Below are 102,649 nucleotides of genomic sequence, written 5' to 3'. Positions count from 1 at the left end.
TCTACATGTTATAACATCTTTAGTCCATGTTGAGTTGGATTGCTCAAGCTGTCACAAGGGAGGTTAACAAACCCGAGGCAGTGAGACCTTGGCAGGAACACAATTTAGTCAATTGTTGAACCAGCAAGGGTCAACTGTTTGCAAATGGTGCATCCTGAAACTACTACTGTCCTTAAAACTTTGTTATGATGTGTTCAGTGGATTCCATCACCAGATGAGTATTATATTCACATGAAGTCTGGGAAGTTGAAATCTCACAATAACAATTCCATCACAATTGAGAGAAAAAAAACAACCATACCACTTAGTTGCAGCGCATTCAGTGGATTTGTAGACAGTCTGCTCATAACATACAAACAGACCCGACCCATGAGGGTTGTGTTAGAAAAAACATGCAATCTGAACGTGACTGACGCCCTTGGCCATGAGGAGGCACCCCTCAAGGGCCCATCTCAGCGTGACTGACGCCCTTGGCCATCTCTGCTTAACCCAGACTAAATTCCAGATACTGTCCTTAAGACCTGTAATGCATATCCCTAGTGGTAACCTCCCTCTGGAACTCGAGCATTCCATATCGACCTCAGTGAGATTCTCTGTCTAGGAAGCCATTCCAGGCGATCCGGGATGTGGGGAGCCCATGTTTGCGAATTTACCGTATCCTTGACGATCGGAGGAACCTGCATATAATTTTCCTTGTATCTGCATTGAGGAGCATGACACAAATCTAGCATATCTCAGAACTTCACCTCCCGCAAGCTATGGTACATGATCTTTCTTTGTATTCATCGGGAGGAGGTGCACAAGGGGCCTTGAGGGGTCCAGGGATCGTGCCAAAACTCCACTTGCTCATCACACCCAACTTTCCATGATAGTTGTTGCGCCTTTCTTGATTCCTTTCCACCCATGCAAGCCCCGAAACTCATTGAGAGGGGACCATAAAGATTCGTCTTTGAGATATTTTTTATGGATGAGGCTCGACCAAGGGGACTGTCTGATTAATTACCTTCCACTCCACGTTTGCGAGGCATGCAACATTGATCTTGTTAGTAATCGTGGTCATGTTTCATGGAGACTTTTCACCTGTTAAAGAGAGAGGAAGGCCCACTTTTCCTTTAACGGTTGAGATTGCCTGGGATGAGGGCTTTATCCAGAATGATCCTCTCATTCTAGATAAACTCCAGGTGAAATGGTATATTGTTGCTGGGGTAAACGGCTACCCAAAAAAAAGGTAAACTCCAACAACCCTTCTCTATATGTAAGAAGAGGGATTACTCACCAAAAGATTAAAGCGTGAGTAGAAACCCCTTTTGAAGCAGGCCGTTTACATAAATCGATCTCAATCCCCTGTTCTCTTCTTATTTTCGATTCTGCAGGTCTCACTCGTTCTCCTAATGTTCAGTCCACCTTCTTCGTGAGGTTTGCGAACTGTCTCCCAATTGACGAGGTGGGAATGGTGTGAGTTGGATGTACCACTCGAGAAATATGTTTAAAATGTTATCGATCGGGACGATGGTGGAGGCCGAGAGCAGAAAAGCTTCCATCGAATAGGTTGGGAGGGACTGAACAACCGGGCGGATTAAGATTATTCTAGAAGCCATTGAGAGGTGCTTCCCATCCCCTCTCTCTAGTCTCGCTCTGAAATTATTGATGAAGAACAAGGCATCATTCGCTTAAAATGAATGATGCCAATGGAATTGTCCGATTTTGACTGGGCAGATTTTCCTCTTGTATACGACCCAATTGAGATGTCTCCAGAGTCTCTCCAAGATGATAAAAAAGCGGTAGGGAGAGAGGGGATCCTCTGTCTAATCCCTTGGCTGCCCCAAAACTGCTTGGATGCCTCCCCATTGATAATCACTGAGTAGGAAGGAGTGTGAAAGCATTCGATTATCTTTCCAATCCAACTCTGGTGAAATCCTAAAAATAGGAGCGACTCCTTGAGGAATTCCCAGTTCACCTGGTCATACGCTTTGGCCAGATCGGTTTTGAATACTACGCTCTTGCGTTTACTTGACCACATTGAGTCATCCATCTCGGTGAGCCAGCAGTATGCATCTCTTAGATGCTCCTTCCTCTTGCTATTTTTTACTAATTACCCGTTCCAAAATTCCTCTCATTCATTAAAATCATGATTTTTTTAATCGTCTTGTAGGTGAAGTCACATAAGCCGATGGGCTGAAAAAGAGATAACCGGTCAGATCCCTTTACCTTTCATCTCTTTCACCGTATCACCGCCAACTATATGCCAGAACTTTTAGAAAAAGACCGTCCGGCCCTGGGGCGCTATCTCCATCCATCTCGAAGACTGTACGCCTAATCTCCTCCTCTGTGACCTCCTTAGACCATAATTCTGAGCCGTGACATTAAGCTCAGTGTTGTGCTCGGACCAGCTGATTACTCAGCTCGTCGAAGCTCAGAACGAGATCATCCACGTATCAGTCGTGTACGGCGAAACAAAGCGAGAAGGAGGGAAGCTCCGTGGCAGCAACTTTTGAACCACCCAAATGACATTCCATGACTGATCTCTAGGGATTGGAATACTACAAGATCGACCTTTGAAAGGTTCCGTTCAAGGTTGGGGCACGTTGACAACGAGTAGTTTAATCATATGATCGTCTCATGCCAATTATCAGACATCATCGCGCCAAATTTGAACTACATCTGGCATAACAATCAAGCGAGTCAGAGTTTTAGATCAGGCAGATTATGCGAGCTTGTGAAAGTCCATATATATTTTATGCGGACTTTCTCAAGTCTTCATAAAATATATCTGAACTTCCTTAAGTCTTCATATATTTTATGTGAACTTCCTTAAGTCTTCTCCTATGTTTATTGTTTGCATGTTTAAGAAGAATTATCTATCTTGCAAATGACATTTATTTTCAACAGCTCATCCTATCAAGGTGATCTTGGTGACAGTGAAAAGCTAATGTCTCTATCTTTTTTTTTTTTCAATTTTTTGGTGTAAGTCGTCAGAAAATAGCATAGAATAAACAAAAAATGTGCAACCCTAGAGGGTGCATATTTCTATTTTTGGTTTTAAAATTCAGAAATGAGAATCCTAAAAAAAAAATAATTCTGACTCAAAACATAAAAGTTAAATGCTTGCGTCTCAACTTTTCAATGACTGTAAAAACACAAGTTTTTTGACATCTGATCAAAGAGATAAAAATATGAGAACAAAGATTGTTCTACAAAAAACAGTTACATATTTAGGAGAAAGTTCGCATGTGAGAAAGGTCATTTTTTTTAAAATCTATATTTTTACTATTTTGGACATAAAAAGAATATGAAAAATTATAGGGTTTTTAGGAAAGCATGTCAAACTACTTGCACAGTACGATCATTTTTCGATATTTTTGCTCTGTAATTTTAGAGTGTTTTTGTGATATTGGTAATTTACAACAGACTTGAATTTTTCAAATTTTATGTACTAAGATTTGCTAATAATTCTCCCAAAAAACAAACTCAATAATTTATCACAAGATTTCTTCTTGTTAAGAAAATCCCCAAGAAAACATTTGATATGACGCAACAGCCCGAAGAGTAAATTCCAAAGAAAAGGGTTGGTAGAACTTTGGATTAAACAAAAGACAATGAATTTGAGTGAGGCTTTTGAAAAGCCTATTAATGAAAATAATGTATACTTCAAGAAAAGGAAAAAGCTGGATATGTGTTGGTCAAAGGGGTTTGGCATAATGGGATGGGGCCTAGGTAGCTAAGCAGGCGGTTTAGGTTCAAATCCTATGGGCATCATCTCTTGTGCAACCAGAAGCATGGCGATTTCTTAGAGGAAAAGGAAAGCCCACAAAGTTTTACTCTGCTTGAACAATGATTGTAAGTATGGCAGGCAAAGCCAGCGCAGCTAGGTCTCCTATCCTAGGAGTGGTTTCTTCGTGTAAATATACATATAAAAAAAAACAGGTGGCAAGGAGTGCTGCCCATGAATTCTACGGCAAAGTATGCCACTTGAACATGAAGTAGGGTATTAAGAAGGTTCATACACTTGTCAAAAGATAAGAAATATATTTAGATGTGATGGCCATTTACTGGGAAAATAAGTGCCTGCAAAGAGGTCTGACGTTCTCCGTCTCCCTCTCTCAAAAGAGGAAAAGATGGAATAAATTAATTAAACAATTTCACATGCACACGAAAGAAAATTTTCAATTTGGCCAAAATTTTTGCCCCAAATCTTCAAAATGAGCCTCACTGTTCTGATTTTCTGATACTAGCCAGAGTTTTCTAGAATGATTGGGTGAGAAAGATTTAGAATGGTTGACAAATCTTTTTAACAAGATTTGACGGACAAATAAGATGCCTAATGAGTGGAGGAAGAGTACTTTGGTGCCTTTATATAAGAATAAGGGTGATATACAAGATTGCACAAACTATCGTGGTATAAAACTCATGAGTCATACTATGAAACTTTGGGATTGGAAGAGGGTGATTGAGTATAGGTTGAGGAAGGTTGTCATGATATCGGAGAATCAATTTGGTTTTATGCCTGAAAGATCAACTATGGAGGCTATACATCTTCTTAGACAACTTATTGAGAAATATAAAGAGAGAAACAAAGATTTGCATATGGTTTTTATTGATTTGGAGAAGGCATACGATAGAGTACCTATGGATGTTCTCTGGTGGACAATGATAAAGAAAGGTGTTTCTCTCAAGTACATTAGTATAATTAAAGATATGTACGAAGTAGTAGTAACCAATGTCCGCACTTGTGGAGGGGTGACAACCAATTTTCCTATAACGGTTGGGTTACATCAAGGATCTGCATTAAGCCCTTTCCTATTTGCTATAGTGATGGATGAGCTTACGAGATCAATTCAAGAAAATGTGTCGTGGTGTATGTTGTTTGCTGACGATATTGTTTTGATTGATGAGTCTAGAGCTGGGGTTAATGCTAAGTTAGAATTATGGAGACAGACATTGGAAGCAAGAGGTTTTAAGTTGAGTAAAAGTAAGACATAATATATGAAATGTCGGTTTAGTAAGCAACAAAGTAGTTATGTGAGTGTAGTGAAGCTTGGTGAGCAAGAAATACCGGTGGATGACTGTTTCAAATATTTGGGATCTATCATTCAAAAGTATGAGAAAATTGATGGAGATGTAAATCATATGATAAAGGTTGGGTGGATGAAATGGAAAAGTGCAACTGAAGTGTTGTGCGATCGTAAAATGCCATTGCGGCTGAAAGAAAAGTTTTATAAGGCGACAATTAGGCCCGCTTTACTATATGATACGGAATATTGGGCTGCCAAAAGACATCATATTCAAAAAATGAGTGTAGTTGAGATGCGTATGCTTAGATGGATGTGTGAAAATACAATAAAAGATAAGATTCGAAACGAGGAGATACGTAAGAAGGTAGGCGTTGCATCCATTGAAAATAAGATGAGAGAGAATCGTTTACGGTGGTTTGGACATATTTGGCGAAGGCCTAATGATGCTTCAATTAGAAGGATGGAGAAATGAAAAAATATATTAGTTAAAAGAGGTTGGGGTAGGCCTAAGAAGACTTGGATGAAGATGATAAGAAAGGATATGAATGCTTTGAACCTCACCGAGGACATGGCATTGGATAGAAATGATTAGAGGAGAAGGATTCATGTGGAAGACCCAGAATGATTTTCTTTTTTGGTTCATATCGCCGTCCCCAATTGTTTTGGGATGAAGGCGTAGTTGTTGTTGTTGTTGTTGTAGCCAGAGTTTTCTAGAAACTGCCACAAAGAGACCTCAAATTAACATCCATCTCTTGAAAAATATGATCTTTTTCATTTCTCATACTGACCTTTGGAGTTAAAAGTTTGAAATGTGTATATTACTGTCATTTGATTCAATTTTACTAAGATTTAACTTGAGCTAATGGATCATGGTAAGGATAGGTCTCTGTTTGGCAGTCTTCAGTAAACCACAGGTCAATATCAGAAAATTCAGCAGAGGGCGAGACACATTTTTTAAATTAGGGCAAAACAAAGCCCTTAAATGAAAAATTCCCAAAATAAAATGGATAGAACGAAATATCTAGGTAATATTAAAAGTATAGGAAGAAGGGGAACCAAATTAAAAAACAATTGGCATGCAGCATCTCCAACTTCAAATTTGGTGTAGAGAATCCAAGATTATTTTTCCTTTTTCTTTTGGGCAGTTAGCAGCACGTGCTCTTTCAGATGATAATTGGGCTACGACATCTATTTGATCTGCAAGGAAAGCGCCTGGCTGAATGGACTTATGGAATTATTTCATGTAAATAAGTTATTCCATAAAGTGAATGTATAGATGAACAAAAAGAGGGAATCCGTAGAATTCAAAAATTAAACCGGTGATCCAAAAATACAAAAGCTAAGAGCAAAACAACAGCACATCAATACAACTCTGAGGGCCTTGTTTATCAATAACAGTACAGAATTTCCATGAGCCAAGGGAAATACAAAAATGTGTTACAACAATGAGGACACAAAGGAGATCATTGATGGAAGATTCTCAAGAATATAAGTTAACACTCCTCCAATCAGAAAAATGAAGCAGAAAGCAAGTAAAATTTTTCCAGTGTATTGAAAAGAAAACTCAAATCCTGTTGCAGGGGTCCGTTTCTCCTGGAAAATGGTGCTAGTGCTAGATGATCTCTGCAAGTATAAATAAAGTTGATGAATGCCAAATATTTTAACTGTATTAGATTTAAGATTTCACAAGAAAAAAAGAACATTTGCGACTTTTGCTTTCTTAATCTAACTCAGTTCAGTCATGCGTAAAACCACATAGTTTCTATTGAAATTTAAAATTGAAGTTTTAGTTTGATAAAACAACAGTGGAGTTCGCCTTTGGTAATAATACACAAGGTCTTTGAGCTTCTTTGTTGTCAGGTTACGATCTGAGCCTTCCTGAATCTCGGTTTGAGAATCATCTCTTATGTGGTTCAAATCTGAATCGTGTTTGGCATTGGAAGAGTTTAATGTGATTATAAATAGCAGCAAGATTTGGTTTCTGGTATGGAGATTGCCAAGATTTTTATGTCATTAACTTTGGAATTTTTTTTGCAATTATTGTTCCCAGCTCTATGATTGTCAGTGACAAGGGTTTGAGAAACAGACCATGAGGGAGAAGAAGCTCCAATTCAAATTCTAGGGAGATCTTTATACCAAGATTGTCACATAAATGTTAATAGTTAATGAAAGCTTGAAATTGATGGCCGACTAGAGAAGTTGTCTACTGCTTCATTGAGAACCAAATCAATTTAACCTGACAAAAATGAAAACCAATAAGGTGATTCTGCTGGTCCATTACGATAGATGACATACCAGTCCCAGTCCCTCGTGGAATCTCTTGTCCAAACTTCTCACCCTCTTCAGTTCATGATGAGCTTTTGTAGAAAAAAGAAAACAATCAATTCGTAAAGGATTTGAATTTGTTAAGGAATTCACTTTTGCAGACTGCCTACTGAATACTAAAAGCAAATCCATCCAGTTAGATTACCATCTTCATGAACTGTCAGCAATTTCCAGCGCTCCCCATAATTCGTAAGGGCTGCACTGTGCCCAAAACTAATAGGCTCTTCCCCTTCTTTAACAGCTTCAATGTACGAGGCTGGTGAGACACTGATATCTAACTTTTTGTTTATCATGTGCAAGGCAAAACCAGATTCAGTTCCAGCTGCAAATCGCATAGTTTTACCACTGCATTTGCAGTGAACCTCTACATACTGCAGGGAAGAACAGAATAAGCATCAACCTAAATCTAAACCAAACCAAGCAGAAAGGGCCAGTGCCAAAAACAAATGGTAGCCTGGTAACCAGATAATATCGATGAATCAGACATAAAAACACAAAATTAAGAACAACAGTGGACTAACAAATATGAAATAACAAAAAACAATGGTATGGTACCCCAGTTATTGAAACTATAAGAAATCCCAGCTCTGGTCAAATTACACAACTCAACAAAATGTGCAGATTTACGTGAAACAGTATAAAGCCCAGAAAACATGGCTCTTTAAAGAAGCAATCAACTTGAAGTATTTGAATGAATACAAAACCACGAGCAAAGTAGAAGAGTAGGAAGAAGTGAAAAAAGTCTCCAATCACCAATGACTTCCACTGCCCTTGTGCTGTGCCTTGTTGTAGATGCCACGAGATTCGAGATAGCTTGAAAGCGGAGCAGAGGATGCTGGAGATAAGAAGGGACAGCGGAAGATGAAGATGGAGCATCTTTCTTATCTTGGCTTGAGCTTCCAAAGAGAAAGGTACATGAACAGCCATTTGATCTCCATCAAAGTTTGCATTGAATCCCTTACAAACCAATGAATGTAAACAAATAGAAAGTCCCTCCTTTATTAAGAAAAGGTTGGAATGCCTGTATGCTAAAATCTATGTAAAGTAGGTGCTCTATTTAGAAATAGAGGATGCCCCCTGCATAACTTTTTGAACTCTTTCCCACTCACCCCTACATAATAACTTCTCGTTGTTTCTTTCCACTCATCGGATGAAGATATGGACAAAGTCTCATTCCACACTTTCAAATCTCGTTGTCACTCTTCTTGCTCGTGCAGTGGAGTGTAGACGACAGTAATGTCTGGATCTACTACTACCTTGTCCATGGAGTATAACGGAGCAAATGGTGGTATAGCAGTGAACATCGGGATGACAGTAGGAAAGATGGTCCTAATAATCTCTATAGTAGTTCCATGAACAATCTTTTGCAGGATTGGATTTTTTTTTTTATAGTGCAAATGCCATAAAGTGGGAACCAACATCCGAGATACGAAAACTAAAATCAGAATGAGGAAGGAAAAAGATATAGTGATGTAAGTCAATGATTCCTTGCATCAACCAATAAAGTTACTTGGATCCAAAATTAACATAAGGGATGATCTTCAGAACCCACATACACCCAATTAAGGGGCATCTATAACCACCCATCGATAGGAAACAAGAAACTGCATGAAAAATCCATTCAAAATTCATATAAGAAACTTGAAATTCACCCATTTCCAACCCCAAAAGGGGCATCGTCAATCACAAAAACCAGCCCATTCAAACTCGTTTCTAAATCAGAACAAATTCCAACCAAACCAGACCAGTTTGACGAAAACTTTCTCAAATCACAAATGATAAGCAGCGAACAGAAAGCATTGGTAGAGAGAGAGAGACCCAACTCACAGGAGGTGCTGGGGATTCTGAGCAACAGCTGTGTGGAGTTTCATCTTCGTCCATCGTTTCTCTATTCGTTCTGTGCCACCAATAAGAGTTCTCTCTCTCTCTCTCTCTCTCTGAGGAATTCCTCGTTTCTCTGTTCGTTGTAAAACCATCCACGGTGTCACCAATAAGATCTCTCTCTCTCTCTCTCTTCCTCGTTAACCACCGTCCTCAGGAATTCCTCGTTGACTCCAACTTGGGATCCCACAAGTACTACTACCTGGCTTATTGACCAAACTTGGGTGCCCACCCACCTCTGCTGTGGATAGTGGGCTTTTAGGAATGAAACACCACGTTATCAAAGCTTTGACCCTCCCAACACCGTCCATCTGGGAGATGTACAGAGCTAGTGAGGTCAACAGGCGAACGTTTGCATTTCCGAGTCTTTTCGGGGTTTAGCTTGATCAAGTCTTGGTTAGATGGAATACATCCATAAGTTAAGGGTCTTTGACTAGGCTAAGACTGGATTTGGCCGCAATGGGTTCTAATAAGACTTGTTCCCAAGCAAGTCGTATAAAGGCTAGACCCCAGGTGGCACTGTTCTGTGCCTCAAGTCAAGCCTCTGTATGGTATCGGGTCCAGACCTGGGTCTAATCGGTCTATTATAAGAGAAACTATACCTGGATCCGATAAGAACTACGTGAACCCGACCTGGACCATGCCCGGTAAAATAATATTTTTACATTGAAAAATCATGAGTCTTAATCGAAACTCGGGTCGGGTCTGGTATAAAATTTCAAAAACTGTACCCAGGTCCATGTATTAATCAGACCTTCGGGTCCTCGTCAGGTCTTCCTATTTGTCACTATACCTGAACCCTATAGGGTTTGGTCCGGGTCCGTTAACACCCCTAGCTGATTTTTGCTTGATCTAAACGGACATATGTGGTTATCATTATTTAGTAGTTAAGTATTTTTCATACCTATGTATTTGATTCTATTCAAAACATTTTCCTTGGTAAATAAAGAATTGTAAACACATATATATATATATATATATATATATATATATATATATATATATATATATATATATATATATATGTGTGTATGCGCGCGCGGGGGCGTGCACTTAATTCATATATAATCTATAAGGGTATATGTTGTTGAATGTGATATTGTACTCCTATTTTCATATTGTTGCAGATTATATATATATATATATTATTTGAACCCTGTTACAGGAACCGTGTGTAGTACTGGGTCAATGTGAGGATTATGTTTGTTGTCATCTTTTCATATATGCATGTTGGATCCCTGAACCGAATGCTAATCCACAGTGTCCAACTGGTTCAACAGCTTTCCTGCACCTTTTCTGAACAATACTCTGTTTATCGCCGGCTAGCAATGCTCTTGAATTAACATTACTTAACCAGTTAATTTTTTGACATTGATTATATATATTTTGGATTAACTGTGTTCAATCACCTGCAGCAACTGTGTTATTTCTCTCTGTTTGCGCACGCTAAATTTTAATTTTTATTAGTTGAGGCTCTCGATAAATCTGAATTTTAATTTTTATTAGTTGAGCCACCTGATAATCTGCTCCCCTTTTATTTGCTGAACACTGAAGGATCAGATTCATGGTTAAATTGGATGAATCCGATCTGTCCACTCTCTTTTGTGCCTTGCTTGCAGGACACCACATGTTCGGTGATACGCCCCAACGAGTCGTCTAGGTTGGCATGACCCGGTTTCACCAGTTTGAGTATGGGTTGGTTTATTGGGTTTTCTGTCATCATTCTAACAACTTACTGATAAAAAAAATTATCAATAATTGTTGTTACCCCATATCTTCTTATAGAAAATTGTTTATTCCCCATAGGCTTGAAGGATTTAGCATTTGGAGCACTAGGGTGTTCTTTAGTGTCACACCTCTCATTCGGCTATGTCACTGACTATTAGCAAAAGCAAGCTGAACTGAAGGCTCGTTTGAATAAAAACTTGTTTTGATGAGAAGATTCTATATTGAGAAAAGTTGCCAGTCGATGACTTGTATACAGGTTTTTTCGTCAATGCAAAGATCGAGGGCTATAAAATTACAAATGCAGGATTTTTTTTACTCAAAAAGCATGATCCTAATGTTGGTTTTCATATCGATTATGCTGAACATATCTACAAGGTTAGAGTCAAAATGACTTGTATCGTGAGCAGGGGTGGCAAAATCTAACACGACCCGCCAACCCGCTTCTTAGGCGGGTTCGTGTCGTAAACGGGTCGACCCGCCTAACCCGTTTATTAAATGGGTCGGGTTCGTGTTAAGGGTATGCCAACCCGCCAACCCGGCTGACCCGTTTAATAAACAGGTTAGGCGGGCGGGTCAACCCGTTTACTCGAACCCAACCCGCCAACCTGCTCACCAACCCGTTTACCCGACCCTGACCCGCCCGCCAACCCGTTTATCCGAACCCGACCTGCCAACCCGTCCGCTAACCCATTTATTAAACGGGTTAACCGTGTTGGGTCGGGTTACTCGTTTAATAAATGGGTCAGGTTCGTGTTGAGGTATGCCGACCCGACACGCCAACCTGACCCGATTGCCACCCCTATTCGTGAGATTCCAATTAGATTGTATATATATATATATATATATATATATATATATATATATATATATATATATATATATATACATTAGCATGCACAGCCAGGCCAAGCCGAGCTGCATTTGTGGAACCTCAGTTCATTAAACAAGATTAGTCAAGTCTAATATAATACATACCCACAGGGGCTCTACTTGTTTGGTAGGAGCTGTTAGTGCATGTCACCATGTGTTGGGACGTTGCAAGTTCAAAACCCAATGGTATGTTGTGTAACTGGTGGCGGTCTGCCTAACCCCAGCTTGACTTTAAAAAAAATGTCTAATATAATACAAGCTTATTTCATGAGACCCAACCAGATTGTTGTGAAGCCAACCAATTTGAGCTGCTTGGTTCGTAGGCTTGGGAGAGTGTTCCAATGTCCAGAGGCTGCGGACATCGTGAGTCTGATTCCCTGTGAATTAAACCTACAAGGAAAAGCACTGGGGCTGAATATTCTCCAAGAATTTATCATTATAGGAGACATGAATGTGTTACCCTCTCAACACATATATTGTCCTCTCAGCAATATATTCATCTTCTATGGTTGAGAGGGCAACACATTTCTGAAGTCTTGACATCCAGCTGATCACGGTCTTACCAAGTGTAAACACATATCCCGAAGTGCTCTTCCGTCCGTCTACGCCTTCACCAAAGTCTGCATCTACAAAACCTTGCAAGTTTGCACTTCTCCCACTGAAGCAAAGTGTCATACCTGATGTCCCCTTCAGATATCTTAATAGTCACTTTACAGCTTCTCAATGCTCTTGTCCGGGATCCGCCATATAACGGCTCACAACTCCTATTGCATGAGCAATGTCTAGTCTGGTGCACACCATGACATACATGAGACTGCCAATGACTGAGGCATATGGGACCTTAGCCATTTTCTCTCGCTCCTCATTTGTCTTTGATGACTTCTCCTTCGAGAGTTCGAATTAACTTCCCAGTGGGGTGCTTCTAGGCTTTGCATCTTGAACTCTAAACCTTTCAAACACCTTTTTAATATATTTTTCCTTTGATAGGTTTAAAGTTCCCTTCTCTCTATCCAGAGTAATCCGCATACCAAGAATATGATTTGTTGGGCCCAAGTCCATCTCAAACTCTTTTGACAGTTGCCGCTTAAGTATGTTAATTTCTTGCATGCTAGAACCTGCAACAAGCATATCATCTACATACAAAAGCAAAATAATGTAAGACTCACCAAAGTTCTTGTAGTAACAACAATGGTCCAACTCGGATCTGGTGAACTCACACTTACATATGAAGGTGTCAAACTTCTTATACCATTGCCTAAGGGCTTGTTTTAGGCCATATAAAATCTTATTTAGTTTGCACACCAAGTCTTTTTTCTTCAAAGCCTTGAACCATTTCGGCTGCACCATATAGATTTCTTCCTCCAAGTCCCCGTGGAGAAAAGCAGTTTTCACATCTAACTGCTCTAGGTATAAGTTTTCTGTAGCCACAATACCAAGAATTGTCCTGATAGTAGTCAACTTCACCACGGGAGAGAATATCTCAGTGTAGTCAATCCCCTCTTTTTGCAAGAATCCCTTGACTACCAATATTGCCTTGTACCTCTTGCTGCCATCAGACTCATCTTTTACTGTGTACACCCATTTATTCAGCAATGCTTTCTTCTCCTTCGATAATTTGGTTAACACCTAAGTCTCATTCTTTTGCAAAGACTTGATTTCATCAAATTGCTAACTTTCACTTAACCGAATCTTTCACCTGCATTGCCTCAGAAAAATGTTCTGGCTCCCCAGAGTCTATCAACAGTAAATAGTGTAAAGATGGGGAATACCGACTCTAAAGTTTAGGTGCTCTAACAGATATCCTCAACTCAGGTGCAGGAGTGACTAACTCTGTGTTAGAGTCTACCTCGACTGTTTCAGAATTCTCAACAAGGGTATTTGTTGATATTTCCTCCAAGTCAATCTCTGTCATCATATCTCTTTGTTTTCCTGTCTTCTCTGATTCACACTGGATCTATCTTTGCAAAACACATTCGCATTAAACGTTATATCATTAGTTTTTATTACTTTCCGATTTTGTTCATCCCAGAAATGATAACCAAAGTAATTAGAACCATATCCAATGAAATAACATTTTCGAGTCTTAGCATCTAGCTTATCCCTATTCTCAGAATCAATGTGTACATAAGAAACACAACCGGAAATTCTTAAATGAGATAGATTTACCTTCTTCCTCGTTCATATTTCTTCTAGCAGTTTCAAATCCAACGGGACTGAGGGACCTCAGTTGATTAGATAGGCTACAATATTGATAGCATCAGCTCAGAATGCTTTGGGCAAACCCACGTGCACTCTCATGCTCCTCGCACGCTCATTGAGAGTTCTATTCATCCTCTTAGCAACTCCATTCTGTTGTAGTCGGTTCGAAACAGTCTGACTCATTTTAATTCCGTTCTCCGCACAAAATGCTTTGATCTCTGCACTGTCATACTCCCCTCCATTGTTAGATCGTAAGCCCTTCACTTTCAGCCCAATCTCATTTTCCACCTCTATTTTTTAGTTCTTAAAAGTAGCAAAAATATCAGATTTATTCTTCAAAAAATAAACCCATACCTTCTTGATGGAATCATCAATGAAGGTCACATAGTATTGTGAGCCTCCAAGGGAACAAACATGGGCTGGTCCCCAGACATCATTGTGCACAAACTCCAATTTCTTTGCTCTTGATTCTCTTCCAATCTTTGAGAAACTGACCCGTTTCTGTTTGCCTAACGTATAATCCTCACATAAACCAGTATGTACTGACTTCAAATCTGGCAATAGTCCCTTTGATGCTAACACCTTCATCCCTTTCTCACTCATGTGCCCGAGTCTACAATGCCATAACTTAGCATCTGCTTTCGAACTCACCAAAGCAACAATATCTCGGTTGTTACCAGTCATGTACAGGCGCCCCAATTTTCTTACCCGTGCAACAACTAAGATTCCTTTCATAATTTTCCAGGAGCTATGTCTAAATATCGTTTTATACCCGACATTATCTAATTGACATATTGAAATCATTTTTTTCTTTAGGTCGGGTATATAACGAACATTATGCAACATCCATTTGGACCCACTAGCAGTCCTAATATGCATGTCACCCCTCCTCATGATATCTAACTGCTCATTATCGGCTAGATAAAATTGTGCATAAGCTCTTTGCACATAGTGGAGTAGAAAGAGGCGCATGAGTATAGGATCCATGACTCAATCGGACTGTCCACGTTCAAGATCAGAGCGTCCTCAAAACATCTAGTTTCTTCAACTATCGCATTCACGGACTGATCGTTGTCCTAGTTCTTCTTCTTCTTAGGGGCTTTGCAATCCCGCTTTAGATGACTCTTCTTATCACAATTTCAACATACAAGGTCACCATGAGGTCTCGACTTACTTTTTCCCCCCGACCTTGACTTGCCACGGTTTGAACTCTGGCCCCGTTGAAAGTTCCTTCCTCTGCCTTCGAAACTCAAAGCAGCGCCTGAAGATTCTCCCGACTCCTTTCTTCGAATATCCTCATTGAGAATCATATCTCAGATTTCTAAAAGTTTTAACTTCTTCTGGCCAGACGAACTGCTCACCGTAGTTACCGTCGCACCCCAACTCTCGAGTAAAGAGGAGAGTAGAATAAGAGATTTTACCTCATCATCAAAATTGATGCTCACCAAACTCAACTAGCTCGTGATGGTGTTGAACTCATTGATATGATCGATCACAGAAGCACCCTCAACCATCTTCAGATTGAACAATTGTCGCATCAGATACACTTTGTTAGAGGCAGATGGCTTCTCGTACATGTTTGATAGGGTTGCCATCAAATCCGCTGTCGTTCTCTTATTCGCAATGTTAAACGCAACATTGCAAGACAGTGTGAGGCGAATCACACCTAGGGCTTGCCGATCCAATAACTCTCATTCATCTTCCCCCATCATTTCCGGTTTTTTTCCCGATAGGGGCTGATACAACAGTTCCTTGATCTGCATCTTTCAGAAACCAAAATCCTTGTCGTCGAATCGATCAATCTTTATCTTTCTCTCTTCCATTCTTGCTTCGACGAACGTGGCTTTGATACCAGTTGTTAGGAAAACCGCAAGCAAGAAATAACCGAAGGAAACAATAAACAAGAAAGATCAAACCAAACAAGGCAAGAACACACAAGTTTATGTGAAAAAACCTTCCCTCAAATTCGAGAGAGAGTAAAAAACTACGGCCGCCAAGAGAAAAACTTTATTGCTTTTTTTCGACTGTTACAAGAGAGAAAGAAAAGAAAGAATTTATACAAGATAAAGGGCGACAACCCTAAACCTAAACAAATCGGGTCTGATCCAATAAGAAACTGGGTCTCAAACATAACCCCCCCCCCCCAAAAAAAAAAAAAAAAATCTTCCGGAGGCGTTGCCTCCCTATGACCCCCCGCCAGGGGTGCCCCCTGGATACCCGCCCGCTGAACGTGCAGCGGGACCCGCGTCGAGAGGAGCCCCCAAAGCCCCCTTTTTGCAAGGGCAAAAAATTTGAATCAAGCTCCACAACTCATCAAGGAGAACCTCAAGGATTTTACCAACCGGAGGCCAACCAATGCAAAGCAGGTGATGGGTGTTTTTTCCCATGGATTATCCAAGAAAAAAGGGCTCAATCTTGGTGGGATCAAGATGAATCGAATTGTGCAGTTGGGCTTGCATTTAAATTTAACCTTGAGCAATTTGGTGTGTAAGACCAGGTATGGGATCTATATGCGGCCCAAATTGAAGCGTCCAGCAAAATCCCTTCTTAAACTCATATGAAACAAGTCAGACCTGGGCCCAGTCTTTGGGTGATGGGCTACATGCGGATCAGGTTAAAATTACCAACACAAGTACGTATCAAACTAGGATTCATAATCATGAGAAACTTTGGTCCATATCCATTTTCTAGCAAGTATTGGGGTTTCCAAATACAGAAGAAAGAGATGGATGTGTACAGCTAATAACATTCGGTTATGGATTAGCTTCATTATCATTTTACTGCAATTATAGTTTAGTAAAGCCCACTAACTTTGTACCAACAGGGGCTCCGACTTGTCTGGTAGGAGCAGCTAGTGCACGTCACCTTGCGTTGGGATGTTGCAGGTTCAAAACCCCCTGGTATAGTTGTGTAACTGGTAGGGGTCGGCCTAACCCCAGCTTGCCTTTCAAATAAAAATAAGAAGCCCACCAACTTTGAATTGCAACCCCAGCCCGGTTATGCAAGCTCTCAGACGACAAATCCAACACAACCACGGTCAAGCTGGAGGGAAACTGTTATTTGAGATTTCAATTCAACAAGCTCTTCTCAAATGCAGTAGAAATGCCATAAAAACACAAAGTCCATCAGAATCAATGCTTTTCGAAATAAGGTCCAGATGCCGGAGGGTAGACCTTGATTGCAGCATCATGACATTCACAAGGCATTTGCTGTCGGCTGCAGGTACAACTTAAGGTAGCATAACCACGTTCAATAGAACCAAGGGATTCAAATTTCAAAACTAACAATAACACCATCACCAAGTTCACTAGGGGTACGTTCAGCTGCTCCTTTCAAAAAAACATGATTCAGAATCACTTTCTAATTTGCTTGAGATTCAGAATCATATGGGGTCTAATGTGATTTTGAATCTCAAGCAAATTAGAAAGTCTCTCATTTGCTAAGGCAAACAAGAATTAATTTCTCACAGCTTAACTTTTTATGTTCAGCTGCTTATACAAATCAGATTCACTTTCTCATTCAGATGAGGAAGTAAATCAGAATGATCCAACCGAACGTGCCCTAGAAGTATTGTAAGCGCCCAGCACACCATCCGACACTCAAGATTTTGCAGAGCTCACATCATCCACATAAATTTATACCAAAAATTTACATCAGATCAACAAACACTCCGGTAGTTCCAAAGTGAAGGGTAAAACAAAAGGAAATCCTTTGGAGCAGAAGACTGAGACCGCCACATGCAGGCATGGATATTTTATGTACTAATGAAACTATGCCATACAACCGTTTTGATAATCATGGTGAACCAAAACAGTGGCTACATCTTCACAATATCAGCCAAACGTTGCAATCAGGAATTGCTTGTATATGCTCATGAACTTTGCGACAAATGCTGCAAGAATAACCAAATCGTAAGCCAACAGTAAATAGAAAAGCTTGTGCAAAAAAGAACCATAAGAATTAACTTTCTAAAGCATTTTAATCACGCTTGTAGAATTTAAATTAAGTGTGAAGCAGTGTACAACAACCTGACTCTGCCCAAGTATGAGTGAAGTCACCATGTAATCATTGATACATAATTAATTGCTTTATCAGAACCATTCACAAATCAACAGAGTTCAAGAAATCTATGTCCATTTTACACCAGTCACCTTTGTGATGGTAACCATGCTGAAGCCCACAAAGATACACAAACAAGCCTAGTTTTGCACCAGGCATGAATTTAAGCACATTGAATATATCCATTGTGAGTGCGAGTCGATACCTATATGGACACCCAGTTTACCTGTGATTCTTGGATTTTCTCAAGATCCTGTAATTGTAAATCACAATAACAATAATTTCTCAAGGTTAGTGCAATTGGTAGAATTCAGCTCCTTGTGCGGGGGGGGGGGGGGGGGGGGGGGGGAACAAAGAATCAATCTGAAACTTGGTTTTGTAAGAAGCAAGCTTATTGAGTGGAATAAGGAGCATTGTTTGGCTATGTTAAAAGATATTGATGAGAGGAAGACTCGATTGAAGATCATACAACACCGGCAAGAAGAAAATTTCGATGAGATTGCCCCAAATATGAAAGTTGTGGAGGATGGGGGAATGCATTAGGTGGAAGCAAAGAGCGACGGCTCCTTGGCTAAAATCGAAAGAATTGAATGCCACTTCTTTCACTACCGTGCCTCTACGAGAAGAAAGGTGAATGCCATCTCTTCCTTGGTGATTGATGGAATGAGGAAGGCGCACATATATTGCCTAGCACCACGGAATATTTTAAAAGGCGCTTCTCAACCGTGGTGATGGCGGAGTATGATATATCTGGTTTGACTTTCAATACATTAACCGAGGAGGGGAAAATGGCCTTATCTAGGTCCTTCACGTTGGATGAGGTCAAAAATGTTATTTGGTCTCTTCCAAATGGCAAGAGCTCGGGTTGGGACGGCTTCTCAATTGAATTCTTCAAACTTACATGGAAATGTTCAAAAGCCGACCTATTTCAAATGATGGTGGATTTTCACTTCAATGCGAAGATTCTGGGAGCCTTAGGTAAATTGACATTGGTTCTCATTACCAAGGACCCGCAAGCCGATGTGAATGAAAGATTTAGGCCCATTTCATTGGTGGGTACGATTTTTAAGATCATCTCTAAGATTTTGGCCACAAGAATCAAGGGAGATATAGGACATCTAATTTCGGAATCGCAAAGTGTGCTTTCATTCTGGACCGGTGGCTAAATGATGCATGTGTAATGGAACATGAGACCATCCACTCCATCAAGCATACAAGTACAAAATCTTTTGTCCTCAAAATTGATCTTGAGAAAACTAGATTCTTATGTTGTATGCAATGTATGGAGTTTAGTGAAAAGTAGACACAATGGGTGGATGGGTTGTTTTCCGCAACAATCAATGAGAAGAATGGTGATTTTTTTAAACCAAAGAGGGGGTTGCGCCAAGGGAACATGCTCTCCCCTATTCTTTTCATTGTGGATGTGGAAGCACTCTCGGTGATGTTAGCTAGCAAGGAGTAGGCATGGATATTCCTGTTAAATAATGTAACATAATTCAATATGTAATCTCATAGTTTTAGTTTACTTTTAAGCTTAGTTAGGATTAGGTTAGTTTATTTAACTAGGTTAGGTTTCTTTTTCTTTTTTAGTTTAGTTTTTGGACTTATTTGGCTTTATGCTTTTTTGACCAAAGTAAAAAAGCATAAAGTAGAGAGAGCTGTTGGACTCCCAACAGCTCTATTTAGAGCCGTTGGGAGCCCAACACTCCCTCATTCCCTCTCTCCCTTGTATTATAAATATGGGGTGTTACCCCCTTGTAACTTACACTTTGGTAAAGCCCTCTTTTGGGACCCAACATATTGAAGTTGATATTTTTTTACCTTTGTGCATTTGTATCCGTGCCTTTGTGCACTTGTGAGAGTTCTCCTTTTATGCCTTTGTGCACACTTTGTGTTTCTAGTATTGTGTTTATACACAAATTCCTTTTTTATAGAGATTTTCACATGGTATCAGAGCAAGGTTGCTTGAGAAGGAAAGTCTTGTGATTCTTCACAATATTGAGTGCCTCGAAAAGCGTGCCTTCAAATTTTTTCGAGATTGGCGTGAAGACTTCTCTTCATCAAATATTTTGGAAGATTACTACAAGTAAGAGTTAAAATCTCTTTGTGGTACGTATTTTTCTCCTTCATCTTATCTCTCTAATGGGTGAAAAAGAATCTCATTTCTCTCTTGGCTTTAAGCTCAATGGTTCCAATTATCATGTATGGGCCGGAAATATGGAAGCTCATATTAAAGGAAAGGGGCTTTGGGGATATGTTCAAGGTTCCATAACGGAACCCGAACCAAAAATTACGATGGTTGAAAGAGGAGAAATCAAAATTCTTGAAGGAGAAGAAAGACAAAAAGCTCTTGAAGAATATTCAAAGAAACATGAGGAATGAGAAATAAGAAACTTCAAGATCCTATCTTGGATCTTCTCATCTGTTGAAACCAAGATCAATGCCAATATCATCAAATTCAAGAAAGCCTCCGAAGCTTGGTATTATCTTGAAAAGATGTATACTTCACGAGACTTATCTCACAAGTATTATCTTCAAAAGAGGGCCTTGACCCTACAACAAAATGAGATGTCTATTCGTGATTACTTTGCTGAATTATCCTCTATTTGGGATGAGCTTGCCATGCTTGAGCCCAAGTGGAGTGGCGAAGCTATTGAACTTAGATACAAGCAATTAGAGGAAGATCACTTCTTTAACTTCCTAAATGGTCTTCGACCCGAATTTGAACAAATTCGGTCCTCTCTTCTATCTTCTTTCACATCTCCTTCCATTGAAGATGTTATTACCAAGTTAAGTGGAGAGGAAACTCGTATGGGCATTAGCAAGCAAAATCCAAGTGTTCTTGCAATGGCCACAAATCAAGATAAATGTGATGGAGCTAATGCCGTGTCTAGGCCTGGCAACAACTTGAGGACATATAAACCTCCTCACTTTAAAAACCAAAATCAAGGATACAATGGTGGTCAAGGCGGAAGAAGGGACAATAGCAAAATTGTGTGCCACTTTTGCAAGGAACCCGATCACATCAAACCGGTTTGTCCTAAATGGAAGAAACTACTTGCAATGGCAACCACATCTTAATCACAAAAAGAGGAATCTACAAGTAGAGCTCTCTCTCTAAATCAAATTATGGAAGCTCTTCAACCTCTTCTTAAGGGAGCTATTTCTGGTGCCGCCGTATCCACTCCTTCTCCTCCAGGTAAAACTTCTTGGCTTTTAGATTCAGGTGCATCTTTTCATATGTCTCCAAACATCTCTTCTCTTTCTAAATATTCTAAAAGTTTATCACCATCTTTTGTTTCAACTGCGGATGGCACTTCTCTTGAAATTAAGGGGATTGGAAACTTTGAAACTCAAAATTTTTTTATTCCCAAAATTAGATTTATACCTAAATTGAATTTGAACTTACTTTCCGTCTCTCAACTCTCAGACCTTGGATGTGATATTCAATTTTCATCTAATAAGTGTTTAATACAGGATCACCGGTCCGAGAAGTTGATTGGGGAAGGCTCTAGGAAAGGAGACTTGTACTATGTGGATTCTCTCCAAATTCCTAAAACCCCTTTTTGTAATGTGGCCCAACATAAAGACATAAATGTTTGGCACAAAAGACTTGGTCATCCCAACATCACCAAGTTATCCTATTTGCATTTTATTAAAAATCTTTGTAAAAATACTTTCTCTTGTAATGATTGTATTCTTGGAAAAATGAGAAGTATGCCTTTTGAACAAAGATCTATGTTTACCACAAAACCTTTTGAAATTGTTCATTCGGATGTTTGGGGACCGGCACCCGTCATATCCAAGGGAGGCTTTGCCTATTATGTGATTTTTGTAGATGATTTTTCTCGATATTGTTGGATATATTTCCTTAAACATAAGCACGAAGTGTTTTCATGTTTTAAATCATATCATATGATAATTAAGAATCAATTTAATAGTAATTTAAAGATTTTTAGGACCGATTCCGGAGGCGAATATCTTTCCAATGAATTTAATAAATATCTTGAAGACTATGGTATTGTCCATCAAAGATCATGTCCTAAGACCCCACAACAAAATGGGTTAGCCGAAAGGAAGCATAGGCATATCATTGAAACCACTAGAACCCTTCTTATTTCCCAAAGTATTACAAAAAAATTTTGGGCCGAAGCGGCTCTTGCTTCAGTTTATCTTATTAATTGTCTTCCATCCAAAAATTTAGATAAAATCTCTCCTTTCGAAACTCTATATGAAAAAGAACCCGATTATAATAGATTGAGAGTTTTTGGTTGTAAGTGCTTTGTCCTTACAGATAAGAATGATAAACTCTCACCTAAAGCCATTCCTTGTGCTTTTCTTGGCTACTCCGAAACTCAAAAAGGGTTTCGATGTTATGATACTAAAAATGATAAGTTATATGTCTCAAGGAATGTAACATTTTTAGAAAATGATAGTGGTTTTGAAAAGAATGAATCTCATTTAGAAATTGCTGACTATTCCTTTCTCTTTGATCTTTTATCTAAAGATGATGATATCTCTAGTGATGATGAATCAACATATAACAGTGACAATGAAGTGGTTGAAATCAGCAATAACTCTAACCCTACTACCTCTCAAGAAGAAAATATAACTAGAGACCCTATCACCTATACTCATAGAGATAGACTCCCCTTTAGAAGTGCTATTGAGCAATATAGTGAACCTAGCGAATCTATCCCCTCACATGATTCAAACCCTAGAAGAACCGAGAGAACTAGAAGAACTCCCTCTAGATTCGTATCTTTTGATTCTTTCTCTCCTAAATATCGGGCTTGCTTAAGTGCCATTCACTCATATTTTGAACCAAAAAATTTTGAAGATGCCAAACGATGTATTGAATGGAGAGAAGCCATGGAGAATGAACTCAAAGCGCTTAGGAAAGCCAACACTTGGGAATTTCAAACGCTTCCCAGTGGAAAGAAAACTATAGGATGCCGATGGGTGTTCAAAGTCAAAACAAAGAGTGATGGATCTCTTGAGATGTATAAAGCTCGTCTTGTAGCTAAAGGGTATAGTCAAGAATACGGGATTGACTATGAAGAGACATTTGCTCCAGTAGCTCGTATGGTTACTGTTAGATGTCTCATCACCATTGCTTCCATTAGAAAATGGAATATTTACCAAATGGATGTCAAAAATGCCTTTCTAAATGGTGATCTTAATAAAGAAGTCTACATGGATGCTCCACCTGGTATGAAAATTCCTAAAAATAAAGTTCTTCGTCTTCGTAAAGCTCTTTATGGCTTGAAACAAGCTCCCAAGGCTTGGCACGATAGGTTTAACAATGTAATGACTGAAAATGGTTTTACTTCATGCTATACTGACACTACAGGGATTGTTATATTACTGTTATATGTTGATGATATGTTAATAACAGGTGATGATGTCAAAGGAATCAAGATCATTAAATCTATCCTGACTTCAAGATTTGAAATGTCAGACTTAGGATTTCTGACATATTTTTTGGGAATTGAGGTTGCCTATTCTCACAGAGGCTATTTTTTGTCTCAAACTAAACTTGCTTGTGCCATTCTTGACAGATCAGGAATCACAGATGACAAGGTCTGTGAAACTCCTGAAATAGTAGGTTCAAAGATGAAGATTGATGATGGGATTCTCCTAAAAGATCCCGCACCTTACCGGCAACTGGTTGGATCTTTAACGTATCTCAGCATTACGAGGCCTGATATTTCTCATGCTGTACATATTGCTAGTCAGTTTCAACATGCACCTACTTCAGTTCATATGAGTGCCATTCTCCGCATCATCAGATACATAAAGGGTACAGTAAACAATGGGGTATTTCTATCTTCTTCTTCTGAATTGAATTTAATTGCTTATACTGACTCTGATTGGGGAGGTGACCCAAATAACCGTCACTCCACCACTGGTTTTTGTATTTTTTTAGGGGAATCTTTAATTTCTTGGAGATGCAAGAAACAACATAAGGTCTCACTTTCATCCACAGAAGCCGAATATAGAGCCATGGCATCTACTACCATGGAGATTGTTTGGATTCGCAACTTGCTGGAAGATATGAATATTCAAGTTCAAGGGCCCACAAAACTATGTTGTGATAATAAAAGTGCAGTTTATATTGCCAAAAATCATACATTTCATGAGCGCACGAAGCACATTGAGATGGACTGCCACTATGTTCGTGAAGAATATTAAGAAGAACTATAAACCTTCCATATGTTACATCAGAATACCAACTAGCAGACTTCTTCACCAAAGCGTTGTGCCCTCCAAGATTTAACTTCCTTCTTGGCAAACTTTCGGTTATGTCACCCTAAGTTTGAGGGGGGGTGTTAAATAATGTAACATAATTCAATATGTAATCTCATAGTTTTAGTTTACTTTTAAGCTTAGTTAGGATTAGGTTAGTTTATTTAACTAGGTTAGGTTTCTTTTTCTTTTTTAGTTTAGTTTTTGGACTTATTTGGCTTTATGCTTTTTTGACCAAAGTCAAAAAGCATAAAGTAGAGAGAGTTGTTGGACTCCCAACAGCTCTATTTAGAGCCGTTGGGAGCCCAACACTCCCTCATTCCCTCTCTCCCTTGTATTATAAATATGGGGTGTTACCCCCTTGTAACTTACACTTTGGTAAAGCCCTCTTTTGGGACCCAACATATTGAAGTTGATATTTTTTTACCTTTGTGCATTTGTATCCGTGCCTTTGTGCACTTGTGAGAGTTCTCCTTTTATGCCTTTGTGCACACTTTGTGTTTATACACAAAATCCTTTTTTATAGAGATTTTCACAATTCCGTGGTTGCAAAGTATCAGAATTGGTTAATATCTTTCACTTCTCTTTGCAGATGACCTCTTGATTCTTGGAAAGGTTTCGGAGGAAAATATGGTGGCCTTTCTTAAATGCTTTTCGGAGATTTCGGGTCTTCGTATAAATGAGGGCAATAGTCAAATCATGGTGCTCAATGACCATACCAATGACTTGCAAAAGATTGCCTCGACAATCTTTAATTGTAAGGAAGGACACATTTCATTGAAATATTTGGGTCTCCCACTTCATTTGTGTGATCTCTAGAGAATCACATTGGAGCTCGGTGGAAGATAGAAATTGTTAAAAAATTCAATCATGCTCCTCCCGTTTGCTTTCTAGAGCAAGGAGAGTTAATCTTGTCTGTTTTAACATCTCTCCTACAGTGATACACTTCCTCCAAATTTTCAAGCTGCACAAGAAGGTTAAAAAATTGACTCAATACTTTATTTCAAAAATTTATTTGGCATGGGTTGATGGAAGGAAAGTCTAGGCCACCCGTCAAGTGGTTGATTATATCACAACCTCTACATGTTGGGGTTATGGGAATACATAATTTGAGAAGATTCAATATTGCCCTCTTGTCAAAATGGCTATGGAGGCTATGTAAGAGGGAAGACAAACTTAGCCTAGTCTACTTGGAAAAATATGACTTGGTTGGATGGCCTTGGAGTTGGTTCGAAAATCACAAATGAAAAAAAAAGATCCAAGATTTGGAAGGGATGGGCGGTGGCTTTGGAACACTTCAACATGATGATTCGGATAAAGGTGGGACATGGAATTAAAACTCAATTTTGGCATGATGTGTGGTATGGCGACACAAAAAATAGGAAATGCAATCTTTAAAAAAAAAGAGTTTTTTCCAAAAAATATCGCGATATTTTGTTTTCTGACAATATTTTGAAAATATTGCGATATATTACCTTTAATATCGGCTACCTTAAAATTTGACATTTCTCGCGATATTTTCAAAATATCACCGATATTGATGACAGTGGGTGACACCAAGCTAAAGGAACCTTTCTCTCTTATATGAAGGATCTAGAGCCAAATATGGTAAAGTGTGTGATTTATGGTCCAACGAGACTCGTACATGGGATATTGTGCTTAGAAGGGAACTCTCGGATGCAGGTTTTCATGAATAGACAGTGCTTATGGTTTTGTTGTCAGGAAGGTCTCTGTCTCAAGGGGTGGACAGAGTGAGTTGGACGCTCAATAGTGATGGTGACTTCAAGACGTCCACTATATACCGATCTCTTGGCATACCAGGACCCACATGGCTTCCAAAAAAAGCCTTATGGGCTAAGGGTCTCCCCTTCCGAGGATCTCTTACAGGTTGGACACTTCTCCATGACATGGTTAACACAAAGATTAGACTCAAAAGCTGGGGGTTTCACCTTAATAGTCATTCGTTTTGTTATTGTGAAGAAGAAACCACTACCCACCTCTTTTGGAATTGCATCTTCATTCGCTCCCTTTTGCATCAAGCTTGGAATGACCATATAGATTGGGACAACATTTCTTTCCCGAGGGAGGCTTTGATTGCAACTCACATGCATTCCAAAAGCCAACGATGGAAGTTTGTGTGACATGTTTCGATTTTGACAGCCTGGAAGTTCATTTGACTAGAGAGGAATCAACACATCTTCAAGGGAAAATCTAGCAGCCTTAATTGGGATAGAAGCAAGTGGCTGGGTCACTCTTCGGACTGGTTAGGGAGAAGTTGGACTGTGACTTGAGGCTGACTCACCATTTGGGTCTGCTCTAAAAACCCAGCAACTTTGACACAGGGATGGGTGGGATGAGGAGGGGTCGGTCGCTGCTCCTCTTGGCTTCAACATTAGCGTCTAGATGCATCTATTTTGTACACTTTGTTTGTCTTTTTTCTTTCTGCTGGCTGGGGGTGTGTTATCTCATCACTCTCCACCGAGCTACACTGCCATGCACTACTTATTCCTATTAATGATATATATTTGGTTCTTTCAAAATAAATGAGAAAGTTGTGATTGTGATTGCCAGCTGTGATTGTTCCTGCCTTGAATCTTGTGAAAGTTGGTCAGAAGATTGACCTTGTGACCAACAACCACAACTTGAACTTTCTCAGGCTGTGATTATTCATCTCACTTGTGACTAAAACAAACATTGTTCATCCCACTTGTGACTAAAGCAAATGTCCCCTAAGTCGGAAGTTGTTTCCATTCGGGAGCCAAGAAAGATAAGGATTATGTCACAACAAGGAAAGAGGTCTCACCAGCATTAAAATAAAATTGATACAATCATCATTTTGACAAGATCACTAGTCAGCACTAACTGAAGTTTATGGTCGAGTCCACTCTCCCAATTTTGATGAAACCATGTAGTGAAGGTAATTAGAAGCATGATGACACCCTAAAAATAGCATTCTACAAACTGCCAACCATTTCTAAATATGAGATCCAATCAGGTTCCAAGTTGAGATGGCACAAAGCTCTTGTGCAGTGTATATACCAGTGTCACCTATATTGCAATATTTTGAAAATATCACAATAATATCGGCAAGCCGATATTATCGGCAATGTATCATGATATTTTCAAAATATTGCCAGAAGTCAAAATATCACAATATTTTTGCAAAAATAAAAAAATCAATTTATTTATATTTTAAATTTATGCTTTCTATGTTTCTTGTTTCTTTTATATTTTAAAACTTTTTAAAACTTTTTCCTTTATATTTTTTGAAGAATTATAAAACTCATCATTTGCTTATCTTTTTGGTTATTATTATTTTTTTCAATTTTCTAAACTGCCAAGATTTACCAACTTTTGAAAATCTCTCCGGGAAAACCCCTTGATGAAAAATTACATTGAATGATATAGGTGACTATGGTATGTACCCATCATTATCACCATGAGAGAGAGAGACCAGGAAAAGGTCTGAAAGGCACAAAACTACTGCCCCATCTCCACAAAAACCATTGGGTGGTATGCAGAGCATTTTACTTGGAAGTGCTTCACACAGAGCAACCAATGATCTCTCATGGATATTTCTCCACAAACATCTCGGTTGACCTCACTTAACACCATCCTTTACTCTCTAATCCAGCAACTTTCTAGAACATGTTACGCCTTGCCTACTCAAAGTAAATTAATATACTATTTATAACCTTATACAGTCCAACTGAGTTGCAACTTCCTGATTTTAAAAGCTATCCAAATTAACCATTCATTTTAGCATTTTAGTTCTGTTTATGCATTAACCATCTTGAGTTGCTTCCCAGTCTAAGATATGGCAGGGTAAAATATACAGTTCCTGACTTCTCAGAACACTTGCAACAGTTCTTAAGATAGCATGCAAAAGATAGTCATCTAAATATGACTCTCCCTTATTTTGAAGATCTGTGGCAATTTGTTACCATGCCTACAAGTGACCAACATAATTTTCCAAAGAATTAAACATTTATGATTTTGAGATTCTATGTTTTATAGAGCAAAACAACTCATACATTCATTTCCTCAAGTTAACTAATCAAAATTTAATGGTAAAATAACGAAAGTATCCCGAAAGACCTAGTACTAGAAAGTTCATAGAGATGTATACCTTCAATATGAAATATGGCCTTCTGTCCAAGCCGCATCTTGTGTTCCTGAACCATGTACAAGCGTCACGAGAATTTAACTCATGGAAACATGGTACAACAATAATGAGAAACATATCTGAAACCACAAATCTTTTATATTCATTAAGCAATCTTTTTTCTTTCCTAATTGTTTGATATTTCATATTATTGAAACAACTGATAAAGTGTCCTCTATTTTCCCTACTCAAAGTTTCTCTTTTCGAAATCACCAAGACTTTTTACTAGGAAAATGATAGTTTCCATAATTTTCCAAGAAAGTGTCTGGGAAAAATCCATGATACCAGCTATGGTGACTTTTCTAATAACCTAACCAGTGTTAAAATAATGAGAAAGAGAGAGAGGGGAGGCATCATTAGCCATGCCTGCCATAATGGGAGAATAATAGGAGACTTACATAATATGCTGCCCAATGGCAAACTTCATGCTTCAATTCAGAATCCAATTTTTTCATCAGCTCATACAACAATCTCTGAAAAATTATTCACATGGTGAGTGGGATTCCGAACCTAAATCTAAAAAATATCAATCAAAGGTTTTACTGATTACCTTAAAGATGATTTCAGGAGGAATACAATTGACAAGCAGTTCATATAATTTTCCACGAACTAAAAAGAGCCTGCAAGAAGTAATAAACAAACATTACAAATGAGGAAATTATGAGGAAGTCTTCACCTATGTTTTTAAGAAAAAATATGCACGATTATACAGAAGGTTGATCATAAGTTGCACATAGGCATAACATAAAAGGAACAAAAAAGGCCTCATAAAAATCTAGAGCAAACTGCTGCACAAAACATAAGACTTCCAATGAGAAGTCTCGCATGGCTGCCCTATTATTTCAGATCAGTGTTATTAAAAGTGATTGATTCAATGCATAATGCATAGGCTTTGAAATGAGGTGCTGGCTTCAGATATCAAAGCACTTTGCTAACACTTAGTGTGGCCTAATGCATACACCTTAGCCCTGTGCGAAACATGCAGGTACACCTCTTTCAAAAGTGAGGATCAAACCCTCCATTTGAAAAACAAAAAGATGCACTAAAATAATATTAGAAACATAAAGAGATAGGGCAAGGTTGCAATTTTTCATTTGCCACTTACCTTTTAATGTTACCTACAATATCATTGGTGGCCAGAACGTTAAGCAGTATGCTAGCGGATCAAAGGATGTTGCCTTTGGAGATTTGGTTAAGTACCTCTCGGCTTGGATGACTCCCCACACATAGTGTTTGGTGCGCACAGGGGGTGTGTATGGGTTAAGGCCGATTCCCCAGGGAACACCTTAGGTGTTCCCAAACAAGTATGGTGACTTGGGGCTAGGTGAGTGATTTGGGTGGCATTGCTCACTAAGACATTCAGCTATCAATTGGCCACAAGGCTGGGCGGTCTTGGGAATGACTTTTGTCCGTCCGTTGACATATTTGCAAGGCCTTCCTTGTGACGCTTTCAGGAGGCTGTGTCGCAGCTTGAGAGGTGTGACGTTGCTGTTGGATTTTGGTTGTGTTCGGAAGAGCGCGAGCGTCACCCCCTCCTGGAACTTGGATAATGACCCCTTTGTGCATTCATTGACCCACTGTGGTTATGCGCTTGAAAAGATGCATAGAGCCAGTGGCTTGGACCAGGTAGTTACGAACAACAATTTTCTCTCTATTTAGAAGTAACATTTTCGGTGTTTACTTTAGATCCAGCACTTATGATCTACCGATCTAGAAAAAGGAACCATATTGCATACTTAGATAAAATTCAGAGATACACTAGTTTCATTGATAAAATGTTATCTAATTGTAATTAGGGGTGGCAATCGTGTCGGGTTGGCGGGTCAGCATACCTCAACCCGAACCCGACCCGTTTATTAAACGGGTCGGCTGTGGCAAACGCGAACCCGGCCCGTTTAATAAACGGGTAACCCGACACGACCCGCCAACCCATTTAATAAATGGGTTGGGTAAACGGGTTCTCAGGTTCGCGGGTCGGGTTGGCAGGTTGACCCGCGCGCCTAACCCGTTTATTAAACGGGTCAGCCGGGTTGGCGGGTTGGCATACCCCCAACCCGACCCGTTTAATAAACGGGTTACGCGGGTCGACCCGTTTATTAAACGGGTTGGCTTAAGCCCAACCCGAACCCGCCTAAGAGGCGGGTCGGGTCAGGTTTTGCCACCCCTAATTGTAATGCTAGAGCATGAAAGAAGACAATTTCAATAAGATTAAATATAAATATAGCATGACCACCGACATGGCTTGAACTATATTCAAAAGGTTGAAGAAATAGTGATTACACATATGCTGTATAAGATGTCCTATTAAGGGGCACTAGAAAAGGAAACTACAAAATGCACCAACGGGGCTCCGTCTGTTTGGTATGGGCAGTTTATGCAAGTCATCATGTGATGGGACGTTGCAAGTTTGAACCCCACTGGTATGGGTGGTTGAATAACTGCCGGTTGTATAGCCACCAGTAGGGCTTGTCTACTGGAAAAGAGGGGGCCCATAATCACCTAGCTTGATCATATAAAAAAATGCTGCAAAATGTCCCAAAATTACTGTAAACTGTAAAGCATTTGAATATGAACTTTAAAGTGATGCAATTGAATGGACAGTGACATTATACTTGTGCCTTATCTAAACTCATCAATGGACAAAGACTAAACTTGCAAATCTATCAAAGGGATAATCATATAAGCCTTGAATTCTGATAGCAGCTTGTACATTCACTTGCAGCCAGAGGTTCTACAGTTACTATTCTGTATATTTATTGCATATGTGCAGAGAATTTGGTCATTTGACAATATGATCAGACCATAACACAAAAAAAAGTATCTTGCATAATCCCAATTCAAGAATTTTTTGGAGAAATCAAAGTCTTAAGTATCCAATCTTTTTGAAAAAAGAATAAAATGACAGAGAAAATGAAAACACCTTAAAGTTGCCTGAGGTGTCTAACCCACCGCAAATGAAAGGAAATGACCCAACTAAGTATTGCTGGTACCATAGAGTTGTGGGGCACGACATCAAGGAATGTTTTATCCTCTGATACGTTATCCGGGAAAACATCGAAAGTGGTGATCTCCTTATAAATCAAGAACAGTCCCAAGAAAACGAATAGCATAATAATGTCATAACGGTCCTCTAGAAAAGATGAATCCACAAATTCTTCCAAAAGTAGTCCCATACTTTTGTGCTATTTCTAAAAAATTGGTCAACGGAACAGGATATGAGAGAAGATTTGAAGTTTCTACAACTTGTCTAAACAAGCAAGATATACCAATTACTGATAGGCATTTCATACAATGTTTGAGAGGATGCTTCCATATGATCTCATGAAATTCTACTCAAAGTAATGAAAAATCAGCATTCTGACAAACTCATAAGTAGAAGGAAACCAAATATGAGATGAAATAATGCTTGAAAACTAACATAAAAATTGAAATACAAAAAGCACAATTGTAACTTCCTGTTGTTATCAAATTAAAATAATATATTACAGAATAGAAGTTTCCCAGCAGAAAGATGTTCAAGTTATTACCTTTTAGGACTCTGCTCATTCACTATATCGGAAGCTATCTCAGAAACATACTGCTCCCAATCCATAGTCTGCACGACTTGATTATCTGTAAAAGGATACCTAAAAAAAAGAGGCATGGCAGAAAGAGCCAATAACATTAAAATGCTTCTATGTATAACCAACAATAACATGAGTTTAGGCAACTCAACTGTTGCACTCGACAAGTCTCGAAAGATAATATCGCTCTTCGTAAATTTCTATTTGAGTGAGCTGCTATTCGGGCAGAAAATCCTGTAGGTAGCTGCAAGCCTTCCTTCTTTCCAATGAACTCTATCACACCAGTAATCTGCAGGACAGAAAATTGAGATTCTTTAGAAGCTTTGGCTTTAGCATCTGAAAACATGTATGACATCCTGGAGAAACCTTGGATTTCAAATGCCACTTAAGTCTATGTTTAGAACAATCTGTAACACCGAAAACACATTAATAGCACGAAGATTTAAACATGTAGAACTAAAATTTCAAAGAGAGTTGTGACACACCCACACTGAGAACAGTTAAAGGTCAAGACAAAAAATTGTGGCTCAAGAGGCACTTAAGGGATTAACGAAAAAAGGTTGACGTGACTTTAGGAAGTAGTACACTCCAATTTTACAGGTGGCAACAACAGGAACCATGATTTTTTTCTATCCAGACTAGTGTTATTAAAAATGCGCCTCAAGGCGCAAAAAGCGTGCCTCGCCTCAAGGCGAGGGGCTTTATGCCTTGAGGCACAAGGATAAGGCATAAAAGCCCCGAGGTGTGCACCTCATAGGCCTTGAGGCGCACGCCTCGAGGCAAGGCGCGCCTCAAGATGAGGCACGCACGCCTTGAAATTTTGGTCAAATGAGGGGTCAAAGCCCTCATTTGACCAAAAATTAGGGTTTAAAAAAGGGCCCCCGACCCTATATCTGTTCTCACGCAGTCTCTCTCTCTCTCTCTCTCTCTCGTATTTTTCTCACAAAGTCTCTCTTGTCTCTCACACACAGTCTCTCTCGGCCACGCAAGCTTCTTCATTTAGGTAATGCTCCTTCCCCTCTTCATTTACAAAATTTCTTTTCTGTTATTTTTCTGTCATTTAGATATGAAAGAAATTTGTATATATTTTTCTTTTCTGTTATGAAATAACAGTATGCAGTTCGATTGAGTTCTACTCTCCTTTAGCGTTAAATTTTGGGCTGGTATACAACATGAAATAGATAGAATTTATGTTGTACAACATACATTGTATATACATTTATATGTATGTGTATGTGTATGTGTGTGTGCATGCGTGCATGTTTGTATTGGCAGCTACTGATTATGTTAAAAACTCGGTATAACATAATGATTATTTGTGAATGTCTGAGTTGCTAGTTTGACCTTGCTGTTGGTCATAATGTTTATTCTTAAAACTGGTAAAGAACAACATTAGTGGTTGATTTTTACTATATGTTGTTTCTAAATTATTTTTGTTGTTTTCTTATCTTGCTAGTTGCTAAGTATGCTTGACACCTTATTTTCTTATAATTTTAATTGTGGCTTTAATGTTACTCATCTTCAAGCCATTGTATTGATGCCTCTTTACTCAAAGACCACTGCTTGTATTTTGCATGTCACATAGTAGAAAACAGAATTAGATTGAATTTCAAATCTGTGTATTGCAGGTCACATAGTAGAAAATAGAATTGTTGCATTAATGTTACTTTTACATGTTAATCTCATATTTTTCAGTATTTATTTGAGATTTTTTATTTCTTGTTGGTTGTTGCTTCATCAATAAAGCATATTTTATTTATTTGTAATTTTAGATATTTTTTATAGTTTTTTTAAAGTTTTCAAAAAATTTTGTGAGGCTTACGCTTTACGCCTCGCCTCAGATTTTGGTGGAGCGCCTCGCTACGCCTCAACGCTTTTCACAACACTGATCCAGACTTTGAAGCCAGACAATCCTTATTCTTCTAATATAGTATATAGTTTTGGAAAAGTCCAACAATAAAGAGACTTATACTTCTGATGAACTTCTAAACTACACTTAGTGCAAGGAAATTTAAAATCTGTCAGGTAACAAACATCGGTGAACATAACATCCACTGTAAGCCATGAAAATTAGGAACCCGCATGCACACACTTTTTAATTTAGGTTCTCAGAGCTGTCAGAATAATTTACCCAAGTTATCAAGATAAGGCAACAAAATTATGAATGACTAAAGTACGGCATCCCACCTGTTCCAGGGTTGGCGCATTAACCCGCATATTTAGGCAGCGAGATCGAACTGCTTCAGTCACTTTTGAAGCACTATTACAGCACAGTATCAATCGACATGATGCACTGTACTTCTCCATTGTTCTTCGGAGTGAATGTTGAGCTTCCTTAGATAGCTTATCAACCTCATTGAGCAAAAGTACTGACATCATACAGAAACCCTATCAGCTTACACACGTTCATGTACACATAGAATATGGTTCCCATATATCAAATTATCTTCTATTACAGAGTGTTAACATGCAGCCTTCAACACTACTTCCATCACACAGTGTGAAGACAATATAGTACATTGATATTTTCACCCAAAAATAAAGTTAAAAAAAAAGAGATAACTACAGAATAATCACAAATATGCAAACCGCTAGTCCAAACCATGAAACAACACAAAGACAGGCTTGGACATTCTCAAGAACACAGTTAATGTTTTACCTTTATACCCCTTTTTCCCTTTCGTTTCAATGGGTCTGCTCTTTGCCATCTCCTTGATGACCTCTTGAACGATGTACCTGTCCTGGAAGCCCACATCGCTGGGGTTCATTTCAACATGGTGACTGCTTGACAACGTAGTTATCTCTAGATCAATGGTTCTGGTTCCAGTCTGCATAGAACCCAATCCCCATTTAAGCCGAGCAGTATCCAACAAATCTAATCAATGAGAAACTGAACACATCCACAAAAGTTACAGGAACAACAGCATTATCTTCATTTAAACGAAACAGGATGATACAGGAAAACGAGGAAATTACAAACAAGTTCATATAGTCTCCATTCATTGCGAACAGAATACAGAGGGGACTTAAAAAATTACTACCTCTATTTTCCATATCTTGTTCTCCATTTTCACCTGTATCCAGAACAAATCGAATCAACATAAAAACACCAAGGAAAAAAAAAGTGCAACCACAATGAGCCAAACCGCTAGAAAAGGAATAACAAGGGAAATGAGATTACCTTCTCAGCTCCCGGACCGAAAATTTGTCTAAGGAGGGCCATAATTAGGGTTTTCTTCCCAGAACCAGAAGGCCCATAGAAAAGGAGATGTGGACAATCGTGCTCCGAGACCTTCCTCAGTCAACGAAAAAATCAGAAAAAGGAGAAAAAGTGAAAAGGGAAAACAACTCTAGAATTAGAATGAGTACTAATCAAGCCAAAAGAACAGAAGGCGTAAAGAAGTAGAAATGTCAGATTGGATGAGAACCAAACAGAATAATAATAGTAATTAAATTAAGCAAACGAAGAAGAAGAAGATGATGATGGAAGAGACCGAAAATCCTAAAATGTGGAAAACTCAAATTGGGTGAGAACCAAACAGAAGAAAAACAAAAAACCAAATCGAAAACGCAATGATTGAGACTAGGAAACCTAACTAACTAACAAAAAAAGAAGAAGAACAGAATGGAAATCAGTACGAAGGATAGAAGGCAAAGAGTGAGAGAGAAAAACTCACCAATTTCTTGAGGTTCTTGGCGATGTCCTCATGGACCGTCATCTTGTCCAGAGTTTTGGGTCTGTACTTATCGACCCACAACATTTTCCCCTGTGTGCGAGAGAGAGAGAGAGAGAGAGAGACTGCGTTCTGGCGGGAAGCAGGAGGAAATGCCTGTAAAAGGTGTGGGCGCTCTGGGGAGAGCATTTTTGTAATTTTCAGACGCGTGAGGGTTATCTTTGAAGCAAACCGGGCTAGGGTAGGAATACGGTAACCTCACGACCCAGAACAGAGGTCCACCTCGTAGGGATGTACTAAGTTTTGGGTTGGGTAGGACTTCTGACCGAATCGGAATCCGTTTAGTTGGATTTGGTAAAGGAACCGGTCAAACCACATCTATTAATAATTGGGCTCGGATTTATACTTTTACCTCCGAAACTGAACCAAATCCATAACAGATTAGCATCTGGATCTGAATCTATTTAAAAGGTATGTCCAATTAGCTTAAATAGCTAATTGAATCCAGTTTGGCCGTTAAACTCTTTAACCACAATCTCAAATAAACCAAGATCCAATTTCGGATGCGATTAGGCTTGTGCATGTTGGACGCAATAACGCCTAAATCTAAACCTAATTCTATACGTTTATCCGATTTGAGGTTTGATTACTTGAAACGCTCTGACACTATTGCAATCGCCATCTGGTCCTCAAATTGGAAAGAGGTCCGAAACGGGTTAGATGACGTCAGTCCATATCCACGTTTGTGTAGCATAATACGGGTTTGGTGCTATGGACAGGTAGGGATGTCAATGGGTTCGACTTGATCCAGATGCAGTTGGGTCTCAATTGATTGGGTGACCTTAAGACGATTATATATGGGTCTGGTTTGGGTTAGACCTGGCTTGGGTGTTAGAACTGGCTCCAGATTGCTCGTACCCAGCTTAATCAGAAGATGACACTGTATAGTAATGAATATTGATGAAATTTTGAAAATACCAGAACTTTTATGGTGTATATGTAGAAAAAAGATAAGATGACAACAAATCATGATGCTTCCAAAATGTCTTATAATATTGTGATTTTACTCATGTACTATCGCAATATCATATATCACGAGTCGTCATGAAGAAAATCCTAATGTTGAGACCTAATATAGGGCACGATGCTAAATAAATCATGCTACTGGATTTTTTGAGTTATTTTCGAAATTCTGATCATATAGATATGATTTATGGGTTTGTTTTTACATGAATTAGATATTGGAACATTTTCTTGGATAAGTTTTTATAAGGTTTCAAAAAATCAACAGCCTACCATTTTTATAAATTTTGAATGCCTCCAATACCAATTTTCCCATCCAAAATGCATCGAAGCACCCCCAAGTCCTTTTGGATCTTCAAGGTGAGATTCACACCCAGGAGACTAGCTTGGTTGGGTTCTCTCTCTCTCTCTCTCTCTCTCTATATATATATATATATATATACATATATATGGGTAGGTGCTAAAGGATTCGTACTAAATGGTTTTTTTTGCTCTCTTGGTATTTTTTTCGCAGTTTGGACCCGATAAATGTGTTGGGCATGGTTTATTTACGAGGAATCCACACCTAGATCATGTGTTTTTAATGAAAAAAAATGATATTTGGATCTTTGAAAATTTACCAAGATTGTAGACGTTTGATTTTTTTTAACCTTATAAAAACCCACACGTGTCAGAATCCAACACTTCAAAAGCTGATCCCTATAAAATCAAGTACATAGATCACATTTATATGGTCAGTATTTAAAAATAAAATAAAGAACCTAAAAGACCCATATAGCATGTATCATTTAGCATATTTCATTTAGCACTAACCCATTACTCTATCATGTGTTTCCTATGAAAAAAATGATATTTAGAGCCTCAAAATTTTACAAAGATTTTGGACCGTTGATTTGTTGAACTTATAAAAACCCACCCATGTGAAGGAATATAATGTTTCAAGAGCTGATCCCTATAAAATCAAGTAAATAGATCACATCTGTATTTAGGATTTAAAATAAAAAGCCTGAAAACCCCATTTAGCATGTTCGTTTTGCACCTAACGTGTGAGCAGCTCTCTCTCTATATATATGGTCCCTAAAATATGTATACCAGAGAATCCTATTCATTGGTTGAACTATTGAGGGTTGTGTGATCAACTCTGATCAGACGGCCTTCACTGTTTTAAGAGATTCTAAATGTCTTGTTCCTTTCAATGTACATTTTCAAATTGCAAAAACAAAAGACAATGACCACAGTTTACGGTGAGGGCTTTTCAAAAAAATGAAAAGTGTTCCCGTCTCTCCTCTTTCTCTCAACACTCCTAGCAACGTCCATCTTCGACCACCACTGTCGTCGACCCTCTCCAGCCAACACTGTCTTCGGCCCTCACCGTCGCTGACCACCCAACAGCGGTAATCTTCGGCAACCATCATCGTCAGCCATCTCCGAGCCATCGACCGTTGGATCTGTCTGTGCCCTCCCGTACGTGGCCACCACCGAGCCCTCTTCTTCTTTCTGCAATGACGCGACAGTAAAGGAATCTCTCTCCCTCTGAGTCGAGCCCTTGCCTTTATTTTTGTTTTGTCTTTGTTTCTTTTTTTGGGAAATTAGTTGTACTTCTTTTAAAGAACCAAAAAAACTCTTCTGTAACGTAGATTGTTCATTGTTCAGGAGAAATCCTATGCAAGAATTGCCCATTGGTCTGCAAGAAGCATTAAGGAATAAAACACAGGCACACACAATACATATTCTTTCGGCAGGCAATACAAGGAGAGTGTGTGTGTATGTGTGTGTGTTCATTGTTTTCCTTATAATTGATCAATACCTATCAACAAAATGGACCACATGGCCCAAAATACAACCATGAGAAACAATGAATCCTATCCTTCTAATCTTATCAAAGAAGAGAAAGAAAGTTATTACCAAGGTAGAAACAACAGCAGAGGATCAACCAGGGCCGACTTTTTGTATCACAGCCGACATCATTTTTCTTCTTCTTTTGAAATCCCTTGCCAGATGGAGAATAAAGAGTAAACCTCAATGAAAGCAAAGCCATTGATTTGGATATTTAATAGATATTTTAACTAAAATACTACTTTTGAGTACCAAAGTTAGCAAATACGCATAAAACAGAGAACCTCTAAGTTCCTTTATTCAAGGAACACCCATTTGCATAAGAAGCTTCCAAATGCCAATAAACCACTGAACTAATTTTACTTGTCATACATTTTAGATTTTACCGAGAAAACATCATCATCATCATCAATTCTTATCTAAACTACACGGGATCGGCTTATCAACATAATGGACCGCATGACACAAAATACAACCATGAGAAACAATGAATCTTATTCTTCTAATCTTATCAAAGAAGAGGAAGAAAATTATTACCAAGGTAGAAACAACAGCAGAGGATCTACCATGGCCGACTTTTTGTATCACAGCCCACATCATTTTTTTCTTCTTTTGAAATCCCTTGCCAGATAGAGAATAGAGAGTAAACCTCAATGAAGGCCATTGATTTGGATATTTAATAGATATTTTAATTAAAATGCTACTTTTTTTTAGTACCAAAGTTAGCAAATAAGCATAAAATAGAGAGCCTCTAAGTTCCTTTATTCAAGGAACACCTATTTTGCATAAGAAGCTTCCACATGCCAATAAACCACTGAACTAATTTTACTTGTCATACATTTTAGATTTTACTGAGAAAACATCAACATCAACATCAACATCATCATCAATTCCTATCCCAACTATATGGGATCAGCTTTAAGAGTCTTGTTTCACTATTTTTCCTATATGCAAGTCATTTACATAGACATACACACAAAACTAGCAAGACAACAACCATGAGAAACTGCAATAAACAATCCAATTAAGTGGATTAAAGAAAATCTTTATTGTTTCTTTAATCTGGCTATTGTATTTTGCCCCTTACATTTAAATCTTACAAGTAATGGCATTCCCGCATACTCATTTAGAGTACTTTTATGAAGCTTACTAATTAAAAAATATTTGCCTATTTTTCCTCCAAGTGTTCAATTTCATTTACCATGGCTTTTGTTTTGAGTTTTTTGATTGGTTTAGCATCATTAGGTCAGCATTGTTTGTTCCTTTATGTAGATTAATGGATTTCAAAAATAAATATCCCAAGATTCCTTGTCGTTGTCGAGGTGGTGATTGCTTGATTGAAACAATATCTTCATCAAAAAGGGTATTAAGGCAATATTATAGATGTATAGTGCAGGTGACCTTGTTCACTATTTATTTTATTAAGTACTAGTGTTGGAGTATTGAACATTTAATATATTGTTTTCATCTGGACAAAACATGTTGGGATTACTTTGAATGGTGTGATGAGTATTGGAACTCATGAGTGTGATGCAAGCACGAAGTTGCAAATTTTGCTTATGGAAAATGAGATGTTGAAGGCACAATTATGATCTAATGATCACTTGTATGTTTATTATTTTTTCATGTGTTTTTATGTCATATATTAAAATTTTCCTATTGCTAATAGCTATTATTTTAAACTCTATAATTGTCAGAGCATTCTGAAGGTTTGCTGCCATTGTGGATAATGTGAAATTATGACATCACATTCAAAAGAAAATCCTAACAGATTATTTTATCGTTGTCTTTTTTGGGTAAACATTATAATGGTAAAGCATAACATTTCAAAACATTATTTACATGCCAGTTTATTTAAATTTAATATGTCAATAAGGCATTATTATTATGTTTATGGCAGAGAAACACAATCAATGAAAAGAGTTAATCTCAGAAAAATCATAAGTCGACTGAAGAAAATGCATTTCATCAAATCCGAGGAAAGAATGGATGCGACTTTTTCTTATGGTGTGATGAGTACTTCAAAGCATTGTGTTCTTGCAATGCGAATAAAAAAGTGGAGCATCTTGAAGCAGACATCGAATTGATAAAAGACATAACATGAAGCTGATGCACATATGTGGGCTGCAAAAAAAGGCATGACTATTAGAACCTTTAAGAAAGCGGTCCTCACAAAAAATGCTAGAAGATGTGTTTGACGCTGCCCACATGACATTTAATGTTTAAGTATTGAGATTGAACCAATTTGTTGATCTAAATATATTTATGAAACATTGTGATTAATTTGTTGTTATTATGGTGTTGGGTTTCTTGGTATGTTTTGGGGTTGTTGAGTATGATTTGTGTTTATCTTGCTTTCTTTGGTTTTTGTTGTTGGGTTTTGGTTGTGGGTGGGGTTAGGTGGAGGTGAGAGTTTTTGTTTTCTCTACTGCATTGCATTAGCATTTGGGCTGGTTCTCGGGATCGTCCAGTTGGTTATAGTGCTTATGCTGGTTGTGCATAATGTATTGTAGAGATTTTGTACCATTTAATGGCGAGGCTTATCATCTTGTTCTGTGATACTATTTGTTGTGTTAGCATTGCATGAATCCTTTTCTAGGAAGTTGGAAATGTTCATAATTATAGGAAATGTCTAACGTGAATAATTTTGCTTCGTCGCGCTTCTTGTGCGTTTTGTAGGTGTTTGCAGTTTTTCTTTCTCTATTGTTATTCGAATTGCAGACATTATCATTATGGATTTTTCTTATCTGGCATTGCTCGTTGTTTTGATTTAGTTAATTGTAGATTGCCCAATAAGTAATGGAATTATACTGTTTGAGTAATATTAGGCAAGTTGACATGAACAGTCTCTACCTTCCTCTTAACCAGTTGGTTCCTAATGCCTTCAGGAGGTGGAGGTCTCTGTTTTGACCTTTTTGGCAGGCTTCTATGACCAGACAGTCTTCCTGACAATCTTGGACTGAGAGGCAGAAGTGGAGATTGTATACAAACATTATCCCCATCAGAGGTAGCAAATAATAGAACGTTTGGCTTAGACTCTATCCTAGGAATTACCAATTCAGGTACCTCGAGAGGACCAGAAAATCCAGCTTGTACACTTCCAGAAGCACCCTCAGAACTGTGCTGACGTAATGGTGATTTAGGCCTTGAATTTCCTACTACTATATCATTCATTGAATTTATCTGTGGTGAATCAGTTACAATAAAGCCATCTGAATTGTGTCTGAACACAGTAAATTTATATAATGCACTCCCCTTTTGTTGAATTGCATGTGTCTAAATATAGTGAATTTGTACAATGCACTCCCCTTCTGATAGACTTTCACTGGTTCTAGTAAGACTCAAAATAGGCATAGTAATTGTGAGCTCTGCTATATAATCCATGTGAGTAGCAGCTGGATGTGGTCTATATTCTACATTGACGGTATATATAGCATTGTTTTTTGTATTTGCCAGTAATATACGCCCTACATTGGAGAATGAATCCATATAACCTTGAATGAAAGCTCTGGATCTTGTTTATCCTTCGTAGTGATAATAGGTTGAGGACCTTGAGGTTTGTGGTGATAGCTTGGTATTTCTATGTAAGACCTGTGAAAATTTTAGTTTAAAATTTTATAAAAGATGAGCATTTTACATATGTGAGCATTGGCATGAGTCAAATATCTAATTTCGTGAATTATTCCGAGTAAAATAGAGTTTTTTAGAGACATTAGCACATTTTTAGAGGATTTTGAGAAGAAACAGATCTTAGTGTGGACTTGGAGTCCATATGGGTTTGGATCCAATGGGTCGACCCAAATTAGTGTGACTTTTAATTCTTATTGGATTTGTAATTTTTGTAATTTTAAGTTTATGTTATTATTTTAATGTGCCTAACTACTTTTCCCTTTTTCTTTTCTTTTATTTGCTTATGGTGCGGTTTGGATGAAACCTGATCCACATGGAGGACTCAATCCGGACGTGATGCACTTGGGCGCACTTGGAAAAGAAGGGAAAGAGTGCGGCCCACTAGGGCACCTGACTCCTTCCCTCTCTTCTTTTTGCTCCAGCTGAAACACCCATTTCTCCTCTTCTTTGGGTTTTGAAAAAAAACCTAACCCTCCCTCATTTTCTCTCCTCTATCTCCCTCTCCTTTCTCATTGCTCACAAACCCCCCAACCGAACCTCCCTCTCTCATTTTTCTCTTCTTTCTCCCCATTTGAGGAGGCCAACCCCTCCTTGTTGGTTTTTTTGGTGGAGAAACCCTAAAAACCACACCTCACCTTATCTCTCCCACCTTGTTCATGGAGGATGCCCATCTTGGAGGGCGATTTGAGATTTATCACTATCGTTTTTGTTGGAGGTGTAGAATGATGTAGGATGCTGTACCGAACCCTGGTTAGAGAGAGAGAGAGGAGGAAGAGAGAGAGAGAGACGGCAGCACATGAAGAGAAAACTCAATTATTCGACATTAGGGCTCTCTCTATGTTAAATAGAGAGAGTCCAAAATAATAAATTACATCCAAGTCCAATATTTAATAAACTTTTCAAATAACCTCCAAACTAAGAAGGTTTAACTTTAAACCACCTACTCTCAACACTCCCCCTCAAGCTGGAGCATAGATATCAATCATGTTCAGCTTGTCACAACATTTTGAGAAATTTGGTCTAGCAAGGGGTTTTGTAAACATATCTGCAACTTGATCTTCTGACTTAAGATATTTGGTATTGATATGTCCAGCTTGAACCATATCTCTTACATAGTGACAATCAACCTCAATGTGCTTTGTTCTCTCATGAAAGACAGGATTGTTTGCCATATATGTTGCAACCTTGTTATCACACATCATGGTCATAGGAGATGAAACCTTCACCTGAAGATCATGAAGAACAGTACGAACCCACATCATTTCAGCAGCTGTTTGGGCCATAGCCCGATATTCTGATTCTGCACTTGACCTAGAAACCACATTTTGTTTCTTACTTCTCCACGAGATCAAGTTGTCTCCCAGAAACACACAGAATCCTGTGGTAGATTTTCTATCCACTACAGATCCTGCATAGTCAGCATCAGAATAGGCCACTATCTCCAGAGTTCCACCTTTCCTGAACAATAACCCCTTTCCAGGAGAAGATTTTAGATATCTGAGAATCATAATAGCTGCATTCCAGTGTACCTCAGTTGGTTTGTCCATAAACTGGCTAACCTTGCTTACTGCTAAAGCAATATCCGGTCTGGTCACAGTCACATACAGTAGCTTCCCTACTAGGGAGCGATAGCTTTTGCTATCAACCGTTTTTTACGCTTCTTCAAACAACTGAACTTTATGGTCCATGGGAATATTTGTTGGTTTGGCTCCCAACATTCCTGTTTCCTTTAATAAGTCAAGAACATATTTTTGTTGAGACAAAACCATCCCTTCACGGCTCCTGGCAACTTCTATACCCAGAAAATACCTCAGTGAACCAAGGTTTTTTGTAACAAAATGTTTTTGAAGATGAGCCTTTGTGGCTTCAATGGCTTTCACATCATCTCCTGTAAGAATAATGTCATCCACATATACCACCATAACAACTATGCCAGAGCTAGTTTTCTTGATAAATAGTGTATGATCGGCTGTTGACCTATTAAAGCCAAAGCGTGACATCACTTCAAACAACTTTTGAAACCATGCGCGAGGACTTTGTTTCAAACCATAAATCGCCTTTCTCAATCTACACACTTTCTGACACTCCCCCTCAACCTCGAATCCTGGAGGTTGTTGCATGTAAACAGTCTCAGATAGATCCCCATATAGAAACGCATTCTTCACATCTAATTGGTACAAACTCCAACCATGCTGAACAACTACTGAGAGAACAAGACGAATCGTACCCATCCGTGCAACAGGAGAAAAGGTTTCAAAGAAATCAATTTCATATGTCTGAGTATACCCTTTTGCTACTAATCTGGCCTTGTACCTTTCAATAGAACCATCAGATTTGTACTTTATTGTATATACCCATTTACATCCAACAATGTCAGCATCTGCTGGGGAATCAACTAGATCCCATGTATGCTGAGATACTAAAGCATCCATTTCTTCTTGCATAGCCAGTTTCCATCGATTATCAAGTTCTGCCTGCCGATAGTTCAGTGGAATAGTTTCAGCAGATAAGGCTGAAATGAAAGACTTCATCTGATTTCCAATTCTGACATCGGAGACAAAATGAGATATGGGATATAAGGTACATTGTCGTGTCCCCTTTCGTAGAGCAATAGGCCTGTTATCATCATCATGAAGATCACTATTGTCAGTAGAACTTACCTCAGGGGAAGAAGAAGATGAAGGCTCTTGCGGAGATGGAGCTCTACGCACATATACCAATGGAGGATTATTAAATCTGGAAGCGGATGAAGTTTGGTTCGGTAATAAGGGCACAGATTCCAACGGAAAAGGAGGTATAGGTAATGGAAAAGACTCAGTTGGATCAACCTGCAGTGGGGAACCGGTACTGGAGTAATATGGAGTGGATTCCAAGAAAGATACATCCGCACTGACATACTCTCGGCGAGAAATAGGATCATAACATCGATATCCCTTTTGATTTTTGGGATAACTTATAAATATGCATTTTGTAGCTTGAGCAGCTAATTTATCACGGTCAGGGCCAAGTTTGTGTACAAAACAAACACATCCAAATATTTTGGGTGAAAAAGAAAAGAGTGGGGCATTAGGTTTTAGGATATGAAATGGAATTTGATCACCCACAGAAAACGAAGGCATGCGGTTGATCAGATAGCAAGCAGTGGTAATCGCATCACCCCAGTATAACGTAGGAACATTGGATTGAAACATAATAGTCCTGGCAACATCAAGCAAGTGCCGATGTTTTCGCTCAGCCACCCCATTTTGTTGAGAAGAATAGGCACAGGAAGTTTGGGGTTGGATGCCATTATCTTGGTAAAATTGTAACAGACCTTTTGATTTAAACTCGAGAGCATTATCAGTGCGAACAATCTTGACAATAGATTCAAACTGAGTTTTTATTTCAAGAATTAAGGACTGAATAATACGTGGAACTTCAGATCGTTCCTTTATTAAAAACACCCATGACAACTTAGAAAAATCATCAACAATAACAAAATAGTAACGACACTGAGTTCTAGTAGGAATCTTACTAGGACCCCATACATCTGCATGAAGAAGTTCAAAAACTTTATTACTAGACTGACTCTGACTTGAAGGGAACGAGCTTCGATGATGCTTGCCCAGTTGACAAGCTTCACACTGAAATGATGTGGTGGAAGGAATTTGAGGAAAGACTGAACGAAGCTTTGACAATGAAGGATGGCCCAGACGACGATGCCACTGAACAGGACTGGATGAATGTTCCACGGCAGCATGAACATTACCCATTGGATGATGTAGGTAGTAAACTCCATTTGCTTCATAACCTCCACCAATCTTCTTCCCCGTCAGTAAATCCTGAAAATGACAACCCATCGGATCAAATATTACTCTACAGTTTTGTTCTTTTATAAGGCAACTAACAGAGAGTAAACTTAGAGGAAAGTTTGGAGCATGAAGAACATTTTGCAACTGTAATGAGGAGGATATAGAAATATTTCCCTGACCAACAACAGGGGAGGAACTCCCATCGGCTAATGAGACTCCTCGATGAGCATTAATATCCTTTAGATCTGAAAAAACAAGAGAATTTCCACACAAATGTCTGGATGCACCAGAGTCAATAATCCACTTACTGTTAGTTGGATGTAGATGATTTCCTGTTGAATAGGCAACACCAGCTACAGGAGGGGTGTAACTCACAGAACGAAGGGCTATCAGCTCATCATATTCAGCACGACTGAGGGTGATACTACTATCACTAGCAGAGATATTTTTCTGTACCTTTGTTGCCTCAAGAGTAGTAACATTTGCTTTAGGAGCATAAGAATTTGATAAGGAAGAGGTTGGCCGGCCATGTTTATCCCAGCACCGATCTTCTAAATGTCCAGATTTTCCACAGAATGTGCATTGAAGCTTTCCTCTGCCTCCCATACCTCGTCCACGACCTCGTCCTCTGATATTCTGAATATTTTCACGCCCATAACCAGAGGAGACAACTAAAGCAGATGACTGGGTCACAGGCTGTGATTGTGGAAGAGATATCGCAAGTCTACTCAGGCGATTATATGCATCAGCAAGAGTAGGTACATCTGATCCAGTCAACATTTGGACTTTTGCAACAAAAAATTCTGAAGAAAGACCTGTAAGAAAATGAGCAACCATGGTTTGTTCTTGATGATCCTTTTGCTTCGAGCAACAAAGAGGCCTGTGAGCATTGAGTCTTTCAAACGCAGCTTTTACTGATGCATAATACTGGGCCAGGGTCTGATCTCCCTGCTGTAAATTATATATCTCTTGTTCGACTTGCAGGATACGACTCACATTAGTCTCTTATGAATACGTATCTCTAAGATTGTCCCACATCTGCTTGGCTGTATTATAATAAATTAAACCATCTGCAATATGGGTTTCAACACTATTCATGATCCATGACATAACTATGTCATTATCTTCATCCCAGGTAGCATATTTTCCCAATTTTTCAATGGGTTCTTCTTCCAGCAAGATATGCTTTCTACGATGTCCAGATACTGACATCATGAACGTTCTGGACCACCTGGCATAGTTAGTTTCATTCAACCTTACAGAAGATCCATACGAAAAGGGATTGGCAAATGCCTTATACTCTCCAACATGTTCCAATTTGGAATCACATTTCGAACTTTCAGCCATACTGAAGATATACTTCTATTTCAGCAAAAAAAAAACTGGAGAGACTTCAACTAATACAGGGGATAGCGTGTGTTACATTCACACGACAACCAGCAGCTGTTCACACACACAAAACCACGACAATAAGAAACCGCAGCCCACAACAAAGTTACTTTCTCAACACAGTTTCCACGACAGTAGTGAACAACAGCCCATACACATGAATAATAGTTCCAAACTATAATTTTTCTTCAGCACATCAGGAAGTCACGACCAACACAACTCTGTATATGCATAAATTGAATCATACCAGAGGCTGTTCCTAGACATATAGAGCTCGACAGTCATATCTTAATCACCAGCACAGCACAACAAGTGCAATTGTTGTTTCTCCCAAATAGCAGGAAGTCACGACAAGAAATAAACAAATCTCGACAAGAAGATTGCAGGAAATCACGGCAACAGGAATCACAGCAATAGTAATCACAATAGGGAATCACGGCACCAAGAAATCACGGCAACAAGGAATCACGACAAGGAATCACGGCAGGGAATCAAGGCAGGGATATCACGGCAACAGAGAATCACGGAGAAAAAAAAACAAGAAACTAGAGGCACGCATCCTGTTCCTTAGATCTGATGACAGATCTGGGCCATGACCTTGGTCAAATCCCAGATCTGTTATCAGATCTTACACAGAAAACACAAGCAGCTAACCTGAAGAAGAAAAAAAATTCTTCGTTGGTGCAGGGAGAAACTCGGCAACAGTTTGATCACGATCGAGTACGATCCCACGATCGATGCTCTGATACCATGTAGAATGATGTAGGATGCTGTACCGAACCCTGGTTAGAGAGAGAGAGAGAGGAGGAAGGGAGGAAGAGAGAGAGAGAGAGAGAGAGAGAGACGGCAGCACATGAAGAGAAAACTCAATTAATCGACATTAGGGCTCTCTCTATGTTAAATAGAGAGAGTCCAAAATAATAAATTACATCTAAGTCCAATATTTAATAAACTTTTCAAATAACCTCCAAACTAAGAAGGTTTAACTTTAAACCACCTACTCTCAACAGGAGGAACACCCATCACCATGATTTTGGTGATTTACCCACCTTCTTCATCTAAATTTTTTGGGGATTTTATGTTTTTAAGGTAAGATTACCTCTCTCTTCCTTGTAGATTACATATTTAGGTATTTTCTATGTAATGCATGTTTGTATCATGATTAATTAGAAATTTTCATGCATCTTTAGTTAAGATTTTGGCCTAATTAGTTGATTTGATGTGTTAGATTAGTGTAGCTTATATTATGCCTAATCTTGTGTTTAGAATGTATTTTAGATAGAGTTTGTCTGGATTAAAATTCTTTTTTATCTATGTCTTGTGTTAGGAAGTGATTCCTACATAATAAACACACCACATTAAGCGTTTTGATGAAATTCCTACATGAGAAATTATTTTCAAATTTTTGTGAGGCTTTTAGAATATGTTTTTAGCTATGTTTACATGCTTATAAAATTGGTTTTCTTGTAGTTTTCATCTAATATGACCTGTTGACTCGTATGCATATGGTTATGTTAGAAAATCTAGATTTTAAATGCATGGTTATGTATTGATAACTAGGTTCTCAATGCATTAGATTGTGTAAATTTTCATGCTAATGCACATGTTCCAATCTCAATTTTAAATCAACGAGTGGATGTGATTCCCGTGCTTATGAACATGTTAAAAATTTAGGTACTCGATGCATTAGATTGTGTAAATTCTCATGCATATGCACACGTTCCAATCTCAATTCTAAATATAAGTTCTAAATGCATAAGTGTGTTCATTCTCATGTTTATATACATGTTAAATTGTAGAAATTTTTACATGTAAATGAATGTGATTGAGTTATAAAATGTTATATGCATGAATTGTACGCTTGACAAGTGCAAATACACTATGAGGCATCAAGGATGTGATGCCCATAGTAAATGTAATGACATTGGAAAGAATGTTGAAACAATGAATGACATGTGATGGTAATTGTGTGCAATTAAATAATTATACATATATGAAAGAAGTTGGAGGTCATGGAGAGCATGACGTAGTGTACTAATATTTGAAGTGTGTTTTCTTGTTGAAGTTGGGGGTCATGCAGAGCATAACGTAGATTAGTGAAAATATGAAATGTGTTTTCTTGTTGTGGTACTGAGGTCATGCTAAACATGACTTTAGTATAGTAGAGATAACGCTATGTCACATGGGTGCGGGTGCGGGGATTCGGCACTTCCAAAAAACCCGGGTGCGGGGGTGCGGCAGGGGAAAAAATGTAATATATATATATATATATATACAAAAGGGGTCGGGGGAACATGCGGGTTTTTTCAAATTTCGCAGTTGTCAGCAGCTGACAGACAACTGCTGTCAGCATAATTTTTTTTTAAAAAAAAATTCACAGCCCATTTGGGCAATTTTAAAAAAAAAAAACAAAAAAAAAATGGACCTAAATGATCCTGGGTGCGGTCAACGCACCCAGGATCGGGTTGACCGCACCCGGTGCCGCACCCGCGTCGAGTCGCGTCGACGTGGGTGCGACACCTTGCTAGCCGAATCCCTGTGACATAGAGATAACGTGTTTTGTTGTAGGTACACTCAATGTAATGGATCATGCATATGCATGGGTTTTTTTTTATGTTTTGTAGGAATGTATGTGTGCTAGTATGATTGAAACATGCTATTTATGAAATTGTAAAATGTTTGAAGCATGTTACGTTGAACTCATGTTATGTGTGAATGCATGGAGCATGTCATATAGAGATTTCTAATATGTTCGATGCATGTTGTGTTTAAAACCATGATGTGCATGAATGATCGAAGCATGCTATAAATTATGTATGACTTGTAAATTGTTTTTTATATCAATGCATGCTATGAATGCTATATTTGCGATCATACCACAAGCTAAGTTTGAAGCATGATTGCATGAGATGCATTGCATATATATACTAATTGTGATATGAGCATTATGTTGAATGATTTATGACATGCTTGGAATCATGAGTGATATGGTGCATGTTTAGGATTAGGGTATTGATACCCGATGCATGTGGCTATCTATATATGAATAAATGGTATAAGGTTTTCGAAACAGTTTGCTCTCTTGGAGGCGACCATGAGGGTCGGGGCCTTCGTGAAAATCATAAATAATGACCTATGACCTTAATAATAAAGATAACCATGTTTAAGTGATAATACTTTCCTAAAAGTGAGAGTTGTACCTAAAAACCACTAGGGTTTGACCGGTATCTTCACTAACGGTCGGCCTGAGTATGGTTGGTATCCCTCTAAGAGTTGTTTTGACAACTTACTTAAGGGCTTGGTTGGCATCCCTTTGAAAATTGTTTTGACAACTGACCCTATTCACTTAGAGAAGTAGGCAATACAAGCCTCGTAGGACTGCAATATTTTTAAAGGGTTAGAGGCGCCTCTGTTCTCGTCCCACGTATGTTAGGGGACTAACAACCAATGTGTCCTAAGTAGTAGTACCTTTATTTTTGTAGAGATTTTGTATGCATATCGTGTTATTTGTCACCATACGCTGTATCTGGGTTCGACCCTAGAAGGACACTGTATCTTTAGGCTCTTCTCTTAACTAAGTCTGAGTATTCATATTGTACTGATCGCAGAGGACTGCTCTCCAGTAGGCCTTCAGGGCAAAATAAAATACATAAAATAATGAACCTAAACAGGTGTATCGATTGTGAATACCCAAGTTTGTACCTGATGGGTTTTTATTTAATCAAGAGAAATAATGCATTAGATGTTTAGAAACACATTTGCTATATACATAAATGTCATGATTAGTGTTGTGAAAAGCGTTGAGGCTTAGCGAGGCACTCCGCTAAAATCTGAGGCGAGGCGTAAAGCTTAAGCCTCAAAGTTTTTTTTTTTAAATTTTAGAAAACTATAAAAAATATCTAAAATTATAAATAAATAAAAAAATCTTTATTGATGAAGCAACAACCAACAGAAAATAAAAAATCTCAAATAAATACTGAAAAAATATGAGATTAACATGTAAAAGTTGTTAAAATGTAATCCGAACCTTAATTGCCTTAGCTTCTATCAAAAAATGGTCTATTTTTCAAATGGATGTCAAAAATATTTTTTTAAATGGAAAGCTAGTTGAAGAAGTATATATGGAACCCCCTCCTGGTCTAAGTATTCCTAAGGGTAAAGTCCTTCGCTTATAAAAAGCTCTTTATGGACTTAAACAAGCACCAAAAGCTTGGTATGATAGGTTTAGTCGTGTTATGATTGATATTGGTTTTCAATTCTGTTTAACTGACACTGCTTTGTTTATTAAGAATTCTGATGCAGGAATCATTGTGCTTCTTCTTTATGTGGATGATATGATCATCACCGGAAGCGATAAACAGGGAGTTGAAACAATCAAAACACTTCTTAAATCTCATTTTGAAATGACTGATTTGGGCTTGTTGAGATATTTTTTAGGCATTGAAGTTGCTTATTCTCCTAGAGGATATTTATTATCTCAGACTAAATTTGCTTTTGATATTGTTTTCAGGTCTGGTATTACTGATGATAAGAAAGTTGACACTCCAAAAGTTGTTAATGTTAAAATGAAGATTGATGATGGAGAACTTCTTGCAGACCCTACTCCTTACAGACAGCTTGTCGGGGCACTTTCCTATCTATCCATTACCAGACCAGATATAGCACATGCTGTTCATACAGCAAGTCAATTTCAACATGCTCCTACTTCTGTTCATATGGGAGCAGTCATGCGTATTATCAGATACATCAAGTCCTCTCTTTCACGAGGACTTTTCTTATCTTCCTCCTCTTCTCTTGATTTAATTGCATATACTGATGCTGATTGGGGAGGTGATCCCAATAACAGACACTCAACCACTGGCTTTTGTGTCTTTTTAGGGGAATCATTAATCTCGTGGAGGTGTAAAAAGCAGCAGAAGGTATCTCTCTCATCCACCGAAGCTGAATACAGAGCCATGGCAACCACGACCATGGAAGTAGTTTGGCTCCGACGACTGCTTGCTGACATGGGAGTTGAAGCAACAAAGGCTTCACAAATGTATTGTGACAACAAAAGTGCGATCTACATTGCCAGTAACAGAACATTCCACGAACGCACCAAACACATCGAAATGGATTGTCACTACGTCAGAGAGGAATATCTACACGGGATAATTGATCTGCCATATGTCACTTCAGAATATCAGTTAGCAGACTTCTTTACAAAGCCTCTCGCTGCTCCCCGATTTCACTTTCTCTTAGACAAACTTTCGCTCATTGTACCGTAAGTTTGAGGGGGAGTGTTAAAATGTAAAACTGTACATATATGTATATATAATAATATTATATTATTATATATATATATATAAATACATTTTAAATTTCTTTCTTTTCTGTATTTTTTTTCCTTTATTTTTATTTTTTTGTCTTTATGTCATCTAGTTCAGTTTGAACTAGAATGACTGTTGCTAGTCAAGTCCTGTCCAGACTTGACTAGCAATAGAGCTGTTGGACTGACACAGTCCAACAGCTCTTAATAGAGCTGTTGGACTGACACATTCCAACAGCTCTAAATAGAGCTGTTGGACTGTGCCCAACAGCTCTATTGAGTCCTCTTTCAGCTGTGTATATAAAGGGGTGCAGCCCCTCTTGTATTTTACCCCAATGCTTCTTAAGCAATTGGTTTTTCATATCAATAAAGAATACATTTTTATTTTTATTTTGTTTCCAGTTATACCCTTTTTAAGGGTTATGCTTTAGTGTCATTCTTGACACTTGCTCTTGTTAATCAAAGCACGTGTTTCGAAGATCCCCATTTCATTTCAAAAGTAACATTAATGCAACAACTTGATCTATGTAAGTATCTAAAAAATAAAACATGGGCATTCATTAAATTAAAAATTAACATTAACAACGAAATGCATCTTAGCATTAACAATACAATGTCATAATTAGAAAATGCATGTTAGCATTAACAACCAAATATTAATATATTTGTTCAAAACTCTTCAAAATGAGAGTGTTAACATTCACAATTGTAATTGAAAGACCTAAAAAAACATATAAATGACCATAGCTATATGATATGAATTAGGGCATAGGCTCTTCTTGTGTCTCATCATCATCAATATCTAAGTCTTCAATGTCTTCATCTAAGAAATCCATATAAATAGGTTCTCCTTCATCTTCATTCTCTGGCTCTTCATCATCGGCACTTTCTTCATCCACATCCTCGATCACTTCTTTTGTTTTTGTTTTTCCTGCAATAAAAAATCATACATTAAATACTTATTTTATGTAATTAAAAATATATATTTATATTCATAGCAAGGTAAAAGAAATTTAGCTTTACCTCGATTTCTTGAAGACTTGTCTTGCCTAGAACCAGTTTGTGAATCATGAGGTGAAATAATTTTTTTAATAGGCACATGCTCAATGGCATTTATGTTGAAGTTCGGATCCAACCATGAATCCTCCAATCAATTGGGATCACTAGGCAACACTGGATCTTCCTTCTTCACAATCCACTCATCGTCTGAGACTCTGCGTCTATATGATTTAGACATATAGGGTCTTTGATAGTCTTCCTCCTCATATTTCTTTCTCTTAATTACATATTGTACATTACAAAAACCAATACATTCATCTTCTCTTGTTCAAGTCTATTCATCTGTTTTGTATGCACCTATAATTTCAAATCATTGATAATCAATTATAAGATAATTACACTTATAAAAATGTATTTCACAAATAAAATACAAAGTCACAAATCAATGAGAAAGTACTCCAATTCCTCTCACAGCCCAATGTACTGCATGTCAAACTTAGAATTCGAATTGCAAAATTCATCAACTCAGGATTTTCGTGTCCAAATGAACTCCACCAATCAGCTGCATTCAAATAAAACAATACAAATTTGATAAAAACATTAAGAATGTCATAATTAACCAAAACATAAAAAAATATTAACAAATAAGAAAATAATTGTAAACTTACCAAGACTTTTTAATTTTCTTGTTGTAACAGTTGCCTCTCTACCAAACAACCTCTTTGCCTTTTTAAATGCATCAATTTGTGTTGTAATTTTCAACCGAACATTTGCATCAGAACCCAATTTCTCAACACAATCATAAAAGTCACTCATAACTTCTCCATCCGGATTGAAGTTGTCAGCATAATGAAAATGTGGATTTAAATAATAGGCCACTGCATGCAAAGTCTTATGAAGTTGCAAGTCCCATCGTCTATCAATGATATCCCAAATAGGTTTGAAGCAATTTTCTCCTTTGCTCTCTCCATTGTCTCGTACAAAAATCCTATAACAGGTTCATCTGCATCAACTAATCGCAACACTTTCACGAGAGACAGTGTAGCTTTAATTGCATATGATATGACAGCCCAAAACTTATGATCATTAAAAACAATATAAGAAATGTTCTTAGAATCTGATTTCTTATAGTAATTAGATGATCTAAAATTTGAAGATAAGAACATTGACTTCAACTCTTTTTTATAACATCCAATACTATGAAGCGTGAGATATATTGTGGCAAAACGAGTGACAGCTGGACGTAGAAGTTCTTTCTTCTTTGTGAACTTTCTTATCAAATTTAATACTCATGCATGACTATAAATATATCTTGTAATTTTTTTTGCCTTTTTCACTGTATATTTAAAAATTGATATCTTTCCAATATCTTCTAACATAAGATCCAAGCAATGCGCCGCACATGGTGTCCAAAAACATGTTTTCCTGCTGTTAACATATTCTCAGCTGCCACATAATTTGGTGCATTATCTGTAATGAATTGCACTACATTACTTTCACCAACTTTTTTAACAACTTCTTCAAACAATTTACACAAATTTGCACCAGTTTTTTTCATGTCGCTAATGTTAATGAACTTTAAAAATACTGTCCCCGATGAGTTGTTCACAAGAAAATTAATTAAGTTTCTTCCTTTTTCATCTGTCCAACCATCTGCCATAATGCTACAACCAACCTTTGACCATTCCTTTTTGAACTCTTTTAAAATTTTGTGAGTATAATCTACTTCATCCTTCAAAATTCATGTTTTGATCTCGTGATAAGAAGGTGGTTTGAACCCTCGCCCATAATTTGCAATAGCTTCTACCATTGCACCAAAATATAGTATGTTGAAAAGATTAAATGATAAGGCATTTGAATAAAAAAATCTAACAATGGCACGACATACATTTTTTACTTTCATCCCTTTTGAAAACAATGTTTATTGTGTTTTGTCGTGCTTCTTTGTTCACAAAGAGGTCCATAGGACCACCTGTGCTTGTTTTTGCATCACTACATGATCCACTGGTTTCTTTATTCACATTATCGCTTGTTGATGATTCAAAATAAACACTTCTCCCGATATTCAACTTGTTTTGTTCTTATTTTTTTTGCTTCTGATCCCTTAAATGATTTTGAAAAAATCTTTTCACATCAAGTGAAACCGATTCGCACATGCTTACACCATGTTTTGTGTCAACTAAGTGATGCTTTAACCTATAGATGCCTCCTGAAGTCTGTTTATGACAGTAATTGCAAATTACATGTCCTACGAGTTTGGGATCTTTAGTGGGATTTGGAACTTTAGTTCCATGATTCCATCCTACATCTTTTCTCATTATTCAACTGCAAAAATGCATACAAAAAATATATATATTAACACAAAAAATTAGATTCATATTCAATAAGAATCAACGTATACAACTTGAAAACTAATTAAATAACTTGAAAATTATCAAGAAAACCATCTCATTATATAAATAACATTTAAAAGAGTGCTAATTACTTGCACAAACACAACAGAACTTATTTATTGCTAACCATGTTCTAGTGATAGGGTTTTCTAGCAGATCATGAACTTCTGATTGAAATCCACAACTCTAAGTTTATGAAACCAGATGCTTTTGGCTCTGACAATACATATTTTATACATGAATTTCAGTAATGGAGAAAAGACCTATATTTAAAATGTCCTATGTGACAGTGCTAGGTTCAAGCAAGCCAATATATCTTATAACAGATGCACCCCAAATATGATGAGAGATATCTTTGCTATATCTATTAAACAAGGATGCATTCATCCAGTTCTACCATTACAATATCACTATTATACATCTGCAGAAGTTGGTTTGATGTCAACTGATTGAGGGTCTTCTGCTTCCACCACTTGTATGGTATTGCGCGGGTTCAAAATGATGAGTTGTGGAGCCTGATTCAAAGTTTTTGCCCTTGCAGAAAGGGGGTCCGGGGGCTCCCCCCCGACGCAGGTCCCGCTGAACGCCGGTTATACTTTCTACATTGACAATACTGTCTCTTTTGTCCTTCCAAGAAGGGTATAGTATATAATGCTGGACAATAAACAGAAGATCGAAGAAAACTACTTCCTGCAAAAATTATCATTTAAGTACACCAGCAAAGTCAAACAAGTGATTGTCCATAACATAAAATGGAAATGGTTTTCCACGTTAACTGAAAAAAATAATAATAAATAGACCCAAGAATTATACTGGTTAACTATGATACATTCATATGGCACTACCGAACAACCAAATTATCATTTTGAAGCAAGTTTATTAACAACAAAAGTAGAATCGTTCCACTTTCTACAGCTGCATGCTTTCTTGAATTAAAAAAAACAGAAAAAATTTAAAAAAGATAAACATCGTACATATGTGCATGAACTGCAGCATTTTCTCAATTAGAATAGTTGAATGAATCATATGAAAACAAAGAGAGACAAAATCCATCACATGCCATCATAAAAATGAGAAAAAAAACAGAAGGGGTGAAAAAACAAAAATGAAAAAAGAGAGAGGGGTGACTGTATCACACATGAGAGAGAGAATGTTGTATCACGCGAGAGACGAGAGAAGAGATAAGAAGAAGAAGAGGAGGAGAACGAGAGAGCCAAAAAAATTTGTACCTGTTTCGGGGCTCCACCACGCGAGAGAGAATGTTGTGAGCCTGTGAGAGTCATGAGGGAGAGAAGGCTGTGAGAAAAAAACAGAGATAGGGGGTGAGAAAAAAAATAAAAGCACACAAAGGGGTTGGTAGGGCTTTGTTAAGCCCTAATTTTTTGGTCGAATGAGGGTTTTGACCCTCATTTGACCAAATAAATCGAGGTGTGTATGCCTCAGTTCAAGGAGCGCCTCGCCTCAAGGCGTGCGCCTCAAGGCCTATGAGGTGCACGCCTCAAGGGTATTGCGCTTTACACATGCGCCTCAAGGCATGCGACCCCTCGCCTTGAGGCGAGATGCGCTTTTTGCGCCTTGAGACGCATTTTTAATAACACTGGATAGAACTCTTTAGATGTTCATTTTCTTATTTTTCGTAGGTGGTTTGAAAATTACCATATGATTTATTTTTTTTAATTGTTTCTCTTGTAACCCTGCCCAAGATCTTAACCGTTATGAGAATGAATCATTTCCGCATTATTATCTTTAAGGCCTTGTTTTTGTTAGAACTTTTCTTGTGTAATAAAATCAAATTGGGTTAGATTATAGATGCTAATAGAATAATAATACGCATGTGTTTGCGCTCGTCAATGCTTCTAGCATTTGATATGGTTGAAACATAGACGTTATTAAACCCATTGTTAAATTACATTTCAGAAAGTTTTAACCATAATAAAAAAAAGGAAAAAAATCTCTCAAAAATCTCAAAATGTGAAAGTTTTAAAAGGTCAAATTTTGGGGGCCTTACAATCTACTAGGCAACCATTAACTAAAATGTGTCCATGAATAACTTGTGTACTTTTAAATGCCAGGATCTTATATTGTGTACTAAATCTGATATAAGACCCATACCAAGAATGGAGCAGATTGCACAAAATAATCACCAGCAGCAAATGCCACAACAGATAAAGAAAATGTCTATAGTTTATTGATAATCAATATTTATAGTTACATAATCAAATCATGGAAGTATGACTGCTTCTACAAAACCGGCGCTCCACAATGCAGAAGGTAAAATTGTCTAAACTCAGAGAGCATTTTTACTTCATTCACCCATGTCCAGGACTTCCCACAAACTAAGCACCCTTCATGCTCGCGTTCCTGCCAAGAAGATACCAGCATGACAATTGTTCATTCTAATGAAGCCATAATTGGTGACTATGTCACAGGGACAATCCCCAAAATGTAAACTCGGCTTTGATAAGATTTGAAGAATATGATTCATTGTTTCTCATGGTTATATTTTGTGCCATGTGGTCCTTGATGGGTATTGATCAATCATAAGGAAAAAAGTGAACTCACATACACTCTCTTTGTATTGCCTGCCGAAAGAATATGGACTGTGCGTGAGTGTCTGTTTTATTCCTTGATGCTTCTTGCAGACCAATGAATTCTATACTAAAGGAGTTTTTTTGGGTTCTTCAAAAGAAGTACAACTGATTTCCCCAAAAAAAGAAACGAAGACAGAACAAAAACGAAGGCAAGGGCTCGGCTCAAAGAGAGATTCCTTTATCGTCGTGTCATTGCAAAGGGAAGAGGGCTTGGTGGTGGTCACTTACGGGAGGGCGCAGACAAATCCGATGGTCGACGACTCGGTGGTGGTCGGAGATGGCCGACGACGGTGCTGTCAAAGATGACTGACGCTGGGTGGCCGGTGACGGTGAGAGCCAGAGACAGTGTTGGCCGGAGATGGCCGCCGCAGGGAGTCTCGAAAGAAAGAGGAGAGACGAGAATGATTTTTTTTTTTAAAGCCCTCACTGTAAACTCTGGTCTTTGCCTTTTGTTTGTTGAAAAATAAATGTACGTTAAAAGGGACAGGACATTTAAAATCTCTTAAAACAGTGAGAGTCGTCCAATCTGAGTTGATCGCACAACCCTCAATAGTTCAACCAGTGAACATGATATATATATATAGGGATATTTTCCTATGCCCCTCAAACTCATAAAAGTTTTAGAGTTTGCAAATTCTTAAGTTTTTTACTTGGGTTAATCAAATCCCCCCAATCATGAATTAAGGCTTGGTTGTTATCGGGTTAAGGCTAACTCATGTTTTAAAGTTATTATTTGATTGTAGTCTGTCAACAAAATGTATTTAATGTAAAAATGTCAATTAATTGCAATGATATTCAAACTCTTGACTTCCCCAATATAAAACAAAACACTAACCATTGCACCAAATAATCATTAGTTACAAAGTTTTAGAAACAAATTATATAACCATGTTTAAATTTCAAAAAGCTAATCCATCCAATAATAATCCAACCCACTGTTAGCACAACTGGGTTCCTGTTTGGTACAGATGAAATTTCAAATTTCAAACACCGACTTGGTTGTGCTATTAGTGGGACAGGTCATTGCTATTAGTGGGACCTGTTGACTGCTTTAGGGCAGTCAACAGGTCGACCACCTATCAGGGTATACCCAAACCTGACCAAATAATAAATTTTCAAGTTTAAGTTTTGCTGGGTCACAAAAATGGCATGTCAAACTTTGAACCCGCATACTTTTATAAATTTATATTTATTAAAAATAAATATAAAATACTTGGGTCAGGTTGGGTAGCCAAAAAAAGTCATGTCACAGACAGGTTCGGGTTGGCTCGAATATGTTTTAGGTTAGTGCTTTTCATGCCCATACCTAAGAATTTGGGTTTGGGTTGGGTCGGGCACCTGACACAAAACAGCCATAAATTGGCTTGTTGGAATTTAAACACTGTTAGACTAGTCAGTTGGTGTAGCGGCGAGTATCATTGTCAGCAGTCAAAATAAAACGCTGTGTGAGATTAGCAATAGCACCCAGTGTTTACAAACACAAAACCCACCACACTGTGGGTCCCACTTGAACTGAGCTACAGTACAGTGGGATGGGTTTTGTGGTTACAAAGGCTGGGTGAGATTGCTGATTTCACCCAGCATTTTACAGGATCCGCTCTTGCATGAATGAGACCGGGGTATTTGAATTTTTCTCACATATATATATATATATATATATATATATATATATATATATATATATATATATATATATATATATAGAGAGAGAGAGAGAGAGAGAGAGAGAGAGAGAGTCCTGGTTCTGCCTACTTTCTCATTCTGCCCCCCCCCCCCCCCTCAAAATCACAGTTTTTTCTCACATCCAACACCGCAGATGTGATCTATAGGTTTTGTTTAGTGAGAACCGACTTTTTGGATCACCGGAATCTGACATGTATACAAGTTTTTCCTGCGATCCAAGATCAATGGCTATGAAGGCATCCAATTTTTTTTGGCTCGTGAAAACATTTTTTCAAAAAAAAAAACATGATTCAAGAGTCCCCACTAAATTAAGCATGCTAAACACGTCCAACTGTATAAAACACTTCAAAACTACGGGGCAAATGAGAAATAAGGCCCAATATGTTCAGTTCTCATATATATATACAAAAATGGGTCTGTGTTAAACCCATTTGGTGCTAAACCACAGGATAAATGGGTTTTTCAGCTTCTCCGGTGCTTTTTACGCAGTTCCGGCCCTGTAAATGTGATGGCCATGGTTGATTTACTAAAAATCCACAATTAGATCATGTGTTTTCGCTGAAAAAAATGATGTTTGGAGCCTCAAAATTTTACCAAATTTTAGACTGTTGATTTTTCGAACTTTATAAAAACTGATCCATGTGTTGGAATCAAGCACTTCAAGAACTGATCCCTATAAAATCAAGTACATAGATCACATCTGTACAATCAAAATTTAATAATAAAATGAAAAAAACCTGAAAAACTCATTTAGCACGCGAATTTAGCACCAACCCATTACTCATATATATGAGTAATGTGTTCCTTAAGCCCCCTTTATCGTTAGGTCTTGTTAGGCTCCTTCAAAAACCATAATTTTAAATATATTTTCTAACATCTAACACCGTAGATGTAATCCATAAGTTTTGTTTAGTGAGAACCATCTTTTGGATCGCCAAAATCTGACCTGTATACAGGTTTTTTTGGTGATCCAAAATCAATGGCTATGAAGGTACCAGTTTTCTCCAACTCATAAAAATATGTTTTTTCATCAAAAAACATGATCCAAGAGTAAATTCTCACTAAATCGTGCATGCCAAACACATCTAACGGTTCAGATCTATCATAAAACACTTTTCCACAAATACAAGTTTTTCCAGTGATCCAAAATGAATGGCTATGAATGTACCAGTTTTTTTCAGCCTATAAAATTATGTTTTTTCGACAAAAAAACATGATCCAAGAGTCAATTCTCACTAAAACAAGCAAGATAAACACATCTAACAGTTCAAATCTATCATAAAACACTTAAAAACTGTGAGGCAGAATGAAAAATGGGGCCTAATATGTTCATATCACACACACACATTATATATATATATATATATATATATATATATATATATATATATATATATATATATATATATATATATATATATATATATATAACAGGTTAGACCAAGCTCATACATCAGCCTCTCCCTTATTAGCTTAGTGGACCTGCCCTCACAAGCAGCTCAAGCCCTTTTGGACCTTGAAGGTGAGATTCACACCCTGGGCGGCTAGCTTAATTGGGTTCGGTCCCTATGTATTTTCATAATTTTATGTGAAAAATGAACCAAACATCAAGTTTCACCTAGCTAAGGATCAACTGATATTTGGATGCCTTAGACCCAACTTTATTTAGTTCAACTTAATTATTCAGTATAGGCAATACAAGAGCTGATGCTTTTGAATGCTATCAAAGTTATAGACACACTTTTCAAGTCATGGGGCGCACACCAAATCCAACCTTCACCCAAATGGAGGATCACGGATCGTTGGATTTGAGATATAAAAAATGGCCTAAATCCACCATTTTCTTGTCCGAAAGGGAGAGGGAGGAGGGTTGGAGATCTGAAATCCAAAGGCTCTCAAGCGTACCCAATGAGTTGTAGATTAGGGTTTAGAATTGTCACGTGCACCTAAATTAGCCCATATTTGAGTCCAAACCTCAAAGTGTATTTCATAATTTAGCAATATTTACTTGGTTATTCACTGCATGCAACAAACTATACTGAAGCGACATCTCAAACAAGGCGTGGTTAGGTGATCAGCCTGAGTATTCTACACAGTACTCAGGCCACACACAGAAAATCGCTAGTCACGCACACGAAGCTGTTTTCTGTGTTTTGTGTGGTCCGAGTCCTTTGTAAAGTACTTGGAACCGATCACTGAATATGCTCCTATTTCAAACATTTCTTACTGTTGAGCAATCCATCATGCATGCACATTTTTATGTAGAACAAGCACTTTGAAATAGGAATGGAAAGCGAACACTATAAACAAATGAAGAAACATTTTAAGAGATCTACATGTTGCCAGCTGGATCAGTATATGGACTTCCAAAGAAAAATTTACACCGTCTATTGGAAGCACAAAGAAATTAATATACCTCAACTATTCGACCGTCCAGGTATTGGAAGCACGAAGAGATCGATATACCTCATGAATGAAAAACTCAACTATAAGATGGACTACAATTCAAATTTACATGGAGCTCCTCTTCAAGATAATCATACTCAAAAGTGAAGTCGTTTGTAATTCTGCAGCACCTGTGAGCATAAAAATGAAAAGTAGCATCCTCAAATCATCTCTGTTGCAGTGGCCTCAGCATGGCAGTGGAAAAGACAAGCAGTTCCAAATACAAAAATTAAGTACCAAATATCTTGGTTTCTACATCAGTAACTGTTACATATACACCAGTAAAATTATGTGGTGCATATTTTTGTAAAATTATTCACAGTCCATCTAATATGGGAAAGGTTCAGCTCAGTCTAGGCAGTCTGACTGAAAATCAGACATGGGTAAGGTCTATTTCTGTTCATATTGGGCATGAAGCTTGGCCCTTTATTGTAGGACCAGGTGAAAAGAAAATGCGGGGGTAGGGGGGAAGACTAGGTCAGATCAGATGTAATATGTGGCTGAGCTCAGGTTGAAACCCCTTGGATGCGTTTTCTTGGTCTGACATGAGCCTGCACCAAGTTTCAAGTCCACTTGGGCCTAGGCCAGCATAATAAACAGCTAGGACTCGACTAATTCTTGATTAAAACAGAAACAACTTTAGTGCAATGATGAATGATCCAAGACCTGAATAAACATCTAGGACTAAATTAATTCTTCAGTAAATCAGAAGCAACTTTAATGCAATGAAGCCTATAAAAAATATACAGCAGTCAATAAGAAAAAAGACAACAGCAAAACATGCTGCCACATGCAGGTCATAAACTTACCACCCTGGCTGCCTATCTCCATAGCCATTCCTTCGGATGAGGAAATCAAAGTAGACATATTTTCCCTTCTCGTACTCCAGAGCTTGAACTTGTGTTTCTTGCCGCTGAAACCATATGTGATATTTCTTATGGTATCCCCATGTTTTCCTCTTTAACTCCCTTGCTGCCAAGTACTGTTGGAATGTATTCTGCAATAGCATGATATTAGTTTTACCAAAATTCACAAGTACAATCAAAGACTGCAAAAACTAAACTAGAGTTGTGAAAGCCACCTGTTGAAAATAAAATGCAAAGAACAATGTGTCAACACACAATCGTTCCCAAAAGGCAGGATTGTCAATGATGGGGGATTGCTCATGGGGGTAACTGGCAGGAATCAATGCAGGGTTTCTCTGCCAAGTAAGCAAAATGACTATATTAGCCTGTTGTAAACCAGATATACAGCAGTTTCCACAAAGAAAAAGAGTATGAAATGAATACTTCCATACAGGGGTATAGTTTCTTCTTCTGTGTTCTGCATCTTTGAGGTGGGGAAGCTTGAAATAAGCATGCCCTAACAACATCAAATTATGTTTCTGTTCTAGATTCAGACTTGATGCACCAAGATTTTCGCCCATGGCACCCAAGTCAGAAGCATTCCTTTGATGGATGAAATGCACTAAAGGATGTGTTTGTTGTAAATGTTGTGCTGGAGAGAGATTGGAAAGCTTTGGTAATTGGTTGGTATCAGATAAGGAACCAAAGTACCTGATCTGCAGTACATGATATGTGCTTAATAATAATTCTAGGGGTGAATAAAGCAGTTATAATTTTGAAATAACTATCTGGTGACATAAATAGCATAAATTGCAAAAATTGTTTTTGGTGCAATAAGGAGCATTCATTCACTGCAATGTGGAAAGTTATATTCCTAGAGATAACTGTCCTACTCGAAAAATAGAATCAGGAATCACGTTGCAAAATTATTAATCTACATAAACATTGACAGCCAAATAAAATTCATCTGAGTAAGATCAAAGACTGATCTCAGCTGTTTTCAATCTTAATGTCTACTGAAACAGTGAACACACACCACATTGGCATACACAAATTGGTGGCTTAATGTTGTTACGGTGATGCAAATTTAAAATAATATGTTGGAAATTTGTAAACTGAGATTTAAATAACAATCTGGAGAATAGTCAAATATGTAACATAGGATTCAAATTTTCTTATTAATTTGCAATATTCGCAGCCAAGATTAAGCAAGAATACTTCTAACATAAAAAAGTGACCTGATTAAATATATTTGTTGCTTATATGGTCAATCTTTGTGCTTTACTTGCTTTACAGAACAAAAACATCACAACATTTCCATCTGCAATCATGAAAGTCTATGGAATGATACTCAGATCTATTACTTTTGTATGTTCAAAAGTTTACAAAAAAATGAAATACTCTATGTTGAGTTGATTTCATGTGGGCACAAGCCTTCATTAACAGAGTCCATGTTGATATCCTAGCCTCTTTATAAACATGGTTCTATTCTACTGAGAAAGATACTTATGCATGTAGAGGGACTAGAATATGATAATGTTGAGATGAAATTCCATAAAAAGTTGGAATATAAAATTAACTTCTTTTAAGAGATCAGAATGCTTTTTGGATTGGATAGAGATTAGGTCAGGCGATGGGCTATCCAACAAGCTTCATGTACCAAGGTCAAAATTGATGGCCAGGAAAGCAACCATTCCTAAGATATAAGCAACAAACACGTCTCATCAGTTGTCTACACCAAGAAACAGAAGTGAGATACATACAGCTGCATCACTGGAGTATGATGTTGATTCATCCTCTCTGCTAAGTTTTATTTTTTGTCTTGAATTATGATGACGCCCTAACCTTGGGTCATCTGATGAGCTCACCTTCTGTTGTGGGTAATCTACATTTCTAACCCCAGCTTCTGTATTGGAACAAAAAATTCTAAGCTATCCAAAACAAGAAGTCAAAATAAGCCTGAAACACCTCAAGATCTATCCTCTGATAATCCAAGATCTACAAGCTGACAAACCAAAGACGTGTAAAAGTACCTGAGACTCTGGGTTCAGATGATGCTAAAACATGCTCGGTGAGAGGTGCTCGCTGCAAGGCACTTGGATCTTCCGTTGTGACAGAGGTCATAGCAGAAGGATTGCGTACCTGATTCGCAAGACTGAGCCCAGCTCCTTCCTGAGATGAGCACAGATAATTCCCCTGTAGAAGAGTAAAGCTTCTGTCAAGAAGTGAGAGAGAAATACTAGCTTAAAATTCCAATGGTTTCGTCACTTATGATGATTATAAGGCGTATGCATTCTTAAACTGTGTTGACATAAGTCTTTCCAGTCAGCAATAAGGAAGCAACATTTTGAGTAAAGAAAGAACATAAACCTCACTAGGAAGATTTTTTAAGGAATAATAACTTCCAACCTATGTAACACGGACTCTTCTAACAGGTGACTTCCTTTGTGTCAGGTGAAGTCAACCACACTGAGATCCATTTTTGTCCAAAAGTAGATTCGGTTAACCCTAACCAAGTCCAGTTATATCTATATTGTGTATATAAATACATAAATGCACAGTTATATCTATATTATGTATATAAATTAAATACATAAATGCACACACATACACATAGTGTTACTTAAAACTGTTAAAAATTATATATATATATATATATATATATATATATATATATATATATATATATATATATATATATATATATATATACCCTCCCTGCACCTCCGTACCCAAGTTTTTTTAAAGTGCCGAATCGGCGCATCCGCACCCACATCCTCACCTGCACCCGCACCTATGTGACATAGCTTCCAGCCATGAAATTTTATTTTGACTGATGGTAGTACTAGCTAATAAATTAATATGATAATATCTCATGAATGCTAACTTGAACAATCATGGATCGATTTGAATTCTGTATATGATGCTGAAAAAATATGTGAAAAGAGTTAATGTACCCATAACTGCAAACAGGAAAGAAAGTTTAAGAAATACATGTAGGCAGTGCTTGGACGCACTTAGTTTGATGTTTATCTGTTAGCTTTTATTTTTAACATTATCAGCAAAAATAAAGAAAATTTAAAAAGGAGTGGTATTTTTTTTAATATTGATGTTATTTATTCGAGATGTACTTCTTTTGTATATTTAAAGTGTTTGCTTAAGAAGTCCCATGCTCACTTGAGTTGGACACTCCCAAGTGAAACATAGCCATTTTCTTTACAGTATGCTTAAGAAGCCCCACGCTCATTGTTGCTAGCAAAAGAAAAGTCCCATTCTCACTTGAGTTTGATACTCCAAGTCAGAAATAACTAGGTGTGACCCTATCTCACCCACATGTGTGTTAAAATGTATATATATTCACATATGAGTATATATGTATATATCATATATTTTTTAACTATTTTATAATTGTAATAGGTTTTGCCCATGTAGGGCATTTTGGTCATTTTACACATGTAATTGTTAAAATGTATATACCTATAATATGTATATATACAATATATATATATATATGCATGTATCTACATGTATACATACTTGAGTATGTATACATATTTGTATACATAACATATGTATAGATTCTTTTTGGACTAGTCAACATAGAGTTGACTAGTCAATAGAGATGTTGGAACAGTCCAACAGCTCTATTTCTAGCTGTTGGACTGTTCCAACATCTCTATTGAGACTATCTCTTGTGTATAAATAGGGATAAAACCCCCATTTGTTTTCAATGCTTTTCCTAAGCATTGTACCTCAATAAAATGTTTATTATTGTTTTTTTTTTTGTGTTATTTTGTGTATGCACATTGATGTATCTTGTAATCTTATGAACTCCTCTATGAGGTTTATGATTGCATTTTAAATATACAACAAACAACAACAATTGGGGTCGGCGATATGAACCAAAAAAGAAAATCATTCAGGGTCTTCCACATGAATCCTTCTCCTCCAATCATTTCTATCCAATGCCATGTCCTCGGTGAGGTTCAAAGCATTCATATCCTTTTCTATCACCTCCATCCATGTCTTCCTATGCCACCCCGACCTCTTTTAACTAATATATTTTCCCATTTCTCCATCCTTCTAACTGGACCATCATTAGGCCTTCGCCGAATATGTCCAAACCACCGTAAACGATTCTCTCTCATCTTATTTTCAATGGGTGCAACGCCTACCTTCTTACGTATCTCCTCATTCCGAATCTTATCTTTTATTGTATTTCCACACATCCATCTCAACATACGCATCTCAGCTACACTCATTTTTTGAATATGATGTCTCTTGGCAGCTCAACATTCCGTACCATATAGTAAAGCGGGCCTAATAGACGTCCTATAAAACTTTCCCTTCAACCGCAATGGCATTCTACGATCGCACAACACTCCAGTTGTACTCTTTCATTTCATCCATCCAACCTTTATCCTATGATTTACATCTCCATCAATTTCTCCATACTTTTGAATGATAGATCCCAAATATTTAAAACAATCATCCACCGGTATTTCTTGTTCACCAAGCTTCACTACACTCCCATCACTACTTCGTTGCTTACTAAATCGACATTCCATGTACTCTTACTCAACTTTAAACCTCTTGCTTCCAATGTCTGTCTCCATAATTCTAACTTAGCATTAACCCCAGCTCTAGACTCATCAATCAAAACAATATCATCAGCAAACAACATACACCACAACACATTTTCTTGAATTGATCTCGTAAGCTCATCCATCACTATAGCAAATAGGAAAGGGCTTAAAACAGATCCTTGACGTAACCCAACCGTTATAGGAAAATTGGTTGTCACCCCTCCACAAGTGCGGACATTGGTTACTACTCCTTCATACATATCTTTAATTATACTAATGTACTTGAGAGACACACCTTTCATCATCATTGTCCACCAGAGAACGTCCCTAGGTACTCTATCGTATGCCTTCTCCAAATCAATAAAAACCATATGCAAATCTTTGTTCCTCTATTTCTCTCAATAAGTTGTCTAAGAAGATGTATAGCTTCCATAGTTGATCTTCAAGGCATAAAACCAAATTGATTCTCCGATATCATGACAACCTTCCTCAACCTAGACTCAATCACCCTCTCCCAAAGTTTCATAGTATGACTCATGAGTTTTATACCACGATAGTTTGTGCAATCTTATATATCACCCTTATTCTTATATAGAGGCATTAAAGTACTCTTCCTCCACTCATTAGGCATCTTATTTGTCCGCCAAATCTTGTTAAAAAGATTTGTCAACCATTCTAAACCTTTCTCTCCCAAGCATTTCCAAGCCTCGATAGGTATACCATCTAGGCCAACTGCCCTTCTTGATTTCATTTTCTTCAAAGCCTCTGCAATTTCTTTCTTTTGAATCTTGCGCATGAAGTCACGATTCATCTCATGAAAAGGAATGGAGAAGTCTCCAAGATCCTGAGCATGACTTTCATTAAATAGCTTATCAAAATAATCTTTCCATCTCTCCTTAATCTCCTCATCTTTGACTAAAACCCATTGCGTTTCATCTTTGATACATCTAACCATACTCAGATCCCTCGATTTCCTATCTCTCATCTTTGCAAATGATGAATATTTTAAATTGTTCCATTCATCTGATGTCATCATTTTTCTAAGGCCACTTCGATGTTCTAGCAAAGATTGAAGCATGATAAAATTAGTGGCAAATCTTGTAGTAACCGACCTTAGAATTTCTTTCTTATTGAAAAATTGAGTCCTCATTAGGTTCAAAACAAAAGTATGATTGTAAGTGAACTTCGTGATCCTTTTTTCTTTTACCACACATTCAGCTATGCTTTTTATTATCTTAGACAAATATTCAAGCATGAGATCTATGCAATGAGCTGCACAAGGAGTCCAAAATATGGTTTTCCTCCTATCCTCCAACATCTTTCCAACTGCTTGATAGTTGACTGCATTATCTGTGATTATCTGCCATTTTTCAATTTCAAAACATTATTAACATACTAGACAAATTATAAATATCAATGTTCAATAGAAAATTACAAAAGAACAAAATGATATACCTGAACAACATTCTCTGCACCTACTGTTTCCACCACTTCATCAAATAATTTTAATAAATTTTTTCAATTCTTCACGATACTTGTTGCATCAACTGATTTCAAGAAGTAAATGCCCCTTGGACAATGAACCAAAAAATTTATCAATGTCCTTTGTGTTGCATCTTTCCAACCATCAGCCATAATAGAACAACCCATTTCAGCCCAAGACTCCTTGTATTCTTTGAAATAATCATCAATTTTTTTAATTTCTTCTTGTAATAATCTTCCAGAAATCTCAGATGAAGAAGGCGGCTTCAATCCCATTCCTATTGAGGAACAAACTTCAATCATCTTCGTAAAATAAGAAGAATTGGCTGCGTTGAAAGGAATGGCTGAATGATAAAAAAATCTCGCAATAAATGAACATAACCTATCTCTAGTTTTTCTATCCAAAGCTGCTTTTATTCCAAGTTGTTTCATTAATGGAGACCCTGCCTTCACTTGAACAAAAGCACCAAGATTATGCTTTTGGGCATCATTCATCAATTTTTTTTCTTTTATATATCTTTTCTCAGTAGACTCATCACTTTCATCTGACAAGTCCATATCATTATCATTTATTTAAACAAAGGAACCAATCTCATTTACAATATTTCTCTTATATAATTTGTGTTACTTAAATGACTCCAAATTCTTACAATTTTTTTTTCTTACAGATTTTTCGACTTTGTCGCATGGTTCCACCTCTCCTTTAATACTAGCAAGATGATACTTAAGTCTATTAATGCCACCACTCATCTGTTTTGTACACCAAGTACATTGTACCCTCTTCTTTTTCTTATCAAGAGGTAACCCAAAATCCCACACAGGGTCCTTTCTTTTAGTGAATGTTGTTGGAGTCCTTGAAGATCCTTCTTCTGACATTTCTTTGATGATTTGATAAATCTAGAACTGTTAAATTTGAAAAGTTAAAAACATAGATACGATTAATAGATTATGCACAAAGTAATGATTGAAAGAACTAAAAAATGCCATGATTTATTTGGTTCAACCACTCTCGATTTTCGTTGTAGAGCAGTCCAAACCCACCAAGGAAAGTTGGTCAACCCAATTTTTATTATCGATCAGTCCAAACCTATCAAAGAAAATCAGTGAACTGTAACCTGAAATCGTTTGAGGTTCGGTCCACATGAATCCTCAAATCGATTGAGGTTCAATTCAGTCCACCTGAACCTTGCAAATAGATTTACAAGTGGGTCAAAAGACTCAAAACTGCACCTGGTCCCAAAAATCGATGCACACAAAAAACTATACATGGTACATAATGCACACAATGTCACAAACTGAACACTGTATATGATCATCAACATAAGCAAGTTATCATTTTTTTACTATAAACACTAGCATGATCAACAACAAAAAAAAACCATTAGTGCATGCTTCGTTGCCAAAAAAAATAAATTAGATTGTGTGCGTATGATTATGACACACACCAAAAGAAATAAGATTTGCGTGTGTGTGCACAATACACACCACTAACCTGATTAGCGTGTGCATATAGCATACATACCTTCACAAATCTCGCCGGAAAATCTTGCCGAAAATTCTCGCAGCTGCGAAAAGAAACACAAAGTGGAAAAAATGAAAAAACATACCTGGTGGCATCGAAAAATCTTGCCGATGCACTGTTTTTGTTGGAGAAGAAGCGTTGGAGCTGCGACGACGCCTAATTGTTCACCATCGATGTGCCTTCGTCGGAGTTACTGTTCACGCCGGAGTTACTGTTCGCGCTGCAAATACAAAACGCAAAACAAAAAACACGATGGCAAACCAAGCCGGAGTTACTGTTCACGTCGGAAACTCCTTTTCGGCGTCGTTGTTCACGTTGGAGTTCTCGTCGGATGGCTGGAGCTGCAGCCGCATTGCACCTTCTCGGCTTTTCCTCTTTTCCGTCGAGGGTTGAACAGTGAAGACCTTAAGGGTTTTCGTTAAAAACTTAATAGATAAAGAAAAAAATATTGCAAAATTTCCATTATCACGACCCGTCCGATTCTATTTGACTCGTGACTCGGCCTGAGTCGCGCGAGTCCAAGCGATCCCTCCAGCGAGTTTTGTCAAGCCGAAATTGACAACACTCGGCCGAGTCCAACATGACTCGTGACTCGGCCGAGTCAGGCCCGAGTCTTGGCAAGCCGAGTTTGCCTTGCCAGGTTGACTCGTTGGAGGGCCGAGCCGAGCCGAGTCAACGAGTTGACTCAGAGAGTTTTAAAACCATGGTATCAACGACTAGAATAAGAGCATAGCAAGAATGTAACTAATTGGCTAAAAACATAAACGAAGATGTGAATAAACTTCTCTTGCTTACTTATAATGATACTTAAATAAGAGGCACAATAGAACACACACGAGGTAAGAGAGCTTGTAATGGAAACAAACTAATGTCAACAATAAGAATATCAATCTTTAACAATCTTTCAAAACACCATGGTTTCAAAAATAGATATTCATCACATATATACATAATTACAAGCATCCATAATAGAGACAATGACAAAAAAAAAACAAATGAGTGATTCAACACACTCACACAATCAGAGATCATATAAGTGTCAATTAGAGACAAACTATAAGTTGACAATCTAAGCTGACATAAAACGAGGTGCACACAACTCACCCCAACAAGCATCTCTGAATTAACAATAACAAAGCCAAGAAAAATGATGCATCATATAAAAATCGGTGATGGACAATACAAATGCCATAAGAAGGCAATAAATACTCACGAAAATCAATTTTCAAAAAAATAAGTTCATATATAAGAACCGATTTGAAAAAACAAAGTTTCAAATCCTAATAACGGTAGATGAAAACTTAGAATAAATATAGTGTAATCATATGCATAATAAGATGTCAATATAAGCAAGCTATATAGAGAGAGAGCTCAATTTAGATTACAAGTCTAGTATGAGATAATCAATGTCATATAACATTAAAGAGGGTCAAAACATATATAGAGATTCTCAAAGAACCATATAGAAAACCAAGTACATACACAAGTACAACTAATCATGGATACTCATAAAGAGATAAAAAAAACTCATGTATGTGCAATAATCTAAATAACTTAAAGCCACATATCTTTTACAAAAGATATGCATAGGAACATATTTAAGAATATATGCAAATGATAAATTAAGTCATTAAGGAAACAATATAAAAATTTATATTTTATAAATAACAAGTATGCAATAAAGAAGTTTCTCATGATTCTCCACTTAATATTTTATTAAGAACTAAGTATGAAACATAATATTTAAATCCCATGCGAAACATGTAAAATAACGGCATGAGACTAAGAAAATAACATAATCATAAGTACCACAAAAAAAGATCAACAAGAGAAACACCCAATATCATAACTATTGTCCCACAAAAGGCATTTATTAAAGTGAATGACTTTCCATAAGAAATTATGGTTAATACCTTATGCACGAATAGACAATTTTATTCATCATGTAAGGCAATCATAAGTGCACAAGGATCAAATATCAATATAAAAATTATTTATTCATAAGCTATATCATAATTTTTAACACTTTATATGCTACTTTTAATACACCAAGAGTAAAGAGAAAAATTAAACACAAGTTTAAGCAAAATTTCATAAGATCAAACTTTTGAAATACACACAACACCATCATTTTAAATTATCTCAAATTATTTTAAAATATATGATACGAACATGTTTTGACATTTATAATCATGACTTGTTCAAATAAAACATCTAAATGTCGACAATACATGCTCAAGCATAGAAGATTATATGCATATATATATCAAATAAAGCAAGTTATGAAAAATTAAGATTCAAACATGATTTAAAAAAAAATACATATATAATTTCACAAGATTAAATAAATAAACCTTATAAGATATTTAATAAGAACAAGTCCAACGATAATTTAAAAACACTTAAAGTTTTTAAATAAAAATAACAAATATATATATATATATATATATTAAAGATAAGAAAAATGAATGCTTCCTCATGCATAATGTATGAAATAGATATCACAAGAAACACTTAAAGATATAAGATACATGTCGGGTCAAGATTTCCTTTGAATTCAAGCCACACAACGATCATGAATCCTTCACGAAGCACAAACTCGAACCAAAGAATCCCAAGACCCAAAAGAGGCAAATGTTAAAATGTAAACTGTAATATATATATATATTATTTAATATTATTATATTTTCTTTTATTATTTTCTTTTTCTAATTTTCTTTATTTTCTTTTTTAGCATATAGTTCAATAGAAACTAGATATTTGATCCAGTCAAGTTCCTGTTGGAACTTGACTGTGCAAATAGTTGTTGGACTGTAGTCGAACAGCTATAATAAATGTTGTTGGACTATAGTCCAACAACTATAATAATAAATGTTGTTGGACTGTAGTCCAACAGCTATATTAAGAGACGTTGGAATCCAACGTCTCTTTTGGAGAGCTCAAAATGAGCTCTCATCTCTCTTCCACTTTTTTGTATATATAGGGGTGAACCCCTTCAATGTAAACTACAATGCTTCTTAAGCATTTTGTTCATGAATAAAGTATTATTTATTTTTCAAGTGTTCTTCCTTTTATACCCTTTCAAGGGTCATGCTTGTAGTGTCTCCAATAGACACTTGTTGGTGAGTTATTTGTGCATTTGTTGAAGACCACCATTTCATTACATGGTATCAGAGCTACGAAATCCTTAGATCTTGAAGTGCTTCCGCCTCTATTTCCGTGCCACATTTACAAAAGGTGTTTCATCACCTTGTTCTTGGCTCAAGAAGATTTGTTTGAAGAAAGGCGAACTTGTGCTACAAAAAATTTTGGTTTTGTATCCTCTCTTATTCCTTTGTCTACTCTTTTTCTTTTCTTTTTATTTTTCTCTCTCTCTCTCCTCCTATTTATTCCTCTCTTACCCTTGTAAAAGATGGATGACAATGATAAGATCACCATCATTCCAATGAAGCTAAATGATACTAACTATGTAATGTGGGCTTCGATTATGAAGCACCACATTTGGGGAAAAGGTTTATGGGGTATAGTGGATGGTTCCGATTTGGAACCTAAACTATCTCTTACCAAGAAAGAGGGTGATAAAGAGGTTCCTCTAACGGAAGAAGAGAAGAGTAAGGTGTTAGCCACTTATGAAAAGAAATGGAAAGAATGGAGGATAGGGCATGCAAAAATTATGTCATGGCTCATCAATAGCATAGACATTAAAAAATGCTCTAGTCTAGCTATGTTTGAGCATGCCGATAAGGCTTGGGAATACCTCAAAAACATGTATTCCCTTAAAGATATTGCACATGTATGCAATTTACAAGATAAAGTTCGGACAATGACTCAAAAAGATAAAACTATTCGAGAATATTATAATGAGTTGTCTGAACTTTGGGAAGAGTTGGCTCTTCTTGAGCCCAAATGGCATTGTGCCGAAGACATCGAGCTTCGCCAAAAGCAACTCAATATGGAACATTTCTATCAATTTGTGAATGGTCTAAGGCCGGAGTTTGAATCCACCAAATCGGCCCTTTTACATCGTGGAAAAATTCCTTCTATTGTTGATACTATAGAAGAACTCACTATGGAGGAAAATAGACTTAGAAAAAGTACTCCAAAAGTTGATGATGACTCCGTTTTAGCTGTATCTAGACCGGAGAATCATACTCGTACTTACAAGCCGCCTCATTTTGGAAGGCAAAACGGCGACTTTGATAAAAGAAAGGTTATTTGTCATCATTGTCATGAACCGGGGCACTATAGGCCTCAATGTCCAAAGTTAAAAAGAAGAGAAGAAAAAAGAGTTGCATCTGTTGAATCTGAGTCAAAAGATCAAGATGCACCTGTGTCTATGGCTCAACTGATGGAAATCCTTCAACCTCTTCTCAAAGGGGTATCCTCCTCAACCGAAGCCTCAACTGGAGCGGCAGTTGCATCTTTCTCCGGTCCAGGTAACTTTCCTTGGCTTTTAGATTCTGGTGCTTCTTTTCATATGACCCCAAATGTTAATAGTCTATCCGAATGTCTTAAAAATAACTCAAGTGTGTCAAAGGTTTTTACAGCCGATGGCACATCTCTTAAAGTAAAAGGAATATGATGTTTTGAAAATCTTAAAAAATCCAAAAGATTTTTTATCCCAGAAGTTAGATATATCCCTAAACTTAATTTGAATCTCTTATCTGGCTCGCAAATATCTGATTATGGATGTAATATCTCCTCTTCTCATGGTTGTTGGGTACAGGATCGCCAGTCAGGGAAGCTGATTGGGGAAGGCCATAGAGAAGGAGGACTTAATTACATGGACTTTTTGGAATTACCCAAGAATGCATTTTGTTATAATATTCAGAAATTAGAATTGGATTTATGGCACAAAAGGCTTGGCCATCCTCATATGTCTAAAATTCAATATTTTCCAAGTTTGGAAAAATTTTGTAATTCTGAAAATTTTTCTTGTAAAGACTGCATTCTTGGCAAAATGAAAAGGTCACCATTTCTTAGTAGAACTTTTGTTTCCTCACGACCACTTGAGTTAATACATTCGGATGTTTGGGGCCCCGCACCAGTTATTTCCAAAGGTGGTTATACATATTATGTCATTTTTGTTGATGACTTTTCTAGACATACTTGGATTTATTTTCTTAAACATAAATCTGATGTCTTTGCTAACTTCCAAATATTTCATAAAATGGTTAAAAATAAGTTTCAAAATGATATTTCTGTTTTTCGCACTGATTCAGGGGGAGAATTTATGTCCAACGAATTCAAAGACTATCTCAATTTACATGGTATTACACATCAAAGATCATGTCCACACACTCCACAACAGAATGGCCTAGCCGAACGCAAACATCGGCACATTATGGAAACTACTAGGACATTGCTAATTGCAAATCAAGTTCCAAAAAGTTTTTGGGCTGAAGCGGTCCTAACTGTCACCTACCTCATTAATAGGATGCCATCTTCCTTATTAAAGAATACAACTCCAATAGAAAAACTTGTTAATTTAACTCCAAATTATTCTAGATTAAGAGTCTTTGGATGCAAATGTTTTGTTTTCACCAACAGAAATGACAAACTCTCTCCTCGTGCAATCCCATGTGCCTTTTTAGGATATGCTGATAATAAAAAAGGCTACAGGTGTTTCGATTTTCAAAATGACAAATTTTATGTGTCAAGAAATGTATCCTTTTTGGAAAAAGAAAGCTTCTTTGAATTTGAAAAATCCAAGGATGTCACTGAATACTCGTTTTTAATGGATCCAACTTCAAAATCCAATGAATGTGATGTTGGATGTGACCTTGACAATGATCAAAGTCCTATTGTTGTTGAAAATGATGATAATGAAGAGCAAATCCATAGGGATGTTAGTCTACAATATTCAAGACATAGAGAGCAAAATCTTTCATGTGCATTACAAAAATACTCTGAAGTCTCACCTAGAAGAACGTCTAGAATCTCTAAACCTCCAGAAAAATTTGTGTCTTATGAATCTTTTTCACCCACGTATAGGGCCGCCATTACATTAATACAATCATATGTTGAACCATCATCCTATTCTCAAGCAAAAATTCATATAGAATGGATAGAAGCCATGAAAATAGAATTTGATGCACTAGAAAAGGCCAATACTTGGACGATACAAGATATCCCTCCGAGTAAGAAACCTATAGGTTGTAGGTGGGTATACAAAGTCAAAACCAAAAGTGATGGGACCCTGGAAAGATATAAGGCCCGTTTAGTAGCAAAAGGATATGCCCAAGAGTATGACATCGATTATAAAGAAATATTTGCTCCTGTGGCCCGTATGACCACTGTTAGAACTTTAATAGCCTTGGCCTCCATTAGAACATGACCTATCTTTCAATTAGATGTCAAAAATGCTTTCCTGAATGGGAATCTCGTTGAAGAAGTATACATGGAAGCCCCACCTGGTATTAGTATCCCTAAGGGTAAAGCTCTTCGTCTAGAAAAAGCTCTTTATGGTCTTAAACAGACTCCAAAAGCCTGGTATGACCGATTTAGTCATGTTATGCTTGATATTGGTTTTCAACCTTGTTTAACTGACACTGCTTTGTTTGTTAAGAAATCTGATGCAGGCATCATTATTCTTCTTCTCTATGTGGACGATATGATCATCACCGGAGGCGACAATCAGGGAGTTGCAAATATCAAATCTCTTCTTAAAACTCACTTTGAAATGACTGACTTAGGTTTATTAAGATATTTTTTAGGCATTGAAGTTGCTTATTCCCCTCGGGGGTATTTGATATCTCAATCTAAATTTGCAATTGATATCGTTTCCAGGTCTGGAATTACAGATGATAAGAAAGTAGACACTCCAAAAGTTGTCAATGTTAAAATGAAAATTGATGATGGAGAACTTCTTGATGATCTTACTCCTTATAGACAGCTTGTTGGAGCTCTTTCTTATCTTTCCATTACTAGGCCAGATATAACTCATGCGGTTCATACAGTTAGTCAGTTTCAGCATGCTCCCACTTCCGTGCACATGGGAGCGATTTTGCGTATTATTAGATACTTAAAATCCTCTTTTTCACGAGGACTCTTCTTGTCTGCTTCATCTTCATTAAATTTAATTGCATATACTGATGCTGACTGGGGAGGTGATCCCAATAATAGACACTCAACTACTGGTTTTTGTGTGTTCCTAGGTGAAACCTTAATTTCGTGGAGGTGCAAGAAGCATCAGAAAGTCTCTCTTTCCTCCACCGAAGCTGAATACATAGCCATGGCAACCACCACTATGGAGGTTGTTTGGCTCAGACGATTGCTAGCGGATATGGGAGCTAAAGCAACGCAAGCTTCAAAGATATGCTGTGACAACAAAAGTGCGATCTACATTGCAAGCAACTGGACATTCCATGAGCGCACTAAACACATTGAGATGGACTGTCACTATGTCAGAGAGGAATACTTACATGGAACCATTGATCTGCCATATGTTATATCAGAATATCAATTAGCAGACTTCTTCACCAAGCCTCTCGCTGCTCCCAGATTTCACTTCCTCTTAGACAAACTTTCGCTCATTGTACCGTAAGTTTGAGGGGGAGTGTTAAAATGTAAACTGTAATATATATATATATATATATTATTTAATATTATTATATTTTCTTTTATTATTTTCTTTTTCTAATTTTCTTTATTTTCTTTTTTAGCATCTAGTTCAATAGAAACTAGCTATTTGATCCAGTCAAGTTCCTGTTGGAACTTGACTGTGCAAATAGCTGTTGGACTGTAGTCCAACAGCTATAATAAATGTTGTTGGACTATAGTCCAACAGCTATAATAATAAATGTTGTTGGACTGTAGTCCAACAACTATAATAATAAATGTTGTTGGACTGTAGTCCAACAACTATATTAAGAGACGTTGGAATCCAACGTCTCTTTTGGAGCCTCTCTCTTCCACTTTTTGTATATATAGGGGTGAACCCCTTCAATGTAAACTACAATGCTTCTTAAGCATTTTGTTCATGAATAAAGTATTATTTATTTTTCAAGTGTTCTTCCTTTTATACCCTTTCAAGGGTCATGCTTGTAGTGTCTCCAATAGACACTTGTTGGTGAGTTATTTGTGCATTTGTTGAAGACCACCATTTCATTACAGCAAAATGCCAAAAAGAATTTCTTAGCTCAAATACCATGTAATGAAATGAGCGAAAGATAAATACAAGCCAACTAAGGGCATATAAAAGCACAATGCAATGTGCTTAACCACAAGTTATGTTGACTAGTCAAAAAAAAGAACCCAACAACTTTATTTGGTATTTGACTAAATAGTTCCTATAAAAACAGAAAAGGTCAAAAAGCAAAAAATAAAGTAAAAGTACTAATGGGCACTTCCTATTACAATACTTATAAAATGACAAAAATACCCTTAGAGGTTATTATCTATTACATCATTGTAAATAGAATATATATACATATATATATATAATATGAAACAAATATATATGTATGAAGATAATATATATATGTATATATATATATACACACACACATGTACAACTTAACACATTCTACCTCAATAAAATGATTATTATTTTTTACTTTTGTGTATGCACATTGATGCATCTTGTAATCTTATGTATTTTCCATTGATTGACTTGTGTTTTGTCCCTTTGTGGACTTGTGTTTATCCACATTTAGGCTTTTTTTATTCATTGTATGCACTTATGTGCCTTTGTATTGCCTTTGGCATTTGTATTGTCCCTTGAAGGACTTGTACTTGTGCTTGTGCACATTGTGGTTTGCTTTCCGCTTGATTTCATTACAATCTGCACAACTCCCTAGATGGGTTAGCGCATCCACCACGGTCTAGCACGGATCTGACATACATTATCCAATATGCATGTATAAACCTATTTATCTCAATATCAAATTAATTAAGCAACAATGGATTAAAACCATATATTAATGATATAATGTTCAAAATGTTTAGCCGAATCTCTGGCAGTTTCATTCATATTATCTCGGTTTACAGTTAGATTCCAGTGTATGAGTAAGGTCTTGACTTTGAGGGGGGGGGGGAGAAGTATTTGTGTTTGTGTGTGTGTGAAAGAGCATATATGTTATGGTTATAGATATTGGTATCACCATAATGATGACATATTTACATCCCCAAATGTGCCTGCAAACACAGTCTATATTTTTTACTGTGTGGGGGTTTATGATGATAATATACATTTCCAAGTGTGGCTGTAAACACTGTCTATAGTTTACTTATCGTGTGGGGGCAATAATGTATAATCTCTTATCAAATCTTCTTATCTTTTTTCTATTTCCCCTTTCCTAAAACTCAGACTTCTCAAGGGAAAACTATGTTCTGGTTGTACACAAACTTGATGAGTGATTGAGTGTGAAGCATAGTTCATCACTAGCAAAGCCATCATTTATGATCATCTTTAGCAACTTATCATCAGAATGTGAACCCACTTCTAATAAGGACCTGATGCATAAGTTGGCTTTGTTGCTGGGCTGAAAACTGCGTATGATTGTCTCCAGAAGGATGAGATGCCTCTAGAAGGTTATGATCAGCTTGTTTCTGTATGTTTTGATAGCATAGCAAGAATTTCTCCCTTTTGTCTGGTGCAACCTCAGTTCTTCCATCAAACTATCATGAACAAAAGAAAATATTTGTAATAAATAATTTGTTAATATGATATCCAATCAAAATTTGATTCAAATTTAATAAATTCACAATCATTTAATACCTAAAGAACCAAAGGAAGTGAGAAAAATAAATTAAACCCTCATCCATCATAAACTTTTGCACCAACTTTAATGAAATATCTTTATCTTTTCATGTTTGGCAAGGTTTCATAGCTAATAGGCAACCACAGGCTATCACAGGCCATCCTCTCCTTTCCTCAGGTACACGAGCACAGAGAAAACTTGGGCAGGGATAGTGTAGAGATACGTGAAGGGACATGCAATTGCGACACAGCTTTAAACAAGGTATATGGAAAAAATGCTCAATACTTGCCAATGTAGCGGAGGGAATGCTTTTTCATGGTAAGAAGTTTAATCTCATTAACTATGCTTTCCTATGTGAAATTTACCACATTGTTTTATTTGCACTGAGGGACTGTTGTATAGTGGCAGTACTGCAATATACACTGTTGTGACTACCACATTGTTTTATTTGTACCGAGGGACTGTTGTATAGTTACAATACTGCAATAACTCAAGTGTGACTCTGGCATACTTGTAATTTATCAAATTTAATCCCTAACCTTTAGTGGCATTCATGTCATATTAATTGTTTAAGTAGCCATGGCAGTTCTCGCAACATTTAGAATCTTGTCAGTTAAGCTGTCATGTTTGTAATTGTTGACATTATGTAATGGATGTAGATATTACATCATTGTATTGCCCCTCAAAGTTGAGAATTTTAAGGGCTACAACTAATCTCTCCAAGCCATTATATCTTCTTCTTCAAATCCCAAAACCAATTATGTTATCAGGGCTGGGCTCAAACTAAGGTGTATTTTGTACAGTATTATTAAAACACGAGACACAAAAAGTGCCCCTCGCCCCAAGGTTTTTCAAGGGTTTCTCTGTCATCATCCAGTCTAGGCGCATGCAAATAGCCTATTTGCCCTTAGGTGTACACTATCGCAGTCTAGAGATTTTTAGAGTACAGATTTTCAAGGGTTTCTCTGTCATCATCCAGTCTAGGGATTTTTCAAGTTTTGGAGGATATAAAACCCTTAAATAGTACAATTTTCCGGTTGGAATAGGCAGCTTATGTAAGCTATAACGTTTAGGAACCAAATGGATGTAATGATTGACCAAAATGATGAAAATGGAATGAGATTGAAGCAAGTTTTGGTTGGTGGCAGGCCAAGGATGAAAGAAGTTTGCTGGTAATTGTGAAGGAAGAGTCCTTAGAACAAAAGTAAGCATCTAGGATAAGAAAGAAGGTAATACCAAGTAGTATAAAGTGTGATACTGATACATGTAAAGCCCCCATTGTGACCACACCCACGCCCACACACACACACACACGCACACATGCATAAAAACTAGATTTTTCATGCCTTGCAATACATACAATTAGATCATATTAGAGTTCAAATATATAGGTGTGTGCATATTAGGTAAATATATTTCATACAGGCATACCATAGATCACTCGTCCTTTTTGGCCTTAATTTTCCATAAATTATCACATTTAAAATTTTTTAATAACAGTCCCAAGGTAAAGGTACAGACAAGATATTTTAAGATAACCAAAATCAGAAGAACTACAACAAATATATTAACCCCTGACTAACTTGAGGAGATATATATTCACAAAGAAAACCTTGCATAATTGGAAGAAGTAAACAAATAATAAAACTTTGTGCAATTTAAAAAGTTAAATGCCCAAAAATAAAACCTTTACATTCCTAAAGGGAGTCTATAATGTACCATTTCATTTTGATTATGAAACATATTTGCAGCAGGACTCCATCGTATCCCAGTAACCAATTTGGGAACTGAAACTTTTCTATCTTCGACAGTACCTTCAGTGATATTAGATTCTGGTGAACCAGATCCGTCACTTTTCCTGTGAACCTGCTGCAAGAGATCTCTATTGGCTATAGAAGAGACCAGTGGTTGCAAAAGAGCATCACCTCCAGCATTTTCATCACTCCCCAAGATGTTTCTCTTTGCTAAATCAAGGCCTACAAGACCCACATCAATGGACCCATTACCAGGTATAATGATGCTGGAAGTTGAGCTTGTGGGAGAACTAATTGATGCTAAGCTTGGGACAATGCCTGCAAGGGACTCTTTGCCACCTTCCTTATCTAGGCCTACATTGGTTAAGGTTAGAGATCTGGGGACAGAGGTAGCACCATCTTCCTCTTCCACAGGAATACTAGGTTTTACTAGAGATAATGGAGTTGAGGCATTTGAGGAAAGCTGAAGGGATACAGTCCCCTTATATGAAGTGGATAACCTGCCTAACTCACATGGGAGGATGCCATTATCACAATTAATGGGGGTGGTAGCCTCTGTCATCATACTAGATTCAATAACAGAGAATGATGCTTCCAAATTGCTAGTTTTCAGTGGTGGGGTCCTAAAATCAGGAGAGGAATTGATATTCTGTGAATCCATTTCTTCAGCTTGATTCTGGTTAAGATTGCCTTGTGAACTGGTCGGAGACGATGGTTCCTGAAAAGGAGAACGAAAACCAAAATATTGCTGTATCAGTGCATCAACAACCAAACATGCAGGAAACAAAACAATTTGCGGTTTCCACATCCAGATGATTCTATCTATGAAAATGATCCAACATGATGCCTCTAGAGTCCATAAATACTATGGCCAGAGATACTCAGACTTGCCATCTGGCAAAAATCAGGATAGCATTTCCATCAAATTTTGACATGACCACAAAGGAACACTGCTGAAAAAGATAATTTTCTTCAGTGGCAATCTTCCATGTAGGACCCACTCAGGCCATCCCTCAACTAGATCATTTGAAAGAGGAAAAGGAAACAAAGAGAAAAGATTCACGCAACATAAAGTTTCCAGAGTTTCACTTTATTGTACCACAATAAATACTTACATGTAACTGAGTTGCTGAAGCTGCAATAGAAGTCTTCAAGCTTGGGGTTGTGGGTCCAACAAAGGCAGAAGCAAGAACCTACCAGTTATAGAATGGCTTTTAAATGAAGTCACATGTATTATTAAATCTTTTATAAGAGAAAAGTATTGTGTAGCTAAAAAGATAAATACATTTAGCAATCAAGCTGAAACCTGCATTTTCTGACAAAGAACTAATAAGAACCAAGTTTCATAACCAATGATATAACTGGTGTGACATTGCAACGGAAGTACTCAACTTAATCTTAATTAACATAGGTAATGCAACAATCAAGGCATTTTAATTTTGCTTAAGAAGGAAACTTGAAAACTACAGAAATAACTATGACATTACATCATACTCATGGCACTAAAATAAAACTACACCTTGATGTACATCATATAGATGCATTACTGCATTCAGGGAAAAAAAGGAAAAGAAAAGATGCATGTAAACAGTCCGTGAATGGAAACAACCTCAAGAGGCAAATCTGAAACTGCTTAAGTCCTTCAAAGGAGTTACCTTAGAAATTCCAGGGCTGCTTGCAACCAACTCTTCAAGTGATTCCACCTTTTCTAGTGGCAAGGAGTTGTAAAGTTCATCAACATCACTAAAATCATCAAAGTCCTCCTTTGTAATGAAACAGAAGTAAAATAATAATGTCAGTACTGTCCTATGGATGAAAGAATTTATTAGACAAACACATACACTCCATAATATGCAAGTGCATATTTAAGGTACTTATGAACCCCTTTCAGGTGCCATTCTGGCATTGGCAAAGCAACAATTATGTCACCGTTAACCAAACCTGACCCCATCAATAGTCAAAATTGGTGTGGAGAACAACCCTTATGCAAAGTATCATTATCAATGGAGGTGGTTTAGACTTTACGGTTCCGACTGCTTTTCAGCCCTAACCTTTTGGAGCTTGGAAAATGTCTACCTTTTATTATAGAGATGAAATCTGCTGGAATTGATCCATTTTGGCACTGAAAAGCTGCCATAATTAACGGTTTCAAGTAAACTCAAAATATGCTTTTCAGAATTTAGACTTTATAAACAAATGTACATAGATAAATTGACCTTTGTATTAACATTAGGAGTGTCCTACTGACATAGAACCCTCAAATGGTGGCACTTTTGAAAATTTGTTGATACATTTAGAGATGTCTTTTCATTTGGAGGGAAAAGTAAAAGTGAATCAAATTTTCAAAAAGTAACAAGCATAATTTGGTAATTCACTTTGATAAAAGAGTAAAAACAGCAACTTTACCCTAAAATTTACAAAAACTCTTAAAACATGCCACTAAGGATTAAATGGTTCAGATTTGGGTCGGATGTGGCCAATACCAGATCCACCCAATCAGATATGGCTAAACGAATTTGGATTCTGATTCAGACTTCGATGGTGAAAAGCTCATACCAAATCTGGGTTTTTACATGTAATTGAATTTGGCTATCCATCAAATTCGGATATCTGTCGGATTAGGTAGCAAAATATCAAAACCATATCCACATCTGATTGTAATCAGACAAGGTTTTGGGTTACCAAATCTGACTAAACGGAGTCGGATTCTGTCAGATATCGGATAAAATCAGATCAATTGACATCCCTACATGCCACCACTTGAGTGTAGTTCAGTATTTTCAGACTAACCAAAAATACCTAACATTAATGCAAAGAGTTCAAACATAGATAAAACATATACCCAATAAACAAATTATATACATATATATATATATATATGTGTGTGTGTGTGTGTCTATACATACAGACATAAATATATATATAGAGAGAGAGAGAGGACCTGATTGCGTTCGACATAGTCCTCAAGTAGTTCTTTGATATCATTGACTTGCTCTGGACTCAACTCATCATTATCCAGCAATCTCAAAATCAACTCTAGCTTCATTACATGCGCCTTGTGCCGAGTGATAGAGGCCTCCAAATGAACCTTTAAATAAAGTGATTGGTATAAACAAAATTAATGCCAATAAAGAGAAGGCATAAAGGGAGGATTTCTATTAACATGTTATGTTGTTAGCACGAAAGGAAAAACACAAGGACATGTTAACTATAACCTTTTAAGCACAAATCACTGCTGTTCATGGCAAGTCATTCATAATGTGGATCAGCACATAAGCAAAAATCAAATGAACAGCTGTTAAAAAAGAATATAAAATGAACGATTACATCTCTAAAGCACATAATACAAAAATTATTTAGTCCTGCACTTTCATACATAATATTCTTGTAGAACATAATTTTATGACAACTACAGCATATTTAAAATAAACTACATCAATGCAACACACAATCCTACATAATATCAATAAACATAAATTCATGCATAGACATATTACAAGAGGTCCTATGGTATATATTTTCATATTTACAGACATACACTACATGTCCATAGTACACAAATGAAATTAACACTACATGCCCATAGTACACAAATGAAATTAACTGATTATAAAAAAAAGTATAAATAAAAGTATAAATAAAAGTTGGCGATCTATATATGTGAAACACTTATGTGGACTGATATTAAATATGTTTGAACAGAAACTGCTGCAGTATGAAAAAATATTTTATCCAAAAAAAAAAACTGATGAAATCAAGTGAAATCATCAGCAAGTGGACTTTGTAATTTGAACGAAAAAGGACATTTAAAATGTATATGACAAAGACATCCTTATATGAAATTTAGCAGTAAATAAGATAGAAATTGATGCAGAACTCAGAAGATCAGTGTTCTACCTTATTGTGGATGGCAATCTACTAGTTGCTTTTTATGCAATAATGTTACCATAATGGAAAGAACCAGTGGCACCTCAAAAGAAAGTTCTCTCATTCTCCCGCTGGTTTATTTCTTAAGAGACTTGTACACACATCAGAAAACATCACCAAACCATGGTAAATTACATGACACTATTGAAAGTTCATCCCTCTGATTCATATTTAGTAAAATGGAAAAGTATGCCCTTGGAATCCATTCATGGTATCCCTTCAAAAGCTGGTGCCATTGGTAACCCCCCCAAAAAAAAGAAACTCTCTTTTGTATTTCAGACAGTGATCTCTCTCTCTCTCTCTACATACACATGCACGTGTATCTATGTCACATGGGTGCGGGTGCGGGGATTCGGCACTTCCAAAAAAACCTGGTGCGGGGGTGCGGCAGGGGCAAAAATGTAAATATATATATATATATATATATATATATATATATATATATATATATATATATATATATATATATATATATATATATATATATATATATATATATTAACCAAGCTTAATCGAGTTTCTTCATTAAGCTCTACTGGTCTGAGCCGAGTTTAATAGTTTAATCGAGCATTGCTGGATGCATATATGGTTTTAATTTTTTGCTATTGAATCAGACAAATATCAGGATTTGATGGATATCTGATTACATGTAAAAGAACCAAATAAGATACGAACACCGGTCCAAACGGGGCGAGACCCCATTTTCCCCCTGGCCAGGACATATATGCTTGGTTTTCCATCCGACTCTTTTAGTTATTCTCTCTTAGTTTCGTAACTGAGCTACTTTAGAATGGTAACCAAGCTGATCATCCCTGAAGAAAGGTTGTATTGTCCATGATCATTACATCTTGTCCCAAAATCTGGCAGCTCATTGGCTTTAGATATTTTGTATTAATTTTTGTAGTACGTAACCTCCAGCCCAACGCATATCTCGAAGGAAATCAAAATCTGATTTGCAGGCAGGTACAGTGGACTGCAATCTGTACGGGCCAACATGGGCATCATTACCCTTTTGCCTTCCTGAACCCTCTATTTTAACAGAACCATCTGTGCTCTCTTCAATTTTTAGGATACAGTACGGTTGTTCTCTGAGACCATCCAGATTTTCATGAAAAGTTAAGCTCTCATCAACTACGAGAGGTGTCAGATCTTCAGTAAAAGGTGAGAATGATGAAGAAAGCCACCAAGTGTAGTATCAATGCATTGCCTAATTCACTCCCCATAAAGTTGCGGTGAGGACCAACATCCTGTCCAAGAGATGGAGGTATCTCCCCACCGCAATCCCCTCTGCAGATTTCGATGAGGATCATTTCCCTTCGACCATGAAGCAACTCAAGAGACAGAAGAAGCTTGGCGAGTGGCACTCGCCGCTAGAAGGAACTGATCTCTTTACCGTTGTCAATCGATTCTTGTTGAACCAGGCACCTTCGCAGGTTGAGCCTGCGCTTGACCCAAAGAAACAACTTAGAGAAGAGACTCCTTGGTAGTTGGCTACGACATGTGGTTGCCGTAAAGAAAGTTGAAGAGTTGTATCTCAAAACTCGCCATGTTGACAAACCAGTTCCTAAGTTTTCTGGCTGTCATGCCCATTTCAGCGGGCCTCTTTTTTTCAAGTCCAAAAGTTGGACATAAATGACCCTGGGTGCGTTGACCACACCCAGAGTCGGGTTGACCGCACCGGGTGCCGCACGCGCACCTGCATCGCGTCGACGCGGGTGCGGCACCTGGTTGGCCGAATCTTTGTGACATAGACATGTATGTACAACATACATACAGCCATTTGCCATGTCACATGGATACTTCACATAGCATGTGTACCTCTTGTTGACACGATATGACACTCGGACACTTCATGGACACAGTCAACATTGTGTCATTAACCTTATCTGTATTTTGTATGGTTTTATTTACTTATTTTGTATTCACCAGAGTTCTTTTTCTTTTAAAAATTTTCATCAATTACATTAAATTTCAATTTCAACCTAGTTTCATTTTTTATATTGACGTCCAAAAACTGACATGTAAACAGTCATGCAGTTACTACATAGTGATCACTGTTTGCATTAGTTAAAAGAATGGAAGTATTGATGTGTATGATGTATCTACAACCATATCAAGCCAAGAAAAATGAGACCAACATAGGTGAACACTGAACAGTATTCAAATCCTGCATAGAGAAAATATTCAGCTATAAGTTGACAGAAAGCATAATGGGCTAATGCCACATAATGATACATACTAATAATTCAAGGATTTAAGCATCTAAAAATAAGAAATTTAAAACACAGTACCAGTCTGGGTGGCTTTGTCTTTCCTTTCTTCACAGAGAGGCCCTCAATATCAGCTTCAAAGTAATCAATTTGAGACTCCAACTCTCCCACCTGTAATGAAGAGAAGGTTTCAGATACCAACACACTAACAATTTCTGCATGCTTTCATGACATAAATGGCCTTTGACAGTAACAAATCATAGTCAACTTTTTGTACAAGCAAATAATCATGGCAACTAACAAGCACTGTGACAGTGAAGGCAACTAAAATTATGACATGAAAGTACAAAAATTTAAGTTCAACACATCTCCCAGCCTAAGAGGCAAAAATAGTTGACAGTAGCACAGATACAGCTCTCTTCAATGAAGGGTGCATGTCACCGTATTTGATCTATAAAAACTTAGTGTCTCACAAAGTACTGATGGGAAAAAAGGGCCAAACATGATATTAGTGGACCAAACATAATGAGGTAGCTGAAGAGATAGATGAGAAAACATTCACATACCACATTATTCAACCAATCCCTCGTTTCTGATTTAGCCTTTTCTTTTGGATCCTGTTATAAATGAAAACGCGATGAGAAACAAAATACTGAAGTAATAAAGATTACAAAAAAGATTGTAAATTTTGCCTCTTCTAGAAATTTGGACATTTTCAAAGGACTACAAACTGAAAATGTTATAGTTTTAATGGTTGGAATTGAATAATATTTTCAATTGAAAAAATTATATATATTCTAATACAGTAAACAAGCAGCCACTAGTGGAAATACAAGGTCAAGTTCCACAACATCAAGAATGTTGTGCAGGCATTATTTGTTTGTTCAACAGAAACCAAATAGGGAAGCTTTCTTTCTTTTTAGCAGGAAATGAGGAATAGTGATATGATATGAGTGTGTATCATATGTATCATACAATACAAGCATGTATCATACGATACGGGGTGTATCGTATGATACGGGGTCAGCGCACTTAAAAAGGGATTGAATCATAATTTTTCAGTTTTGGGTTTTAAAGACCTCTTGAGGGTCGACTCCCTCATTTTGTGTAGAAGTCATTAAAGAGGTATCCAAGCACCCTGGGACTTGTGAGAGCGATTTGGGGGCTGATCCGTGCGCAAGGGAGAGGGCTTATACAGTTTGCTAAACTAAAAGTGCATTTCCACAATTTTTCCACTCAAGGAAGTGGGTTAAGGTAAAAAAATCTTTACTATGAGTAAAATTACAAAGCTACCCTCTAAATTTTTTTTGCCTCGAGGGACGCTGCCTCCCTGTAACCCCCATCCAACTTACCGCGAAGTTGGATCCGCGAAAATTAGAGATTTATATCAAGGTAGAAATCATGCTCAACACTCCTCCAAGAAAGATGGCATGACAATGGGGCATTCAAGTAATGAGTGAAAACCTATTGAAAATCGAGTACAACTATTGCCATAACTTTTTGTTTATATAATATGAAAGTATGAGTCTTGTGGCATATTCTTAATTGCAAGATATTTAATATTTTGCATTGTTCTTGTGAGATAGTTGATGTTTGATGATGTCTTATGCAACTCATAAAGACATAAATGCTTCATATGTGATTTTATGGTTGTATTTTGTGTAATTCATCATTGTTTCATGTGTTATGATTCTTTTAGATTTTTGGCTAGTTTTTTCTGATTTTTCATGATTTAAAAAAAAATATTAAAAAATTATGATTTTTTTTAAACAATACGATACATATCTTATTTTGAGCCCGACCGATATGGACAACGATACAATACTTACAACCTTGCTTAAATCTATCTGATAAGGAAATCGTCTATACTCACCTTCATGCAGCAAACTAGTCCAAGGAAGTGTGTGAACTATCCTTTTCCAACGTATCTATTAACTTGTTTGGACGAAATTATGTTGAGTTATATACATGGCCATAGTTGCTAAACACTAGATCCACCTAGTCTACCAGGCTAGGTGAGCATCCAATGGATACCCTCTTGCCTAGCCTAGGCCTGTGAGAGGTCATGTACCTGGCCCAGACTAATCGATGATCAATTCAGGCAGGTGTTGGGCTTGTCTAGACAATACATTGTCTAGTTTGCCTAATGCTCCACCTTGTGGAACCTGAGTGGGGTACTCGGGTAAATCTTTGCCCTATTCAGGTGAAATGTGACAGAGACATGATTCTTCTTGCTGCTCATCTAGACATATTGATGAGAATTTGACGCTTTAGATATTCAATTCCACATGACGGTCAGTAACTTGATAGGGATAGATTGATCCAAGTATGAGTTTGTCTCTCTTTTGCGTATATTGGTTTATTATATTTGCCATGAGCTTCTGCATATTCATATACAAGCAAATATGGCTTTACACATATTGCAGCATAAATTTGTCATCTTAATTTGCAATGTGTTGTTTGTTCTACAGTAGCATCTTATATGTATAATGTTTTATGAGTCCATAACTCAGGTTGTGTCAACAAGATTATAAACTGATTGGAGTAATATGGATTATAAACACAAGACAGTTTTCAATTAAAATTTTATTGTTTAACTAATTTAGTTGACAGATATGAATACATGTTGCCTAAGCTAGGCTAGGCAGGCAAGACCTCTCACCTGGACCACACCTAGTGCTTTTCATAAGATATCAATCGCCAAACATATATGAATGTCTATCACTCCAGTGGAGCTGCAAATGAGCTAAACTGAAGCTAATCACCAAGTTCAGTCTTGGCTCAACGACCTTGAACGTGTTGCTTGAATGGAAATCCGACCTAAGAAAAATAGCCCAACTCTGAGGCATACAAGATTGGACACCCCATACCAGGATTTAGCTAAGAATGATATTTTATTGAAAGGTCTAATTACAGCTTCCTTCTTGGCCAGATATTACAGCTGTTTATTGAAATATTAAATGCAAACAGATCATATGAGGCACTCAAATTGACGATGGGCCAGCAGACTTTTCAGATGTCTAAAGAGCTTTAATATTATTTGCATATTGCATCTTTCTAGCCTTTGCCACCAGGTTGAAACAGCAGAATGACCAGCCCCTATGCTCAGATAAAATCGATCTTAAAGGGATGATACATATTCCCATGATTCTGATGTTAACTAGACATAAGGGTCCTATGTTCATCATCACATGGAGTTAGAAAAACATCACTTTCTTTTTCCTCTGGAATTACCCATCCAAGGAACTTGCAGAGACAGTATGAGGTGGCAGGAGTCCCACACTGGCTGCATTTCAGCATTTGAAGTTTCGGGCAATCTGATGGCATAGGTGTTCTTTTCTTTGGCTAGGCCAAGGGTCAATCACCAACTGCACATTGGCAGGCCTCTGGTTGGTCAAAGTGCCCTTGAGGTCTCCACTGCTCACTAGGGAGTACACCCAGCTTCGACCTTGTGGCAAGGGATGCCCCCCCCCCCAAGTTTCGAACTCATGACATCCTGTCAACTTGGTGAAGTTCATAAGTCACCCCTACCAGATGAGCAGAGCCCTTGTGGGCACTGATGGTGTATTTGACCAAAAAAAGGAGATTTCCAACTCTCATCAACATTCCTGCCACTCAAGTTTCAACCATTTGTCTTTCAAAATGTCCCATTTTTGTCACTAACAGCTTGGTGTCTAATTTTGTGATATAATAAAAAGATAAAGGCAAGGAAAATTTATGTGAATAATCACTAAATTTTTCAATCAACATGGTCAAAGAATGCACAGGAAGAAACAGAATAAACAAGGGTGTATATATTCACTACCTAATGCAATTTTTTAATTGGTAATGCTCAAAGCATATAGAAGAGGCTAGAATAACAAGAAAAAGCTTTATACACGGGAAAATAGTACACCAAATCAATTACCATCTTGGGTTGTTGGCCTAATCCTTCTTTGGAGAAAGCTTTCATTTTGGTTTCCTTTTCACAAACCTTAAAGCGTTCCATCTCACGCTCAATAAGTTTGCGTGCATCTATCAAGGCCTGATTATAGAATGCACAAGCATATGTTAACATACCACATAAGATTGTTGCTCCATACAGTACATGCATGTATACATCTGATGCAATTAAGCAGAAGCAGATGGCACTACCATAGTGTAGCTTTACACCATGAACAGGAAAAAGTTGGCTGACATACATACATACATACATACATACATACATACATACATACATACATACATACATACATACATACATACATACATACACACATACATACATACATACATACATACATACATACGTACGTACGTACGTACGTACGTACGTAGTCACCTGTATCGTTAAAGGTAATTTCTTGGCGATGGTATTTCTCGGAGAGATTTTCAAAAGTTGATAAATCTCGGGAATATCTTGGGAGTTTAAAAAAATGAAAAAATATAAATAACAACAAAACAGCTAATAAAATAATAAGTTTTGCATTATTTTTCTTCCAAAAATATAAAGAAACATGTTTTAAAGGTTTTAAAATATAAAAAAACATGGCATTGGATAGAAATGATTGGAGGAAAAGGATTCATGTGGAAGACCCAAAATGAATTTCTTTTTTGGTTCATATCGCTGACCCCAATTGTTTTGGGATGAAGGCGTAGTTGTTGTTGTTGTTGTAAAAAATGGGAAATGCAAACTTAAAATAATAAAAACCATTTTTTCCCCAAAAAATATCACGATATTTTGTCTTTGGTGATATTTTGAAAATATTGCCATATATTCCCGATATTATCAGCTACCTTGAAATAGCTGATAATATCACGATATTTTCAATATATCAACAATATCAGTGACAGTGATATATACATAAATAACTATGAAAAAGTCAATAAAGTTGGTGTCTCTGTTGGTAAGTGTAAAACCCCTTGGTTTCCCTCCTCAGCTAAACCTCAGCCTTCTCGTGGATCTGTAATTTAGAGCTTTAGAGAGGCAGAGATGGTTGTTTCCAGTAGAGTGAAGGTGAATATATCACAGTGATGATAGACCACTACAAAGACTGGAATTACAAGGAAGAATTTTTGTTCTCACCAATTCATAAGCACAATATACAAAAAAGTATAATGCAACAGGGAATAGATAACTAAATTATCTTTAAGAGCACAAATGACAAAATTAGAAAACAAGGCAAAACAATTCCCTTGTAAAGAAGCCAATAGTTATCGAACAAATCATGAACTGTTAGTATTCTGCCAAATCCACAACTTAAGCATCAAGAGAGTGCAAGGAAGAAAGCAAAATTAGTTCAAGAAAGACACTTCATGAAGGTTGGTCAGTTGAATATGATCATCCTGAATAAGGGGATATCCAAGTCCAATACCTTCATGTGTTCAAGAAGTATAATATTGCTATGTAAATGACTTTATCTTCACCGAAATACAGCACAACAGAAGAAGACAGGACCAAATATGTATAAGCAATAAAAGGCAATACAAACTAATTTAGCAGCAGTGAAGGCCTCCGCATAATACTCAGCCTGAGTGGTGCAAATGGCATTCAAGGCATGAATAAAACCAAAACATATTGACTTACACCATTGATCAATATAAGAGTTGAAAATGCAGCTTTCATTTATTAAGGAAGGTATCATATTTGCAGTCCTCCATTAACATTTAATTTTTTTTTTTACAACTGAACAAAAGTTGGATCCACGGATGCATAAGAAAGAAAACTAACTTCCATCGTTTTTTTGGGTTGTATCATGCTGATATGTTCATTTAATCCTATTACTCTCACGCCATCACCATAATAAATATTGAACCTCAAGAAACATGAGCTTTTGAAAAAAAAATGCAGCATCAGTCGTTACAAATGTCCATGTCTATATCTTTACATCCTGCTAATATATCCGCTGCTCCATCCATTTCTATCCATATTTTTTCAAGCTAATATATTTTTTTCTTCTATTTCTCTTAAAATATTTCCATGTTTTATAAATCAATCACTCCTCTTAAATATTGAAATGCAATTGAAACTTCCCTATTGTTCAAGAAATTAAAACTAAATTTTTCTCACTTCTCTTAGATGCAAATATCTCATATTCTGCCCTATCCCTGATTTTAACTTATATGATTTTTGGACTTTGCTTTTCATCCCCAACGTTTACAAGTCTCTTCATTATTCCCCGCAATAAGAGCACTCTAGTAACTCTATATGATTAACGCTATAATGTATCATGTAAAACAGACTAAGAGACATTAACAGAATGATATTCCTGACCGTCTTGTCCTTGATCTCGTTAGACTGCAACCATGTCTTGATTTGATCCCTGTATCTCTGCAGCTTCTTGATCTCCTTCTTTAGCTCCACCTCGTATTTCTCCTTCTGGTTTGCGTTGTCTGCATCATGCAGCTGAGAACAGAAAAAGGCACGCATTCATATGGACTCGCCTCAGAAAGACAGATTATGATGATGACGATGATGATTACGACACGGTTCTATATACAATGGAGAACACTAGATATAGAAGAAGAAAAAAGCAATAAAGAAAGAAAGACAGACGAGAAAAAAAATATGACGATGATCTATGATGGTAATGAACCATGAAATATGATGCTGATGACGATGACATCGCTCCATACGCCACCGAGAACAATAGACAGAGAAGAAGAAGAAAGAGGCAGAAAAGATGATTGATGATGACGACTACGATCTTGTTCTATACGCCAGAGAACTCTAAAGAGACGATGACGGTAAAGAAGAAGGTGACGATTGTGACGAAGAAGAAGAGTAACATATTCACACACAAAAACTCAGAGAGAGAAAAGAAGAAGATGTTGATGATGATCATCATCATTACCTTGTTCCATACGCCATCGAACACCTCGATCCCCTCCTGAACCTTCTTCAGAAGCCTGTCGATCTCGATCTGAAGCCTCCGGTTGGCTCCCATGGCGAAGGGAACCCCGACTCGTCCTCGAAATCTCGAACCTGAAAGATCCCGAACCACAGAGTTCCCGCCTCACAGGAAAAATAGCGGTTTTCTAGGGCTCCGTGCTAGCCAGGGGCACCGGGAAATCGCAATCCTGGAAAATCACGATCCTTAGGGTTCCTGCCTCCCGGAAAATAGCGGTTTCTAGGGTTCCGAGACTCCTCAGAGTTTCAAAAAGAAAGCGCGAAGGCGAAGAGGCAGAAAAAAACAATCGGGAAATTATATAATCGCGCGCTATCGCTGAGGCCTTTCATCGCCGTCCATCTCGAATACGGACGGTCCCCCATCGAATGGTAGTTATTGCTGGTCGTTATTAGAATCTTGTGGGCCATATGCGGCAGGCAACTCCTTGTTTTTTACCGTTCATCTTTCATCTGGACGGCGTCTAGGCGTTCCTTCTTTTGTTTTAGGCTGGATGCGTACGCCAGAACGTGAGTGTTTGTTTCAATGGTGGGCTCTCAACTGTTACACAAATCGAATAGGGTTGACAACGGGTCGGGTTTGGTTCGAACCAAGGTGGAACCAAGACCCAAACCTGATTTGAGATGACGGTAAGTGAAACCATACCCGGATTCTATAAGGATTACATGCACCAGACCCAGACCATACTCGATAAAATAATATTTTTTATCATTTTTACATTGAAAATTTGCAGATCGTAATTGGAACCCGGGTCAGGCAGGGGTCTGGTATGAAATTTCACAAACTATACCAGGCTTTCGGCCTTCTTATTTATCAGCAAACCCTGACCTTATAGAGATTGGTATGGGTCGGCTCTGGGTCAAATCCAACCCATTGCCACCACTAATCCAATGAACTTGGATCAAAACCATTTTTTCTTAATCCAATCATATTTTTAAGATCCATATCCAGAAAACAAGGTGTTGAACACCGATCAAATCAAACTCAATCCCATAAATATGTGGATCTGACTTGACTTAGTTTTGTTAGTTTTGCTTTTTGGATGCATCTATGGATCTTAATCACTAGGTTTTTGTCACCACTATACAATAAAGCCATCATAAATATGTGGTCTCCATGGCTGTACTTGCCAAAAAACACTTTCAAAATCTATTTTTGAAAGTAGTGTGGATGGTTTTGTACTTTTCCTTGATTGGATTGCCTTCCTTCTTTTTGGATGTTTCAACCCCATAAATGTGTTGGACATGGTCTATTTACGAGGAATCCACACTTGGATCAAGTGCTTTTGATGAAAAAAATTGATATTTGGAGTCTTGAAAATTTACAAAAATTTTGAACTGTTGATTATCTGGACCTTATAAAAACCCAACCATGTGTCTAAATTAGACACTTCAAGCGCTGGTCCCTGTAAAATCAATTACATAGATCACATCTGTATGGTCAGAATTTTAAAATAAAACGAGAAAACCTGAAGAACCCATTAAGCACCTTCTCTCTCTCTCTCTCTCTATATATATATATATATATATATATATATGATCCCTAAAATATGCAAACCAGGGAATCCTGAAAACCATTTAATTGCTGATGGTTGTCCGATCAACTCAGATCGGGCGGCCATCGTGTTATGAGAATGGCACCCGACTTTAGGGATCGGGTACCTTTCACGGATTGCTCTCTCTCTCTCTACCCCAACCCTCAACCGGCTAAGAGAGATTGGAGGCCACCATTATCGCTGGTGACCTTCATCGCAGGCCCTCGATCTCGAAGAGTCCTCTCTCTCTCTCTCTCTCTCTCTCTCTCTCTCTCTCTCTCTCTCCTTTCCCTTCTTCTTCTCTCTGCCTGCCTCATCCCCTCGGCGACGCTCCTTTCGGAGATTCAATCGCCGCCTTCTCTCTTTCCAGAGAGCTCTGCTTTAAGCCCTAGCCAACCCACTTGTCTCCTCCATCTTCTTCTTCTCCTCCTCTACCAACCGTCTGACCCACCCTCTCTGCCCATTTTTCGGCATCACCGGCGTGCACTACCCCCCTAGTGCTGCCCTCCTATCCTCCTCATATTGCTGCCATAGTGGACAGTCGCAGGGAACCGCCCCTCTTCTCCCTTCGCTGTTGCGTGTGGGAGATGCCCAAACAGTGGGAAGGGAGGAACGATCGTGGGTGGTGACGCCCTTCTCCGTGCGGGAACCACCATCGCCCGACCAACTCTGCAACGACGCCCATCGCCGCTCAGGAGCCACCATCGCCAGACCGCCCCTGCACGACGCCCCTCGCTATGCCAGAGCCACCATCGCTCGACCTCCTCTCTAGTTACGCCTCGCCATTGCTCGACCTTAGGGTCATCCTCTGTAGTGTCGTCCCTCACTGCATCAGAGCCACCATCGCCCGACCTCTGCAGCGTCGTCCCTCACCGCATCAGAGCCAACACCAGTTGCAATCGCCCACCATCCCTCACGCAGCAAGTTCTTTGGCATTTTGGGGGTTTTATGACTGCTGAAAAGGTCGACCTCCTACTGCAACCGTCCACCATCCTTCAGACAGCCAGTTGCTCTCTCTCCTTTCTTCCTCATGAGTCGCTCGTCGCGTATTTTTTGGGGTCTTGCTTCTGATCGCTCTTTGGGAGCAAATCGAAGAGCCCTCCGTATCATTCAGGATGCTCTTAATGACTGGGGCGCAACATTCGTCCTTCGACGGTGGGGTTTCGATGTTGATCTGCCGTTCAGACTCAAGCATCAATTATTTTTCAATCTCTCGGATGTCTTCGGTTCATGCCTGGATGCAGGCTCTCTTCATATCTTGGACGTCTGAAAATTTATCTGTGTCGTTAGGAGAGAGCCTCTCGAAGCCTGTTCTAGCATGGCGCTGCTTGACCCCCCTTTCTTTTTTCGGGAGCTTCTGCATTGGGTCGCTGATCGGAGTTGTTAGCAGGTTCAATCTTCATGGCAACGCTCTTTTTGTGCCCTTCACACAAGATCTCAGTTGCGACGTGCTAGACCGAAAGATTGGTGGTGCGCATCATGTTTTTCTCTGAATTTTTAGAAACGCTTTGATTGCCATAGGTGTGGTTCATCTTTCCTTGCTCGTCGTCACCCTTTTTGGAAGCGAAGGCGAATAAATGCTCCTCACCACCATTCAACAGGGGAGCCTCTTGACTCCAACAAACATTTTGTGTTGGAGATCCACTTTGCCTATGAGAGTTCTAAGCGACCTTCGTGACGTACTTCTTTTCCGCCATGGGTACAGATTGGAGATCTTCAGGAGCCGAAGATTTCTTTTCATGCCATCAAGATTGGGACTATCTGGGTCCCGGTCCAATTATCACATGCTCTGCCCAGGCAGCTCACCAGAAAATCCTGTTCGACTACGGTTCCGACTATATCATCTAAATCTCCGGCGTACGTTGCCAAACCCAGCACGTCTGTTCGACTTCTTGTATCTCGCTTTCAACGGCCGTTGAACATGCTGCTGGGGGGGGCCAAGATATCTGCCGCAACTAGTTTTTATTATTATCCTACCGGTAATAAGTCCATCATTATTCCACATGCTTATGCCCATCATGGTTTTTCTTTCAGTGACTCTGTGCCTTACAGGACTAACACCCCTTCTCGAGGTGGATTGGTAGCTTGGTTAGACAGTCATGCAAAAGGTGGAAAAAGGTCAATTTTGCCATCGTCCTTCATTATTTTTCCATTAAGGCGTTTTGATTATATGGCAGTTCACATTATGGCGTTTAATGCTCATTCCATTGAGGCTCACAGATGCATGATTATTAGTCTATTGGTTCATTTTCCTTTATCGCCAACCATCACAGACCACTATTACTGCCTCTATTGTCACTAATTCTGTGTGTAATTCTTGGAGGTGTGTGGCTCTCCCTTCCGCTCCACCCGTTCCTCGACAGTCCCCCCCTCTGTCACCCTTGGGTGTTGAGGTTGAAGAGGCAGCCTGGATGCTTGATATCTCTATTTCCTCATCGCAGATGTTTCATATAACTGTCGATATGGTATCTACCATTTCGATAGTCTCTACTATCCTAGGTGGCTCCTTAGGTCCTTCACTCGATGTTGTCTCTGGTCTAAGGGGTGATTCTTCCGGTTCTTTGAGGGTTATTGTGCATATGAGGGTTGTTCGGCACCGACACATTAGCAGTGGTAGTAGAAGCAAGAGGAGCAACCCACTCAATATTATAACTTTCGATGGCAGGTCTCCACGAAGGTCGACGAGGCCACACACTCCCCAGATTTTTCCAGATTATGTGTCATGAAGTCTCTTTGTTGGAATATCAGGGGCTTGAATTGCCCCTCTAAGCGTAGGTTTCTGGCTAATTGGGTTAGACAAGAGAAGCATGACCTGATTGCTATTTGTGAAACTAAGATGGATGGAGTTTCTCGTTCTGTTGCCTCTGGTATATGGAGGGGTGCTGACTATTTTTTTAAGCCTGCGATTAGCCATGTCGGTGGTATCCTTATTTTGGGGAAGCAATCTTTAAATATTTTTCAACTGGACATGGGTCTATTTTCTTTGTTTGTTGTCTTCACTTTGCAAGACAGTGGCAGGAGGGTTGTGCTCACTGTTGTATATGGCCTGAATCACGTTGTCATGAAGCCTGCTTTCTGGAACGACTTAAATAGGATCGTTGTCTTAAACAAGGAGTACCATTTTCTTATGAGGGACTTTAATTGCCTTTTGTCTATTCAGGATTCTAATAACCTCGTTCTTTCCAATCCATCTATGCGAGGTTTTCAAGATTTGGTTCATCGACATCACCTTTACCCAATTCCTTTTATTGAGGAGCATTACTCTTGGTCGAATAGGCGGATTCGCCCATGCTGCAGAGTTTTTGACAGGGTTTTTGTCACTCCAAATTTGCTGGATCTCATTCTCGATGTCAAGTGTATCTTGTTGGCTCCTTCTATCTCGAACCATGGTCAGTTAATCACTATTTGGGGGGATGGTTTTAAATACGCCAGAAGTTTTGTGTTTGAACAATGGTGGCTCCAGGAGTCAGACTTTCACACTATTATTCCAGACTCTTGGAACAAGCCCTCCAATGAGCAGTGGGCAGCTATCCGGTGTCATGAGAAGTTGTCTTGTCTCGCTAAGGATATCAAAGCTTGGCTCCATAATCGAGATGTGGTTAAATTTTAGCAAATGGCTACTTGAGAGCAAGAGATTTCAGCATTGTATCAAACTATGTCTTCCCTGGAGTCTATCTGATTCACACTTGTAGAGTTTGCAGGCCAAATCTATTGAGTTATCAACGCTTTTGAAGAACTGGAGGGTCAAAAAAGAAATTAGATGGAAGCAATGGGCAAGGGTGAAATGGCTTGCGGCCGGAGACGGTAATACTAAATTTTTTCACTCATATGCTTCTCATCGTCATAGGAGGAATGTCGTCTCATCAATCACCACTGGGAGTGTTTCGTACCTTAATCAACACGTTATTTCAGCTGTCACTCAGTATTTTAAAGATTTATATTTTGTTTTACTTACTGCGAAGGGTGTCATTGGTCCTGTTTCTATTGGTTCGATTTGGCAAGATCGAGCCAAAATTATGCAAATAAAGTTCTCTAAAGATGAGATTTTTAGGGCCATCAAAGGTTTGTCGGGGTGGAAAGCTTCAGGTTCTGATGGGTTTCATGTGGATTTCTTCAGAATTTTTTGGTCTTGTGTGAAGCCTGATGTTGTTAACATGTTTGATGAGTTCTATCGCAACTCCAGATTGCCTATTCAAACCCACTTGACAATTATTTCTTTAATTCTGAAAGATGATGCTGCAACTGATATCTCTAGGTTTCGCCTGATTTTTGTTACGAGTGCCCTTTATCGGATGATTGCCAAGGTGTTGGCTAATAGGTTGAAGGTCGTGGCTCACCAAATTTTTTCGAACTCTCAATTCGCTTTTATCCACAACAAGCGGATTCACCATTCATTCATCTTGTCCTCTGAAGTCATTCACTCCTTACATCTTAGTGGCCAACCCTATCTTTCTCTTAAATTAGATTTTCATAAAGCCTTTGATTTTGTGCATTGGCCCTTCTTATTTCAAATGTTATCCAATTTTGGCATTGGTCATCGTTTTTCTGGGTGGGTGAGGAAATTGGTCTCTAATGTTCAAGCCATGATTAAGGTTAACGACACTAGAGGTGGCCAGATCAAATTAGGGCGTGGATTAAGGCAAGGCTGCCCTCTCTCGCCTTTGTTGTTCAATGCCATTGATGAGGGTCTCGTGGTGTTGCTCAAGCGTGCTGCGGATAAGCGCCTGATAGATCCTCTAGATGTTCCAGATTTTTTGGACCATATTCTTATTTATGCTGATGATATGATTATTTTTGGGTGAGCAAACATGCAGCAGATGCTTAGATTCAAGCTTATTCTCCAGTTCTTTCTTTCTCTTTCTGGGCTTTCCCTAAATGATAAAAAATGCTCTCTTACTATGTTCAATGTTCAGTCTCCTATGCTTGCAGCGGGTCAACGAATTTTTAATTGTGTAATCTCTGAGTTGCCGATGACGTATTTCGGCCTGTCGTTACAAGTGAAGCGCCTATCTTCCGCTGCTTGGACTCCAACTATTCAAAAAGTGAAAAGCAAGCTCTTTTCGTGCCAGACGTCTTATCTCTCCATTGTTGGCCGTCTGACTTTAATCAGACATCTTCTTTCTTCTATCCCTGAATTCTTCATGTCAATGTTCGTGATGCCTGTGGGCGTGGAGAAGCAAATTTATTGCTTAATGATGGATTTTCTTTGGTCTGTGTGTCAACTTAAGAGTAAGCGCCATTTGGTTGGTTGGCGAACGGTGGTGTTACCTAGGCATATGGCTGGCTTAGGTGTTTTTGCTCCAAGACAAAAGAGTATTGCTCTTGTGGCCAAGCAATGTTAGATGGCCCATCAACCAGGTTCTCCATGTGCTCGTTTGCTTCATG

The 102,649-nt window shown here is 37.7% G+C and overlaps 4 protein-coding genes across 5 annotated transcripts; all 4 read right to left on the bottom strand.

The window, feature by feature from the left end:
* Nucleotides 1-6,309: 6,309 nt before the first annotated feature.
* LOC149831728 (uncharacterized) lies at nucleotides 6,310-9,384 on the bottom strand. Of its 2 annotated transcripts, none has more exons than XM_090012187.1 (4): nucleotides 9,156-9,384; nucleotides 7,483-7,708; nucleotides 7,308-7,369; nucleotides 6,310-6,635 (listed from the first exon to the last, which is right to left on the bottom strand). In XM_090012187.1, exons 1-4 carry the CDS (start codon nucleotides 9,216-9,218, stop codon nucleotides 6,450-6,452), a joined length of 537 nt encoding a protein of 178 aa, XP_089868313.1. In that variant the 5' UTR covers nucleotides 9,219-9,384; the 3' UTR covers nucleotides 6,310-6,449. The 2 variants fall into 2 exon arrangements, with proteins under 2 accessions (XP_089868313.1, XP_089868314.1); XM_090012188.1 differs by having other exon boundaries at nucleotides 9,165-9,320.
* Nucleotides 9,385-17,740: 8,356 nt separating this feature from the next.
* EMB2775 (ATPase family associated with various cellular activities (AAA)) lies at nucleotides 17,741-35,850 on the bottom strand. The gene is made up of 11 exons (XM_090012186.1): nucleotides 35,729-35,850; nucleotides 35,233-35,343; nucleotides 35,093-35,125; nucleotides 34,711-34,879; nucleotides 34,239-34,420; nucleotides 32,204-32,340; nucleotides 32,016-32,114; nucleotides 29,039-29,108; nucleotides 28,887-28,961; nucleotides 28,453-28,498; nucleotides 17,741-17,907 (listed from the first exon to the last, which is right to left on the bottom strand). Exons 1-11 carry the CDS (start codon nucleotides 35,810-35,812, stop codon nucleotides 17,849-17,851), a joined length of 1,065 nt encoding a protein of 354 aa, XP_089868312.1. The 5' UTR covers nucleotides 35,813-35,850; the 3' UTR covers nucleotides 17,741-17,848.
* A 2,065-nt stretch (nucleotides 35,851-37,915) lies between these two features.
* On the bottom strand, nucleotides 37,916-62,839 carry LOC149831726 (uncharacterized). Its single transcript, XM_090013075.1, has 6 exons — nucleotides 62,835-62,839; nucleotides 58,914-59,131; nucleotides 57,324-57,364; nucleotides 39,122-39,205; nucleotides 38,654-38,738; nucleotides 37,916-38,432 (listed from the first exon to the last, which is right to left on the bottom strand). Exons 1-6 carry the CDS (start codon nucleotides 62,837-62,839, stop codon nucleotides 38,410-38,412), a joined length of 456 nt encoding a protein of 151 aa, XP_089869201.1. The 3' UTR covers nucleotides 37,916-38,409.
* On the bottom strand, nucleotides 62,707-95,797 carry LOC149831725 (general negative regulator of transcription subunit 3-like). The gene is made up of 13 exons (XM_090013074.1): nucleotides 95,677-95,797; nucleotides 95,097-95,228; nucleotides 92,751-92,867; nucleotides 89,410-89,460; nucleotides 88,925-89,014; nucleotides 85,648-85,794; nucleotides 84,362-84,469; nucleotides 83,822-83,899; nucleotides 82,819-83,424; nucleotides 64,111-64,374; nucleotides 63,895-64,014; nucleotides 63,623-63,810; nucleotides 62,707-62,944 (listed from the first exon to the last, which is right to left on the bottom strand). The coding sequence occupies exons 1-13, from the start codon at nucleotides 95,767-95,769 to the stop codon at nucleotides 62,851-62,853; spliced, it is 2,088 nt and encodes a 695-aa protein (XP_089869200.1). The 5' UTR covers nucleotides 95,770-95,797; the 3' UTR covers nucleotides 62,707-62,850.
* Nucleotides 95,798-102,649: the final 6,852 nt, after the last annotated feature.

Source organism: Nuphar pumila, chromosome 7 (assembly GCF_984573655.1).
Source record: "Nuphar pumila chromosome 7, dmNupPumi1.hap1.1, whole genome shotgun sequence".
Lineage (NCBI taxonomy): Eukaryota > Viridiplantae > Streptophyta > Magnoliopsida > Nymphaeales > Nymphaeaceae > Nuphar > Nuphar pumila.
This window is presented reverse-complemented; position numbering and strand designations above follow the sequence as displayed.

Coding starts and splice junctions, on each gene's coding strand:
- EMB2775 (XM_090012186.1), bottom strand. CDS start 35,812: ATGTTGTGGGTCGATAAGTACAGACCCAAAACTCTGGACAAGATGACG. Junction 34,880..35,092: donor ACAAGATATGGAAAATAGAG/GTAGTAATTTTT, acceptor GGTTCTATGCAG/ACTGGAACCAGAACCATTGA. Junction 17,908..28,452: donor GGCCATATTTCATATTGAAG/GTATACATCTCT, acceptor TTATTCTTGCAG/CATTTGTCGCAAAGTTCATG.
- LOC149831726 (XM_090013075.1), bottom strand. Junction 57,365..58,913: donor GGATTTGTCTGCGCCCTCCC/GTAAGTGACCAC, acceptor TGACTCTCACAG/GCTCACAACATTCTCTCTCG. Junction 38,433..38,653: donor CTGCTGTTGTTTCTACCTTG/GTAATAACTTTC, acceptor TGCTTCTTGCAG/ACCAATGGGCAATTCTTGCA.
- LOC149831728 (XM_090012187.1), bottom strand. CDS start 9,218: ATGGACGAAGATGAAACTCCACACAGCTGTTGCTCAGAATCCCCAGCA. Junction 7,709..9,155: donor CAGCACCTCCTGTGAGTTGG/GTCTCTCTCTCT, acceptor TCTTCCCTGCAG/TATGTAGAGGTTCACTGCAA. Junction 7,370..7,482: donor GCTGACAGTTCATGAAGATG/GTAATCTAACTG, acceptor TTTCTACAAAAG/CTCATCATGAACTGAAGAGG.
- LOC149831725 (XM_090013074.1), bottom strand. CDS start 95,769: ATGGGAGCCAACCGGAGGCTTCAGATCGAGATCGACAGGCTTCTGAAG. Junction 92,868..95,096: donor ACGAGATCAAGGACAAGACG/GTCAGGAATATC, acceptor TTCTATAATCAG/GCCTTGATAGATGCACGCAA. Junction 64,015..64,110: donor GAAGAAGAAACTATACCCCT/GTATGGAAGTAT, acceptor CTTACTTGGCAG/AGAAACCCTGCATTGATTCC.